We start from the raw sequence: 144,179 nt of genomic DNA, 5'->3' as shown, positions 1-144,179 counted from the left end.
TTTTCAAGGAAAATATAGATCAGTCATGGTTGGGGATAGTAGGGGGAGAGTTCGAATTGGTGAAAAACATATAGTAAAAAAAAAACAGGGAGCAGTTGATGCACATCTACAATCTACGCTGGGGGAAACGGTTTTTTTTTGGGGGGGGCGTTAGCAGGAGCTTGGAAGAAAGGATTCCAAGTGTGGAGAGTTTCCTCTCGAATCCCCATGACCCAAAAGGTGGAGATGGTATTTCTAAAAAATTCTCGAGGACTAGGGTGGGGGAAATAGCCTTGGAAATTCCTGGGTGAATTTTGAAGGTTCCCTGTTGTGTAATTTTTTGGGGTGGAACTTCAATGTCCTGCACACTGGTTGAGTTGCAGCTCAGTTGAAGGGAGGAGGTGGTAGAATATCTAGTTCCGATTACAACAATTGGTTGTGTCTAAATCCATGAGAAATGGACCCCTCGGACTCTGGAATCTGGCTCAAGGGTGGTAGTTGTAAGTGGGGATTAGCTATAGCTACATACGGTTGAATGGAGAGTCATTGTCCCTTACTCAATTTCCTAGGATTACCAAGATAAGAGTGTTCACCATGTAATTCAACTACAGAGGATATATATTACTTTTCTATTTGAAATTGTGGTGTTACGCTTGGGAATTTTTTGTAATTTGTTACTTATATATATACATGTATATGTAAACCTATATAATCAGTATCATGTGACGGTGAACGCAAGCGTGTTGGATCAGAGCTCATGATTAGTTCTAACTATGATTCTCACATGGGAGAATTTTATTATTTTGTGAGGGAAAATTATTCATGTAAAGAAATATTCCACTACTATTTGTATTTATTAGCAGTGCCAATAGAATTTATTCTCTTTGGCCTTGACTAGATCCTTAAATTTCATAAACGAATACCCCAATCTTTAACGGTGTTGTCCAAAAGTCATGAGTTCTCATGTGACCAGTAGAATGAGTTGACAATCCCATTGAACTATGATTTGGTGTAGCACCCTAGAACATCAAGTGTTATCGCATGATTCTGTGCATCTGAATACATATTTCTCGTCATTACGATGCTTATAGGTGAAAGTATGAAGTTACCTTAGCACGCATTAGTGTGGCTTCTCCAAGCAGTATCCTAGCGATGCCATGGTATTGGAGTGGTGGTGTAGACACACCCTCTTGGAATTGGCAATTCCTTGAAGTCAGTCCTTGTTCCTAATAATGTAGGTTCGATGAAAGTTAGTCAACTGCCTTCATCGACATTATTTCTGGCGGCACATTGATGATGTTGATGGTATGAGTTGTTGAGCTCAATCCATTTTGGATGCATAGACAAATGCATCGATGGCATAAGTGTGTGGTTCATAGACTCATAGGCAACTTCGTCTGCCCAAATAGAGACTATCCATATGTTGTCTCAATGTTTATCATGCTAGTAATTAGGTCGTCTGCAATTTAATAGGTAGTATTGGCTATGGTGTCATGTATACCCTTGAGGTGCCTAAGTCAGGGGTTACTATAATCTACAGGTATGAAAATAGTTGTTGAGGTGGCATGAGGACAGTCGGCATAAATATTTGAAATTAAGATGGATTCACGTACATATGCATAATGCAACAGGTGTGTGAGCATGGAGTAATATGGCGCAGTGTGTAGTATAAATAATATGCCTCCATGGAAATGTGATGGGTTGGGTATAATACCACCAATCTCGACCCAAAGTTATATGGCACACCGTGTAGTATGAATAATATGCCTCCAAGGAATTGTGATGGGTGGGGTATAATACCACCAATCTCGACCCAGAGTTACTACATACCTTATTGACCTATATGTGATGCGAGTTGGTCACAAACCGGGTCGGGGTTTAATCCCATGTTAACCGAATATAACCACAAGAAGTTATGCTATTAATTCCATAAGGACGGCTGGTGGTTTTTGAATAAGTATTGACATTATCATTCACACTCCAAGGTATGAGAATATTGTGGCATCTAGGAGAGTATTGATCCCTATCGCGCATATTTAAATGTGTTTCCCATACCCTTGAATACAAGCATAGTAATCCTAACATGTGAAGTGCGCATGCGCACACACACATATATAGATATATATACACAGAAACATGGTATGGTGCATGTATGCACATCCTTTCACACGCAGGTCCAAGAATTTGTCGCATATCATAATTCTATCGACCAAGACTATATGGTTGTAGGAGCGCATTTAATATTCATACAAATATAAACATAACCAAGATGAGGGTAACCATAATTTTAAGACAGCTCATGTTAAAAAGGGTATCGACTAGTGGAGCCAGATTAGCAGAGTTTTGTCATTAGTTGACCTAGGATATATATAGTCAAGCATAATCATATCGGTGGTGGTGGATATTTATAATTGTACATTTATAGATATGTATATTGGTAGAATGGGTATAGTGGTGTGATATATATATAAATATGTGCACACAAGCCCTAGGAGTAGTGTTGACAATGGAAAATTGCCAAATAATATGGGTAGCATTGCAACCTACCGTTATGAATGGAGGACTACACATAATAATAAAAAATATCCCCTTTTTTTTAATGTGCAAGGGAAATTGATTAATTTAGTGGGCACTTCACTAGCACTAATGGGGTGGTTAAAGTGCCATAAATGGGGTCATTTTTGTCATGGTATGGAAGGAAGTATTATACCACCATTCTACCAGAGGTAACCACTTGACCCATTTTGTTTGTTTATCATATACAAAGCAACGAAGATATCATTGCAAACATTTTTTCACTATCTCAATTTTCCCATCAGATTGAGGATGACAAGATGAGCTATGAGCTAATTGAGTACCAAGACAATAAAAAAATTTTATCTAAAAAATTCCTTTGAAAATGGGGTCTCTCTCACTTATAATAATCTTTGGGTTTCCATGTATCTTTTGAACTATTTCCCCAAATGCAGTAGCAATTGTACGGGCTTTGAAAGGATGAGATAGTGCACAAAACTATGCATACTTGGTAAGTATATCAACTACCACCATGATGACACTCTTTCCTTTGGACATGGGTAAACCTGTGATAAAATCCGTTGAGACATCCCCCCAACACTGATTTGGAATGGCTAATGTATGGAGAAGAACCAAGGTCTTAATTGTCTCAACTTTATTTTGTTGGCAAACCAAAAATTCTACCACAAACTTCTAAATATCAAATTTAATGTCATCCAAAAAAATTCCCTCTTGACACTGTGGTAAGTTTTTAAACATCATGACTGTCCTCCTATAGGAGAGGTGTGCAATTCCAAAAGAACATTTTGTTTGAGTTGGGAGTTCTTACATAGATATAAGTGATATTTATACCAATCATTTTTCCAGATAAATGTATCATATGCATTGGGATGTTGCTGCAACTTTTGGATGAGTGTCCACACCTCTTTGTCATTCTTCCATTCATCCCTTTATTCAGTTATCCAAACAGGTTGGATAATAGAAATGGCACAAAGTAATTCTTCCACATTTGTATCCCTTCTTGAGAGTGCATTTTCAAAAACATTTTTCTTTGCTTTTTTGTAGATGATTTCAAAGTCATAACCCAACATCTTTGTGACCCATTTTTATTGCTCTTCTGAAGATAATATTTGCTCCAAGAAGTATTTAAGACTATCATGATCTTTTTTTACCTTGAATTGTCTTCCCATTAGGTATGGGCGTCATTTCTTCAGAGCATGTAGTATCGCCAAAATTTTATTCTCATAAATAGGTTTGTGTAAATACCTTCCCTTAATTGGACGACTTTCAAAGCAATGGGTCTTCCTTCTTGCATTGAAAAATCACCAATGTCATTTATCGAGGCATCACATTCCAAAAAAAAAGGTTTTTGTGAAGTCTGATGCAGCTAATACCAGAGCTCAGCACATTGCCTATTTAACGTGTTCAAATGCCTTAATTCCTTCTATAGTCCAAGAAAATGCACCTTTCTTAAGTAATGTTGTTAGTGGTGCTGCTATGTTCCCATAATTCTTAACAAACTTGCGATAATACTCTTTCAACACAAGAAATCCTCAAAGATGACCTAAGGCTATGGGAATTTTCCATTGCTTTATGGATTTAATTTTTCTAATGTCAACCTTAACACCTTCATGAGATACAATATGATCCAAATATTCCACTTCTTGTACCCCAAAGAAACATTTGTAGGGTTTTTCATACAATTGTTTCTCCTTCAAAAGTTTGAGCACCCTGTAAACTTTTTGAAAATGACATTTCCAAGACTTTTTGTAGATTATTATATCATCAAAAAATACTAACACAAATTTTATAAGGAAGGGTTTGAAAATGGAATTCATCAAACCTTGAAATGTGAAAGGTGCATTAGTAAAACCGAAAGGCATGACCAAAATTCATAGTGGCCTTCATGAGTTTTGAATGTTTTTTTGGAATTTCTTATGTCTTCATAATAATTTGATGGTATATTGAATGAAGATCCATCTTGATGAAGTAAATTTCTCCATGTAGTTCATCCAACAATTCATCAATGAAAAAAATGGGAAATTTATCTTTAATAGTGATCTTATTAAGCTCCCTATAAACGAGACACATACACGTGATCCTTCCTTCCTATGCACCAATGTGACTGTAGAAAAGAAATAACTTTGGCTAGGTTGAATTATACATGTCTCTAGCATTTTTACAACCATACGCTCAATTTCACTCTTTTGGGATATGGATATTTGTAAGGTATGATGTTTGGAGGAACACTTCCTGGAATCAAGTGAATACCATGATCATTATCGTGAATAGGTGGGGGACCTTTGGGAGTCTAAAATACCTTGGAATGATTATCAAGGACTCGTTGGAGACTATATAAATATTTGACTTAGATGCTTGAACATCTAGTGAGCATACTTATGCAATTACCCTTGTTATTCCTTCTTCAAAAGCTTTGTCGTGCCATTAGAGCTTATTATCTTCCTAGGTTTCCCTATGATACCTCTTAATTCAATTTCCTTTCCTTCCCACAAAATTTTCAAGAAACGTTCTTGAAAATTAAAATATATCATCCCCAAAGATTATAACTATTGGACTGCTAATACAACATCAGCACCACCATTTGAATGGAAATCATTGGACTATTAAATACATATTCCCCCACGGTAAGATTGATATTATAGCACTTCCTTGAGAAATTTATAGTTCCTCCATTTGCAAACATCACTTGACACTTTGGTGTTGGATATATAAATCAATTCAAATCCATTGCTATCTTACGATGAATAAAATTATGGGCACTACCTCAATCAATCATCACTATTACCTTTTTCTTGTTGATATATCATTCTATCTTGAGAGTTTGAGGAGTGGTAATTTTTGTCAATGCATTACACGATATGGTCGGATTCACTTCTTCCTTTTCAACCCCTGCATTTTTTCTCTGTGTATATCTTCTTCTTTTGATGTTTCATGTTCCTTTTCTTCCTCCTCTTCTCAATCTATGTAAAATATTTTTTTCTCAACACAATTATGACCTTAGTGCATTTTCTATCACAACTGTAACAAAGCCCTTATGCGCTTTTTTCCTCCAGTTGTTGTGGTGTCAACCTTGTAGGTTGTGGGAGGATGGGAGCAGCAACACTTCCATCTTTAAAGTTGTGAGTGGTAGACCTCCTTGTTGCCATAATTTTTCTTTCAACTTTTCTTGCCACCCTGAATGAATTCTCCAATGACTTTGATTCCCAAAGGTGAACCTTATTTTGAATGTTATCCTTAAAGTCCCTAGGAAGACATCAATTAGATGCTCCTCTAAAATATAAGTTACCTAGATATTCACTCTTTGAAAGTCCTCAATGGCTCCACAACTGAATCCTTTTGTTTGATATTTATCAATTGGCTAAAGAAGGTATTTCTCTTTGTATCCTCATAATGTGCTATCAATTCCTCTATAAAAATTGTCCAAGTGACAAGTGCTTTACGAGAACAAAGCCATAGATACCACACAAATTGATTGGGCTCTAAATATAAAGTTGAAATGTGTACCTTTTGTGTGTCACGTTGCACATCGTGTAGATCAAAGAATTATTCCATCTGTAGTATCCATGTTACCAGATCCTTCCCATCAAACTTCCTCATATCGATCTTAGGAATATGGTTGGTCTTCAACCGAAAGTTAGAGTCTCTAAGAACATGATTCACAGTCCTTTTGTTCTCATCATGAGTTTCATGGACTACCTTATCACCCGTAGAAAGTCTTTCTTGTAACAACTTTGGCAATCCTTCCTTCAAACATTCCATGTATGATTTTAAGTCTACTTTTATGTATGCTTTTAAACCTTCCATTTTTGCTTCTAAACCATCTATCTTATCTTCCAATTCATTTTTGGTTGCTCTTTGTGATAAGAAAATTGTTGCACTTGTTCCCGTAATTTTGATATATCATGTTGCATTTCTTCTTCCTTTTCATGCATCTCAGTAGAGTTTTCTGAGGGCTTAATGGGTGTAGAATTTTTTTATTTTGGGAGGAATTTTGGAACCAATTAATTATATATATGCTTCATTATTCCCTTTGAATCACTTCAAACTGATTTTTCAAACAAATTTTACGCAAATTTAAAAATACACACCTTTTAAGAGCTTGATTTTGAGCTTGTTGATAATGTTGAACTTGAAACTAATGCATCCCTATGATTTCAACCTCCCAAGGTCTAAAGTTGTGTTCTGAGGTATCCCTCTGTGTCTTCTTTCTCATGCCACAAGTCAGACAAAAATTGGATTCTTCAAGATAAACTTATGCCAAATCTCTCACGATGACTTGATTATGGACTAGTTCACTAGACCGAACTTATGTGGGATGCCACATGTCACTGTTTCAACCTTCGACCCTGAAAAACATACCCAACAAATTGAATTCCTTGCACTTTTAGTCTCTTTTTATGGAATTCAAATATGATGCTTCAAGAGAAAGTTATTACGATTTTCCCCAAGACATGTGTTTGAGACTAAATTATGGAGTATACAGAAACCCTAACTTTCTTGGACCATATCTCCAAAAATATAGCGAACCAAGGACTAAAATTGTGACAAAATTTTAATCAATATTTCTTCTCCATGGGGTAAAAATTTCATAGTATGAAGCTTCATACAAAGAAAAAATTATAACGAAAATTCCACGATGACCCGTTTGAAGCAGTGAAACCTTAGAACCAAGAGCTTTAATACCAAATGTTATGTATCAAGATATAAATAGCACAGAAACATAAGAAAAAATAGATCAACGCCCATATAATAATGCACTTCGAGGGGGGGACAAGAGAGAGAGATGGAGGTCTAGTGCAAAAATGGTGCAAACCTAGAATGCGACGACAGTTACAATGATCGACGATTTTTGGGCACCTAATTGTTGTGGATGGGGTGAGGTGAGACAGAAAGTGATGGAAGGGAACATATCGGTGAGAGGTCTTCTTAGAATATTCACTAGGTGATGGGTTTGTCAGAGGTAGACAATAATTTCCCAGTGCACAGTTTCATCGGAACAGCAATAACTGAAAATGTCATTTACATGGAAGAGGTGTTGGTTGATTACTGTTAGGTCCCCATAATACTAGTGTATTCTCTTATTATTATTGTCATTTTAACCCCTTATTGTTATTTTTGTGCCCATGTTGTCCCTATATTGTTATTATTGTGCCCCATAGAAGCCCACTATTTTTATTGTTGTGCCCTTACATTATTATTGTTATGTCGACTCTAATTATATTGTGACCCCTTAGACTCGTATATATAGAAAGGAGGTCTTGTCATTTCTATCATCCAATAATTTTTCATTTGTGTAATGTAAAGGAGGTCTCCCCCTCGAAGGGACTACTTTTGAAGTCATTGATCTATCTCTCTCTTTAATTTGTGAGCTGGTTGCATAACAATTGGTATCAGAGCTTTGGATTGTAAGGTTTCGCTGCTTCAAACAGGTAATCGTGGCATTTTGGCTATAAAAAAAAATTCTAAGAATCTTAAAAAGCTAAAACCAAAACCCATTTGAGTCAAAATTGTGATTAACCTTGTGACCTAATTTCAGATCTTGTCTCGCTATATTTTTGGATATATGAACTGAGGAAGTTAGGGTTTTTGCAGGCTCCCGAATTCGATCTCAAACAGGTCACCTTGGGAAAATCATCATAACTTTCTCTCTGGGCATCGGATTAAAATTTCGTAAAATGTTAAATAAAGAGGACGGGCTTTAGTTTTCTGTGTATCATTTTCAGATATGAAGTTCGAAACAGTGAGACGTGGCATGTCGTACAATTTTGCTCTACGAAACCAATCTATAATTAGGTCATCGCAACATATTGGGAATAACTCTTTCTTGGAGAATCCAATCGCGATAAGACATGTGGGGTTGGAAAGAGGACTCATAGAGCTATCACAAACTGAAATTTGAGAACTTTTATATCCTAAATTACAGAGTTACAGTCGTTCCAAGAGCGAGTGCATACAAAAAAACAAAACAAAACAAACAAACAAAATTGTGTAGTTTTTTTTAAATTTGCATAAGTTTTGTTTGAGAAAGTAGTTTGAATTGATTCAAAGGGACTTGTGAAGCATAATTATCATTCATTTATGACCCGGAGAAAGAAAATGGAAACACCTAGTAAGAAACCTGAAATCTCTACTATGACACATGAAGAAGAGGAAGAAATGCAACATGATATATCAAAATTACGAGACCAAGTACAACAAATTTCGCTCTCACAAAAAGTAACTGAAGATAAGATGGATGGTTTAAATAATGGAATGGAAGCTAAGATGGATGGCATGGAAGCTAATATAGATGTTATAGAAGAAAAAATTAAAGGCAACATGGAAGATTTGAAGATAAATTTGACAAAGTTGCTACAAGAAATGCTTACTAAAGGCGAAAGGGTAGTAAAGGAAACTCACGATGAGAACAAAAGAAATGTTAGTCATGATTTCATAGACTCTAACATTGGATTGAAGACCCACCATGTTCCAAATATCAATATGAGGAAGTTTGATGGCAAAGATCTCGTAACATGGATACTACCAATGGAGCAATATTTCGATCTCCATAATGTGCAAAACACACAAAAGGTACGCATTGCAACTTTATATTTGGGACCCAATTAGTTTGTATGGTATTGATGACTTTTCTCTCGTAAAAAAATTGTCACTTGGGAAATTTTTACGGAAGAAATGATATCACTTTATGAGGATACAAAAAGAAACACTTTTTTTATCCAATTGATAAATCTCAAACAAAAGGGTTCAATGGTGGAGCACATTGAGGACTTCCAAAAATTGAATATAAGGATAAAATATATTCCAGAGGAGCATAGGATTGATGTGTTCATAGGGACTTTAAAGGATAACATTGAACATGAGGTTCACCTTTGGGAACCTGATTCATTGGAGAAGGCATTCAGGTTGGCAAGAAAAATTGAAAGTAAAATTATGGCAACAAGGAAGCCTACCAATCACAACTATAAAGATGGAAGTGATGTTGCCCCTAGCCTTCCACAACCTACAAAGTTGACACCACAACAATTGGAAGAGAAAAAAACAAAAGAGCTTTGTTACAGTTGTGATAGAAAATACACTAAAGGTCATAAGTGTGCCAAGAAGAAATTATTTTACATAGATTGTGAAGAGGAAGAAGAAAAGGAACAAGAAACGTCAAAAGAAGAGGATACACACCAGGAACAAACCCTAGATAAATAAGAAATGAATATGACCATATCTTGTAATGCATTGGCTGGTATTACCACTCCTCAAACTATTAAGATAGAATGACATATCAAGAAGAAAAAGGTAATAATGTCGATTGATTCGGGCAGTACCCATAATTTTATTCATTGTAAGATAGCCAAAGAATTGAATTGCTTCCTACATCCAGCACCAAAGTGTCAAGTGATGGTTGCAAATGGAGGAACCATAAATTTCTCTAGAAAGTGCCATAATATCAAGCTATCCATGGGAGAACATGTGTTGAATATTCCAATGCTTTCCTTTCCAATGGGTGGTATTGATGTTGTACTAGGAGTCCAATGGCTACAATCTTTAGGTATAATAGCTCTTAATTTTCAAGAACTTTTCTTGAAATTTTTTTCGAAAGGAAAGGAAGTTGAATTAAGGGGTATCACAAGGAAACCAGGAAATACAATCAGCGCCAACAGCATAACAAAGCTTCCAAAGAAATAACAACAAGGCATATTTGCACAATTATGTTCGCTAGAGGTTCTCACATCAAATCATCTATTTCTCCAGATCTCCAAAAAGCCTTGGACAATCATTCCAAGGTATTTGAGACTCCCAAAGGCCTCCCACCTATTCATGATCATGATCATGCTATTCATTTGATTCCAGGAAGTGTTCCAGCAAACATCAGACCTTACAGATATCCTTATGCCCAAAAGAGTGAACGTATGGTTGCAGAAATTCTAGAGGTTGGTATAATTCAGCCTATTCAAAATTATTTCTCTACTCCAGTAGTATTGGTGCACAAGAAGGATAGATCATGGCGCGTGTGTCTAGATTATAGGGAGATAAACAAGCTCACTATTAAAGATAAATTTCCCATTCCTGTCATTGATGAATTATTGGATAAATTGCATGGAGCAATTTACTTCACCAAGTTGGACCTTCATTCAAGATATCATCAAATCATAATGAAGGCTGAAGACATTCTGAAAACAGCATTTAAAACTCATGAGGGTCATTATGAATTTTTTTGGCCTTACAAATGCACATTCTACATTTCAAGGTTTGATGAATTCCATTTTCAAACCCTTCCTTAGAAAAATTGTGTTAATATTTTTTGATGATATACTAATCTACAGCAAGTCTTGGAAGGATCACGTTCAACATGTTGACAGAGTGGTCAAACTATTGGAGGAGAAACAATTATATGTAAAAACCTCCAAATGTTTCTTTGGAGTACAAGAGGTGGAATATTTGGGTCATATTGTATCTCAATAAGGTGTTAAGGTAGACCCTAAACAAATTAAATCCATTAAGGAATGGAAAATCCCCACATCCATAAAGAATTTGCGAGGATTTCTCGGGTTGACAGGGTATTATCGCAAGTTTGTTAAGAATTATGGGAGAATAGCAACACCTTTAACAACACTACTGAAGAAAGGCGCATTTTCTTGGACTCCAGAAGCAACAAAGTCCTTTGAACATCTTAAAGAGGCAATGTGCCAAGCACCGGTCTTAGCTACACCACACTTCACAAAAACCTTTATTGTGGAATGTGATGCCTCAAGAAATGGAATTGGTGTTGTTTTGATGCAAGAAGAAATACCCATTGCTTTCAAAAGTTGTCCAATCAAAGGAAAGTATTTACACAAAGCTATTTATGAGAAGGAAATGTTGCCAATATTATATGCACTTAAGAAATTGCGACCTTACCTAATGGGAAGACAGTTCAAGGTAAAAACAGATCATGATAGTCTTAAATACTTTTTAGAACCAAGATTATTTTTAGAAGAGTAGCAAAAATGGGTCACAAATATGTTGGGTTATGACTTTGAAATCATCTACAAAAGAAGGGAAGAAAAATGTTGTTGCAAATGCACTCTCAAGAAAGGATGAGGATGTGGAAGCATTGCTTTGTGCAATTTCTATTATCCAACCATATTGGATAAACAAAGCAAGGGATGAATGGAAGAGTGACGAATAAGTGTGGGCGCTCATTCAAAAGTTGTAGCAAGGTCCCAATACATCTGATACATTTAGCTGGAAAAATGATTCTTTATGGTACAAAGATCGCTTATACCTCTATAAGAATTCCCAACTAAAACAAAAGATTCTTATGGAATTGTACACTTCTCCCTTAGGAGGGCATTCAGGATTTTTAAAAACTTACCACAGGGTTACGAAGGAATTTTTTTGGGATGGCCTTAAATCTGATATTCAAAAGTTTTTGGTGGAATGTTCAGTTTTCCAACAAAATAAAGTTGACACAATTAAGACCCCAGGTCTATTACAACCTTTATCCATTCCAAGTCAACGTTGGGAGGAGGTTTCAATGGATTTTATCACAGATTTACCCAAGTCCGAAGAAAAGAGTGTCATCATGGTGGTGGTTGATAGACTTACCAAGTATGCACACTTTTGTTCATTATCTCATCCATTTAAAGCCAGTACAATTGCTACTGCATTTATGGAAACAATTCAAAAGCTACATGGAAACCCAAAGATTATTGTAAGTGATAGAGATCCTATTTTCACTGGAAATTTTTGGATAGAATTATTTTCTTGTCTGGGTACTCAGTTAGCTCATAGCTCATATTATCATCCTCAATCTGATGGGCAAACTGAGATAGTGAACAAATGTTTGGAAGGATATCTTCGTTGCTTTGTATCTGATAAATAGACACAATGGGCCAAATGGTTTCCTATGGCTAAATGGTGGTATAACACTTCCTTCCATACTGCAGCAAAAATGACCCCATTTATGGCACTTTATGGATATCATCCACTGTCCATCACATCATATTTAAGAGAAAATTCTAAGGTTCAAGAAGTGGAAGATCACATTGAGCATCAACAAAAAGTTCTCCAACTCTTAAAGGATAACCTCACTTTGGTGCAAAATAGAATGAAACAACAGGCAGATCAACATCGCAGCGAAAGAATTTTTTATGTAGGTGACCGGGTATTTCTACGACTACAACCATACAAACAAATGTCCCTCAACCAAGCTAAGAAGGATAATAAATTATCACCAAAGTATTATGGTTCGTACAAGGTGTTGCAAAAGATTGGTACTATGGCATATAAATTGGAACTTCCTACATCTTCCTGAGTGCACTCAATTTTCCATGTTTCATGCTTAAATAAGGTTATAGGCGACAAGCTCCCAGTTCAGACAATATTTCCAGAACTTGACGAGGAAGGAAAAATCATATTGGAACATGAAGTAGTCACAGAAACAAGAACTCGTCAGCTACGAAATCGATCAATTTTAGAGTATCTCATCAAGTGGAAGAACTTACCCGCTGAAAATTCCACATGGGATGATGAGAATTTTATATAGAAGCATCCAAAACTACTCAAGCGTTGAGGACAACACTTTTTTGAAGGAAAGGGGCATGTTAGGTCGCTATAATACTAGTGTATTCCCTAATTATTATTTTCATTGTAGCCCCTTATTGTTATTGGTGTCCCCATGTTGTCCCCATGTTGTCCCCATATTGTTATTATTGTGCCCCATAGAAGCCCACTATTGTTATTGTTGTGCCCTTACATTATTATTGCTATGTCGGCTCTGATTATATTGTGACCCCTTAGACTCCTATATATAGAAATGAGGTCTTGTCATTTGTATCATCCAAGAATTGTTCATTTGTGTAATGTAAAGGAGGTCTCCCCCTCGAAGAAGCTACTTTTGAAGTTGTTGATCTATCTCTTTCTTCTATTTTGTGAGTTGGTTGTATAACAATTACTCATTAGACTCGATGGATACAACCCAAATTTGGACAGTTGATCCACCTTAGCAACCCGGTAGGCATACACCGGAAAACTCCCTGTACCTGACGTCCAGGTCGATGCATCTATATCGGACTCTGAATATGAATTGGCCACCATCAATGACCTAGGGTTTATTCAACCGAACCCAACAGCGACTTCAGAATTTCTACACAGTTTTCAGGAGGAGAAGCCAAAACCAGTACTAAAGATATCGTCTCCATCTGAGATCCAGTACTGGGAATATGAACAGCAGGTGCTACATACAACTGGTCCAAGAGAGACATCTGTGGCAACAGGGGGTTCAATTGGTCATGGATCAGCCACACTTGGCATAGAAAATTTAGGGCACAACATGCAGGACACCATAGGAGTCGACCCATGGGTCTCACGCCCACATCACAGGGTCCACACATCAAGATGCTTAGAAGGCATATCAAAACAAGTACTAGCACAAGAAGAAATCACAGTCTCGGATTCTGATGATAACCTGCCTAAGGAAACTGAACATATCCCGGTAAATCACCCACAGAGGTCGGGCGGGAAAAAATCCAAATGCAGTAAGGTGTGGGAATTTTTTAGAGAGGGCATAAGTATGGCACAGGCAGTGGAAACTGAAAGCACAGTGATAGTTGGCCGCGTTAGAGGCCGGAACTACTCCTCGGCTAGGTTAAAATGCTAGATTGTGGAGATTTGGGGCCACATACTGGATCAATTGATGGTTGTCCTTACTATAACACGAAGATGGTTCACCCTCATCTTCGCTAGACCAGACTAGGCTAACTCAGTGCTATCCAAATACTGGAACATAGAAATGACTATGGTTCTTCTTAAGCAATGGACAGCGATATTCGACCCTGAAAAAGAAAAATTGGGGTCGGGACCTATATGGGTACGACTACTGGGTCTACCTCTGCAATTTTGGTTGGAGGATGTATTCAGGTGCATTGGGGATGATCTGGGGATATATATAGACCACAATAGATCATACATTAAATACAATAGAATTGTCATTGCCAGAATTCTCGTACATCTAGATACCAGAGAAGGGTTAGTTGAAAGCCTCCGCTTACAATTTAGGGATCTCATTAGATGGAAAATCCTAAACTATGAAGGGGTACCATTTCAGTGCAGGCGGTGCCGTGAAGTTGGGCATCTATATAAGGATTGTCCGTTGATCACCAATGTGCTCATCGAGTCCCCTCGAAGACAAGAGACAACGGGCACATAGACTCAATTGGACATCGAATCCACACCTGCACAGAACATAACAGCGGAACCCTGAGGAGGTGCAGAAAGACTGGGAAGAATCATTTTCAAGCAGATGCTTGGACAACTGATGCACAGATCACTCGATCACATTCATCGGGCACTAGTCTAATTCCAGGTACTCTCACATCCTCTCCTCCCTCATCTTGTAATTTTTTGTATTCTGAATATGCCAAGTTATCATTAGCTTCATTGGGCTTAGGTTTATCTACATGCAATCTGAGTACCATTACATGTCTTGTTGCATCGCCCTTCCCCTCCCCCCCCCAACACCGCTCTGGCTACTGAGCCTTCCACCATTGAGGGATTGTCCTCATTACATCATGAATGGGAGGAATCATTGAGCAATAACTCACAACATAGATGCAACCTTCGATCCCTAGCCCACCCCAAGCCACATCACACTTTCAACCTGGGAGATGATCCTCCTCCTAAAACTCGAAATACCCAGGGGTAGGCAATACAATATATCTAAGGCCATCCAGAGGGTTGGTATTGAGGTGGAAACAGACATACAAACTTCCATTGACCAGGTTCTTAGAGCACAAGGCAACCCTGATTTGGTTACCCCATGAAGTGTTTATCATTCTACTGTAGGGGTTTGGCTAGCCATGACAAAAAGTTGGCACTCATAATACTTTTTGGCTCTGAAAGGTTCGATGTTTTGTTCCTACAAGACACATTGGGAGAGGGCGTTCCCATCAACACCTTACTGACGAACATACTCCTTGGCTGGACATTCCATACACTTGATGTGAGAGGTTGATCTAGGGGATGCGCTATGGGATTCAATAATAGAACTATCAATATTGATAATATATCGGGTAGTGAACGTGTATTGGGTGCTGACATTACATCTATTGAACTAGATGCCCCACTCCGATTGATAAATATATATGGACCCTAAAATAATCGTGTGGGATTCTGGGATAAACTGATGACTACATATTTTATGGATAATGACAATATCATTATTGGAGGAGATCTGAACTTCTCATTGGCACATGTTGAATCATGGGGTGCTTGAGCACAGACTGATCCCCTGACTGAGTATTTTGAGCACCTTTTGGATACACATAACCTCTTGAATATAGACACGGCCAAGATCCATCTTACCTAGCGAAATAAAATAGGGGAGGATGCACTCGCCCGAAGATTGGATCAATTTATCGTTAAAGCACCATTGGTGGAGCGTTTGGACAAAATTAGATGGTGGTATCGGGGGGCATATCTGATCATTTCCCTATATTTTTTGAAATCATGAATTCCAATTGCAAGCCAAACTCTCCCTTTAAATTTAACTCGTCTTGGCTGGAGGAAACAAAATTGCATAATATTGTAAAGGAATCCTAGTTTCATTGTGGACAAGATAACAACTCCTCACCGGCCGTAGTCATATCCAGTAATTTATCCTAGATCAAGCACAGGACTATATTATGGGAAAAAGGAAAAAGATAAGAGACGAAGCTACAATACTGAAAATTGAAGCAGATATTAAGGAGATGGAGGGCACTAGCAATACAGGTTATACATCATATGAAAGGAAGGAACAACTTATAAAGATGGAAGCAGAGAAGATTAGACTCTTGAGACAGCAACAGGAGACTTGGCGATTAAAGAGCAAAGCTATTTGGCTAAAGCTAGCGGATGAAAACACAAAATTATTTCAACAATATGCCAGGGGGAGGAAATTGATCAATACGATATGGAGTTCAAGAGATCATAATGGCAAGGAAGACAACACATTTATTCATCTTGCTGATATGGGCACTAGACATTTCTCCCAAATGTTTAGAGCGCCTCGTGAAACTACCATTGTAGAAGTAATCTGCATTGCCGATAAAATGCCTTGATTTGTGGAGGAAGAGGATGTGGAGACACTAAACAAACCGATCACACTGGGGGAGGTTGAATTTGTTCTGAAGTGGTTCAAAAAATATAAAAGTCTGGGACCTGATGGATGGCCAATTGAATTCTACCTTACCTTTTTTACCATATTAGAGCAGATCTCCTCATGGCCATCGAGGATTGCAGACTTTCGGGGAAGATGCACGAGGGGTTCAATTCTACATTCATTGCACTCATTCCCAAAGTTGATAACCCTCTGACATTTGATGACTATCGACCTATCTCCTTATGCAATTGCATATACAAAATCATATCTAAGATCATTGTTATCTGCATCAAGCCCATCTTATCCAAGCAGATATCCAAGGAGCAATTTGCATTCCTCAATCATAGACAGATCCATGAAGCCATTGGTACTGCACAAGAAGGGATACACTCCATTAAGATCAAGAACATAAAGAGTATCATACTCAATATTGACCTTTCAAAAGCATTTAACAGCGAAAGTTGGACATACTTACAACTTATATTGACCCATACTAGCTTTCCACATTCATTCATAAAATGGATTATGTGTTGTTTCACGTCTCCATCATATAGCATACTCATCAATGGGGCTACATCCAATTTTTTCCATGTTGAGCACGGCCTTAGATAGGGGTGTCCTTTATCACCCCTCTTATTCCTCCTGATCATGGAAGGGTTAAGTTGACTCATATCCAATGCCCGAGCAGCGGGTCTTTATGTGGGGTCAAGATGACAGATGTATCCTATCTAACGCATCTTTTATTTGTTGATGATGTACTTATATTTTTAGATGGATCTATTTGAGACACCACTTGTTTCAAGCATATATTGTCCCTATTTTGTAAAGCTACAGGAATGATGCCCAATTACAACAAATCAACCATAATGCATGTGTGTTGTTTACTAAACGAACAAAGACATGCACTACATCAATTTCAATTCACAAGTCTAGACATGGAGTCCGGACTCAAGTATCTTGGATTCAGACTCAAGCCAAATGATTACCACATAGCGAACTAGACTTGGCTCATTGCAAAAATAGAAGGGTGCATCAACATTTGGCAGCAGAGATGGCTATCTAGAGTAGGCAGATTGATCCTAATTAAATCAGTACTAGAGGCTATACCAGTATACTGGATGGCTCTGGCCTGGATACCAAAAGGCATCACCAACAAAATACAACAAATATGTTGTAGATTCTTATGGAGAGGGAAACATGTTGGAAGGACCTTTTCCTGGGTTAAATGGGAGAGAATTGGAAAGCCCAAAAAATGGGGAGGATGGGGCATAAAGGATTTGAATATATTTGCATCGGCTCTTGCAGCAAAAATGGGCTGGCAGATAATTACATCTGATAGTTTATGGAAAGAGGTGGTTTATCACAAATATATATACCCTCTTACAGTTATGGAATGGGTTCAAAGGCTGAACAGGGGAAATATTGGTTCCTCCATCATATGGAAAGCTATCACTCACTCCATATCAGTCATTAAGAGAGGATTGGCATGGTGGATTGGAATAGGTGAGCTTGTTCGCCTTGGCATTGACGCTTCGTCAGGCTGTGGAAATGCACATATCCACTAGCTCTCAAATATCATCTGAATTGGCTGGTATCACTCAGCGCTCCCAAATAGCAGATGGAAGAAACAATCATGGCTCTCACAGGCTTGGTTGTCTACACAGGACCTCATGTTACCGGATATTTGGAGTATCAATTGGAACAGATTCATAGGGGCACTAGAAGATTCACATGTCAAAATAACTAACTGAGAGGATGAAATCATCTGGGTTGCATCCCCTCACGGTCATTATACACCCCGGGATGGATATACTTTCCTTATATCGGAACAGGAACTAGTGGAGGTTGTTTGGTGGTGGTGACCCCTCTGGAAGCTTAAGGCACCACACAAATCTTGGATGTTCATGTGGTGCATATTATCAAACAAAGCGCCTATAGATGATAACCTAAATCGTCGAGCTATCTCCTTTGATATCAATATTAGATGGCATGGGGCATAACTCATAACTGCTTAGAAAACTTGGTGGACCGCAGCAGCATCACAAAAAAAATGAAATCTCCCCCTACTTGCCTGCTGGGGTATATGGTTGGCCAAGAATCAGATCTTCCAGGACTCCCCCATCCAATGGACATCAATTTGCAATAACATTGTTGCACTATATCACTTAGTACCTGAGGATCTGGCATCGAAACCCACCCATACTATTACTCCTGAAGTAATTGATAGAACCTTCCCATGGGCTTATTTTGATGGATCGGCCCAAGACACTGGTTGTGGGGGAGAAGTACTATACAAATTAGAAAGACATTTTTACAAGCTCAAAATGGGATTAGGGAGGGGCACCAACAATTATTCTGAACTTAACAGTCTCAGACACTTACTCATATTTGCACTTGAGAAAAACTACAACAGGATACAGATCTTTGGGGACTCAAACATTGTCATCAATTGGTTCAACTCTGCATCTCATTGTCACGTGCACACACTCAGGGGATTGTTGGATGATGTCATCACACTAAAATCACATTTTGATTTTATTGTCTGCTCACATATATACAGGGAAAGGAACAAGGTTTCTAACGGTCTTTCCAAGGAGGCCACGCAGCAACACAGGGGGTAGTGGATAATTCATGAACACAGAGATCATGATATATATCAGTTCTTCCATAAGCCTTTCATCGAGCTCGTTGGGGGAGATGTACCGAATGATCTACCATGAGCATTCAGCTGATTTTTTATTTTTTATTCAGCTATGATGACTATTTACAATGTTATTTAACATTATTTTATATGAATGTTTATGTAAATATTTTTGGTCCTTTTTTAATCATGACACTAGATAGATGGCTTAGTCCATCTCTGATATTAGCATATTCATTATGCAGATGACACAACATGTAATTTCATTTTTTGATAATGGAAATTATGATTTTTTTCTTGGGAAAAAAAAAACCACTTCGAAGGGGAACCTCCCTTTATATCACATAAATGAATAATTCTTGGATGGTTCAAATGACAAGACCTCCTTGGTATATATAGGACTCTAAAGGGTCAAAATATAATTCGGGCCTACATAACAATAATAATGTAAAGGCTCAACAATAACAATAGTGGGTTTCTATGGGGCACAATAATAACAATATGGGGGATACACTAGTATTATATGGACCTTGTTGAAATATGTAACTAGGTTTGGTCTTCATAATGGCATATGTAATCTTAATTTTATGTATTTGATGTAATGAAAAAAATAAAATTATTATTGTTGTTCTTAAGGCATGGGTTCCATGCTCAAGGAAATTTATTTTGTAGGTCAAGCTCCCATTGAGAGCTTCTAGGGCTTATGAGTTATTGCCATGTATGAAAGACCCATTTGGGCATGTTACATATTGTAAAACGAATTTATTTGAGTTAAAGAACCCTACAAGACTAAGTCAAAATGAAAAGATCAAGTCAGCCTACACACATGGACAAGTCAACCTAAAGGAGCAATTCGACCCAATGAGAAGCCTATATAAAGGAGACATCGACTTCACTTGAAGCACTCACTTCACTACACACAAGTTCGATCACAAGAAGGAAAAAGAGTGTGAAGGAGAAGAAGTCAAAGGAGGAAGAGAAAATCGATTTTTTGGGATTTTTTCTGGGCTATTTCTCTCCACATGTGCGAAGGAATTAGGGTTCATGTTGTTGCAGTAAAGTTGAGTCGTAGAAGTGAAGTTAGATCATCAAGAAGAGTTATTTTGGAAGTTGAATTCTCTAGGAGAGAGAATCTACCCAAGTGGAGGATAAGGGAATAATATCGCACCATTATTTCTCACACATGAAAGGGTTAGGGTTTATGCATAGTATTTTTCTGGGCAGGTCGAAGTTGCAGAGGATTTTTCTAGGTAGGTCAAAGTTTCAGAGGAATCTGTTGGGGAGGTGGAAATTACAAAAGGAGCAGTTGTAAGTCTGAATTTCAGAAAGAAGTTGGAAGCAAGTTTTGACTTGGTCTTGGAAGGTCTTGGTCAATGGTCAAAGGTCTTGGAATTTTTCAATTGAAGGTCTATAAGAAGAGAAATAATTCTAGTGGGTTTTCCTCTCAAGTTGGAGAGGTTTTGGTCGCGGTTGATCGCCTACATCTTGTGTCGTATTGTCTCATTGTTCTTTATGTTTTGGCAGTTGTTTGATGATAGAGAACACTAATTATAAAAAAGGAAATAAGAATCAATTTAATAAAAGTAAAAATACATCACAAGCAGTTATCAAAGAAGAGAAATTACCTTCACTTGTTTCCGCTAGATTTCTCAACATGGTACCAAAGCTAAGGTGACAAAATTCAAGGAAGGGCAGCTTAAAGAAGGAAACTCAAGGGTCGAAGCACTAGAATATAATCAAGTACATCAATGATTAAAAAGGACCTCACATATCAAAGGCTCTACAAGGTCAAGGTTTGCATCATCATCTTGAAGGAAGTTACTAAAGAGGACCTAAAAACCCCTAATTCGATTCTACACTTGAAGCATTCTTGAGAACCTCACACAATCATCAAATCAAGGAAAGGAATACCTCATAAACCCTACCTCCACTAAAAGTACTTTGAAGCACCTTGAAATGTGCACATCCAAGGGAAGCAAGAAAATGCATTGTGTTCATCATCAAGGAACCAAGATGATCTCCCCTCTTTAAAGGATCACTTGTGAAGGAAGACATCCTCATCAAAAGGATATCTTCTACCATCATCAAAATCAAGAAGGCAACAGGTTGAATATATTGTCATCAAGGTTTATCTTCACAAGTAAGTATCCTTATGTCCACATTTGAATCTATCAAAATGTCTTTTTGCAAGGAAAGCAACAACTTGGTTGGGTCACCAAACTTTCTTGCATGGAAGAAGAGGACTGATTTGATCCTCGTATAAAATGAAGTCGTTAATCATGTTAAGGGTTCAATTACTAAACCTCCAAAGGAAGAAGCTCAACCTCATACAAAGTATATGAAAGCGGAAGTAAGGGCTCAAAGGATTCTTATAGAATCCATCAAATAACCCCGTGTACCCTATGTATCGAAATTGGAGACATCAAAAGAAATATATGACAAACATGTAGAATTGTTCTTTGTAAGTACTATAGGAGAAGTGTTGGACACCTAATCCTCAATGGGTTAGTGTGGAAGCCAAATAGACAAAAGGAGTCCAAGAGACCTTGGGATGTGGAACCCAACGGTCACAATATGTACTATAAATATATATATCTTGTTAATAAAAATATACTCTCATTCATTGTCCATAACACTCCATTAATTCACTGACAGTCAGAAATTTGATGCTCTTACTCTGTCGATTCCTTGGATTATCTCTCTGTTGTGCCTAATCGAATATCATGTACATCTGCGATAACATATTCTGCTTCCACTACCTTTGACCATTTCTATATCAAGTCTGCGCCTTCTGTGGTAGTGTCATATATGCGTTTTTCTGTCAAGACTGTGCCTTATGTCTAGATTTTGCCCTCTGACATATGCGTTTTTAAGTAAACGTTGAACATTGTGGTATTGAACACTAAACGTTGTGGTATCGAACGCTGAACGCTATGGTATTGAACGCTGTGGTATTGAACACTGAACGTTGTGGTATTGAACGCTAGTATCACTGGCAATATAGTCTTGTGAATACTGAAGGCTCACGGCCTTGCACTGTAAATACCTGAGTCTGCACAATCGAAGAAAAAGGTATTTGCGTTAAACATGGTGGCCTCCGCACTGCATTAAACATGGCGGTGTCGCAGTAACGCTGTTTTGATATATATAAAAACGTTGGTGTGTTTCATATACATTGGTGTGAGAAAACGTTGTTGTGTTTCATATATAAACAATGTTTCATATATATATAACACCATTTTTTTCTTTGGTATATATATAACACTGGTATATAAAGGATTTCTCCAGAACGCAGTGTTTCATTGAGTGTGGTTCCAAAATCGGAGAGCAAGAACAAAGTTGAAACGAAAGGAAGTGGAGTGCGATAATCTCAAACGCTATTGCGAGAGCCTGAGGAAGGAGAACAGAAGACTGCTGGGATCGAACCTGATAGTCCCGCAATTGTTCTGCGAGGTTTGAACGAGCTTAATCAAGATTACGCTCTTACCGGCTCGAAACACCCCCTCGCGGAGTAAGATTTTTGATCTTCTAAAATTTCTAGGGTTCCATTGTTGAAAACCTCCTTGTATCTAGAAGGAAAATGCCGAGGTATCTTCTGGTTTTGGTTGCAGTGTGAAAAAATAAAAAAATAAAAAAAAAAAAAAAAAAAAAAACTGCTTTTTATTTACAGAAACAACATTCAAAATTAAGCCGCTAGAATTTTCTCTAATTTTGTGCACGTTGAAGGATTTCGATTTCAGTAGGAAGAAATTTGGGTAGTTTTCATGGAATATCTGTGGAATTAAGTGAATTTTATCTTCTGAAGGATTTCATCGGTTGAGCTTGTCTAACTCCTCCAAATGCGTTGTTTTATTTTCAATTTTGGAGTGTTTTTCATCTTATTTGGTGGATTCTATCTATCGAGCTTCTAAAGACGAGTTCTGAAGGTGAAATAGAGGCCGAGTTCCCTTTGTATAGCAGGGACGAGTTGCTTGTTGGCTGGCCCTACTTTCTCTCTTCTGAAGGGTCGATTTTATCACTGTTATCAAGAGCCTTGCTGTCTGGATTTCTTGGAGTGTCTATAGCTGGGTACAAAGGCACGAGTTTCATTGCAAAGGAAGAGTCAACAGTTGAGAAGGCAGCAGCTATGGGATAAGTCCCATGGAGACCCAGATATCGATCTCTCAAGTGTCGATGGAGATCAAACTGTTCAAGCCTCACTTCCATGGAAGGTGAATCCTCCTCCATCAGCACCAAAATCCGTCGAGAATCTGAGAAACTGCCACTCCATATAACTTGCCCGCTCCACACATTTCCATCTGGGCGGCTCCAGTCCACTATACTTCGAAGCAAAACAGTATCAATGTTTTGCGCCATTGCAGTCTTGATGTCCCTGTGACCTTTATAGTTCAAATGATACGATTTGTAATCGCTCAATCCTATTTCATCTAACTGGCTTATGTTCACTTGATCTGAAAAAAGACTCCAATGCCCAATTTTCTCCGTTCGATTGCGAAATACATCTGAAAACGACACTCGAGATGAAGTGCCCTTGAATGTTGTCACTGTCAACTTCAGTTCCACTTTGTTGTGTTACTGCTACCCTGGCAGCTTCTAATATCTCCCATTCCACATTGCTATTTAGCTTATCTCTTATATATCTGCACACCTTTTCAAATATTTCTATGGCAAGATCACTTGCCATGTGAATATTTCTTTCACTTCCATTGGGTGATCCTTCCATTTCCAGGGGTTTTTTAGTTTCAAAAGATCGTTCGAAAGGAAAAACAAAGATTTCCTAGAGCGACATGTGGGTGTTCAATTGAATAATGGTATGCTGGAAACTCATTTAGAACTATTGCACTCATATTCTTGTGATGAAGGACCAACGAAGAATAGTGCAAAGCCTGGTATGACAATTTGAATTCAACGCAGCTTGGGCCAGCGAAGATTTGATTGAAGAAGTTTGAAAGTTAAAATTATTATCTGAAGGCAGGCCTCGTCATCCACTTTCGGCCATATTCAGATGGACTAAGGGTTGTTTTTTTTTCCTTGCAGAAAATCTAATGTTACATTTCCTTGTCACTGTGTTCTTGTAGTAGTACACTATAACTCTGCAACTGGAACAATCACTTCACCTTTGATACAGCGTTTGAGCATTCAAAGTGCAGTGATATCAAATACTCATATATCATACTGATCATTATCAAATAACAATTTCAGTGATATCATGATAGCATCAAATTTAAGGTCTTCAACAGTAACGTAGCTTCATCATCTTATTTTTATATGGATTGTAATTGGTGCCTGTTGGTTGCACACTGATCATTTGCTGCACATTTATAAAGGATATTGCCAGTGGGTATTACTTTTCTACTTTGAGTAGTAGTGGTTCATTTTTTAAGGTGTAAATCTGACATTGAAGAAAAAAAAATGGCCAAAATCAATTAAGTATTAGAGTTCCTCAAAACTTTGATATTGTCTACTACTCATGATACATTAAAAATCAGCGAAGTTTCTCTCACAGAAATTCAGGTCTGTCTACAAAATGCACAAGAGAAAATTGATTTTTTGCAGCTCGAATCTCAGCTACAGCAAGAAGAATTAAAACAAAGGAGTCATTCTGAACATGTTTCTGTTCAGAACATTGAAACTGCAACCCATCAGAAGCAAGTCAATAATGTTACAATTGGTTCAGATTTAGTACCCAATAAAGCAGCAGTTGTACATGCAGATGCAGAAACTCAGTCTGCACTTCCCAAGCCCATCATTAGACCTTGGGAAGAGCTTGTCCACAACAAACACAGAACCGGTCTTGGATATGACAAGGACTTGTCCTTTCATATTCCAGACTACTCCAAGCCCATTCAGTTTCAGAGTGTTGGATTCATTCATGACAATTCACCTGCTCCTCATGACAGTTCACCTTCAGCTGTTCCAGATTCTACTCTTCCACAGAAACAACAACAGATTGTGAAATGCCAATACTGTGACCGAGTTGGCCATCTGAAAGATCATTGTTTTGATCTTCATCCATGTAAGCATTGTCATAAAACCAGTCATTCTTCACACAGATGTTTCAGAGACAAACGTCCTGCAAGAACAAAGATTCATCTTGGATGGATCGCTTCTTGGCAATGGGCATCAACAGCCAAGAAGATATTCCAATCACATGTCAGAACTTGTTCCAGAGTATTGAACAATCTTGCAATTGAGTTTTCTCCATCATCTCATCTTATATCTGACAGGGGGGAAATGATGTTTATCTACAAGCTTCAAAGTCACATCAAGCGAGCCTGAGCCACAACCTGCCACACCAGTTTCAGAGTTGTAGCCAGAGACAAAGATGCCACTAAGCATGCCTTCAGTTGGTAAACTGGGACACTTCCTCTAGCAGAAGACTTCAACTTCTTGCCAGTCTAGGAAGAATTCCGGGAACAAAATTGAGAACACTTCCTCTAGCAAAAGACTTCATCTTCTCGCCAGTTTTGGAAGAGTTGTAGGAATTTCATTAAGCATTCCAGAGTTGTTGGTAATGCTTAAACCATCACAGGTTAAGACTTCCCTTTTCAGGTTGAAGTTCTCCCTTTTATGCGGGGTGAAACCTCCCTTTATTGGTTGAAGGTTTCCCTCTTCAAAACAATAGGAGCACTTCCTCTCGCAGAAGACTTCAGCTTCTTGCCAGTTTTGGAAGAGTTCCGGGAACTGCACTAAGCATTCCAGTGTTGGTGGTCATCCTTGAACCACTGCCCTTTATACCAACATTTCAGAGAGCACATTCAGCCTAGTGCTTCCATGCATTTTTGCACATTTTGTATTACAACTCTCTTCTTGGACTCGTACATAACCCTTCGGATTAAGGGGGGGAATGTTGAACACCTAATCCTCAATGGGTTAGTGTAGAAGCCGAATAGACAAAAGGAGTCCAAGAAACTTTGGGATGTGGAACCCAACGGTCACAATATGTACTATAAATGTATATATTTTGTTAATAAAAATATGCTCTCATGATTTATCCTTCAGATTATTCTTGTTGCCTATGTGTGTTTAACAAGAAGTGATATTGTTAAGACAAGAAATCTACAAGATGAAGATATCAAAGGAAGATGGAATAGCCTCAGACTTTAGGAGGGTATCTAAAATAAGAGATCAATTGCAAGAATTGGGAGAAATAATGTTTGATAAGGAAATGACCACTATAGTACTCAATGCACTACCGGAGGAATGGGGCAACTTCACATCAAGCATCTATGGAAAGGAGGAGGCTACCCCATTCAATGAACTATGGTCATTATGAAAATTTGAAGAAAGTAGGCTAAAGGCAAAAAGTGACATAGGATCAAACGAGCAAACACAAGCATTTCTACCATGGCTAAAAGAAAGGGAAAGTTTGGGAAGTTTGGTCCTCATAAAAGGAAGAAGAATATGACCAACGTCCAATTTTATGGTTGTCAAGAATATGGGCACTACAAAAGAGATTGTCCCAAGCTCAAGAAGGACAACAACAAAAGAGTAAGGGAAGAAGCCCATATCACTGAAGAAGTGGAAGATAGTGAGAAGAAGAAGTCAAAGAAGGAAGAAGTGAAATATCTCTACTATGATTGAGATAATATTCTCCACCGAGTTCTTTTCAGTACTTGTAAAACATAGCTATCATGATAGGAATCACTAGAAGCATGATAGGATGCATCATCTTAGGAAATGTCATCATGGAATACGATGGAAGAAAGATCTCATGACATCAAAAGAAGATTGAAATATAGTTGAAGCAAAACTCTATGACAGTGATCATTAGAAGAAAGTAGCTCTTGGTAACCTCATTAGAAACATAAGTAGTATTTATGGGTAGAAGGAATTATCAAGCTCATCATACATAATTGGAAAGGAGCATTTGTAGGATGAGGATAATCAAGGTTCTCCATTGGAATCTTCACTAGAAGTTTCATCTCTTGAAAGAAGCAAGTGTCTCGCTGAAAATACCACCTTTATGGGATTCACTATTTGGAAGAATGGTGTTATGATGACAAAGGAATGCAGCATGTCAAGATGATTGAAATACTCGCAATCAAGGAAAGGAAGTTGTAGTAAGGAATCTACATGACCAAAGGAATAAAAAGGTATGTATGCATATGTTTCATAAACTAGGCCGTTTCATCATATGGTTGCAGATAGCATGGATACTCTACCTCATGAGTATAATCAAAGGAACGGGTACTCTTCTAAAGATGCATGAAGGCATAGTTCACATATTTACTAGATGAAATCAACATAATATGTCCTCATATGGAATATGAGGTGGTTGACAAAGATGGAGGAACTATGGCTAGAAGTCCTTGGGAAGCAATATGTGAAGAAAGAAAGAAGATATCATGAAATATGCAACTATGAGCACAAGGAAATCAACATCTGATGACTAGGAGAATTGACCATGACATCTCCATGGAAAAGTTATGAAAGACTCTGATGAAGTAAGGAAAGAAAGGATAACCTTGACATTGAATATTTTGGAGATGTGTCAATATGTATGCAGGTCGTTGATGTTGCAACAAGTAGATGTCATGATGAAGGGCCATCACAAAAGCTAACTTTGATTTGATGTTTATTTTTTATTTTTGAGCAATATTTTGATGGGTTGATACAGGGTTACCGAAAGAGCGTTGTGGATGTCACCTACAACTAGTTCTCATGTGATAGGATGGAATATGTTGAAGGAAACATGATGGGGAAAAGGTAGTTGTATGAAGAAAAGCCAGATATGGTCTAGTAGATCACTTTCCGATGAAAGGAAGGATGACATGACTAACATGGTTCGAGAAGGAAAGTGATGGATGGTCGATGCCCTACAAAGAAATCCCAAAAGATGAAAGGCTCCATAATATTAAAATGAAATTCATTACATCAAATGGAGGAGCTCTACAAGCAGCAGAAGGTCCCATGATCTCCACCAAAGGCAGAAAGCAGTTATCGAAGGCAAGTCCCTGGATAAGAGGGATCTTGGACAAGTCCCTAGATAAGACGGAGCTTGGACAAGTCCCTGATTAAGACGGAGCTTAGGTACATTCCTTTTATAGGAATGGGTACAGTCCTTCATTGGAATGGATATATCCTCCCTAGTTGAGAGGGAGAGATAGGCACATCATTCTTGTCTTCACTTGGGAAGAAAGAATGGAGGATTGGGTAAGCATCTAGCATCTGATACTCTTTGAGGATGTAGTAGGGTATCCAAGATAAGATTAGTCGTGGAGGACCGATATTCTATGAGGACTAGGAATCCAAGATAAGAATAGTCATGGAAGGACATACCCTGTGAACACTCGAGTGGGGTATGTTCCTTCATAGATAATGATGATGGTGTCTATAAATCATTGGTCTCGCCAGCATTGTGCTATGATCTTCTGGAGAGATAAAGAGTTGCTAGTCAAGGCCTTACTATGTGACAATGCAGGTTGATATGATACTATACAGATGGGTTACCAATCTGACTCTTCTTATGAGAATTCTTTAGATTGAAAATGTCCAAGTACCTTGTATGGATTATGAAGACCTCCCTAGTTAAGAGAGAGTGTTGAAATATGTAACTAGGTTCGGTCTTCATAATGGAATATGTAATCATAATTTTATTTATTTGACTTAATGAAAAAAATAAATTTATTATTGTTGTTCTTGAGGCATGGGTTTTATGCTCAAGGAAATTTATTTTTTAGGTCAAGCTCCCATTGAGAGATTGTAGGGCTTATGATTTATTGTCATGTATGAAAGACCCATTTGGGCATGTTACATATTGTAAAAGGAAATTATTTGAGTCAAATTCAAGTCAAAGAAACCTCCAAGACGAAGTCATAATTGAAAGATCAAATCGTCCTACACATATGGACAAGTCGGCCTAAAGGAGCAATTCGATCCAATGAGAAGCCTATATAAAGGAGACATTGACTTCACTTGAAGCACTCACTTCACTACAGACAAGTTCGATCACAAGAAGGAAAAAGAGTGTGAAGGAGAATAAGACAAAGGAGGAAGAAAAAATCAAGTTTATGGGATTTCTAGGCTAGTTCTCTCCACACGTGCGAAGGAATTAGGGTTCATGTTGTTGCAGTAAAGCCGAGTCGCGGAAGTGAAGTTAGGTCATCAAGAAGAGTTATTTTGGAAGTTGAATTCTCTAGGAGAGAGAATCTACCCAAGAAAAGGAGAAAGGAATAAGATCACACCATTATTTCTCATACGTGTAAGGGTCAGTGTTTCTACAGAAAATTTTTCTGGGCAAATTAACGTTGCAGAAGAATCTGTTGGGGATGTCGAAATTGCAAAAGGAACAGTTGTAAGTCTGAATTGCAAAAAGAAGTTGGAAGCAAGTTTTGACTTGGTCTTTAAGGGTCTTGGTCAAGGGTCAGAGGTCTTGGAATTTGTCAATTGAAGGCCTATAAGAAGAGAAAGAATTCTAGTCGGTTTTCCTCTCAAGTTGGAGAGGTTTTGGCCCTAGTTGATCACCTACATCTTGTGTCTTATTGTCTCATTGTTCTTTATGTTTTGGTAGTTGTTTGATGATAGAAAACACTAATTATAATAAATGAAAGAAGAAGTAATTTAAGAAAAGTAAAAATACATCACAAGCAGTTATCAAAGAAGAGAAATCACCTTCACTTACTGCCCCTAGATTTCTCAACAAACCTAACATTTTCTCCTTCCACTTTGTTTTCATCTTTAACCTATATGCCACAAAATCAGGACCCTTTCCCCTACCAAGGATTATGGAAAATCACGAGATGTGGGAGCTACATTCAATCATGCATCGACCCACGAAGAGGTCATTGAGGAACTATAGGTATCTATTCATCAATTAACAGTGAAAAATGTCACTCTAGTAGCACAATTGGAGGTGTTAATGGATATTCTTTTCCAATAAAGGAAAGTTGTTCAACAACTTCAAGATAATAGGGGAATGTCCTTGCTCAAAATTGAAGACCTTCAATCAAATTATCATTTTGTTAGGCAACTCTCCACAACATTTGCTAAATCTGGCAAGAAGAAATAAGTTCCAATAGTATTGTAACTATAGGTTTCAACGAATAGATGTTTGAGATGGACAAGAGCACAGAGGATTTGGCAATCTCTTCGCACAGCCTAGGGAAATTCTAATGTTTTGTATGTTTTTCCTATTTCTTGACACGCATTACCAAATCTACTATGTTAAGTTCTATTATGTAAACTTAAACATGTCATTTCCATTTTTGAACAATCAAAATTCAAAGCTCTTTAGACAAAATTGGGACATTATCAAAAGAATTTGTTCTTTTTGCTAGAATCTTACTTCTCAAACCATAAATATGCATAACTACTTTTGAAATATATCTCAACCTTTGATATGTTACTACTAAAAATATTCTAGAATATGTTATATCCCTACCATCCACCTAATAATTATTATAAATAAAGTAAAATTACAGAAGCTCAATTCCAAAATAGAGACACATATTCTAATAACTAAATTAAAATTCTCGAAGCCCCGTTCCAATCCACTTAAAAATTATTGATAATTAATTTCATTGTTTTATATTTATAATGAAATAGTTTTCTTATTACTTTGACTTTATTATTTTTCATTTTAGAAAACAATAATTAACTTTTTAATTTGAAATATTCATCATATATAAATATTTATAAACTTAAAATTAACATTATCAATTTTATGGTCCATGGGGTCTTGGATAGACCGTGATCGAGTGAGTTGCTAAGGCATTCTTAAATGTTAAGTCATCAGTTCAATCACTGGTCTTAAGTTCAATTACTGGTCTTATTCGGGTATTATTCTTAAACATAAACCAAACGTAACCTCGCCAATGTCGAACTTAAAAACCAAACTAACAACATTATAGATTTTACAGATTTAAAATTAACATAATATAAACTTAAAATTAATATTACAAACACAAATTTAAAAAAAAAAAATAGTAACTCATTTATATTATAAAGTTATCATCATAAAGTTATCTCGCCACGATTACCTCTCCCATAATATTTGGCATTAATAAACTCCCTCTTCACATAATATTCAACATCTCGCCACAATTTCCTCTACCATAATATTTGGCATTAATAAACTCCCTCTTCAACTAATATACAATTTTTAATTTAGCGAACATCCATAACTTGCATTCCTTAACATTAACATTCTGAAGTATTTATCAATCATAACTAACTCCTCAATGACTTCAGAATTTTAATGATGCTATTAATTATCGATTATCACAATCGATCACATGTAATTACCTTATTAAATTAATTCTGATATTCTCCATGAGATGGGAAGCTTCCTCCATTGGAAAATAATTAACAAATTCAAATTAATACATATCATTTCATTATTTCTTAATGTGTGAACGTAAATTAAAAGGTGGTAATAGAATGTTGTCATCACAAATTTTGTATTTCACTAACAATGATGAACATCAAATTTTAACATTAACATTGAGCACCAAGAAAAGAAATTATTGAAATCACATACTAAGAAATTTAAGAGAGAACAATCATTTTTGGTAGGTATTCCCTGACCAGTATTGTTCATTTATTGTCTAATTGATTTTATGTATTGCTCTATGTTGATAAAGATGGGGTTTCCTATTCATACAGCCTTCAATGAAGTGGAAAACTAAGAGGCAAATAGATGCGAAAGTTGGAATATGAAATACATTATAGCTAAATACGAAGGTAAATATCTCATATTTAGATATTGGAAGAAAATAGGGGTTTCAATATGACAATCCAAGAGTTGAAAATATCAATCACATTGATCACAAAGCTCCCATCATCTAAAATGTGAAACTGGCATATAGGTGGTCCCTAAAGAAGATTGGGAAGAATGAACTTACATTTTTTGCAACAAAAGGGTGGTAGAAACAGAATGGCATTTTATCAAAGAGTGTGCAGCATATGAAGTTATTCGTCATGAGTTTGATTGCAGCCTAAAGGTGAATAGTCTTAGTGAGCTTTTTGAAGAGACAAGGCTTTACAAACAGCGAATTTCTTACTCAAGATCCATAACAACAGAATCAACCTAGAAAAAAATCTGAACATGGACTAAGCAATAGTGGGTGGTCCCTTAGATCGCAAGGTCTCGTGGACGTCATTAAAATCCATTTCATTTCATTTCAAAGCATAAAGTAGAATGGGGGCAATAGTAATTGTGATTGATCTGAAAAATAGACGGATTCTCTATTTCAAATCGAATGAAGCGTCAGCATTTTCAAGGAAGAGTCTTGCTTCATAAAGCAATCTATAACAAGAAAAAAATGGTGTGATCACACTAGACACCAACCCAAGGTATGCCTTAACCCATGTCATTAGAATTATCACTTCAACAGGAAGGAATAACGTAATTTTGTAATTCTGCTTTTGTAACCCCTACCCCTGACGTTTTTGTAATTTGGGAAATTGTATCGTGAGTACTCCCATATTTTGAGCCGCCACATGAGTACCGCCTACATAGATCACAAATTGCATTATATGTCATTTGAGAAACATCCCCGAACCCCATAAAGTTCAAGACATCAATACAGAGTTCATTAATCCCCTTGAGGAAGATAATCGTAAGAGTTTCAGAGTCTAGTGCATTTTATTGAGTTCTCCTTAAGATTATATTGGAATCTTTCAACAAAATCTTCTAACTTTTGTTATCTTGTTGAGTCATATTAAATTTTTCTTCTCTAATGTCACACACTTTATTGTGGTCCTAATTTTTTTCCAAAAAATTCTTTCTCATTTGATCCCATCTTTGAATTGAATTGCTCACTCATTCCATAAACCATCATAAGGTTGCATCCTTTAGGGTAGTTAGGAAAAATTTCAATTTTTGGGCATCAAAGAAATAATCATAACCATAGCAAATTTGAAAAGAAAAGTGTTTGGATCTTCACTAGTTAATCCTTGAAAATTCGGAGGAGCAAATGGTGGAATGTTCTTCATTTGAACCACAGTCCATCAGGATCTTAAGTGGGAAATTCAATAGTGATCGGTTCCCTTTGCTTTGGTCCTTCAACTTCCTCTGTAGTGTCCCAAAAAGTCTTAACTTATTAGATTCCATTAAGAGTTCTAGTTCCCTCACAAGATTTTCACTTTCCGATCTATGACAACTTAAGGTTGGAGTGCTAATAGCTACGTTGGTTGTCGATTTGATCTTAGGAGGATCACTTATTATATTAGATGATGCTTGTTCTTTTGGGTTTTGGGTCTCGTCTTTGGACCACCTTGAGGATTACCTCATTCACCTATTGGTGTGTTAGTGTGGTGAATGTCTCATACTGCTTGACATGAAGATTCTTGGTCTAATTCTTTCACATGCATCCAATCATGACCTAATGTAGGATGGTTGTAGACAAGGGTAATCGAAGGGGGTAGTTGGCAATTCCGTAAGGTTGCCTTGGTCTTGTATCTTTTGACTATCCTAAAATAAAGTCTTAGTTCTTAGAGTGCCTCCCTAGGAACAACACTGAAAATGATGGTGTTTTATTTGGTTTTCCTACAACTAGGATAAGTCGATAGAAACACAATCACTTAGTTTGTCAACCTAGGATCTGTGGGAACTTGTGAGGCACCCAATGCAGTAAGCACATAAATGGAACACTAATTGCATGTTCTAAACTATTTCATACAACATAACTAAAAGATTACTACAAATTCTATTATAAAATAAAATGAAAACTTGCAACAAAAGGATCAGTATCGTTCCAAATTTGTAACTCAGTAGCACTCCAAATGTTATAGTCCATGAAAATCTATTCATAACCCTAACATGTTGCTCTGTATAGCAAGCATTAAGGAAGAAAAATTTGATTCATTACGCAAAAATCCTGTAACAATTAATTCTACAACCAATTTTGTAGCATGTCAATTTAACAAAGAAAACCACACCAGAACTTTAAAGCAAATGTACATGATAGTAAGGAAACAAAATTGAAAGATTCAACTAATCAAAACTATCTACTCGGTGCACAAAGGAAATATGGTGGAGCACCTTACCTTGAGCATGCCCTACCTAACATTCAGCATGTTCTGAAATTCATAAAGCCAGTAAGATAGTACTATGTTGAAATTCCACACATAAAAAACCAAAAACAATCAATTGTGATAATGGAATCAAATTAATAACACGAGTTTTACAATTTGATCTCTCCTACAGAGCATCAAAAATACAACATCAGTTTTAACACACTTAACTAAAAAGAAAACTAACATGCCTATGATTGGCTCGGGGCTCAATCGATCATGCTTGGATGTCTATTCAAGTGATCCCAAGTTAACCATGTGATTAAAACCTTCAAGGTCCTCCAATACAATTAGCTGCAATTTGCAATCGTAGCCTCATCCATATGTTATTGTGGTTGAACTATAACAGAGTTGGATCCCCTATTTGCACATAGTGCGTGGAGTGTCGCATGTCGACATGCAACTGCAAACGAACCATTGCGATAACCATCGAGATACCTGCAACCCTATCCCTGGGGAATCTTTGATCAAAGTGAAACCCTTTCCATACTTTGCAAGAATCATTTGATCGAAACCTAGTATTGGTTTGGAGTTTTAACCTCCCACGCGATGGTAGAAGCCATCCTAGTATTGGTTTGGAATTTTAACCTCCCACACGATGGTAGAAGGCATATTAACCTGGGAGCAATGAGCACATTTCATGAAAACCAAGGTTAGCCATGAAATTATTGAGTTATGACCAATCACAAAGATGCTCATAAATATATACAATGGTCCAATTGATCTCTAAAACACATTTTAACTTCAACCATAAAAAGAAAATGAGAAAAAGTAATGGCAATTATGTGCTTTGGCAAAAACTATGACAAGGAAAAACAAGGGCAAAAATGGTGAAAACTTGCATAAAAACGAAATGTTTATTGAGCAAAATAAAATGGGGTCCATCGCTTTCTGTCAAGGAACCATGATTTTCAAATCCATTGATGCATCTGATCAGACCAAATATGCAAACCTATTATTTGATATTTTGGATGAGATGGTTAGGACAGTAAGGGACAAAATTTTGTTCAAGTCATCACTGATAATGCCTCAAACTATGTTCTTGTTAAAAGAATGCTATAGTCAAAATATAGGACCATATTTTGAATCCCATGCACTACAAATTGCATAGACCTCATGCTTGAGGATATAAACAATGTGGATTGAGCAAAGAACATTGTAGAGTGTGTCAAGTGTATCTTGAAATACATATACAACTACTCATGGATATTGAGCCCGATGAGAAAATACACCGAAAACAAGGAGCTTGGTAGGCCTACAATCACGAGACTTGCAACTCACTTCCTCACATTTCAATCTTTCATTTCTCAAACACAAAACTTGCAAAAAATGTTTTGTAGTGATAATTGGCATGTATCCCGGCGGGCTCGGGAGCAAATAGACAAAACAAAAAAACAAAAACGAAAAACAAAACAAAGAGAGTTGTTGATAACACTTTTTTAAAAAATCATTAGAGATTGTAAAAATTAGCAAACACCTTGTTAAGGTGTTGTGGTTGATAGATGGCGAAATATTGACCATGGGCTACATCTATGAGGCTATGGATTAAGCAAAGGAGCAAATACAAACTCTACAAGGATAGAGTAGGGATGGAACTATTTGAGAGATCATTGATAATAGACAAAACAATAAACTCCATCACCCTCTATATACAACTGGGTATTACCTAAACCCAGGGTATTGTTACAAAGCTCGATTTGGAGAAGATCAGACTAAAGACATCAAAGATGAGTTGTACAAGTGCTTGGAGTGCATGGCCCCTAATGAGTCTAAGCAGTTGGAAATAGATCACCAGACCAATGCTTTCACTAAGGCCAAACGTGCCTTTCACATAAACCTAACAAAGAATTGCAAGAGATGTGAACAACTGGGTAAGCAATTCCAATATTTTTTTTGAAGTTCAATAGTTTAAAATTCAAACTTAATACTTGATTTTTTAGCTTTGAATAGTGAACTAACTTCAAATTGTCTTTGTAGCAAATTGGTGGGAGTCATTTGGAAACCATTACCCTCAATTCCAAAAGTTTGCAGTTAAAGTCATTTGCGAAACTTGCAGTGCTTTTGGGTACGAGTGCAATTGGTCTATTTTTAAGCGAATTCACACAAAGAAGAGAAATTGTTTGGAACAAAAACCGTTGAATGAACTTTGTCTTCATGCAATACAACCTCTGACTAAGATACCACAAATTACATAACAAAAAACTTGATATAGATTCCATTGTGTTCAATGATATTGATCAAACTTGACTCACTAGTGGAGTTTGATATTGATGCCATGGAAATGCGGCGGGGGGTTTATCCTAACATAGTCCTAGTAGTAAAACTAGGTGTTGAAGGAAGAGAAGCACCAAACATGGCAATTACAAGCACTAGTCATGCAAATCGACCAACTCGTGCTTTTGTTAGGCCTACTATTACTACAACTAATACTACTACTAAGATTGCAAATGCGTTACTACAACTAATACTACTACTAAGATGGCAAATGTCCATAAGTCTAAATCTAAATATTCTAAGCCATATGATGTTTGTGTAGCTCCTACTAATGAACACATTTTTAGTAGTGGTGATGAGTTAGACGAGTAATCATGTTGATCAATGCCTTGTAGTAGGACACTAGCCCAATAGCTTGTAGCATGGTTTTTGGACCCCAGGCTATTTAAAGCCTTATTGATTATGTATTTTGTTGCTGATATGTATTGCACATGGCGCCATTTTGAATAATCACCCTTACATGGTATATATAAGCAAACTCTACACATTTTCTCTCTTAAAGCTTTAAAATCAGGGTTTGAAATCATAAACTCAGTTTTTCATTAAAAAAAATTATTTTATAAATTTATTTATTTATTTATTTTAATAGGTTTATTGAGTTAGAGCCCGAGTTGAAACCTTGTTTGATAGGTAGTCGTGTCAAATACTAGTTCCAGGTTTCAAAACTATGATGTAGCTATATATTTAAGTCACTTGTCCACATAAGGAAAACCTAGAATAGGAACAACATTCGTCTTTGATGTTAGAGAAACTCGGCAATGGAAAATATCTTGGTCCTTACTAAGCTCGAGGGAGCACTTGCATATCCAAGAGCCTCTATCCGTAAGTAATCGGAATAAACTACAAAGTTAACGTGCACACACAAAATGCTGGCCCTAACGGTTATAGTGCATGTGAGAAGTTGTATCATTGTGTGACCATGTGGTATAAGTGGCCTACCGACACCCTGATTTCTATTTTTATCTTCTTTAATGCAAGTAATGCAAGTCAAAGTAGAACCGATGAAGTCAAGATACCATTAACTATGAAAGCAATGCAAGCAACTTAAGAAAAAAACCTCACATGGTATAGATTTTTTCTGCTTTAAATGAAACACTTCACTAACGATAGTCTCATGTCAATATATATTCTTCCTAGTGTTAAAACCTATCAACATATTTTCACTGAGGGGGGTGAGTAATCAATACTCTTATAGATCAATTGTTAATTTTAGGTATGTTCTATGCTAAGAGCAATTTATTTCAATTTTCACAGTTAGCTCAATATCTCTTCCAGATTAGCAATCACCTCAGCATTAAAGTAAATTGCAAATAGAACATAAACATAGATCGTATAAGACAAGCCAAGACAAGAGGACACAAGATGTGGCACTAGCCAGGGACAAACCCTATGTTGCAGGGAACGTGGGGCAGAAGGGCGTTTCTGTAGGGAAACGGGTACGAAACGCTGAAACGCGTTTGGTACGGCCCTGAAACGCGTTTCAGGCCGTACTACCACGTTTCACGAAACTGAAACGTGGTCAGTACGGCCTGAAACGCGTTTCAGGGCCGTACGACCCACGTTTCAGCACGCACTTGTGTTTTTATTTTTTATTTTTTATTTTTTATTTTATTTGTTTTCTAATCTATTCTTACGTTAGCCTAGTAACTTCTAGTTGCTTCCAGATGCCTGTCTAAAGTTATAAAAGTGAACTTTTGCCCTAGTGTTGATATGCAGTTCATGGTAATGTTAAATTCTTAAAGTAAAAGCATCCTTTTACTTAAATTTTTAACATTACCATGAAATGACTCAAGATGTTTGAGAGTGGTTTCGCCCTCATTGGATTTCATATGGAGAAAGTAGAATTTTAGATCTCACTCAAAATCCAGCAGACTTATTTGTTTTTCAGGATTTCAGGATTGGGGGGATTGCAATGTTTCCATTGGATTTTATCATGTACTGGGGTATGGAACTTGCATTTAATCAAGAGAACCAAGCCCTCTATGCAGGGGAGACTCCTAATAATCAAGAGAATGTAGGGTACTAGGGTATGAAACTTGTATTTAATCAGGAGCATTAAGGTCGTTCGACTATGTAGGAAGAGACTCCCAATCAAGCACGAGACAAGAAATTAGAAATTTCTCGTGGCTGATTTTGGATATTTCTATTTTCATTATGTGATTATTCATGAGTAAATGTGATGCAAATTTAGATACTTATAGTTTATGCATTGACAATTGACAGTTTTATCATAATGTAATAAATGAGAATGTATCATATATGCTTTATGATTTCACATATTTCCTAAATGTCCTAATATATATATATATATATATATATATATATATATATATATATATATTCATGTTTCCCCGTTTCCAAAATTTGGGGAGGTCGTGTTTCGTATCGCTTCCTGTTTCGGAAACTCGTACCCGTTTCCCTGTTTCGTGCAACCTTGGACAAACCCCAATGTGGGGAAACCCTTGATCAATTCTTCTTATATGTTCTTCAGTAGTTCAGCATAGAGAGAGAGAAAGTACATATACAACAGAATTCAACACTTTGACTTATCTAAATAAGAGCATAGATCATCTCTAAGTAGATGATACATGAGGTAGCTGAACTCAGTTGAAGACATGTTGCTTCAATTGATTCTCCCAAGTGACTTCATCACCATGTTTCACCTATCATTGTGTTGCTCCTCATCATCATGCTGCACCTCACTATGTTGCACCATGTTGCACCCATCATCACCATGTTGCATCTCATCATGCTTCACTAATCATGACTGTACCCATCATTGTACTGCATCATGTACCATTGTTGTCCTATGTGCCATTGTTGCACCATGTTGCCATACTGTTGTCCCAATGTGCTTGCAGCACCATGCTTGCCCCCATGTGCTTGTTGCACCTTGCTTGCCATGTTGTCCCAATGTGCTTGCAGCACCATGCTTGCCCCCATGTGCTTGTTGCACCTTGTTGTTGTTGTTGTCCCATTGTGACATTGTTGTACCATGCAACCATTGTAACATTGTTGTACCATGTCATCATTGTAGAATTGATGTACCATGCCATCATTGTAACATTGGTGTACCTTCCTGAACTACATCATCATGTTATTTAGATGATTTTTATTTGTTGCATTGGAATTCTGGGCAACCTTAGGTTAGGCCATCAACAATCCTACCTATCCTCACACATAGGCATGCTGCTCCAACTTCGTTTGTTAGCGCACACTGTTGTAGCCTCAATGTTATTCCACATTCAACCCCATAAGACTGCGGCCAAATTTCTCCATGACCAGTAGTTAGGGTGAGACTAGAATTAGGATTGTGGCTAGCTGTAGGTTGATCTCCACTTATTGACTGTGGCTAGGGATCTTTTAGACCTTCATTAGACAGCGTATACAGTCTTCCTTTAAGCCTCTCCTTGCTATGACAAATGTTGAAATTTGGTACCGGAGGACAGGTGGTTCCCTTAGGCTTTGATCTTTGGCCTAGGGAAAAGTGTCCAAAATAATTTAATTTTTCTCCTAAAGTGACTTTATAATTTTATAAAGTTAAATCTAATTTAAAAGTGACTTTAAGTGATAAAGTTATTAAGTCTAATTTTAAAGTGACTTTTATAAAGTCAATGAAAAATTAGAAAGGAAAAGTGACTTTGGAAATAAATGACTAAGTGGGTCTTTATTAAAGTGGGGTGAATTAAAAAATAGAAAGTGAGATTTAAATGAGCATTTAATCTCAACCATTGATCTAAATCTATTTCAGCCATTGGATTTAGAGATCACCCAAAAGTCACTTGGATCACCCAAAAGTCACTTGGAGTTATATTAAAGGAGGAAAAGGAGGAAAAGGTCATATATTCTTTCATGAGCAGATTGGGAGAAGGAGAGCAAGAGAGCAAGAGAGATTTCTGAGCAGGAAGGAGAAGGAGACAGCAGCTTGGCACACATTCCAAGGCAGCAGTTGAGCAGATTTGTACAGCTAATTCAGCACATAGTGAAAGGCAGATTTTTGCACAAAAATCGAGGAGCAGTTTGCTGATTTTTCTGCACACAAAACGGAGGTCGTACAGCATTTATTGCTGTCCTGTTTGCTGTAATTTCCAGATTGCTGTGAGGCACGGGAAAGGAGATAAGTTGTAAATTTGCTTGCTGATTTTTGCTGAATAATTCTCACTGTAAAAAGACAAATTTCAGAAATAAAGAAGAGCTCTCAAACTGGTTTTCCCCAAGAGTTGTAGGGGGTTTTTCCAGGGTCAAGTTGACCAAAAATATCAGTGTTTTAATGTGTTTTAATGGCTGTTTTTAATTGCTGATTTTTAATTCTGCAATTTCCAGCATTCTGAAAAATTTTCAGAATTTGTGTTTTCAGCAATATTTATTTTTTCAGTCTGTTAAATGTATGGTTATGGGAATGGGCATTTAACTACATGGGAGAAATAAGGAGAAACTGAAAACCGGGGTGGGAAAACAGAAATTTTTACAACAAATAGCCTCATTTGTGATAGCGCATGACCCTTCCATGACTGCGTCTAGGGCACTCTAGAACAATAGCATAGGACCTGTGTTTAGGCTTCTCCATATAGCGTCATACGTTGCCCTTTCTTGCACCCCAAACACCTCTACGCAGCCCTGAAACAGTCTGCCCTACCTTGGCCTTCCTTACAGCAGCTCGACCCTCCAAAACACCCATGACTTTGCTGCGGTTAAGACCTTCTGTTGACTGCAGTTAGGGAATCCTATAGACCCCTTGGGACAACGTATAAATCTCTTCCTTGACTGCGGATTTGGGCAGCGTATAGGTGTCTGCAATTAGGGCTCTTTCTTTCACTGTGTCTAGGGTTAGATCTCCCCTCTAGGATTGTGGCTAGGGCATCCTCCTTAGGATTGTGTTTTCCTTGCTAGGGCCTCATCTCTAGGGCAACGCCCTTAGTCTCCTTTCCTCCTGCGTTTTAGGGCTTCCTCTCCTAGATTTCTCTTCCACTAAAACCCAAAGCAAGTGGAGAGAAATCAAGAGTGAAGTGAGTGTGCAATTACTCTCAAGTGATCCCCTTTTATATTAAAACGTTGAGCACATGTGGCCGTTATTTGGTTGTTGGCCAACCTTGACGAATTGTCTTATCACACAAATAAATTCATAAATCCATGAATACTTATCGGAATCGGATGATCTTTAGATCAATCCTACACCTCTCGATGAGAGGGATCCAAGAAAAATATCAGCTGCCATAAATAAGATGACCCACATGGAGTTTGGCCCTAGTTGCCAATTTTAACACTCCCTCTCAACTAGGGAGGACTCCATCTGCTGATCCATCTACCTGACTGTACTATCTCTACCATCAGTACCCTACACTGTTCTTCTCTGCTCTGCTAAACCATGAAGAAGAAGAATTGATCGAGAATGTCTCATACCATTCTCTACTGACCGGAAGTCAATCTCATATGAAGAGAGTGTGTCATACCACTCTTACTGGTCCCAGATCAGTTCCAAGAGAATGAATCATATCACTCTTACTGACCCGAAGTCAGTTCCCATTGATCCCAAATTAATATCAAAAGAGAGTTTCTCAAACCACTCATATTGATCCCATATCATTTTCATTGATCCTTAATCGATGGAGGTCATCCTAGCATAGGGAGTGCGGTAGATACAAAGATGTGTCTATCGATAGTACTACTATGGTCCCCAACCCCATTTCCCTACTCATTGGCTAGTTGAGAGGTACTTCCCATGACTCCCAGACTGCATGGGTAGGATGCCTCAATAGGAGAACCACTCATCCTGTCCATAAGTCGCCACGGGGTATCACAGGAGAAGGTTAAACCATTCACCCTGTACACAGCGCACCATTAGGGAAGGGTGAGTCACCCTATGGTTGCTTGTTGCTCCAAGAAGTGCCCCAAGCCCCCCGAAGCTCCCAAAGCTCAATACATGCATCATACAGAACCCTCATAAGAGGGTCTCTCAACGACTCCAAGTCATTCTCGAAAAGTCACAAATTTGACCTTTCCTCGGGGCTTTGACAGAATATCTATGACTTGCACATCAGTCCCAATGCGATGGAGCCTTCTTGCTCATTGATGTACCATATCCCAAATAAGGTAGTATTTGATGTCTATATGCTGGAGCAATCATAGAATACGGGATTCCTCAAAAATCAAATCCCCCTCTGGTTGACACAAAAGATCACGGTGGTATCCATCATGTGTACAAACAACTCACTAAAGAGCTTCCACAACCAGGCAACTTCACGCAAGGGCATACTCGTAGCTATGTATTCGGTCTTAGCAGTGCTTAAAGCAACCGTCTTCTGCTTCCTTCTCATCCAGGATATCGAGCAGAACCCAAAGAGAACCAGCACCCAGAAGTGCTCTTGTGATCCTCCACACTGCTTGCCTAATTAGCATCAGAATAATCATGCAACTTCACATTTCCGACAGTGTATCTCAATCCATGAGAGATTGTGCCCTGAAGATATCTCAAATGATTCTTGGCACCAATCCAGTGAGGCTCAACCAAATATGAGCCCAACATGCTAACTGCAAAACATATATCCGAATAGAAGTTCACCAAGAACATCAATGCGAATGAGTTTATGAAACTCAGAGGCATTTCCCAAATCTGGTCTGGCATCACTACCACATAACTTCTTAAAGTTAAGCTCCATCGAGGTAGTCATGGGCTTGCAGTTCACCATTCCAAATCCAGAATCCAACTCCCTCTTACTTTTGCAAATGAGAGGGTTTGCACCTGTCAGAAAGAGGTCGTCCTCAGAAGCTATTGGTATGAGAGGTTTATCATCCACAACCTTCAAGCAATGGTTTGGATCAGCTTCACTCCTAATGAATCCCAGCTTCATCAAACAATTATCAATCCTCTCATATCAGGCCAGGGGTGTTTGCTTCAAGCCATACAGGGCTTTCTTCCCCCTGCATACATGAGATTCTCGATCATGAATCTCAGACCCCTCGGGTTGTTCCAAATCTGTGGCCCTGCTACATGAGGGAAATGGTCCCCTTTGTAAGATTTTCCTTCGATACATCTCAGACATGTACCTTCATGCTCTTCTTGAATTCAGGCATCCCTCTCACCCTCTGACTCACAACGAGTAGGTCCCCATAATAAGTTGACCTCCGTGAGATGTGTCAACTGACATGGTCCCCAATGGGCTTCCTGCAACTTGATACAAATTGCCAACCCTAAAAAAGCATCTTTGAAAATTCTATTTTCAAACACTTACCTTTCCATCGATGAATGCCACCTTGAAACCTTTGACTTCCATTGCCGAAATGGACACCAGGTTCTTCTTGCGATCAAGGACATAAAGAGATTCTTATAAATGAATCAAGTTACCCTCATTTAGTTGAGGGGTAACATTCCCTACACCCTTTCCGGGATAGGTGGCATTAACTCCAAGTATAATCCCGCGATTGTTTCCATCTCTACCAAATTAGAAAGTGCACCCTTCTATCCGATGAAGTGCCTTGAAGCACTACAATAAGCCAAATTCCCAAAGAGTCTGGAGGAGAGGGCCAATATAAGATAATGTTGCTTTATCTTACCAAAAACAACATTTGATTCTTCATACCTGGAGTTCCTTGCTTTCTTTGAAGAGTCGGTCGTTTCCTTGATGACCTGCATTACCTGTCATTCCTCTGATCATTGAAGATGTCCCTGGAATGATTGTTATCATCATCAAGTGATGTGTCCCTACCATTCGGACACTCCTCAACATAATGGCTGAACTTATTACAAACAAGGCATTTGTCTTTCCTTCCACCCTTAGATCCGGACTTCCCATTGAAGTGATCTTTAGGTAGGCCATCAGATGCTTCCGCTACACCACTCGGATAATATTCTCTGCTTCGACTTCACCCTTGGTATATTTGAAGAGGGATGAGGAACCCATTGAGCCTTTTGTCCTTTCCCAACTGTCTTCAGTGATCGCTCTTTCACTCTTGTTTGGGCTTTGTCTTCACCTCAGCTCTAATACCATGTTAAGTTTAGGTATGTTCTATGCTAACAGCAATTTATTTCAATTTTCACAGTTAGCTCAATATCTTTTCCAGATTAGCAATCACATTAGCATTAAAGTAAATTGCAGATAGAACATAAACGTAGATCGCAGAAGACAAGCCAAGACGAGGACACAAGATGTGGCGCTAGCCAGGGACAAACCCCAATGTGGAGAAACCCTTGATCAATTCTTCTTATATGTTCTTCAATAGTTCAGCAGAGAGAGAGAGAGAGATAGAGATAGTACATATACAACAGAAGTCAACACTTTGACTTATCTAAATAAGAGCATAGATCATCTCTAAGTAGATGATACATGAGGTAGCTGAACTCAGTTGAAGACATGTTGCTTCAACTGATTCTCCCAGGTGACTCCATCACCATGTTGCACCTATCATTGTGTTGCTCCTCATCATCATGTTGCACCTCACTGTGTTGCACCATGTTGCACCCATCATCACTATGTTGCATCTCATCATGCTTCACTAATCATGATTGTACCCATCACTATACTGCATCATGTACCATTGTTGTCCTATGTGCCATTGCTGCACCATGTTGCCATATTGTTGTCCCATGTGCTTGCAGCACCATGCTTGCCCCCATGTGCTTGCTGCACCTTGCTTTCCATGTTATCCCAATGTGCTTGCAGCACCATGCTTGCCCCCATGTGCTTGTTGCACCTTGCTTGCCATGTTGTCTCAATGTGCTTGCAATACCATGCTTGCCCCCACATGCTTGTTGCACCTTGTTGTTGTTGTTGTCCCATTGTGACATTATTGTACCATGCCATCATTGTAACATTGTTGTACCATGCCATCATTGTCGCATTGATGTACCATGCCATCATTGTCGCATTGATGTACCTTCCTAAACTACATCATCATGTTATTTAAATGATTTTCTATTTGTTGCATTGGAATTCTGGGCAGCCTTTAGGTTAGGCCATCAACAATCCTACCTATTCTCACACATAGGCATGTTGCTCCAACTCTGTTTGTTAGAGCACATTGTTGTAGCCTCAATGTTATTCCATAGTCAACCCCATAAGGATTGCGGCCAGATTTCTCCACGACCAGCAGTTAGGGTGAGACTAGAATTAGGACTGCGGCTAGCTGTAGGTTGATCTCCACTTATTGACTGCAACTAGGGATCTTTGAGACCTTCATTGGACAGCATATACAGTCTTCCTTTAAGCCTCTCCTTGTCGTGACGAATAGCCTCATTTGTGATAGCATATGACCCTTCCATGACTGCGTCTAGGGCACTCTAGAACAGCAACATAGGACCTGTGTTTAGGCCTCTCCATATAGCGTCATACGCTGCCCTTTCTTGCACCCAAGACACCTCTACGCAGCCCTGAAACAGTCTGCCCTACCTCAGCCTCCCTTACAGCAACTCGGCCCTCCAAAAGACCCAAGACTTTGTTGCGGTTAAGACCTTCTGTTGACTACGGTTAGGGCATCCTATAGACCCCTTGGGACAGCGTATAAATCTCTTCCCTAACTGCAGATTTGGGCAGCGTATAGGTGTCTGCAATTAGGGCTCTTTCTTTCAGTATGTCTAGGGTTAGATCTCCCCTCTATGACTGCGGCTAGGGCATCCTCCTTAGGACTACATTTTCCTTGCTAGGCCATCATCTCTAGGGCAACTCCCTTAGTCTCCTTTCCTCCTGCGTTTTAGGGCTTCCTCTCCTAGATTTCTCTTCCACTAAAAGCCAAAGCGAGTGGAGAGAAATCAAGAGTGAAGTGAGTGTGAAATGACTCTCAAGTCATCTCCTTTTATACTAAAACGTTGAGCACATGTGGGGGTTATTTGGTTGTTGGCCAACCTTGACGAATTGTCTTATAACCTTTGTTACACCGGACCCATTCCTAAGAGGTGGGAAACCTATTCCAATGGTTCCCGTGCTCCCGGGAGTTTTGGAACTATATGGGAACATTACCTTTTTAGCGGGAGCTACAATGGGAGCTAGGGAAAGTTCCGAGAGCTTTGAAGACTGTTTTTTTGGTGTTCCGACGTTCCCTGGGGTTGGGGAATACAAAGCCTGTAGAGAAATATGTTGAACTACCCACGAAACATGAGCCTATGTTGAAACCTTAGCAGGAAGAAAGGCCAAAGACATCCTTAACACCGATATCCTTAATTGAGAAACTTGAGCAATCTCTTGATGGGTTAAGGAAGCGTGTGGCACCTCGACATAAGGGCGATATCTAGGATGTCATGCTGATGAGTATTTCTCTTGCTACTTATGTATACATATCGTAGAAGATTGTGTGTGCATATTGTATGTGGCAGTCAATGCTTAAACATTAGAGTTGTTTTTTCTCTTGAGAATAACAAGAGAAAATTGTCAGTGAACTCATAATGAACTTGACATCTTATATATATAAAAGGAAGAGACTCAATAACTAGATAAACATGTTAGAGAACTCATAATGAACTTGACATTTTATATATATAAAAGGAAGAGACTTGGGGAGAAAGACATCCAGAGAATATATTTATAGATAAGAGAGGTTATATATTTATATATTTAAATTGATTTTAATTTTTGAATATTTTGATTCAAAATTAATTTTGATTATTATATAAATTATATATTTTATTTTTTATTTTTTATTTTTTTATTATATAATATTACCGCTCCTGACTAACCGTTCCCTGTAAATTTTGGGAAAACCTCTAACTGTTCTGGACACTCGTACCCAAGTTCCCAACGTTCCCATGTTCCAAAAACTCATGCAACATAGCTTATAACACAAATAAATTCATAACTCCATGAATATTTATCGTAATCAGATGATCTTTAGATCAATCCTACACCTCTCGATGAAAGGGATCCAAGAAAAATATCAGCTGCCATAAATAAGATGACCCACATGGGGTTTGGCCCTAGTTGCCAATTTTAACATCAATGGCAAATGTATAAATAAAGCTAATAAATTAAATTGTGAGATAAAGAATGTTATAAAAAAACATCTCAAAGTTAATAATAAAAAAGCAAATCCATCTTACACCCAAATCTTTTAAGCAGCGAGAGGTTGAGGGGTTTACGCCTGGTTTGCATATCACAAGCTGAGCAATTTAATCACCTGCTATATTGAATATCATTAGTTTTTGAACGAGAAAGTAGCTTCTGGGCCACACCACATAATTTAGACTCCTGAGCTACTTGGTAATACATGCATAGCATATCCAAAGAAAATTTCCCAAATGCATGCAATTACAACTGATCCAGGTGGCATTTGTGGAAGCACCTTTAAATTTTGCATCATCGAGATAACAAATGTGGGATTTTGCTATCATTATCGTCAATGTAATTTGATCCTCGAAGGAAAACAGCTGGCATTATATATATATATGACCTTAGTTGAGAGGAAAGGTTCTAGCAGCTGGGCAATATCAACTTTTGCCAGAACCAATAATTTTCAGACTTATTAAACAATCCACAAAAATGCTTGGGCAGAACGAAGCAAAAATCATTATTGCTCTCATTACAAAAGATGCAATGACTCCATATAAAAGTAATGTGGATTGTTGTTACAAGAATAAGAACGATGATCAAGATAATATCATCTTCAAAACCACATCCTAATGGGGCTTGGGAACATATCCATCTACAGCAAAATTCCTTGTGGCAGCTGGCAAAGCAACTTTCATCCCATCAAGCTCCGGCTTAGCAATGACTTGACAACCCAACCGAGACCTACACAAATACCAAACCAAAATCAATATTTGGTAGCCCACCATAATGATACAGCTGAGAGGAATACCAAACTCCCTACCCAGTATCACACCGAAAGCCACTTTATCAAGTTATCAAGAATTGAAAAGACCAAAACAAATAACGAATAGCTGAGCACTAACCCAAAATTATATTATTTGGCAGTTCACCACAAGACATTCCGTATTAATAAAATTGAAAAACCAAAATCAATCACTGCTAACACACCATAAGACACATTCTGTACTAACATATTTTGAAAAAAAATATCTCGATCTTGTCAATCCAAAAGCACTAACCCAATATTACACTATCTCGCTATGCACCATTACATATTAATAAAAAATGAATAACCAAAATCAATCTCTGGTAGCATACAATAAGACACATTCTGTACTAACAATTTTGTAAAAAGAAAAAAGAGACTCACGTCTCTGTAAGGCCAAAAGCAAGATCTAACATGTCATTCTCTTCATCTGTTGGCTCCGGTAGATTGTTATAGTAATCCTCATCCTGTAAAAAGAAGACAGCCCTTGAACATAGAAAGAGGGAAAACAAAACAAAATGCAACAAGCATCTCAATATTTTTGCAGTGCCCAATAAAGTACAGGAGAAAAACTTACCATGACAATAATATGACAAGTAGAACAGGCAAGTGATCCTTCGCATGCCCCTGAACGATGATATCAAGCAAAAACAATTAGAAAGGCAAAGAGGAGGGAAAAATGTATATGACTACACTATAATTTGGTTGCCCATAAAGATGATTTGGCACCTTCAAGGTCTATGTCATTCTCATGAGCAGCTTCAAGCATCGACATTCCAACTGGCACTTTCACAGTCTTTTCTTCACCATCCTTGTCAACAAATGTTACCGAGATTCTGCATCTCCCAAAACATAAGTTAACATTTAGATTCATCGAAATGAAAAATATCAGAATGCTTTCAACTTTGTATATGCCAAATGGTGCATATCAATAAAATCACCTGTCAAAAATTACCTGGTCCTTGTAGAGTGCAGAAAGAATTCTAAATATTTCTGTTTCTTAAGTTTTTAATGGTGGAATAAATCATAGGTTACACGTGATAAAATATGTCATGGGGTATTCCTTCACAGTACCTGGCTCGAAAATTCTATATAGGCACCACCTCTAACCCAGGTGCAAATGGCGCAATTCAATTGTTCAATCAGAGACCCTACCAATTTTACCTGGCCCCTCAACAAAACCCTCAAAAGTTTGGATACTATTACTGGAGATAATACTATAGCACTGCAGTTTTGCCTGCCTCCTGAAGATCAACTTCAAGACCATTGAACACTTTTGAATCCATTTTCATCAGCTTTTCCCTGTTTTTGCCTCACAATATTGCCCTCAGTGCACTTCATTGGGTTCATATTATTAGAGGTTGCAGAACCTCCACAAGAAAATTGTGCATGAAATATTGGAAGCCCTGTTAAATTGATTTCTAAAATTTACTAAATGGCAAGTCTGCTCCTCTGTGCAAAAAAATTATGTCCCTTGGATGATCATACCACCTGGCAGGGAAAACATGTCATTTTGAGTGATCATTCAAAATACAGAAAAGCAAAGCCACAACAATGAAGGTAGATGCCCCTGCAACTTGTGTCCCAGGAGCAGTCCTCCATGACATGTTGTTGCAAACCAAATTTCTTTTGGCACAGCATTAATTCCCCTCTAGTAGTAATCCTTGTTGGAGCATGTTTGTGGCCTCTTATGCATATTCTGGCCAGTTACAGAGCAGACTCACAATTTGTCAGTTTTCATAAGAACATCAGCCATTGCACTATGGTGGTGAGTTTGTCCCAGATGCATGGTGCCAAAGGTCTCCTGCTTTCTTGATCCGGATTATTGTGTGTCTTCCATTTTGATGCTTTCAGAGTGGGCAAAGTGGAGGAATCAGCTCAGAATACCATTTTTACCAGCGAGACCCAGTTTGGCAAATTGGGGCCTGAAACCTTCCATGAGCATTTTGAAGCATCAAATGATGTTTTTTGAAGGTAAAATTTTGATGTTTTAGTGCAACACCTTGATTTCCTATTCTACACAGAGACCTTTCCAACAGCGCAAAAATTGTTTCAATCAGGTGTAGGAATTTACAGGGTAAGTTCCTCAGACAGAACACCAAAGGACACCGCTCACAACCAGATCGCAGATCAATACACCAGTATTTTTGACGTGGTTAAAACCCTCAAAGAGGGAAACAGTCCACGGCCTGAGCCAACGCGGCCACTTCAGGCAATTTATTAATAAAAGAATGAAAATTTACATATGTTTCTCTCATGCACGAATTACCCTACAAATGACCCTCCATGCGCTTTAAATAGAAATCATGGACCAATCGGGTGTCAAGCCACGGATCAAGTGTCGGTAATACCGAGGAGAGAATGAACCGTCGGATCACTACATATCGTGACCGTCGGATTGTAAGTTACAAAATGTACAAGGTAAAGAAACACACTTTACCTAACTCTATACTAGACCAAGTTGTACTTAACTATGTCCTATGTGTCGGAATATCCTAACATCCCCCCTTAAGAACAACATGGGATAGGATTGAAGGATTTACAAATATGACACAATAGGAGAAGGAAGGAGGCACTAGAGCCTATCCCCCCTTAGTGACAACTTCCTGAACTCCAACCATAAATCGAAGTTTAGTGAACTTCGTCTCTGTGAGAGCCTTTGTGAAGATGTCTGCAACTTGATCATCTGTTGAACAATATTGCACTTCAAGAACATGGTCATGGATGAGCTTTCTAATGAAGTGCATGTGCAGTTCAATGTGTTTGCTGCGCTGATGTTGGACTGGATCTTTGCATAGCTGAATGGCACTTTGATTATCACACCAAAGTGTAGTCGGATGTTGCTGCTGAAAGCCAAACTCTGACAGGATCTGACGAAGCCACAAGGCTTCCTTACTAGCTTCTACGGCACCATGATACTCTGCTTCTGCTGATGAAAGAGAAATGGCACCTTGTTTCTTGCAAGCCCATGTAATAGGTCCTGAACCAAGAGTGAACACATAACCGGCAGTAGACTTCCGATCATCAGGGTCACCAGCCCAATCAGAATCAGTGAAACCAACCAATAGAGGAGTTGCTTCGGCACTATAATGAATCCCAAACTGAACTGTACCTCAAACATAACGAAGTATTCTTTTAGCTGCTTTCCAATGACTTTCACGTGGTTTTTGCATAAACCGAGCAACAAGGCCAACAGCAAAGGAAAGGTCAGGACGAGTATGGGTTAGATACAAAAGTTTTCCTACAAGTTGACGGTATAAGGTAGCATCAACCTCAGGAGAAGTACAAGTGACTGAAAGTTTGACTCCAGACCGGAAGGGAGAAGGGTCTGGCTTACAGTCTTCCATGTGAAAATGGCGTAGAATATCACAGGCATACTTGGACTGGGAAAGGAAAATACCCTCCTTGGATTGCAAGACTTGAAGACCGAGAAAATAATGTAAGTGTCCTAAGTCTGTCATTTCAAATTTCTTTTTAAGGCTGGACTTCACATGGTTTATAAGGTTGGGATCACTACCGTTAAGGATAAGATCATCAACATAAAGAACAAGAATGATAAGAGACTTGCCCACTTTCTTGGTGTAGACAGTATTGTCAGAATGACACCTAGAAAAGCCAGATTCTAAAAGAAAGCTATCCATTTTGGCATACCAAGCTCGAGGAGCTTGCTTGAGACCATAAAGGGATTTCTTAAGCCGACATACAAGGCTGGAGTCTGTTTTTATGAAGTCAATGGGTTGTTCCATGTAGATTTCTTCATGCAAGTCCCCATGCAAGAAGGCAGATTTAACATCCATCTGATGGACTTCCCATTTGAACGAGGCAGCAAGGGAAAGAACAAGGCGGATAGAGTTCATTTTGGCAACAGGGGAGAAGGTTTCGGTGTAGTCAATGCCTTCAACCTGTGAAAAACCCTAGCAACAAGACGAGCTTTATGTTTATCAACTTTCCCATCTGGTCCATACTTGGTTCTGTAAACCCATTTGCATCTAACAAGTTTTCGTCCCTTTGGTAGAGGAACAAGATCCCATGTATCATTTGCCAATAATGAATGATATTCTTCATTCATAGCTGCTTCCCAATCTGGATGGCCTGAAGCTTCTGCAAAGGTGTCAGGATCATAATTTACTAGAGCTTGAGCCAGTAAAGAAGAGGCTCTCTCAAACTGAGAACGTGTGCGTCGCTGATCTGTAGGATCACCGGCAAGATCACCTGCTGCATCTCGAGTAGCACGAACCCATTTTGGAAGCTGAGGAGCTAAAGGAGGATCCTGAGATGGTGGGGGAGGATTGTCATCCTCACTTTCATCATCTGAAGAAGAAATGTTTTCAAAAGTAGAAGAGATAGGGAGAGGTGGCACATCCGCCGGACTAGGCTCGCAGGCCGATATATTTTCATCAAATTTTACATCTCTTCTAATGATAACATTTTTGGACTTAAATGGAATAAGTCTATAGCCTTTGACATCTTCAGAATATCCAACAAAAGTACATTTTTCACTCTTAGGTTCTAAAGCTTTATGCTTTTCATCTGGAATATGGGCCCACGCTTCACTTCCAAAAACACGAAAGTGACTTACATCTGGTTTGATTGAGCTCCATGCTTCTTCTGGAGTGATATTCTTTAAAGCCTTAGTAGGAGTGCGATTTATTATGTAATTTGCACAGTTAATTGCTTCTGCCCAAAAACTAAGACCAAGTCCTTTAGATTGTAGCATACAATTAGCCATTTCCTTTAAGGTGCGATTCTTCCTTTCAGCTACACCATTTTGTTGTGGAGTATATGGAACAGTATGTTGCATTTGAATTCCATTCTCAGTGCAAAAGTTGATGAATGTGTTTTTAACATATTCTCCGCCATTATCAGATCTTAGCTTAAGAATTTGATGTCCAGATTGTTTTTCAACAAAGGCTTTGAAGGCCAAAAATGTGTTAAATACTTCACTCTTGAGTTTTAAGAAGTATACCCAAGTGCGTCTGGAGAAATCATCAATGAAAGTTAAGAAATACTTGCAGCCAGAGAATGAAACAACAGGAAGTGGACCACATAAATCACTATGCACAAGCTGTAAAGGGGCTGAGGCGTGCCAAGAGGCACGTTTTTCAAAACTGTCCCGATGATGTTTTCCGAGTACACATCCGGAACAAACACCATCTCTGCAAGATACCATAGGAAGACCTGTCACCATATTTTCTTTACATAGATGCTGAAGGGAGCGATAGTTTAAGTGACAAAATCGCTCATGCCAAAGTTTGCTCACTTCATCGTTATGAGCAACAAATACTGAGGGAAGATTTGATGACCCAAAGTTGTGAAACTTATACAACCTTGTAGAATCATCAGCAATGCCAGTAGCCAAAATCTTTTTAGGATCTCTTAAGTCCTTGATTACAACATCATGAGGTGAAAATTCAACGATTTTACCTTCACCTGAATGAGTTATCTGATATACAGATAGAAGGTTGCAGGATAAGGTTGGAACACATAATACATCATTAAACTGACCATTGTCTAGATGAACAGTTCCAGTCCCTACAACACTAAGAGATCTATCATCACCAACATATATATTTTTGGTGTTACAATCATTTAAAGAAGAAAACATGGCTTTGTTTTTGGCCATGTGATAAGAAGCTCCAGAATCAATGAGCCACTCATGAGAATGAGAAGAAGAAGATACATTTAATGCATAGCCAAACCGAGATGCTTGACAACCACATGCAGAAAGTGCCATTCCTGAAGATGAAGTTGAAGTTGAAGATTGCCCCAAATGGATGTTATGCTTCTTCATTGTTGCTTCCAAGGCTTCCATCTTCTTAAAGCATTTTGATTCTAAGTGGCCATCTCGATTACAAAAGTTGCAATGTCTATCAGTCTTCTTCCATTTGTTTTTATTTGTCTTATCATTTTGTTGAAATGATTTTTCATTTTGAGGCTGAGATTGCTTAGGACCCTTGTTTGGTTTAGGACCATTCTTTTTAGGATATGACTTCTTAGGATTCTTTGAATTTGGTTGTTGTTGGGCGGCTAACGCTTTCTTGGAAGAGTTTCCAAGATTAAGAAGACCAAGGTGTAAGAGTTTTTCTTGTTCTCTTATTAAAGAATCACAAAAAGAGTCAAAGGGAGGGGACTTGTAGTCTGTTCCTTGAGAAATGAAGGCTTCTCTTGTAGAATGGAAGGTGGAAACAAACACAGAGTAGGCTGGTCCCAACTTAGTAAGAATGGAATAGATAAGGTTACTATCTTCTTTCTTAACTTTAACACCTTCCAAGAGATATCTAAGGGTCTTGAACTTGGACAAGAAATCTTCAATGCAAGAAAAATTATTAGAGTCCAATGTAAGCAACTCATTTTCAAGTTGATGGGCTCTAAGTTCATTTTTAATCCCAAAAACTTTATTGATTTGTTTCATTGCTTCATCAGGAGTATCAAGTTCTGCAATATGGAATCTAAGATCTGGAGAAATAGACATCCCTATCAATCCACGTGCTTGATCTTGCCTATTTTCCCATTTAGCAGCCTTATCTTCATCCTTCAGTTTCTTTTCTTGGCCCGAGGCTATTCTGTAGAGACCTTTACTTCTAAGTAAATCCTTAATGTAGGCCAACCATTGGAAGTAGTTGGTGTTGTCAAGGGTAACTTGGTATTGACTTCCATTTCAACGAAAACTGAAGCTAAAGATGTTGAAACTAAGTGTTCCAATGGATAGATCTCGAAAAATTAGGCTGGTTTAAAAAAAAAGGCTCTGAAAACGGCTTCTCGATGAAGAAGTTATGGCTTTTTGAAAAAAAGTTGATGAAGTTGCCGACAAAGTGCGGGAATGTGCGGAAATGAAAAAGTCTGCCCCCACAAAATAGAGACTTGAACCCAAGACCTCTACTCTCTTAAAATAGCTTTGAACCAATTGAGCTATACAAAAAATTTGAGAGAGAGAGAGGGGGGGTGCTTTGGGTTGCGTGCTTGCTTTGAGAAAGCTCTTTTTCCCTACAAAACAAAAACACAAAACCCAACACAGACATGCAAAGAAAACGAACCTTACGGCTCAAAGTTAGCTTTAGCCGAAAAACTAAATATTTTCAAAAATGAACCTTGCGGCTCAAAGTTAGCTTTAGCCGGAAACTAAATATTTTCCTCAATGTTTTTGATTTTCCGAGATCACCCTAAGGCACAGGGAAAAGAGCATACGCATGAGAAAAATCCTTCCTTTCTGTTTCTGATTTGCCCAGATCGCACAGAGTCGCAGGGCAAAGAGCATACGCAGAAATGAAAGGTATAGATCCGGTAATAAAAAAAAGCTAAATAAACCGAAACCGAAATAAACAGAGAGAAAATAACTATAAACTGCAAATAAACACTGTATACCTCCAGATCTTAAAAATGACACAGATAGGGCTACCAGAAACCTTTTTCCCGTGAAACGAAAGGGGTTCCTCACTGGAACAGATGCTCCCAACACAACAGAGCAATCCTCTCGGCCCGAAAGCAGTCAGAAACAGCAGATCTAGGAAACGGCAGTCGGATGCGGTTCTACCGGCTTCAGATTGGATCACCAACGGACGCGGCCCTCAAATAACTCTGATACCATGTAGGAATTTACAGGGTAAGTTCCTCAGACAGAACACCAAAGGACACCGCTCACAACCAGATCGCAGATCAATACACCAGTATTTTTGACGTGGTTAAAACCCTCAAAGAAGGAAACAGTCCACGGCCTGAGCCAACGCGGCCACTTCAGGCAATTTATTAATAAAAGAATGAAAATTTACATATGTTTCTCTCATGCACGGATTACCCTACAAATGACCCTCCATGCGCTTTAAATAGAAATCATGGACCAATCGGGTGTCAAGCCACGGATCAAGTGTCGGTAATACCGAGGAGAGAATGAACCGTCGGATCACTACATATCGTGACCGTCGGATTGTAAATTACAAAATGTACAAGGTAAAGAAACACACTTTACCTAACTCTATACTAGACCAAGTTGTACTTAACTATTTCCTATGTGTCGGAATATCCTAACATCAGGGTCCGTATGCAAAAGTTATGTCACTCAAAAGTTGACCTTCCTGTTTTGTCTACCATAATTCGAGAGGATGCCTTGTCAGCCCCATTACTCATGGATCATGCTGAAGCGGACTCCAAATGACTCAATGTTATAACTCCAGTTCAGAGTTGAAAGAGTCAAACCTAACCACTAGTGGGCTATCGAATAGTGTTATAACTAAGCCACTAGGAGGAAAGGGTTTTCATTCATTTCAAGCACATTTAGTTCCACAGACGAATAGAGTAGCTGAGAACAATAGGAGGGAGCACACAGAGAGGATTTGTGCACTATAATAGCCGACGGGCCACAAACCTTCCTTTTTCGTACTTGCAGCAATTTTTTGTTCAAAGAAAAAGAGCAGAGTGACCTCACCTTCTAGTTGGGTTTTCTCCCAAAAGGGTTTCCAAGGTTATATCTTGTGTCAATCATGGTTTGTGAATTTTATTTCGTTGTTCTCTATTTTCTGCATAATTATAATTTCCATGCATACACAATGAAAAGTAACTAACTTATAGGTCCAGAAAATCTAAAGAGAAATAAACCCTCATAGTGTAGATTTCATATTTTTAAGTATAATTTATCAAATCTGTTGTGATGAACTGTCCAATGGAATATCCATAGCAATTTATGGATCATAATAGTATCAAAACAATTTTTTTTGGGTATATTGTGGAGATTTGCAGAAGATCTAGAATGGTGAAGCTAAAAGTCATAAAACCCTAGTCATAGCCAATGAATCTGTGAATAACCCTAGTGATCCTTGCAAAGGAGAAGTTTTCACAGCTGAAAGCACAAGTTGCAGATATAAATCGTAACATGAATCTCCTCACGGCAACCCTAACCAATAAGCTCGGGTTATTTAGAGAAGATGGGGGTTCTAACACAAAGGTCTGATCCGAGGCGAGATCAGGGAATCGAGAAGAAATAGAGAACAAACCAAAGAAAGGACCCGAAAAATATCAAGCCAGTTCAAGTGTCATGAACCATTCACAATTCTTGTTTAAAAAAGAAGTAAAATCGATATCAAGCCGTATCAAGGTGAAATCGACACTTTGAAGTTAAATCATTGGTTGCAACAATTTGAAGTTTATTGTAGTGTTCATCATATAGAGGAAGAACAGAAGATTTTGTTTGCGCGACCTAAATTAGAGGGCCATGCCCTAACTTGGTGGGAAAGCCATACAGAAACCTTGAGACTGGAGGGAGATCCTCCAGTGACTAAGTGGGAGGACTTTAAAACCCTCATAAAGTCACAATTTTACCCTATTGGGTATGTAGAGGACTAGTGGATCCGATGGCACTACTTCAGGCAGAAGCAAGGGCAGAGTATACACAAGTATACTCCAGAGTTCAAAAAGATGGCCATAATGTTGGGTATCTCCCCAAAGAATCCAGATGTATTCCTAAAGTATCTGGGGGGTCTACACAACCATCTATGGAAGCAAGTGATATTGTTTAAGCCCAGATTGATGGACGAGGCTTGTGTACAAGACCTAAGCATAGTACCTAGATAACAGAGGCCTAAGAAAAGGTCAATCTAGTAGATTAAAGCAGAAGGAGCACCAAGATGCCTCCAAGCAGGGGAAGAAGATGTGGAAAAGATAAAAAGACAACAACCACACAAAACCAGTGCAAGGATCTCTGCAACCATTGTAACATTGACGATCATACAAAGGAGAAGTGTTGGAAGTTGAATCTGAAGCTTAACCCAAAGAACAAAAACAAAGATAATAAGAAGAAGAATCTCATGGCCATTGATTGGAGGAACCAGGTTGAAAGCAGCTCCTACATGGATGAGAATATCGTTTGCACGTCAATGAAGAAGGAGGTGACTCTGAGTAGCCTTCAGTAACAAGAAGAGAAAAAAATGACTACACTCTTCCACATAAAGATATAGGTCTAGAAGACAAAGATTGATACTCTGATTGACTTGGGATAGCAGGAAAATCTCATTGTAGCAAAGTTGGTCCACAAATTGGGATTGGAAGTTCGTAATCATCCAATCCTATATCCATTGGGATGGGTAAATAAGGATGTAGAGTTAAAGGTAACAAAACAGTACAAAGTTAGATTTGCTATCAATGTTGATTTTAATGATGAAATAGAACTAGAGGTAGTTCCCCTTGACGTATGTGGAGTGGTGTTTGGAAGTCCCTACATGTACATGTGAGATGCAACCTTCATGCGGAGAGCCAACCAATATTGGCTCGTCGAGGATGGAAAATCATTCACCGTCAATACACACAAAAGCAAGTCAAAAATTTCATTGGCAAGTGCCAACCAAGCCAAGAAACTGATCAATTCTAGCAAGAAGTCAGTTTTACTATTTTTAAGAGAGAATCAGTTTATAGAAGAGTCAGTGAGAGCAAAGGCATCCTGATTCCCCGAAGGTGTGTACTAAGAAACGGAAACAGCAACTGCAAGAGTTTCTATAGGCATATAGGGATGTGTTCCAAGAGTCTAAAGCATTACTACCCAAGAGGGAATTGGAGCACAAGATCCATCGACTGTTGGACTCTCCATTGCCAAACATTTGCTTATACATGCAGTTTGTTATAGAAGCAAGTGAAGTGAAGAAACAATTGCAACAACTACTGGTACAGGGTGCCATTCAACTGAGTTCATCACCATGTGGGTCACCCATCATCATAGTGCCAAAAAAGGACGTGACTTGGCATATGTGTATTGATTACAGGGCATTGAACAAAATCATGCTCAAGAACAGGTGCCCCCTGCCCAAGGTTGACGATTTGTTGGATCAGTGGCAGCAAACAAAACACTTCACCAAGTTAGATTTAAAGTCTAGATATCACCAGGTTCGAGTTTCAGAAGAAGACCCCTGAAAGACCACCTTCAAAACCAAGCAAGGTTTGTATGACTGGTTAGTCATGCCATTTGGCCTATGCAATAAACGAGCTACTGTAATGAGCTAGGGTAATTTTTCCCTAGGGTTTGCTATCACAAAGCTTCCCACTTTCTTTGTAAGTTAACACAATTGCTAAACAGTATGTTCCAAATACTACAATAGTTTAGCAATCCAGCACCATTACAAACAATACAAATAATCTTTAATAGAACAAAGTATCTTTCAATCTTGTATTGATCCCATTAATACAATAACAATTTGTCCACAGTAACCATGCACACGTAATCCAACACCTCTTATGAAAACACTTATAAATCATTGACCATATGTTTGTATTAGTTAAGTGTAAATATTCTAGCCGTGTCTACAACTACAAAGATCTATTAGGCTTCTAACTAGTTTAGAACCTTCAAACTTGTACCATAAGATGGCTTGACTTCTGTGCTAATTTTGGTCGCCCTTCTGTACAGGAGGTCACAACCCTTGTTTTTACGAGGTCCGCTAGCCTATTACGTCCTCCATAAGCCCTCAATTTGGAGAGGAAATTACAGTCCCCCCCTTCCCGAAATTGCTTGCCCTCAAGAAATTGTAGACCTGGTTTTTGTAAAATTTGTTTTCCTTCCCAAGTGGCGTCCTCGAGTAAATTCTTCCATTTAATAGGGTATTCTGGAATTACTCGTTGTCTTAACTTCTTTTCTCGTACGGCCATGATTGTTTCCGAAATCAACTCTAGTTGTCCTTCCTCATCTAATGGAGGCAATTCAATAGAGTGGTGACCTGCTGTCCCACAGCCTTGATACATGACACATGGAAGATGTTATGGATTCTGCTGTCACTCGGCAATTCTAACTCATACGCTACTTCACCAATCCTTCAGAGAGCTTTGTAAGGCCCATAAAACTTTGGTTTTAGCTTCTTTGCACCACTTTTCTTGAGTGTAGATTGTCTATAGGGTTGCAATCTCAAGAAAACGAGGTCTCCTACCTCAAAGATGTATTCTATTCCATGTTGGTTTACGTACATCTTTTGCCAATTTTGAGCAACATGCATATTTTCCTTGAGCACCCTAAGAATGTCCTGACTCTCATGTATCCATTCTCTAGCAAGGGGTGACCTGTTGTCTCCAAAAATCTTGTCGATAAAGAATGGTGCATCATACCCATATAGCGCTCTAAAAGGCATAATCCCAATGGATAAATGGCAAGTGGTATTGTAGCAATGCTCCCCAAGGTACAACCATTTGATCCATGTTTTTTGTTGACTCGCCACATATTTACGTAAGTATCCTTCAATCCATTTATTCACGTTTTCCGTCACGATAACTAGTGCTAGGGGTTAATTCTATCCCCATTAGCCAAAAGAGATTCTGCCAAAATGCACCCATAAACATGTTGTTCCGATCATTGACTATATTATTTAGTCATCCATGGAGTATGAAGCCCTCTTTGAAGATGATTTATGCTACTTGCTTGGCCGAATAGTCAGTTGAGATTGCAATGAAGTGTGTGAATTTAGTCAATTTGTCCACCACGGTGTAGATACAATCTTTGCCTTATGTTTTGGGCAGCCCTGTGATGTACTCCATTGAGATGCTCTCCCATTTTTGTTGTAGAATTGGTACAGGTTGGAGAAGACCTACCGGATGTGTATGCTCAACCTTATTCTATTGGCATGTCATGCATTCCCTAACATATTTCATCACATCGTCCTTGAGACCCTTCTATGAAAACTATTCCCTAACCTTGTCAATAGGTTTTGAAGAACCCCTGATGTCCAGCTGATGGAGTGTCATGCATGACCTTGAAATTTTTCTCTTTGAGGGCAAATTCAGGAACCAAGTATACCTTGTCTTTGTAGTAAATAATATCATCGACTATCTTGTACCTGTCATCTTGAATGAGTTTGTCAGTCAGTGCACATGCAAACTAGTTCTTGGCGTATTTTGCTAAGAGATAATGTTATGAATATAATTCATAACTAATAAATAAATAAAATAAATGTAAATATTAAATAATCAAATATTGATTATGTTAAATAGTCATTAGTTAAGTGGAAAGGCATGTTTAAAAGACACCTAATAACGAAAGGTCACCTGCCTAGGTATAAAAGCAGGCCCTCATTGTAACATTCAACACTTGTACATTATATATATATATATATAATAAATTATTATTACAAATACCTTTTGTGTATTTTTACATTCAAGCTTCCAAGCTATCAGTTTTCATACTTCAATAACAGTTTTTATGCTTCAGTGGTATTGGAGCCATGGCACACAATATAATCATGTGGGTCTTCGAACATTGTTCGTCGCACAATGTGCCATTACGTTCCCGTCCTAATTGCATCGAGCAGTTTAGTAAAATTCAAGAAGCATTTCAGCGTTTAGAAAAATCATATGCAAAAGTTAAAGCATGTCGAAAGGAAATCGATAATAAGGAAGATGATAGCGACAGTGAAGAAACGAAACAAGATCAAGATGAGGATCCAAATGAAGTTGATCTTGATATGGACGAGAATGATGAATATGAAAATGATCCAGATGAAGTTGATCTTGATGTGGATGAGAATGATATCAATCAAGATGGTGATAAAGATGAGCCTGCTAGCCCGAAGACTGTTGAAAAAAATGAAAAGAGTATTAAAAGAAATCATGTAATTTCACCTGAGTCTAATGTGGCAAAAGCCATTGGAAAAGGGGTTAGAGAGTCCCCTGAACCTAAGAAGGAAAAAAACCTTCCAAAACCATCTGTGAAGGAAGTAACAAAGGACAAAGAAATACCTTCTTCAGTGAAGAAGGAAGATAAATTTTATACTTTGGAGCTAAGGAAAAGTTTAAGCCAGAAGGAAAGCAAAACCAAAGATTTGGATCTTGCTAGGAGTAAAACAGTCAAGGTTTTATCTTCTTCTAAGCCAGAAGTTAAAAAAGGGCCCACCATGCCTCTGTCTTTCACTAACAATGATGTCAAAATTTCGGTTATGGCTGTAATTGAAAGAGCAACAACTATAGCCTTTAAGTGCAACACCCAGGAGCAGAGGTCAAATTTAGGATGGAAATCAGCTTCAAAAACTGCCAAGCACACTTCCAGACTGCAGACCAGTGATTGTCTTGGAGCTGAAACACTCATAAGGTTGCTAAAAAATTATTCTAGAAGTCACGAGCTGAAGACATCCATTACCGTTGGTGTTGTGGGGCTTCCTAATGTTGGTAAAAGCAACCTTATAAATAGCATAAAAAGATCACATGTTGTCAATGTTGGGGCCACCCCAGGCTTAACAAGAGCGATGCAGGAAATTCACTTAGACAAGCATGTCAAACTATTAGACTGTCCTGGAGTTGTGATGGCTAAACCTAGTGACAGTAATGCAACAATTGCTCTTCGCAACTGCAAAAGGATTGAAAAATTGAAGGATCATGTATCTTCTGTTAAGGAGATTTTGAAGTTGTGTCCATCTAACAAGTTGATGTGCTTATACAAGCTGCCTAGCTTCAGTTCAGTCGATGACTTCTTGCAAAAGATCGCATCAATTCGTGGGAAGCTAAAGAAAGGTGGTGTAGCAGACACCATATCAACTGCCAAGATTGTTCTACATGACTGGAATGAAGGAAAGATATCGTATTATACATTGCCACCTACAGAAAATGAGGGGGAACACCTGGAGTCTGCGATTGTGCCAGCCTGGGGGAAAGAGTTTGATGTGAATGAGATTTATGGGGAGGATTTTGTTATGATAGACAACTTACATTCTATGATTGATACTTCACACTTTGAAATGCCCGCTAATTGTCCTCTTAGTATGGATACCCAACTTGCAGAGTCTGATGAAGATGCTATGGAAGAAGCTGATGATGCCCCTAATGCAACGGGTGAAATTGTGGCAATTAAATCTCAAAAGGCTCACAGTCAAAATGATAAGCTGTATGATGCAGAAGGTATCTTCAATCCGCATGCAGCCAAGTCAGAGAAAAAACGGAGTAAAAAAGATGGGAAAATGCTTGTGAAAGTTTCAAATGAAGCTAGGAACGATGATTATGATTTTGCAGTTGACTATAAAATGCAATTTACTGCTCCACAGATAGAAGCTGAGTCACATAAAGATGATGATGATCGCAACTATAAACATACAAGGAGAGTCACTCAGTCTCAATCTTTTAACCGAGATGGTGAAGAGGATGATGAGACGAGACCTATCACGAAGCGGGGTAGGCTTTCAGATAATGGTCAGTCATTGTAGGAAGGTGAGGCACAATTTTTAGATCGCTGCAGGGAATGTACCCCATTACAAACAGAAAGTCTGCTGAGAAAACGTAGAGAAGGTCTTTCGTCTGTCCCCAATTCTCAACCCTCCATTGGAGATGATCAAATCATGTCCCTGGATAAACCGCTGCAGAAGTTGCTAGCCACTGTTTTTTCGTTTGCTTCTAATGATGTTAAGGGAAAGGAGGTTGTTGTTATTTATCTAAGATATCCGTTATCTATTGAAAGTAACACTTCAATTGATGCAGTCATCCATCCCGTTGCAGTTCCTCTGCTTGTCGATACTCTGCGGAGGGACGAGGTGCCTCAGCTCCAGTTCGAAGCAATAAGATATCGGCTTCCAACACCTCTTGCTCCATTCTGCCATCACCCGAAGCCAAATCAAAGGCTCTCGTTCTACTACCATCACAATGCGACAACTCCTCAGATGAATTGGCGTTTCCATGGTGGCCATTGTGTAACATGGATACTGTGAATGATCTCACAGGAGTTTTAGGGTTTGGTCAAATGGGATTTACGTTCATCCGCCGTCAAAATGTCATGCCCGCCAGTCGAACAGTCAAATGGTGTGACGTCGATACATTGCGTCAATACACCGTGGTCAAACTACGTGGGCCGTCATGCGGAAGTCTGTAGGGCGAATGGTTTGTGAACCCACGGCACATAGTTGTGACAGGAATTGGGTCATGGGTCGCTGCCGAGTGGGCAGACACAAACCATGACAAGGGCGATGTGCAGCACATACCTCCTTAAGGCGAGCCTTCTACATCTGCAGAAGCATTTTTTTATTTTTTTTGCGGGGGCAAGAGTCTTATAAAAGTGACAGTGTCTCAGTCCGTGTCTTTACAAACATTTGAAGATCACTCGTACCTTGGTCAATATATTGGCTCCATCCCCATATAGCTACAATAAATCAATGATAAAACTAAAATAATTTAATTTAATTAATTAAAATTATTTAATTTAATTAAAAAAAATAAATCAATATTAAAAAAACAGTATTTAAAAAAAAAATCAATAAAAAAGTGTTAAAAAAGACAGTGTTTAAAAAAAAATCAATAAAAAAAGTGTTAAAAAAGACAGTATTTAAAAAAAAATTGAGTAGAAAAAAATAAAAATAAAAAATAAGAGTTTAAAAATATATATATAGATATATATAGTTATAAAAAATAAAAATAAATAAAAAATCTAAAGGAATATTATTGATGAGTTACATGACTCGAGGATGGCCAGATTATATAAATCGAGATGACAGATACTAAGTGAAGAAAATCCACAACATTAAAGCTTTGAGGACAAAGCTTCCGAAGGAAGGGGCTATGTTATGAATATAATTCATAACAAATAAATAAATAAAATAAATGTAAATATTAAATAATCAAATACTGATTATGTTAAATAGTCATTAGTTAAGTGGAAAGGCATGTCTAAAAGACACGCCTAATCATGGAAGGTCACCTGCCTAGGTATAAAAGCAGGCCCTCATTGTAACATTAATCACTTGTACATTTTTTTTATATATAATAAATTATTATTACAAATACCTCGTGTATTTTTACATTCAAGCTTCCAAGCTATCAGTGTTCATGCTTCAATAACAATTTTTACGCTTCAGATAAGCCTACCAATCTTCAGTGAGTTCTATGAGGGAACATGTTGCATGTCTCCTGAATAGTGCATCGGCCACCACATTCCTCTTCCCCTTTACATACTCAATATCAAAATCATATGCTTGGGCTTTACTTACCCACTTTTGTTGTCGTTCGTTCAGGTCCTTTTGCTCCAAGAAATGACGTAAGTTGTTGTGGTTTGTCCTGACTACGAACCTGTTTCCCACCAAATATTGTCTAAACTTTGCCAAAGCGTGCATGATAGCGAGCATCTCTTTATCGTATATAGAGTAAAGTTTCTCTACATCCTGGAGTTTCCGACTTTCGAATGCAATGGGTTGGCCCTTTTGCATTAAGACAGCCCCTATTCTTTCTCTCGATGCATCGCACTCTAATACAAAAGGTTGACTAAAGTTGGGGAGGGCTAAAACTGGACATGAGCTCATCACTTCCTTGAGCTTGTTAAACGTCTTATCGAATTCTTTTATCCACCTAAATGCTCCCTTTTTGGTTAGATTTATCTAGGGTGCACTTAATTAAGAGAAACCTTTGACAAATTGTTGATAATAGTTGCAAGTCCCGAAGAATCCTCATAACTTAGTTAGGTTCTTGGGTGTAGACCAGTCCAAAATCACCTAAATCTTCTCTTGATGAACCTGTACTACCTTTGCACTGATTATGTGTCCCAAGTAAAGAATCTTTGTCAAAAACTCAATTAAATTTTGAAGTCCCTTAATGTATTGTAGATATATACTGCTGCTAAGAGTAGTTTGTAGAACCACCAGTGTAACGAGTACAGGAAGCAATTTGAGCAACTCAACAACAGGTGTGTTCACTTGGAAAATTTTGTCACTCTGTTGCAAGAGATGGTTGCAAAAGACCAGAAGAAGGTTCAAACTCTTTGGACTGTGGCAGCAAAATACAAAAGACAGAGGAACAGACAGTCAACAAAGACTAACAGGAATACCAGCACATGGATCGCTATGGCTCTCTTCTCAAATCATCGACTTTATATCATATATCATTTTCTCATATGCTATGTAAATGTATTTTGCTTCTCAAGCAGTTTGTTACATCCTTCAAGCTAAACACAGTAGATAATTTTGGAACTTTTAGTGCAAATGTAACAACTGAAAAGGAAGGATCAGGGATGATTTTTGTCTCTCCATCTCCCTTTATCGCTTTAGCCTTTATGTAATGGGGAGCTCTGCTCTCTTCTTTTTTGGAATGAATACAACATAACCGATTCTCTTAAAAAAAAGGATTAATTTGTAGAGTTTATCGTAGGCTTCTGTTCAGAAATGTTGGAAAATCTAGTCATAAGCAAAGACACGCTATCTTTTTTGCTTCTGAATGTAGTGTAGTATTGGATAATGAAGCATTTTGTAAGGGTTCTGGCCCAAACTCCATACTTTTATTATAATGCCAAAACCCTAACCATTTCTTTGAAAAAAGAAATGGAAATATATATATATATATATATATATATATCCTTGTTGAATTTGTGTTCCTCATCTAAATAAACAACCCAGCTTGTCAATTCCTTCAAAACCCATTTGCAAACATCATAGATGGTCACCAATACAACAATATGGGTTGAAACATGTAAGTTGCTTGATGGATTTTCATACAATCTCTTAAAAACCTTTTGTGTTATTGCCATAGCTGCCTCATCTCTACTAATACATTGCAAAATAATCTTTGGAATCTGAGGCAAGTACCCAAATTTCATTATCACTAGCACCCTTTGAGATTGCAGCATCCAAATTTTGAGACACAACCTGATACTTGTCCAATGCTTTCCCTATGTTTAGAGAGGGCTCCAATCCACAAGTCTCCTTTGACGCTACTCCCCTTCTCTAGCTAGATGTTGCCTTTCTTCTTCTCCTTTTCAAGCAAGCTCCTAGGCTCTCTCCAACTCTTTAATCATCCTTTGCACATAGGAAGCTAGTTCATGTACACTCCATTGATCCAGTGCATCAGTTGCAAATTTCCATCTACAAAGACCTGTGTATTGAGCATACAAATCCATCTTGGACTCTTCTTGTTTTCTGTCCACATCTTGTTGTATTTTTCTTTATGCCCAGTAGAGATATCTTCTTCCTTGATTTGTTTAGGAGACAATCTCATAATGCTTCTACAGTCACCTACCATATACCCATAATTGTGGCATTTGTAGCATTTTGTATTGTACTTGAATAAGGGGGCAAATAAATTATGATTTCTGCCATTGTAGCCATTGGACGCTTTAATTTGATTGCCAACAATTTTGCTTCTGAAAGTTTGATAAGGTCCTCTATAATCATCCCTGTCATAGACTCTACAATTCCTTGCTTTATGTCAATAGCTTGTGCATGAAAAACAATGGCCAAGAAATATAATTTGATACCTGGTTGAGAAGGATTGTCTTAATGAAACAACTCTTTTGAAGTTGTTCTGCTTTGGAAGATTCAATTCTTTGTTGATCTTTGTCTCTTATTTCACTGCTACTTGTATAGCTTCTAGGTGTAGTAGCTCTTCCAAACTCATCCTAATTTCTTCCCTTGCTTCCACTGTGGTTGGGGCTTTGAAGAATATTAGCATGACTTTCAAGATTTTCCTCAATCTTATTTTTTGGTGACCTAAGGCTTGCATCTTCTTTGTATGAAATCTCACCCACATAACCAAGACTTGTTTTGTCGTATGGTGATCTTTGATTGTTGAGAATATCATCCAACATTTGAGAACTTTTCAAGTTCTTGTTGAACTTGTCTACTTTATTCCTTAATGACACAATTTCTGCTTCAAGCTTCTCACAATTTTCTTCCTTTTCCTTCAGCTGGCTTTTCATCACTTCTTCTATTCTCATAGCTTCTTCTAGCTAAATTTTCAAGGAGATGACTTCTTCAAATTTTTGCTCTTGCTCTTTTAGTTTTGATCAACTTCTGCTTCTAGCTTCTCATAATCCTAAACCTTTTCCTTCAGTTGACTTGACAACATTTCTTCACTCTTGTCTGCTTCCTTTGCTTGACATCTCAAGAGAACAAATTTTGTTTTATCAATGTTATGAATCTTCTCTTCAAGGATTTGCAAACGCCTTATATTTTATTTTTGAGCTTGATTATTTGTTTCTAAGCAGCCACAAATTCTGCTTCAAAATCAATGATGTAAAATTCTTCTAAATCTAGCTAACTCTTTTGATTGTCTTCATCTTCTATTAAAGATTTTATGGAGAAGACTTCTTTTGGGGGTTTGGAGTCGCACCTTCTTGACTTTGCCATCTGTGTTTCTGCGGTCTACCTTCCAACTGTTAGGTTGCATCTGAAGATACCTAGTTTGATACCAATTGTTGGAAATACTGAGAGGGTGGTGAAAAGGGCGCTAGCCCTAAAATGGAGGAACTAACCATGGGAAGAGGTTTATTTTGAGGTGATGACCTCACAACCAAGTATTGAAGCCCTCCACAAGGTAACGCAGTCAACGCTAATTGAATTTTGACCTTAACCCTGGCCTAGTGGCTTTCCTTAAGAGGCCGAAAATCAGAATTATGGGAGAAAAATATGATATAGAGATGATTTTAGGTGTGACCAACAATTTGACCTTGGGTGATGGAGTCTAAGGGAGATTTACTTAGGAGAAAAATGAATAAATCCTATAATGGAGTAAGGGAATAATAAACCCTAGTTTCAAACCCTAGCTATCATTTATGAGAGATCAAAGTCAATAATGAGGAGAGTTTATCATGAAGAATCACTCATGGGATTGTCACACAAATTATACAAGGGTAATGCATACAATACCATTGGTAAGATTTCATAGAAAAAATTCATTAATAAATAGCACATAGAAACCCTAGAATATATCCATTCCATGCAATAGCCATAGAAAACATTCCAATACAAAGAAGACATATAAGATAGATGCATGAACCAATCCTTTATTGCTCCAAAATGACATCTCCAAAACAACAGAATAGCTCCATAAGCAAAAACTCCATGATAGATCACATCTCCACAAGGTACAAGAGAAATTTCAGCTAGGCCAAAATCTCTAATAGGGTCAAACTGATCCACAAGTGATGATGAAAATGAAATGAAGGTGACCTCTACTTATGAGGTCCACCTTAAGTATTTTAGCCTAATGAAGCCCTAATAAAAAGTTTGAAATGAAATGAACTTGGGTTACAAGCCAACCCACTAGCTAATGACAAAACAGACCCTAATTGGCCACACGTGTGAGTTGTATCCTCACTAAATGCTAACGTCATGCCCTTTTATGGTTCCAAATTCCATGCCAAGGTATGTTGAGGTGTCCAAACGTGTCAAAATTCCTAGATCATCCAAAATTTGAGGGACGATCATAAAATCCTCCTCTGGGGTCCCAAGTGCAATTGGGGTGCCATCATGTGGTCTTCATGGGTCTCCAACTGTCAAATAAGGCATCCTTCTCTCTAGCGTTAGGGTTTCCTCAGGTGCAACAAGCCCTCCCTAGTCTCTCAATGAGAGACCATCCTCATTTGGGCTCTAAACTAACTCTTGCCCATCAAGTTGTGTCAAGGCTAGCTTGGGGGCATATCGGGTCTAGTGGTGTCATCATTAAGAATCCTCAAAGCTAGGTCAAATTTGACCAACGTATTAGGTCCTAAATGTACTCTGGGACATGTAACATTTGTTCATGTTGTCAAGAGGCTTCAGTCTCTCAATGTCGCATCTACCTAGACTATATATATCTCTGAAAAGCATGGGTACCTATGGAGTGGGTGCCTTCAAGGCCTGGGCTATTGTGGACTACCTGAGAAAAACAAAATGAACTCAAGAGAAAGTTGTTGGGGTCAAAGTTGCTGGAAGGTCGAAATTTGTTGCTGGAAGCAGTGTAAGGAAAGCTCCTCAAGAAGGAAGGATGACTTGGGTTTGGAGGGTCTTGGTCAAGGGTCATAGGTCTTAGAATTTGACAATTGAAGATCTATAAGAGGAGAAGGATTATGTTGGGTCTTCCTCTCAGTTGGAGATGTTTTGGCCCTGGTTGATTGCCTATATCTTGTGTCCTATTGTCTCATTGTTCTTTATGATTTTGGTAGTTGTTTGATGATAGAGAACACTAATAATAATAAAGGAAAGAAGAAGTTAATCGATTAAAGAAAAAATACATCACAAGCAGCTATTAAATTAAGAGAAATCACCTACACTTGTTGCCCCCTAGATTTCTCAACATGGTATCAAAGCTAAGGCAACTACATCAAGGAAGCACAACACGAAGAAGGATACTTTAGGGCCAAAGTATAAAGAGATCATCTTGGAAACATCAAGGGCATCAATCATCAAGAAGGACTAACCCTCTCATCATATTGAAAGGGAATAATTAAGAGCATCAAAGAAAGAAGGGTTCCACACTTGAAGTGTATTTGGGAAACTCACAAATTCTACAATCATTTTCACCAGGAAGGAAGAGTGAAGCACTTTTGGGTCTGTTTTTCTAGGCTATATTCTCCACACGTGCGAAGTATTAAGACATCCTTCTACAATAGCAAGTATCGAATTGCAGCAACCATCAAGGATAAAGTTATGTGCCAAGAAAGGTCTCCTTTGCAAGCCGAAATAACAAGAAAAAGAAGTCAAGTTAAGCGAAGTAGAAAGGAGGCAAATTTGTCCATCTTCTAGCCACACATGTGAACTAGGGTTATTGCAGAAAAGGCCAAAATTGCAGAACTTCTACATCAAGCCGAAATTTGAGGTTGTGAAACAAGTTTAACTTGCATTGTATTGAAGGAAGAAAAGCAGGAAAAAGCGTTGTCATCATCGTCAAGGAATCAATGTGATCTCCCTTTGAGCCAAAGATCACTTTTGAAGAAAGACACCTTCACCAAGAAGACATCTTCTATTATCTACATCATCATCAAAATCAAGAAGGCATCAAGTTGAAGATTTCATCATCTAGGAGCAACTTCACTTAACAAGTAAGTATTTTTATATCTATATTTGAATATGTCAAAATGACTTCATATTGCAAGGAGAGCAACAAATTGGTTGGGCCATAGAACTTTCTTGCATGGAAGAAGAGGATAGAGTTGATCCTCAAAGAAAATGAAGTCGTTGGTCATGTAAAAGGTTTAATTGTCGAACCTCTGAAAGAAGAAGCTTAAGCTCTACAAGATGAAGATATCAAAAGAAGAAGGAATAGCTCTACAAGATGAAGTTACTCCATTCAATGAACTATTGTCATTGTGCAAAATCGAAGAAATCGGGTTAAAGGCAAAAATCAGTGTAGGACCAAGCGAGCAAGTTTAAGCATTTACTGCCATGGCTAGAAGAAAAGGGAAGTTTGGGAAACTTGTTCCTTAGAAAAAGGAGAACATGTCGAAGGTTCAATGTTATGGTTGTCATGAATATGGGCACTACAAGAGAGATTGTCCAAAGATCAAGAAGGACAACAACAAAAGAGGAAGGGAAGAAGCCCATATCACTGAAGAAGTGGAAGAAGTTGAAAAGAAGAAATCCAAGGAGGAGGAAGTAAAATATCTCTACTATGATTGAGATAGTCTTCCTCACCTAGTTCTTTTCAAGTTTTTTGTTGTAAAGTATAACTATCATGGTAGGAATCATTAGAAGCATGATAGGATGCATCATGTTAGGAGATGGCATCATAGAAGCATATGATTGAAAGCAAGAGCTCGTGACATCATCATAAAGAAGCATGAAAGATAGCTTAAATAGAATTCTATGGTTGTCACCTATAGAAGGATGTAGCTCTTGGTAACCTCATTAGAAGCATAAGTAGTACTTATGCAAAAAATGAAAGTCATCTAGTATAGATCTCATCATATATCATTCAAAAAGGAGCATTTGCAGGATGAGGATGATCAAGATCCTCCGTTGGAATCTTCATCAGAAGGTTCACCTACTGCAAGAAGTAAGTGTATATGCCAGGAATTCCACCTTATATGGGATTCATGGAATGATGGTATGATATCAAAAGAAGTGAAGCAAGTCAAGGTAATTGAAGTTCTTTCAATCAAGGAAGTTGTTGAAGGAAATCTAGATGACCAAAAGGAAGAGATGAGGTATGTATGCTTGTATTTGATAAAATTGAGTCATGTCATATAGTTGTAGATAGCATGGATAAATGATCCACCTCATGAGCATGATCAAGAGAAAGGGATCTCCTCCTTTGGAAGGATGCATAAAGGCATGGTTCACATATTGACTAGATGAAATCAACATAATAAGTCCTCATATGGAATATGAGGTGGTTGATAAAAATGAAGGAACTATGAATGGAAGTTCCTGAGAAGCAATATGTGAAGAAAGTAAGGAGAGATCGTGAAAGATGCAACTACTGTCACATAGAAAAGGAAATCAACATCTAATAACTAGAAGAATTGATCGTGACATCTCCATGGAAAAGGTATGAAGACTCCAATGAAGTCTGGAAAGGAAGATGACCCTTGACATTTAATATCTTTTTGGAGATGGATCAATATGAATGCAGGATGTTGATACAAAAAGAAAATATCGCGATCTAAGACCATCACAAAGGTAATTTGATGTTCCATTTTTATTTTTGAACAATATCTGGATGGGCTAAGAAGAAATTCATGACATCGAAAGACAGAGTCCTACAAGCAGTCGGTTGTCCCATGATCTCCACCTAGAGAGTTGTTGGAAGCAAGTCCTTAGTTAAGGGGAGGCTTGGTCAACGCCCTGGTTAAGAAGGAGATTGGGTACATTCCTTTTATAGGAATGGATGCATTCCTTCATTAGAATGGGTATATCCTCCATAGTTGAGAGGGAGAGGTAGACACATCATTCTTGTCTTCACGTGGGAAGAAAGAATGGAGGATTGGGTAAGCATATGGCATCTAATACTCTTTGAGGATGTGGTAGGGCATCCAAGATAAGAGTAGTAGTAGAGGACCAATATTTTTTGAGGATTGGGAATCCAAGATAAGAATAGCCCTGGTGGAACATACTCTAAGAGACCCCGAGTGGGGTATGTTCCAAGAGAGACAATGATGAGGGTGTCTATAAATCATTGGTCTCGCCAGCATTGTGCTCTGATCTTGTGGAGAGATAGAGTTGTTAGTCAAGACCTTGTTAGCTGACAATGTTTGGTGATATGATGTTATATAGATGGGTTACCAATCTGACTCATCTTATAAGAATTCTTCAAATTAAGAATGTCCAAGTACCTTGTATGGATTATGAATACCTCCCTAGTTAAGAGGGAGTGTTGAAATATGTAACTAGGTTCGGTCTTCATAATGGCATATGTAATCATGATTTTATGTATTTAATGAAAAGAGAAAAATAAATTTATTATTTGTGTTCTTTAGGCATAGGTTTCATGCTCAAGGGGAATTTATTGTTAAGTCAAGCACCTATTGAGTGCTTCTAGGTTAGTCATAAAGTCAATTGAGTCATTCTCATTTATTGAAGACCCATTTGGGCATGTTACATATTGTAAAGAAAATTTTATTGAGTCAAAATAGAGTCAAAAGACCCTCCAAGACCTCATCATGGCACAAAGATCAAGTCGGCCTCAAGATAGCAATTCACACCCCTCACAAGCCTATAAATAAGAAGGAATTCGACCTCATTTGCACACACACTCAAAAAAGTTCAATCTCCTCAAGATAGAAGCTGGAAAAGGACAAAGAAGAAGAAGAAGATCAAGATCAAAGTTTTTGGGCCTCTCTCTCTCTCTTTCGTTAGGGTTTCTATAGTTTCTAGGCTAGACGAAATTCTGAAGCTGCATCGAAGTTGTGAAGCTGCAAGGTCGAAGTTATGAAGTTGCAAGATCGAAGTTGTGAAGTTGCAAGATCGAAGTTGTGAAGTTGCCTCTAGATCGAAGTTGTGAAGTTGTTAGGTCGAAGTTGTTGAAGCTGCATCAAGGTCGAAGCTGTGAAGTTGCTAGGTCGAAGTTGTTGAAGCTGCTAGGTCAAAGTTGCAGAAATTGTTGTTGGGGTTGAAGTTGTTGGAGAAGTTGTTGGAAGGTCAAAGTTTGTTGCTGGAAGTTGTGTAAGGAAAGCTCATCAAGAAGGAAGGATGACTTGGTCTTGGAGGGTCTTGGTCAAGGGTCATAGGTCTTGGAATTTGTCAATTGAAGTTCTATAAGAAGAGAAGGATTCTGGTGGGTTTTCCTCTCAGTTGGAGAGGTTTTGGCCCTAGCTGATCACCTATATCTTGTGTCCTATTGTCTCATTGTTCTTTATGATTTGGTAGTTGTTTGATGATAGAGAACACTAATAATAATAAAGAAAAGAAAAAGTTAATCAAGTAAAGTAAAAATACATCACAAGCAATTATCAAAGTAAGAGAAATCACCTACACTTGTTTCCCCTTGGATTTCTCAACAAAATCAACCATCAATCAAAGACTAAGATCAACGATGCATCTATGTGGACCAACCTTGAATGTTAGGGGCGTGTTAATACTTCAAACAAGGATCACCTTCTGATATCTAACTAGACCAAGTCTTGTAAAGGTGTTCCATAACTTGGTAGAGGTGGCTAATAATCAACCCTATTAGGTGTTTCCAACCCTCAAGGGGAAGTGACAGTTCCAAATTCAACCCCTCAATCAATAAGTGTTGAAGTAAATAATGTGGTAATGAAACGGAGAAGGCCTCCTCGCTAAGTGCCATGGTCAAAGGGATTAGCTAATGGGGGTCCACATCCCGAGTGTATGAATGTAAAGGACAAGGCAATCATGGAGGCATGAGTTACCTACTCGGCTTGATTTTTCCACCCCTCTTGTGCACCTTATACTTCTTGATTATTTGTTGTATTACTGCAAATAACTCAAATGTTAGAGGTTTCTCTTTATGATATAGCAGTTTTATTACCCTTAAGATGAGTCAGTTCATTGCTCATTAGGGATGGAACATGCAAGGGTTCCTTTTGACGTAATGGAGCATCATGTGCTCAGAAATCAAGTGATTGCCATACGAGGAGGGTAGAGTTCATGCTAGGCTTTTGCCCACGCACTACTCTTACATCCCGGCCATATTTTGCATTTTGATTTTCTTCTTTTTCTTTCATTGTACCCATAATATTCTTTTTTATTCTTTTAACTACATTGTGGCCATGATATGTTTTTTATTCTTTTAGTTGCATCAACCTCCAGGGTAATAATGTTGAGAATTCTATAGAGCAATGATTAGAGTGATTTCTCTTTAATTGATAACTGCTTGTGATGTCTTTTTACTTTTCTTACTTATTTAGCCTCTTCGCTTATTATTATCTTTGTGTATCATAAAACAGCTACCAAAACAATAAGAACAATAACACAAAATATAGGTTGCAAGTTAGGGCCAAAACCTCTCCACTTGAGAGGAAAAGCCGCAAATCTCTTCTCTTCATATAGATTCTTCAATTGACAAATTCCAAGACCTCTAGACCAAGACCAAGACCAAGACCCTTCAAGACCATGTCCAACCCTTCTGGGTGATGTGCTTCCTTTGTCCAAGTCAAACCCAGTCAAATCTCTTCCAATAACACAACTTCAACCTCCAGCTATAGAATTTCAGCCTCCACTGTATATCTAAAATTTTTGGCCTTCCAACAGTTGTCGCTGCCACACGTATAAGCTTCTTCTAGCCTCCTCAAGCTTCCTCATACCTTTGCTTGGTTTTTTCTTCCTTCTGGAGCTTGAGGATAGCTTATTGTGACCTTCGCTTGACTTTCTTTCCCTTCCTTCTTCAATATCGAACCTATAAAAGAAAACCCTAGACCAGCTGTAGAAACCCTAACCCTCCTTCGCACGTGTGAGAGAAGAATAGCCCAAAGACAAGTCTCATTCATCCTCTTCCTTCTTTGTTGCCTTCTCCTTCTTCCTTCTTTCGCTTGAATGAGAGAGTGATGAATCTATAGAGGTGGACACGGCTCCTCAAAATAGGTCGACTTTCTAGCTCCCAAGCCAACTTGGCCTTGAAGGGTATTTTGACACTTTTAGTAACAAAAATAATTTTTTTTACAAGTTACAATGTGCCCGATGGGGTCTTGAACTTATGACAATGACTATTTTGACTTCTTGACCTAGGACATACCCTAGAAGCACCCAATGGGTGCTTGACCTATAGAATAAAAGACCTTGAGCATGAAACCCATGCTAAAAAAATAATAATAATAAATTTTCTTTCATTTTACAATACACAAGAATCAAAAGTAAATTTCATATTTATGAAGATTGAACCTAGATACACATTTTTCAATACTCCCTCTTATCTAGGGAGGTATTCATAATAGGTACATGGACATTCTCAATTTGAAGAGATCTCATAAGAAGAGTCGGATTGGTAACCCATTTGTATAGCATCATATTAACCAGCATTGTCATATAGCAAGGCCTTGACTAACAGCTCTACCTCTCCACAAGATCAGAGCACAATGTTGGCGAGACCAATGTTTTATAGACACCCTCATCATTGTCTCTCAAGGTACATACCCCACCCGAGTGTTCACAAAGTATGCCATTCTTTGGACTATTCTTATCTTGGATAGCTAGGGAGGTATTCATAATAGGTACATGGACATTCTCAATTTGAAGAGATCTCATAAGAAGAGTCGGATTGGTAACCCATCTGTATAGCATCATATTAACCAGCATTGTCGTATAGCAAGGCCTTGACTAACAGCTCTACCTCTCCACAAGATCAGAGCACAATGTTGGCGAGACCAATGATTTATAGACACCCTCATCATTGTCTCTCAAGGTACATACCCCACCCAAGTGTTCACAGAGTATGCCATTCTTTGGACTATTCTTATCTTGGATAGCTAGTCCTCAAAGAATATCAGTCCTCAACTACTCTTATCTTGGATGCCCTACCACATCCTCAAAGAGCATCGGATGCCAGATGCTTACCCAATCCTCCATTCTGTCTTCCCAAGTGAAGACAAGAATGATGTGCCTATCTCTCCCTCTCAATCAGGGAGGATACATCAACCAAACCAAGCTTGTCTCTCAAATACATAAGCTTCTTAATAGGAAGAGATTTCGTCAATGTCAGCTACCTGCTCATTGGCGGAGATGTATTGTAGCTGCAGCACACAATCTTGTACTAGCTTCCAAATGTAGTGATACTTGCTGTTGATATGCTTGGTCTTTCCATGAAACACTAGGTCTTTAGAGAATCTTATACAACTGGTGTTATCACAATGTATCATTGTAGGGTCCATTGGTCCTTCGAATAAGTCGGACAGCAACTTCCTCAACCAGACAACTTCTCTGCTTACTTCACAGGCTGCAATATATTCAGCCTCAACACTACTTAAAGCAACCATATCTTGTTTTCTTCTCATCCATGAGATCATGGAGGATTCCAAACTAAAACATCCTCCTGTAGTGCTCCTTCCATCCTACTCACTGCCTCCCCAGTTGGAATATGTATATCCAATCAAGTGGACATCATTCCTCCTATCATATAATCATGCTTCGGATCCACTTGAAACTGGCTAAGAATATTCACTGCAAAACATGTCTGGTAGAGTATTCAGCAAGTACATCAGTGAACCAATCAATTGTCTATACCTGGTAGGATCCAATCGGCTAGGTTCGGAACTCCTTAGTCTCTTCAAGTTTGTGATCATCAGGGTTGTCATTGGTTTGCAATCCATCATGTCAAACTTCTTCAACATCTTGATCACATACTACCCTTGACCTAGATAAATTTCATCAGGTCCTTGCCAGACTTCCAGTCCCAAATATTAGTGCATCAGCCCCAGATCCTTCATGTCAAATTTTGCTGCTAGTTGCTTCATACATTCTCCAATTCAACCTTCCACACATGTTAAGAGAATATCATCGACATATAGAAGAATGATTACCGACTCTCCCTTCTCAACCTTAATATAAAGGTTTGGATCAACAGAACTTTTTGTGAAGCCTAATCTATGTAGGTATGCATCCATCCTAGCATACCATGCCCTTGGTGCTTGCTTAAGGCCATATAATGCCTTCTTCAATCTGCAAACATATGCCTTTCTATCTTTCACTTCAAATCCCAAGGGTTGTTCTATATAGACTTCCTCATCAATTGTGTCATTCAGGAAGGTAGTCCTGCCATCCAATTGGTGGATGTTCCATCCCATCGATGTTGCCAAAGAGACCAACGAACGAATAGTTGTATAGCTTGTTGTTGGAGCAAATGTCTCTTCATAGTCGATGCCTTCCTGTTGAGAGAAGCCCCTAGCCAATCTTGCCTTCTATTTATCAGTCCTTCCATCTGTTGTATGTTTGAACTTGTAGAGCCACCTGGAAGTTACCACACATTTGTCTCCAGGCCTAGGCACGATCACCCAAACTCCATTCTTCATTATAGATTGATAATCTTCATTCATGGTATCCTTCCATTCTTGGTGATTGACGGCTTCTTCAAAAGTGGATGGCTTTGCTTCTATTAATTTTGTCATGTACGCTGCATACCTAGAATATCGTTTGGGCTTCTTGCTTTCCTTGAATGTACCTTGAGTTGCTCAATGACCTTCTGCATCTAAAAGTGTAGACGTCAACCAATTAGGTCTTTTTCTAGATTTGGGGATAGCCACAGGTTGTATAGGTTCACAAGGACCTTCATCTTCATGGTTTGATTCTACTTCTTCCCTAGTAACTTCTTCTTCAAATACCGAAAGTTCTTCATCATCAAAGTCCATAGGGATATCCTATGATTTCTTGAATGCAATACTTTCGTCAAACATCACATCTCCATTGACTTCTATTTGGTGTCCCTCTTTTATGTAAATCTTGTATGCCTTAGAAGAGTTATTGTAGCCCACAAATGTTCCCTTCATGCCTGATGGATCCAGCTTCTTCCTTTTGTCCTAAGGTATGTGAATATAAATACGACAACCAAAAATTCAGAGATGATCTACAGTTGGTTTCTTCCCAGTGAACACTTCTTCGAGAGTCTTATTATCTAGTAACCTATGGGGACTTCGATTTTGTATGTACAACTGTCTTTGTAGCTTCACCCCACAGAAATTTCGATAAATCTTGATCATGTAGTATTGCTTTTACACTTTCTTCAATGGATCGATTCTTTCGTTCTGCAACTCCATTTTGTTCGAGATTATATAGGACTATCAGCTCCCTCTTAATCCCAGACTCCTTACAGAAAGCTATGATTTCTGCAGATGTGTATTCTCCTCCATTACGGATCTTAAGATCTTGATTCTTCTTTTTGTACGGCTCTCTACTTCAACTTTGAATTCTTGAAATTTGGTAAATACTTCATCGTTGGATTTCATTAAGTAAACCCAAGTTTTTCTTGAATGTTCATCTATAAATGTGACATAATATAGATGACCCTCCAAGAGATTTAGGAGTCATAGGAACACAAACATCGGAATGAATAAGATCCAAGATTTCTTTTGACCATGAAGCACTGCTTCCAAATGGTCTCTTGGTTTTCTTACCCAATGCACATCCCTTGCATACTCCTTCGTGATCTTCTTTTAGTTCGGGGATTCCATCTACTATTGAGTTTAAAGTTGGAAGGATTTTGAAATGGAGATGACTAAATCTTCTATGCCAAAGTTCACACGAGCTGATTTCAATGTGAACTAAAGCTTGAGCAAGGAGAGACAAATACCTGTAAAGTCTTCCTTCACGAATCCCAATCATTCTAGCATTTTTTATGCTTGATTTTTTACCCCATACTACAACTTCTCCATCAATGAAAGCTACTCTATCACCTTTATCTTCTAGACTTGACATAGAAAGTAATTTTTATGCAAACCTGGAACAAATAGGATGTTGATGAGATGAATATTACCTCCACGCTCTAGCTCTATCGAGGTTGATCCAATTCCTCTCACAAGATAGCTCTTATTATCACTAAGCTCTGTGGAGTAAGAATACTTTCCTATTGGCAATGTCTTTAGTTGCTTGTGATGACCAATCATGTGTCTTAATGCCCCGCTATCGATCACCCAAATGCTCTCGTCTTGAAATGTGCCAATGAGTGCTGAGAAGAGTCCTTCGTCTTTTGTCCTGATCATTTTCTTCTTTGGAGTAGCTAAGAGATTCCATACTTCTTTGATGCCTTTCTTGAGATGGATTGCCACCTTTGAACACTTATTTAGAACCTTCTTCAATGTAGTAGAGATCTTCATAATGCCCTATGTCAACCTTAGCTTTGATACCATGTTGAAAAATCTATAGGGCAATGCTTAGAGTGATTTCTCTTTAATTGATAACTGCTTGCCACCTTTGAACACTTATTTAGAACCTTCTTCAATGTAGTAGAGATCTTCATAATGCCCTATGTCAACCTTAGCCTTGATACCATGTTGAGAAATCTATAGGGCAATGATTAGAGTGATTTCTTTTTAATTGATAACTGCTTGCGATGTCTTTTTACTTTTCTTACTTATTTAGCTTCTTCGCTTATTATTATGTTTGCGTATCATCAAATAGCTACCAAAACAAGAAGAACAATAACACGGAATATAGGTTGCAAGCCAGGGCCAAAACCTCTCCACTTGAGAGGAAAACCCGCAAATCTCCTCTTGTTATAGATTCTTCAATTGACGGATTCCAAAACCTCTAGACCAAGACCAAGACCAGTACCCTTCAAGACCAAGTCCAACCCTTCCAGATAATGTGCTTCCTTTGTCCAAGTCAAACCCAGTCAAATCTCTTACAATAGCACAACTTCAACCCCCAGCTACAGAATTTCGACCTCCACTGCAGATCTGAAATTTTCGACCCTCCTGTAGTTGTTATTGCCACACGTATGAGCTTCTTCTAGCCTCCTCAGACTTCCTCAGACCTTCGCTTAGCTTTTTCTTCTTTCTAGAGCTTGAGGATAGCTTATTGTGACCTTCGCTTGACCTTCTTTCCCTTCCTTCTTCATGATCAAACCTGCAGAAGAAAACCCTAGACCAGTGGCAGAAACCCTAGTCCTCCTTCGCATGTCTAAGAGAAGAATAGCCCAAAGACAAGTCTCCTTTGTCCTCTTCCTTCTTCGCTACCTTCTTCTTCTTCCTTCTTCGCTTGAATGAGAGAGTGATGAATGTATCTCAAGGAGGTCGAGTTCCCTCCTTTATATAGGCTTCTCAAGGTGGACGTGGCTCCTCAAAATAGGTCGACTTTCCAGCTGCCAGGCCGACTTGGTCTTGAAGGGTATTTTAACACTTTTAATGACAAAAATAATTTTCTTTACAAGTTACAATGTGCTTGATGGGGTCTTCAACTTATGATAATGACTCTTTTGACTTCTTGACCTAGGACAAACCCTAGAAGCACTCAATGGGTGCTTAACCTATAAAATAAATGACTTTGAGCATGAAACCCATGCTCAAAAATAATAATAGTAATTTTTCTTTCATTTTACAATATACAAGAATCAAAAGTACATTTCATATTTATGAAGACCGAACCTAGTTACACATTTTTCAACAAATAGTTTTATGGCCCTACTCAAGGAGTGTGAACATATGGGTGCAAAATCCCAAAGAACCAAAGACAAGTTAGACCCAAAGAATGGTGGTGAGATATGGGGCTTGAAATGTATGATGGAAAGCATCAAGTATGGTATAGGGAACAATGAACACGTTATCTCAATCTGAATTTTCCAAGTAGTGCCCCTCCTATAACCATAAGGCCTCAATGGAGGTCCCATTGTACTAGGGCTAAAAATTTACCCCCCCCCAGTAAGGTGCAAGAACAAAATTACAGTCAAGAACAATTAATCTTCCAAATCACCCCTTTATCCATACTAAATGCCCAAAACAAACAAGTATAAGCACCTGATTGCAAAATTATTAGAGTACCTTTTGAATAGCAGCCCACCTTCATCCAGGTGTAAATGCTAGATGGCGAGAGGCACATGGCATATCTTCATCAAATGGTGGTTGTCAGGGGTTGCTCGCTAGCTAGCTATCAAATGCGAGAGAAAAGTTTTCTCATGTGGGGTTACCCATTTTGGTGGGTAACAACACCCATTTGAGCTAGGTAATTGGAGTAAAAATGCATTCAAAGATAGGGTATCTAAATGGGGCATCAAAAATCCAAAAGCAATATTTCCAAAAGGTGCACTATATATTGTTAGAAAGGTCTCAAAATATGCTATTTGACAATGTAACTTTTTCTTTCATTTAGACAGCCTTTAACATCAATAACAACAATTTTCAACAACCACATCTATTAGGTGGATAGGGTTCGCAAGTTATGCCACATACAAGAGACTAAGACTTAGGAGCACCTCATTTTTCAATGACCTATCTACTATGGGATGAAAGGGAGATACTACCTCTTTAAGGAAGAACTCCCTCTCCACTTTCATTCATTATGCTAACCAAAGGTGCCTCACTCTCTTAATGAGACAAGAATTTGAACATAGATCACAGTCTTTGCATGACCCAACCCGACCAAATACCTTCAAGCAAATCACTTATTTCTTCTTAGTTGTCCTATCAAATTGAGGCAACAAGCAACAAGCTAAGATCAATGCCACTCCAAATTCTAAATCATAATCGACTTTTCTCTCAAACCCTACCTACACCCCCACCTCAAGTAAATAAACCAATTTCCTCAAGACCTTTGAGGAGATGTGGTTCAAGGACCCAAGATGAACACCATTAAACCAGCGAAATCAACTCTATGATATCCAAGCATCGAGTTCCTTCGTTCAATACTCCCAACTTTTAGTCTAGCAATCAATCTTCCATCTAAAATTTCCTCCCCACAACCTTGGATCTTATAAGAGTTATGCCTCCTCAATCCTAAATTCTCCTAGGATCATATTATTAGCCCCCCTCAACAATGGCCACCCAAACACCCTAAGGACATCATCCACCAATGCATAGCCCCTTTCACAGTAATCAATCACTACAATAAGGAACCCACCTCTTGGTCCCCTTAATTGACCACAGCAGAAAACAGTGGGATGCCTTGACATCCTCTTTATACTGCATAGTGTTTGTTACAACTTTCAACACTTCTCTTCTCATATGGTTTCTTTCAAATAGGTAATTAGATCCTTAGATTATCTACTTTCATAGTGTTGTTATAAGAGTTGGGAGTTACTTTTGCACTCCCTCTTTGTACTTACATTGGATGTACACCTTTAGTCCCATTGACCTACAACTTCTGGCAATTCATTTGACACTAATAAAATTATCATATCTTATCTATGTTGTATAATATATTGATGTTTATAGCTCAAAAAGGTGCTTCTACATAGGCTCAATGTCTAGCATGCAAAAAATGTCAAATTGCCTCTTTAGGTGCTTGCTTGAGAGGAGCAAGTAATTGCTATGATTTTCTTAAGTTTAACTTAGTAAAAGCTAAGTTGCACGAAACACCAAAATGCCTACAAGTTTCTGAAACGAGTACAGCTAGAAACGCAACCCCCAAAATATGGAACGTCGACTAAAACATCATATATATGTATGTATGTACATGATTTTTTTTACAAATAAGTTAATGATGCATTAAAAAAAAATTAATGCAACACATAAATGATATTTTAGAAGGAAAAACCAATCTCTATTAACTCTTATAGATGGTTACATGATTTAAAATCCAAAATTATCCTTTATAGATGAGGTTGTACATCCAAGATTCGAAAATCAACCTTTATATATGAGGCTTTACATCCAAAATCAATCATTATACATGGCTATATGTGTTGAAAATGAAATAAAACATGAGCTAGTGACAAGTAGAATTACATATCTTATAATCCTCATCCTCGTCTTCATTAACCAAAAAAGAACAAGGTGCTTTTTTAGCAGAACTATAGTATAGATTGATTAGAGATAAAATTTAATGGCAAATTAAATCTTTTTTGGCCATAAATGGACCCCACACCCATCTTGGGTGCTTGAGTGAGCCCATAGAAGCAAAAAATCCATGGACACGAGGCCTTGCACAGAAACAGAGTAAATTTGGGTCGAAAAGCCATCAAAAACTTTCGACAATATTTCGATGGCATTTCCTATTGAATTTCCTACAAGAATGAATAGTAGAATTTGATTTTATGATCTGATAGTTAGTTCCTAATGATCTCTATCAAATTAATTTTCAAGTCATTGAGGAATTATGCATAGAAAATCTCAACAGTAATATAATGAAAAACAGTAGGAACATAAAGAGATAGCCATGCACAATAGAGACAACAAATTTTCCCTAGGAAACCCAAACTTGGGAGAAAACCTAGCAACTTTTCTTCTAGGAGAAATTGTTCTTCAGCAAGGTTCACAATTACATAAATTTTCTAGAAATTTGTGCCAAAAACCAAGCCCAAAGTACTAGCTAGTCAAACCACCCAATAACATAAAAATCAACATTGTTCAATTGTCGAAAATTCAGCCTGTAGTCAATCTGCGGTCAAGGGCCTACGGTCAACTCGGCATGTGGTCAAAGTTAGTTGTCAGAAAACCAAGTGGTCAACCTTAGTCAACGGTCAAATTCAATCAAACTTGGACTCGGTCAAATTCAGTCAAACTTCAAATCCTTCACTTCTTTTCTATTGATGGTGGTCGAAATGATGTTGACTTCTTGTGTATTTATACATGTCAAGTGAGTTTGACCACAGGTCACACCCATTCATGGTGGGGTCGAGCTGTCAACTTGGAGCGTACATGAACCCCAAAATTTAAACTTTTAATAATTATTTTTCATAGGTTTCCTTGGTTGATTTGGGAAACCTATTAGCATGCGGGAATCATCACTCCCTCTTAGCGAGGGAGGTACTCTCTGCAACTTCTCCTTAGCTGAAATGTCTCCTCTATAAGAAAAGTTCATGAGCTTGCCATATTGATGCATATCTATAAGACAACTCCATCCTGGAGTGGGCAATGTAAGCATCCAAGGTTTTTGGCCAAAGTCCTTTATGGCTCCTTAGGCAAATGTATCAATCTCCTTTGGTCATGACCTAGCCAAGTCCTTCTGGCATTTAAGTTCTTCTAGCTTCTTAGGAGAAAATTTGCCTTTGGACCATTCACCTTTTTGGTCAAAGTCCTTTATGGCCTAGCCAAGTCCTTCTAGCTTCAAAGGTGAATTACATATATCTCTTTCAGTCGACATAGCCACGTCCTGCTGGCTTCTAAGGAGAAGATATGTCCAATCTTATACTTGTTATGCTCATAACCTGCAGAAAGATACCCAAATACAGAATATGCGAAGAAAGATACCCAGAACATAAAATAGTGAGAGACAACAACAAATATTTTATTATTCAAAAAGCAATGTTCACTGGCCTCTTCGAGGGGGCAACCTCCAATAGAGCAGAGCTCGATTCAAAAATAAGACACGATGCTCCTCGCAGGGAGTCTCTATCCTATATATATGACTCATACATGCAATACCATGGATCAATACCATGGGTTTTATTAATACCATCTATCTAATTCCATGGCCCATTTGCAACTAACTGTGGTCCCGTCATTAATTGCGGGTTAACCACTTACAATTATTAATATGGGCTTTATTGACTCTTTACTATGACTCGATCCCACTACATAAATAAGGGGGTTAGGGTGGGACCTTAACAATTTCCCTGGGCATTCACCTTTGGTCGACCTAGCCAAGTCCTTCTGGCTTCAAATGTGAACATATCCATCTCCCTTGGTCAAAGTCCTTTATGACATAGCCAAAGTACTTTATTGCTTCAGAAGATGGTCTGCCCTAATTCTGCAAAAGACATCAACTCTCCCTCTCAATGAGGGAGGCATTCAGCATCACACCAAGCTTGTCTCTGAAATATACAAACTTCACTCTAGACAACAGCTTGGTGAAAATGTCGGTAATATGCTCATATGTGGATATGTACTGAAGCTCCACTACTACTCCTGCACCATGTCTCGAATGAAGTGATATTTGATATCAATATGCTTCGACCTGTAAAAAATTGGATTCTCTAAAAGCTTGACACAACTATGATTATCACAAAATATCACGGTCAGCTCAAGCTCTTGATCAAATAGTCTTGCAAGTAGTTTCTGAAGCCACATTGCTTCCTAACTCGTGGTACTGTTTGCAATGCATTTTTCCCTTGTTGTATTGAGTGCATTCGAAGTTTGCTTCCTGCTAAACCAACTTATCATAGCAGATCCGAGGTTGAAGCAACGTCCTAATGTGCTCTTCCTATCTTCTGCATTCCCAACCCAACCTGAATATGTATATCCTTGCAGCTTCACCACCTGAGACATATCTCAAGCTATATCCAACTGTGCCACGCAAATACCTCAACCCATGTTTTGCTACAACCTAATGTATCAACCTTGGCTCAACCATATATTGGCTTAAGGTGTTCACTGCAAAACAAATATCTGGCCTAGCGTTAACTAGGAAGATCAAGGATCCGATCAACTGCTTGTACATAGTGAAATCTTGTTATGAACATAAATTATGTAAAAATAGATAATAAATAATAACCATAATAATATAAATATAATAATAAATAATAATTAAATTAACTAATGGTTAGTTAGTTAATAATGAAAAGGCATGTCTTAGAGACATGCCTGTTCGTGAAAGGGTACTTACCTGACTATATATACAAGACCCTCATTCTCATTTGTACTCATCCTACATCAATTCTTTATACGATATACAATTTACAATTACTTTCCTACAATGGATGTCTTTGTCTATGACGTATTTTAATATTTCTACTGCGTATACGACTTTTAGTCGTTACATTGGTATTAGAGTTGTTCGATCCACTGGACGCTCAACCACTAAAGAGAACAGTCTGATCCGACCTTTGGCCATTAATTCTTCATCAACCTTGTTTTCGTCACAATTGAAGTGTTTCGCTACACAAAGTTGGAGTTTCTCAGTTTCGCCAGTTTTGTCATTCAAGGCTTTGACCATTAAACAAAAAAAGGAGAAAAAAAAATAAGATAGTCAAAGCAAAAAAATAATAATAAAAGAAGTACATATAAAGATTTAAAAAATATAAATATAGTCTGATATAAATTTTGAAGGAGAACATTCATATATATAAAAAGGTTCTACATTATTGATAAAAAAAATGCATGATAAAGTTAAGAGGGAATCTTTCCAAATATCTTTAAAACTATATGTAAGAGAAGGAAGAGTAGATAATATTATCTTGATTCTTCATTAAGTGGTTCAGAAGCCCATGGTTTTAGCAACCCATGGTAATTGTCCATGGTATTTTCAAGGTAAAAGAAAAACAAAAGGAATACAAAAACTCTTTATGTGAATGATAAGTTTTACTTTTTACGTAGAGAAAATTAACAAAGTCAAAGGCACATAAGTGGACATATATTTTATATTATACCCCAAAGAGGTGAATAGCCACGTTTCACTAGGGTTGTAACTTTTCAAAAAGAAAAAAGAAAATATTATAAATAAAAGATATGTAAAGAGAAGTTTTATATTATAAAGGGGTATTTTAAAGAAAATTTCAAGTCATAAAATTATTGAAAATATATATAAGTACAAAGCGGGTATTATTATAGAAGGTTACTTAAAAGATCCATATATTAAAGTATATAAAAGGTTAAATCTAGAACTATAAAGAGACATAAGGATAACAAGTTATAACAAAGGAAGAGTACTTTTTAAAAGCATTATAATAAATATAAGGTGCAGTTTATTTAAATAGTAGAGCTATATTAACTTATTTTAAGTGGGAAAAAATATATAATTGAAGAAAATAAAAGTTAAAAGAATTTATAAAGGTGTTCAAGTTTATCAAATAAAAGGGCACTTATTTTAAAGAAGTCCATTTTTGAAGAAAAAACGAATGGAGCCTAATTCTAAAATGATGAAGGACGGACAATTTTCTTATAAAGGTGTTTTAATCACACATCACAAGTTAATTACATTAAGAGGGACTATCCAAGGGAAAAAAGTTAATATCGCTATTAGTACAAGTCGCGAGGAAAATTACATCAATGTTAATCTGACAAATCAACTATTAATTCCAGAGTCAAACATAGGAGAAAGAACAGATATTTTTGGCAAAAAAGAATATGAAATTAATGATTTACAAGTGACAATTGATCATTATGAGTACATATCTCAATTTAGTGTCGTAACTATGCTTGACGAAGAGGTTGACATAATTCTTGGTCGACCTTGGTTCAAAGAATTAGGTACGTTCATTTTAAACACAACCAAAAAAAAAAATATCTTGATGTTCCCTTACAAGAGGAAGATGGTGACGTTCCAAGACATGACAATGAAATCAGAACTGATAATGCCTTCATCAAAAGATCTTAAGGATATTTCGAAACTAATGTTTTAATAGATTCCAGAAACAGTATCAAGGAAGCAAAAAGAACTTGAAGAAGTTATATCTAACAAAAATAAAGAATATTTGTGTTTGACAGAGCATAATCAAAAACTACTTACGCAAATGAAAAAATGTAAAGCTAAGAAGCACAAGTTAGAACAAGAAAAAGAAAGTTTTGACAAAAAATTCAACGAAAGTCTATCAAAGAAAGAAGAGGAGAATTTATGCTTAAAAGACCACAAAAAATTATTAGAACAAATCAAGTGTTTGAAAGACGAGAAGCTTGAAGGCCAAAATAAAGTTGATTCAAAAAATGAAGAATGCTTATGTCTCAGAAATCATAACCAAAATATGCTCAAACAGATCAAAAAACTTAAGGACGATAAGAAATCATTGACGAATAGGTTCAAAGAAATTGTCGCAAAAGAAGCACTAAAATCACTAGATGTAGTAGTCCAAGTTGGGGAAGCAATAAACATCGATATCATTAATCTCACAGTTCAGGCAAATCCAAATCCTACTGAAGTAAAGACGTACTCAGAGGTTGTTGTTCAAACGACGAACACTCCAAATGAGGATTCAGTAATCAATTCAACAACAACAATGCCTGAAGGAAATCAGGAAACTGCCATAAAAACGTTAAAGGAAGTTCAAACAAGAAAAACTCCTTATCTACATCCGAATCACAAGAGTAGACACCTTAATCAATCTACAGAACATAAACAACAAACTTATGTTCCGAAGAATACTGAAGTGAGCTCAATTCAGTCTACTGATAACAATTCGTTACAAAGTTCCAGTGATCAGAAGATTCCACAGAAGGTTAATCTAGGATGGTCTGATCCATTCTCAGTACGACAATTTTATATATCACTCCAAGGATCATATCAACTTGTATCGACAAAGATGATTGTTCTGAGACGAGAAGGCATTTGTAGCAGAAAAAGAGATCAAGTAGAAGACATTTGTAGCAAAAAAAAGATCAAGCCCTTTCATCAACAAGCTTTGAGGACAAAACTTTTTGAAGGGGAAGACAATGTTATGAACATAAATTATGTAAAAATAAAAAATAAATAGATAATAAATAATAATCATAATAATATAAATATAATAATAAATAATAAGTAAATTAACTAATGGTTAGTTAGTTAATAATGAAAAGGAATGTGTTAGAGACATGCCTGTTCATGAAAGGGTACTTACCTGATCATGAATCATCGTCTTCACTGCTTCTACAATCGTTATGTTCTTCCTTTCTGCTACTCCATTTTGTTGAGGATTGTAAGGAACAATCCACTCCCTTTTTATTCCTGCCTCCTTGCAAAAATCACCAAAGTCCCTGGAAGTGTACTCTCCTCCATTATCTGATCGCAAGACTTTGATTCTCCTTCCCATTAAGTTCTCTACTTGTGCTTGGAATTCTTGGAAGTTGTTGAAGACTTCATCCTTCGTCTTCATAAAGTAGATCCAAGTCTTTCGGGATAAATCATCAATAAATGTTACATAGTACAAGTAGCCACCCAAGGACGCTGCAGTCATTGATCTGCATACATTTGAATGTATTAGATCCAAGATCCCCTTGGATCTATTATCACTGCTTGGAAAAGACCCTTTGGTATTTTTACCAAGTGCACAACCCATGCAGATGCCATCATGCTCAATCTAAAGTTTTGGAAGACCTGTAAACATTTTTCTTAATGCTGGTAAACCCTTGTAGTGTAAGTGAGCAAATCTTCGATGCCACAACTCACATAGAATGATACTATTGTGGACTAATGCTTGGTTTTGTCGTCCTAACAATCTATATAGTCCTTCAGAAACACCAATCACTTTTGCCCATTATATGCTTGAATTCTTAGGCCAGATAAGAACTTGTCCATCCAAGAATGCAACTTTGTAGCCTCTATCTTCCAATGCTGAGATATGTTGAAATATGTAACTAGGTTCAGTCTTCATAAATGTATTTGAGTCACAATGAAATGTACTTATCAAAAGAATGAAGAAAATGTTTTTATTATTATTATTATAACTTATTAAAGCATGGGTTTCATGCTTGGGTCATTTTGTTTTAGGTCAAAGTCCCCATTGAGAACTTCTCAAATTTATTCTGAGTCATTAGAATCATTGTACATTAAAAGAGACCCTTCTTGGGCTTTCGAATCATGTAAAAAGAAATATTTTTGAGTCAAAAATGAGTTTAGTCTTCTCCACAGCAAGTGGGCCTCAAGAAGGGTAATTCGACCTCATTAGAAGGCTATATGTACAAGGCAGTACGAATTCATTTGGATCATCTCACTCTCTCACACTTAGTTCGATATCTAAAGTTGGAAGCGGGGAAGTGCGAAGTCGGAAAAGCGCTGGAAGGAGAGCTAGAAAGGAGTGTGAGTTTTGGAACAAAATAGAAGACACCAAGGTCGAAATTTTGGGCCAACTCTCTCTCACTTTTGAGGTGTATCAAGACTCAAGAGAGATCAAAGTTTTCCTAGTCTAGTCGAAGTTGTTGTTGTTGTTGCCACTGGGTCAAAGCTACCAATGCATGTTGATGTTGTTAGGTCGAAGTTGCTTTTGAAGGGTTATCATCTGCAAGAAAGATTGAGGATTGACTTGGTGTGGAGGAAGTTATGTCTAGGTCAAAAAGTCTTGGATTATCTCGAGAAACTATTGAAGAATTATTGACTGGGTTTTCCCCTAGATAAGGGTTTTTCCCTGGCTGTCCGCCTACTTTTGTTGTCCTTGTGTTATTGTTTTGGTAATTGCTTGATCAACCAAAAGATAAAAGAAGAACATAAAGATAAAAGAATCACAAGTAATTATCTATATAAGAAAATATTTCTGCCTTTCTGATTTTCTAATAGATAGGGAGCAGATTTTTCTTTAGACCTAGAGTAAACTTATTTCATGTGTAGAGAGTTTCCAGATTCTGGTTGAAATGTGGCTGATCCAACTCCTTTTAATACATACTTGGCAATGTCTTTGGGTTCTACCTGTAATGTTGAGTCTCTCTCTGTCAAATCTATGAGAACTTCTCAAAAACTGTTGAGAAATCAATGCTAGTAAGATTTAGGGTTTGATTCCTTTTTCTTGATAGTTACTTGTGAATTATGTTACCTTCTTTTACTTCTTAATTAGTTTATCTTTCATCAAGCAATTATCAAATCATATGTGTATGAAGATCACAAGAACAAGAGACACAAGATGTAGGCACTTAGCCAAGGCAAAACCCCAATAAGGAACCCAGTCACAAACTCTTCCTTCAGTAGATTCAAATCAAGATGAGACACTTCCAGACTTCTTAGACCTAGACAAAGACCTCCTCCAACCACCAAGTCAGCCCTTCCTTGCAACAAATGATCTTGACAAAATACTTCAAGTGACAGCTTCCCAGCAGCAACTTCAGTGCAGAATTTTGGCCCCCCAGCAGCAGAACTTTGACACCCAGCTTTAAAATTTCGGACCTGCAGTAGATAGATTTTCGGCCCCAGAAAACTTCGCATGTGTGGGAGAAAGATAGCCCAAAACTTGATTTAGGTCTTCCCAGCAAACTTCGTCCTTCTCAAGCTTCTTCGCTCTCTTTTTTTGCTTCTCTTTCTTGTAGATCAAATTTGTTGAGTGAGTGAGTGAAATAGGTCGAATTGCCTCTCCTTATATACCCTTTCTGCTTGGTCGAATTGCCCCAATGTAAGCTGAATTCTTGGGGATATGGCAGACGTGGTGTGAAAGAGACAAAATACCTTTTTGACTCAAACTAATTCTTTTTTACATGATACAAAAGCCCAAGAAGGGTCTAATAAAAATGACAATGACTCTAATGACTCAAGACAAAACCTAGAAGCCTTCAATGGAGGCTTTGACCTAGAAAAACATTCACCCAAGCATGAAACCCATGCTTTAGTAAGTCAATTTCTTTAATAATAAAAAAAATTTGAAAAGTACAATTATGAAGACCGAAGCTAGTTGCATTCTTCAACAAAAACCCGTCATATGCCTAGAGGCACCAGTATCTACTAACCAGACATCACCACTATTTGTGATAGTACCTAAAAGAGAAAAAACAAAGATTTACTCTGTAGCTCCCTCTAGCCTTGGAATAGCTTCTTTCTGAACCTTGCCTTCCATTGTAAATCTTGGGCGGTAGATAAAAATAGTCAAGTTGTTGAACACTTGTCTCTTAGGCTGACTTATTGACTACTCTTTCAACAAGGCTCTAATAACATGTTGAACTTTCTATAAGAATGAATAGTAGAACCTAATTTTCTAATCTAATAATTACTTCATAATGATCTTTGTCAAATTATCTTTCAAGCCAATAATACCATTGAGCAATTATACACAGAAAATCTCAACAATAATATAATGAAAAACAGTAGACAAATTTCCCTTAGAAACCAAAACTTGGGAGAAAACCCAGCAACTTTTCTTCTAGGAGAAATTGTTTTCAGCAAGATTCACAATTACATAAATTTTCTAAAAATCTGTGCCAAAAACAAAGCCCAAAGTATCAATTAAACCTAGTCAAATACCAGCCAATCAAACCACCAAATAACAGAAAACTCAAGGCTTGTCAATTGTCAAAAATTTGGCCTGTAGTCAATCTACGGTCATAGTCTGTTGTCAGAAATCCGTGCAGTTGGCCTTAATCAATAGTCAAATTCAATCAAACTTGGACTCAGTCAAATTTGGTCAAACTTCAAATCCTTCGCTCCTTTTCTGTTCACACATGCAGATATCTCGTGTAGAAGATGTTGTGTTGATGGTGATCAAAATGATGTTGACTTCTTGTGTATTTATCAATGTTGACAATATCGCCGAGATATCGCCGTTACTCGCAAATATCGTGATATTTTCGGGGAGACGAGATATCGTCGAGGAAATATCGCGATATTTTGTCTCCCCGAAAATATCGCAATATTTCTAAAATATCGGCGATATCTCGGGAAAATATTGCGCTACGACGCAAAATATCGCCCAGGCACAGAAAAATTGCCGCCGCGGCTAGAAAAGGTTGATTTTGTTTTTTTTTCATTCATTTTCATTTCTGATTGCTGGAGAAGGAAGGGGAGAGCTATGTGCTTGCTGCCAAGGAGGATTTGAGTGTTGAATAGCCATTATCGCCACTAACAACGAAGATTTTATTGATCCAAGATTGAAGAATAGGGAGACAATTTCATTTCTTCCATTAACAGGTATGTTCAAATAAACCCCTATGATAATGAATTTTTTGATAGTTTTAGGATTATTCTTGCTTTCCTATTTGCCTACAAATATTTTGCTTGTTTTTTTTTCCATTTGCTATGATTTTCATGCCCATGAGCAAATGCAAGGGTTTCCTCCATATTTGGACAGCAAAGTCCATTTTTTTTAACTTTCAAATGCACCCTCTTATTGTCATTTATGGTTTTTCATTGAATTCACAATGCAAATAATGTAGCAAAAAAAATATTTTGTAAAATGAGGTGGTTATTACTTATTAATTCCAATTTTTTTTTGGTGCCCTAGGTTTGAGTTAGCTCACTACAAAATTCAAATATGCCAAAAGCCTTAGACCCATTTTGGGAGTATGGGGAGCCTAATGGTGGGACAAATCGGGCATATCTTACATGCAAATTGTGTGGGACCAGGATGACAAGAGGGGTTACACGATTGAAATACCATCTGGCTAGACTCACTGGACATGATGTTGGGATTTGTACAGTTTCTAGTCCGGAGCTTATACAAAAAGCTCTTGAGGCAATTGATGAAAAAGACAAAAAGAAACAAGGTTGAACGTGCAGGTAGATCTTTCGGGATATCTTCTCCTGATTTTGATGCTGAGGGTAGTGGGAGGGGCTCCACAGCATCACCTGCTACTGCTAGTGCGAAGTCATCATTTTTTGTTCCACGAACAGGACATGGATCACAACCTGGCATAAAATCACTTGTTAAAAAAAAAAGGAGACGCAAGAAGCAGATAGAGTCATGGGGAGGTGTCTTTTCTAGAGCGACTTACCTCTCAACATCACCAAAACCAATCAATTTGGTAGCCAATGTGTGATGTTATTGTTGTTGTGGGCCCAAGGTACAAAAGTGCTACATATGAAGAGTTGCGGGACCAATTCTTCAAGCAGAAAAGCAGGACATCAACTCTAGATTGGCAGAGTTGAAAAAACCATGGGAAGTTACTGGATGCACAGTGATGTCTAATGGTTGCACAGATAGGAAGGGTAGGACCCTTATAAATTTCTGGGTACATTGTCCTAAAGGTAAAATGTTTATTACATCAGTGGATGCATCAGAACATATCAAAGATGTAGCAACGATATGTGAGTTGTTAGATGGGTTCATTCGGGAGATTGGTGTGTAGAATATGGTGCAAGTCATAACAGACAATGCAGCTAATTATGTGTCTACCAGCAAGATGCTTATGGAGAGGCATCACAAATTGTTCTAGACTCTGTTTGCAGCACATTGTCTCGATTTGCTGCTTGAGGATATGGGGAAACTCTACTTCATCTAGGAGGTGGTTGATATGGCTAGGAGTGTCCCCAAGTTTATTTATAACCATGCTTTTGTTCTTAGCCTCATGAGGAAGTTCACTAGAAACAAGGAGTTGCGGCGTCCTACGATCGCACGTTTTGCCACAAACTTTATTACTCTTTAGTCTTTGCTTCAATGTCAGTTCGAGTTAAAGCAAATGTTTATGTCTGATGACTGGCATAATTGTAGATACAGCGGGAGACAGGACGGGAAAGCCATTGCAAAAATGGTGTACTCTGAGACGTTTTGGCGTGGAGTAGAAAAAGCATGCTCAATTAGTGAACCTATAGTAGAGGTTCTCAGATTGGTAGATGGGGAGAAGCATGCAATAGCTTATTTGTATGAGGCCATGGATAGGGCCAGGGAGGTCATTCGTTCTTATTATGCAGACAAGGGTTCTGTTGGCCTTGATAGGCATATGATGTTATGGGATGTGATTGATAGTCGGTGGACAAGGATGCTTCATCGACCCATTCATGCAGCAGCACTCTTCCTCAACCCCGCATTTTCATACAAATGCGGCTTTGAATTTGATGGCGAGGTAATGGAAGGGCTCCATTCCTGTATTCATAGGATGGTACCTAACCCTGAGCTTCGTAGCAAAATCAATCGCAAGATACAGTTTTATCAGGATTGTGTTGGCCTATTTGGCTTTGATGATGCTATTAGGGAAAGGACCCTCTTCATGCCACGTAAGTGACAAGTCATCACTCATTAGAAATTAGAATTTTCAATTTAGAATTTCCTTACTTATAATTCTATTTTTTTAAATTCAATTATGCAGCTTTTATTTGAAAGTTTAATTATGTTTTAAGTTTTTGAATTTTTCATTTTTTTATTTTGTTGTAGATATTTGGTGGCGAAGCTATGGAGCAAGGGCACCAAATTTGCAGAAATTGGCCATAAGAATTTGGAGTCAAACATGTAGCTCTTCAAGGTGTGAGTGCAATTGGAGTGTAATTTAGAAAATACACGCAAAAAAGCGCAACAGGTATAACTTTGAGCTCCAGCTTTCAGTTGAGGAATTACACTTATTGTAATTTTTAATTTATGACCTTCAAGTGTCAAGAGTCAAGACTCATTAGTTTTTTTTACACTCTTACAGGTTGGAGTTTGCACGCCTCAATGATTTAGTGTATGTGCATTATAACATCAGACTTCGAGTAAAGCAAATAGAAGCGCCAATGGATCCAGATGCCATTTCCTTAGACAATATTGATGTATTGTCCCAGTGGAGGGTGGAGTCTGAGGAGCCGATCTTGGAAGAGTCACCTTCATGGTTAGAGCCAGATGATCCATTAGAACAAGGGCAACAAGAGGAGGAGGACTCGGAGGAGGAGCAGGAGGAGGACATTGTGGGAGCATCAGCATCAACACGATCTGCTATAGATATAGAAGAGCACAGCTCCATACCTAGCACTCATTATTTGACATTAGGTGCAGAGGCAAGGCCAACGCCTTCTACTACTAGGGGCAGGCCTAGCAAACAACCCATCATGTTTTCCCGTAAAAGGGGGGGAGGGCAGTGATTTCAGATAAATAGCTGCTAGTTTTATTTGTTTTGCTACATATAACTCATGATGATGAGATACTTTTATATATGTGATGTTATTTTGTATTGGTTCTCCACATTTGAGTCCTTGATTGGACAATTATCAGGGATCAGCAGGATTTGGTATCGCCTTTGATGTATCATTTCTATTTGACATCATATATATCGGTGCTTTCTTCATATTTATGTGCCAATGTGATTATTTCATGTTGTTATTGCATTATATGTTTAAAAATCTGACAAAAAAAAAAATATATATATATATATTATACATTTTTTATGCTTGCCAATATTCGCCGATATTTTGCCAATACTGATATTTTCAACACCGGTATTTATACATGTCAAGTGGGTTTGACCAATGGTCACACCCATTCATGGTGGGGTCAACCTATCAACTTGGGGCCTACTTGAACCCCAAAATTTAAACTTTTGATAATTACTTTTCATAGTTTTCCTTGGCCGATTTGGGAGGCCTCTTAGCATGCAGGAATACCCCTTGGTGCTACACAAAAATCAACATTTCCAAATCGGGAAATGTTGCACAGGGATTTTGGCCGCATACCAGTGGCATTTCAAGGCGTTTCGAGAATGGGTCTGCCAACTTGGGGGCCATTTTCTGAAAGAGTAAAAATACATTATCAATTAATGTTTACTATTAATCCAAGTTTCTAAGGATAAATAATTAGATTATTTGAGTGCTCAGATCTAATCTCTACCATTGATCTCAAGTGAGGCTTAGGATCTAATCCTAGCCATTGATCACTTAGAAGATTAAGGTTAGGGATTTGGCATAACGAAATTATAAAGTAAGCCTAAGGGCCAGATGAAAAACACATTGTAATTGAGAAAGTGAATTTCTCAAGGAGTGAGATACTCATCAAGTAAAGAGAAGGGAAAGGTGTACAGCACGGGTCTTCCAGTATAAAAATAAATAAATAAATAAAAAATAAAAATTGTGGAGGCAGAGACTTTGAAGAGAGAGGCTGAGACTTGGGAGAGGTACGTTGAGTTGTCTGTGCAGGCCAAGATTGTTAAGAGAGGTTGAGTTTTCCAGTCAGGTCTGCATGGAGGAAGGGAGCTGAGTTTCTCCCAGTGCACAGGCCATACGGGTGGAGGCCCAGTTTTGCAAGTAGAGGCTGATATTTGCCAAGGTAGAGTATTTTCCAAGAGGGCCAAATTTCCAGAGGTCAAATTTCTTTAGAGACCAAAAATCCAAGTTCAAAAGTCTGTTGTAATTTCTGTGTATTCTCTGTGGGTCAAGGCCCAATTTTCGAAAATTAATAAAGTGAAGGAAGATTTGTCGAGCATAAATTTATGTTGTTCCTGTGGTTGATTTTCCTATTTTATTTCTGCCGCAATTTATTTCTGAAAGTTAAAAATACCAGTGTATTTATTTTCCAGCAGTTTTCAAAATTGTATTAAGCACGTCTTTTTCTGGGTATAAATTAATTGTTGAGGAAAAACAAATCAGACCTCATATTAAAAGTCAACAAAATACTAGTGTTACGTTCATGTGTGTGGTTTAAGATTCTACAAAAGTTTATTCCCATGCTTATACCTTGAGCAAAAAGACAGAATTGTCAAAAAATCATATCAGCCAAAGCAACACTAAGTACCAAATGCCTAGGCACAACATTTGCTTTGTACCTATATTATGTTGATGATTTAGGGCCTTGTAACTTTATTGTTCTAATGGTGTTACCTTCATTGAGTGCACTAGAATAAGGATTCTCTATATCACCAGAGAGTAGTTTTACATTACAATAAAAATAATCTTATAAAAAACCCAAACAAAGAAATTTAAAAAATAGATATTGTTTCTCATTCTTGTACTTGTAACTAAAGGTCGTATAACTCCATCACAACAAACTAATCTCTTCAAGCACAATCGTGTAGCAATCACATAGTTGAATATTAATTAATAATAACTCGGTAGGAATTAGCACTTCCCCACATCGTTGCAAAAATGATTATAACTAGATAATATCAGGCATTTAACCATCAATTTCTATGTTTAAAAAATGTGACCTCATGGAATTGAACAAAACCAGCCATGTAACCTATTGATTAAAGGATGCAAATCTGAATTGCATGAAACATGCATACTCATATAAGTTTCCAAAATAGGTACAGCAAGGAAACTGTTGAAAATGTAACTAGTATTGGTCTTCATAATTGTTGTATTCATTTCAATATGTATCCTATGTAACAAACAAGAAAAGAAGAAAGAAAATTATTATTATTAAAGTATGGGTTTGATGCTCATTATTGATGGTCTTCTAGATAAAAGCATATTCTTCGTGCTTCTAGGGTTTGTTAGCTCTTAGGATTTATTTTCATAATTCAATGGAGTCAACATCCTGTTTATAAGACTCTTCCGAGCAATTTGTAATTGTAAAAAGAATTATTTTTTAGTCTAAAAAGTCTGGGAATCTCCAAGAGCACAAGTTGGCCTTGGGATCATCAAGTCAGCCTAAAGGAGCAGTTTGACTTCATTTGGGACACACTCACACAAAGTTCGGTCTACAAGAAAAGAGTTTGATCTATAGCTGAGTAGGACAAAAAAAGGAGAGTGAAGGTCTAAAAGACTCTAGGAGGCTCTATCTCTCTCACACGTGCGAAATTCTAGGGTTTCTAGGTTGTAGAAACAGGCTGAAATTGCAGGTCTGAGTTGCAGTAGGACGAAGTGCAGAATCTGGTAGTTGGAAGAGGGAAAACCCTTATCTTGACCTCGTTGACCTTGGGAGAGTTGTCTTGCTCTAAGTAGGTCTCAGGAGGAGGCTATATTAGGGTTTCCAAGAAGTTGCAAGGACAAAGTTGTTGGGTCGAAGTTGCAAGTCAAGTAGCAATCGAAGTTGCAGGCCGAGTAGCAGAGTTGTCGCTAGCAAGTCGAAGTTGCAGGGTGTAGCAGTTTGGTGCAAACACAAGGAAGGACTTGAGAAAGGGTCGACTTGGTACTGGGAGAAGGACTAGGTCTAGGGATTGGGTCTTTGCATCTCATCTGGAGCAGATTATAAGAAGAGAAGAGCTTTTGGGTCTTCTGCTTGGAGGGGTTTTGCCCTGGCTAAGAGCCTATATCTGTGTCCTCTTTTTGTTACTGGTATTATTCTTGATATCGTTTGATGAAAGATCTAACTAAAGAAGATTGAGAAGATAACTAAAGATTCACAAGCTCTATCAAGGTTAAGGAAAATAAAATCTAATAGTTGTCGCTTTACACTTTCTAACAGACACATGGCCCCCCAAAACTTTAGAAGCAAGGAGAATGGTATTTAAAAAATACAGGAAATATAAATATTTCAAAAATAGAAGCCTTTATAACTAGTTCAATATCTATCTACATCAATGTAGATCCAAACCATTAGGCATCATATATGCAAATTATTTTCATGTATGTAGCTTGTAATGGTGAATATAGTAAAATGCCATTGAGATATAAGTTCTATGATACATAAAATTTATGCTTTGAATGAAAATAGATAAAGATTAAGGCTTTAAAAGGCCTCTACATTCTAGAGCCAAAAAACCATCACTCATTTGTAGTTTGGCTCATTAGTCTGGCTCAACTTAGTCTAGGAGTCTGAATTCTGCTTTCTATTGGTGAATGGCATCAATAGTGGTTGCCATTTGACATTTTTAAATCAATTGGCACCATTGAGAAGGATATTCCCCTTCTAGGTTAAAATCTTAGAATAGCCCAAATCCTAATTCAAGGGGGGGATAGTAAAGGGTACAAGGTCTTGTTTTGAATATACGTTGAAATGCCAAAATAACTGTTAAAGTGTGCTTAAAACTAAATTAAATTACCAACAACAACAAAAAACCAAGTTCTATCTTCTCCATGTGATATCTGATGACTCGAATTCTATCACCAAAAATCCTAAAATGGTGATCCCATTTTTAAATTTTAAAAATAAAATTTAAGTTAATGAAAGGAAACTATAAATAGAGGGAAATGTCAACATTTAAGATTTAGAAGTAGCGCCTGTTAGTTTGTGTAGCATCGAATGGTGTTCTAGTCTCTTTGTGGAGAGGCTAAAACACATGAGTACTCCAAAACCCAGAAATCATTTCTAAAAATTCCACCTAGAGATAGCTCAATTAAATTAATTGACCATCATTTAATTTTTCCTAAGTCTAACTTAGGAAAACTGGTTAATTAATAGTAATTAATTGAGAAATGTGAGAATTCTCTAGAAACTCACATAGATCGACTTGCAGATGATCTCAGCCATCGATTAAGTTTTAATCTTGGTCGTTGAAGACTCAACTAGAGATTATAGAGGATCACTGGGTAGATGGAGAAACACACAGAGTGAGAGCTAGTAATGTGAATTCCTTGGCAGGTCGAGCTATCTAGCTTCAAAGGTCGAGGAGAGGAAGAGAGTTCTAGCCAGAAGGGTTGCAGCGGAGTAGAGATAGTGATTTTGGAGGAGAATTCCAATTCCGGAGAGTCGAGAGAGGAGGTTGAGTAGTAGGCCACATAGGGGCAGCGCAGAAGCCTCAAAAAGGCAATTTGATTTAGCTGAACTAGAGGTGGATTTAGTTACCCGAGGTCAAGAAAATTTCCAGAAGATCGAGAGGATCTTTTCCAGAGCAACAGTAGGCAGAACGACTTGAGTGGCAGTAGTTTCACACTAAGCATGTGACAAGTTGTGCAGAGGTGACGCAGAAGCCTGCACATAGGGTTTGGACGACTGACTTAACGCAGAAGCCTACGCAGAGAGTTTGGACAAATTAATTGGAGTTGTCAACTTGTGTCGGGATTGCTTAGAGAGGAGGGTAATTTCCCTCAGTTGATTTTGCCATTATTTCTCTCAGATAGAAACGTCAATTTGGCATCATTTTATTGTACTTGGAATTTCACGGTTGCATAATAATAAAAAGCTTTAGCTGCTGCACCGATTTTCCCACATTGGGTTTTTCCAGGTACAATTGTCCAAAAATAATTGTCATTTTTATGTGTGCTAGCATTTCTCAATTTCCAGTATTTTATTTTCCACAGCATTTTTATGGTGAAAATTGCAGTTGTGATTTTATTCATTGTTTGTCGTAGCAAATAAACTGCATAATTAAATTTACAGTTAAAAGAATAATTTCCAGTTGCAATAGAGTTAAAATTTTCACAGCACCCCCAATGGGGGCGAAAGAACGTGGTCACATTGGGATTGAGGGTGGGGACTAGCCCCTCTCGTTCACTCAACTAAGGGAAATGTGGCATATTGAACACATGTAATACGAGTAACGTAGAAGGTTCGAGATTTGCAGCGGTAGCCTTATATGTGGGCTAGCAAGAGCGGCATTGTTGTTGGCAAGCTGGGTTATGGGCATACTAGAGGGTGGTGGAAGTTGTGGAGGGTTTGCGCACATCGTCAACCTGTGCATGCTTCTTTGTCTCTGATTCTCTGTAATAAAGTTTCTCGAATGCAAGTGGAGAATCCCTTGTGTTGTTGTTGGCAACCAGAAGCGCCAAGTTTGGGATCTTGGTGAAGCAGAACATTGGAGTTTGCTCTACAATTGATTGGATTTAGTGCGAAGGGGACGCTTCCTGAATTGGGCAACTAGTGGAGAGTTTTTGAATTGGGGCTCTGTCGTGGATACTCTATCAAAGTCGTATAGGCTGCTCCTTTGGCATTCATAATGTATCACTCTCATTTAGTCGAGGGGTAAATCTTTGTAGTTGTGTCTATTCACTCCTGCATTCATTTTTGGTTAAGGGACGCTTGGGTCACGAAGGCCTCGAGGTCCTTTGAGGCTGTAATTAGGGGTTGATAGCAAGTGCTTGGGTCATGGGATTGGTTTTGGGTATTCAGGAATTGGGTCTGGAAATTTCGCACCCCCTAGCAGAAGATGGAGATAGGAGGCTGGGGGGGAGGATACATGTCGAACTCAGAGTCCTGTTATGGGTGTTTCCTTGTTCTAGTATCTTTGCAGTGAGCAGGAATTCCCAGCGAATGCTAGGCAGTAGCAAATTCTCTCTTCGACATAGGAGTTTTGGGTCTTCGGGTTTGCTCTCAGAGCTTTTGGAACAACATTCCCACTTTGGGGAGTATCGAGTCTCTTAGGTTAGAGTTGTAATTATTGAGAGGAAGAAGTTGACATTATTATGTGGTGGCAATTTGAAAGGGAAAGGTGGAAGTTCTTGCAGAAGGTTGCCTTTCTTAAGTAAGGTCTGGGTTTGGTATTGTCGAAACCCATTTGTTGGTTACCAAGGTTTGGTGTGGTGGTCGGGTCTCCGCATATTGTTGGACGTACGGGAGTGGTCTTAGTGGGCTGGGGTTGGTTTGATAATGTACAGGCAACGTCGTCGAGCGCGAAGAGGGGTCAGTCCCAGATGGCAGAGCATTGAGGGGAAGTGGAGGATTTGGGGGGAAAAGGTGGAGTGGAAGCAAAGCTGGAGGAGTTGGAGGCCCATTCTCCTGGACGTGTTGACCTTCCTCCTCCTTTCAACACCTTGGACTCTCAGCTTCGACACGTCACCCATCTCCTAGAATAGTTAGGACAAAATCAACAACATGACCGCAATGAGGTCATAGGCTTCATGAATGATTTGCAGCACAATCAATGGAACATGCAGGATCGTTTGGCTTCACTTCAAAGGGGGCAGAGGAGAATGTTAGAGTGACTAGAGCACCTAGAAGGGAGAATGGCTCACAAAATTTCATGTCCATGGTGAAGTTCGGCCTCCATATTTGCTTGGTAACGAACTGGATAATCCAACTCCAGCTCATCCTCCTGCTCCTTAATTTCAGTTGGTTGTATCTTGATCTTAGGGGTATTTTGGGACTTTTGGCCTTTTTGGTTTTGGGTCTTCAGTAATTTTTGGCAATTTGTAATTAGTTTTTGTGCTTATCTTTTGTCCAACAAATCCGATAGGAGTGAGGCTGAAAGAACAATGAACTCTAGACAGCCATGTTGTAATCTTTGCATGATTTAATATACGCTTTTTGATCGACCAAAAAAAAATATTTAGAAGTAGTGAAAATTCCAAAACCAATGGAAATTTTTGTAGTATGCATGTGTGTTTTTTTAGGGTTTTCATTTGTGTAGGTGCTTTTCTGGGCCCAAAATGTGGACCCAAGGTTAGGGTCATGATTCCAAATCATGAAAGGCCAACGAAACATTTTGGGGCATTTTGGGTTGTTTAGAAATGTGTTCCATATTTGGAAACTTGTAGACATAGGAAACGTGGAAGGGCAAGCCATTCCCGCAACTTAAATGAGAATAGTATAAAAGGCATGCTAGAAGAGCAATTGTCATAGATGATTGACACTATAGTAGAAAGAGATAACGATCATGAAGACAATCAATGAAAAGGAGACAAATTTGACATGAATTTCATAGGGAAATATGTTGAAGCTTGTGGTAGCTTCAGAAGTTCTTATGCATAGGCTTGGTGTCTTACCATGTGGAAGATGATTTATTGCCTCTCTAGGTGTTTTCTTGGTGGAGTAAGTGATTTATGTCTTCTTTCCTAAGTCTAACTTAGGAAAAGTACAATAATTAAAGTCAAATAACTATTGTGGACTATTAAGTCATTTTCTAAGGATAAATAAATTAATTTAAGTGACTTAGAAATAATCTCAACCATTAATCTCCAAGATCTTCTAGAAGGGAGATTACAGTTAGGGATTTGGCTTAATGTAAATAACAAAGAGATGAAGACACAAGAACATATGAGAGGCAGCTACAGCATTTTTGGGGAAGTGATTTTCTCAATAAGGAGAGAGTGAATTCTCTGAAGCGTGAGGCTCAATTCCACTGAGGAGAAGGAAGAAGAATACATGGATAATTTCGCGGTGTTTCCAGGAAGCCGATTTGCTGGGAATTGGAGAGGCCGAATTGCTGAAGTGAGGAGGAGGCACGGTTGCTAGGGAGGTCGATTTGCCAGGGCTGAGTTGTGAGTGCGCAGAGGCCGAGTGAGAGCTGGGTGCAGAGGCCAATTTTCTGGTGAGAGGTGAGCCAATTTTCTTCAGGCCGAATTTCTTCAGAGGTCAATTTCCAGTTGGCCAATTTTCCTTGGGCTGAATTATTCCAGTGGGGCCGAGTTGCAGGTTCTAGTCACTGTATTTTTCTTTGTAAATTCTTTGTGGGTTGAAACCCTGATTTTCCAAATTAATAAATGACAGAGAATTGTTGTGGGTGAATTATTTCTATTGCAATGTGTGATTGATTTCTCTAATTTATTTCTGCTGCATATATTTCTAGATGTTAAAATACCAATGATTTTATTTTTCGGTAATTCAGGATTATTTTGTTAATTAAATGAATTGTTGGGAATAAATAATTGCTTTGAGAAAATAAATCTGGGCTGGTATTAGGAGATTTAACAAAATCTAGGACAATGTGTGAGGCTGGAATAATCTTTCGTAAAACTGCCTTTGAAATAAGTCAATCCCAATCCCTCTAAGTTTTACTTCAAGATAAGTCAGTCCAATAAGTTTTTATGTTGTAACATTTTGTAAGCCAAAACAAATTCTTCAATTCTCCAGAATAAAATATCACCATAGCAATCCCGAATGCATTACCTACCAAAGCACATTACCAACAGAATAAAGAAATGTTTACTCAACAGTTATACATTTCTGTTTTTACTTTGTTCTTAGCATTTTACTCATGGGAAAGTTGCGAAGATACCAACATTTCAGTGTTAGCTTCTTGCTGGTGTTCATTGGCTTTGTCCGACTCTGATGCGAAATTCTTCTTCTGTTTGAAATAAATTATATATGTCATGTTGAGAGTAGAGACAACTGAAGTTAAACAAATTAACGTAGCTGGACTCGTAGTCATCATGCACAACTATTCCTTATAAGCCATCCTACACTATAGTGTGCTATTAGTTAATTGGCCAAAGTCTTCTAAATTCTACCATATCCAGAACTGATATTTCAAAAAGTTTCTGAGTCAATTTTCTAATCTATTAGGAGTCTCCAAGATAGAACTAATTGTCATGTAAGGCACTCCTACCATTTTATGATCATTCTAATTTCTTACTAGGACTAATTTCTCTGTATGTTATGTAGTCAACATGCCGACAGATGTATATTATGATGTGGCTGGTACTACTTGTTTTACCAACCAAAAAAAAACATGTACATATACAGTCTTTACAGCAGCCAATTCATTTAATTGATTTATAAATATACAAATGCATGTGTTCAAATCAGGTAGCATTTAGAAATTAGAAGTAACTCTTGTCACTTGTAAAAACTTTATGCAACCTGAAATAAACATGTCACCTATATATAATGAATTTTTAAAACCAAAATAATGCAAGTAACTGAGAAATATAACCCGTGTGCCTATAATAAAAGCATCACCATTGTATGCCTGTGCTGGGCCCTGGATTTTCTCCTCATTACTTCCCATTTTTCTCTATTTCTAACTCTAGCAACACAAAATAGTCGTTGTTGTTCGGCAAGCTAACTTTGACATCATCTTTCCACTCAGAACAGTGGCAGAAAATGAAACAAGCGGCAGGTAACTGCTAAGACTAGAGAAAATACATTAAAGATAAATAAGTAGGGCAGAGGCTTCATGGAAGTGGCGCTTGGTGGGATAATAGAAGAGAATAGAGAAAAGCTGGATCCTCCTCTCAGTAATAGTATCTACTAAATAGGACATGAAAAATATACCTTCTTCAATGCCCTTCAACTCCCTGAAGTAGCTTGCTGAAGGAGCCCTCTGAAATTAACCGACTGCAAAACCCTTAATCTGCCCCAGAAAAAAATCAAGGTCCTCAAAATCACTTGAATCTTAATGAGAAGTCTGGAGTCTCAATAAATGGAGATTATTTAAATCAGTTAAAACTTCATTGCATCAAGACTTCAAGTCCTCAAAACAGTTGAAAGCCACAAATGCACTGCAGAACCCAGCAAATATTCTCTTCAAATTTCTAGATAGGTTGTAAATCCATTAAAGAATATTAAAAATAATCTTGAGAGCTTGTGATACTACAGTAAAGAACAAATAGAATAAATGTGAAGAAAAAATCAGAGGAAAACACACCTTTGACTGTTGAATGACACAGGTGAGTGCTGGAAGCAAATTTGATAGCAAGTATGGTGAAAATTGAGAGTCCTGTTACCCCTCTTTCAGTAGGGGTACCTATATAGTATATATTCATTAGTATTCTCAAACACCATTGTAAGCCCAACATCACAAGTCAAAATCCATGTAACAACCATGTAAGGACCTGTAGGCATTCAATGCCCTCTGTCATGTTGAGTCAGTCTTGTTATGGTCGAACCATGGCTTTGAGTTCATTTCAGGTTCTTTTCATCTCAGATAGGATTGTGTTAAAATTGGCAACTAGGGCCAAACTCCATGTGGGTCATCTTTTTAATGGAAGCTGATATTTTTCTTGGATCCCTCTCAAAAAGAGGTGTAGGATTGATCTAAAGATCATCCGATTCCGATAAATATTCATGGAGATATGAATTTATTTGTGTTATGGGACAATTCGTCAAGGTCGGCAAGCAACCAAATAAACCCCACTTGTGCTCAACGTTTTAGTATAAATAGAGGTGGCCTTCAAGTCATTTCAACACACTTGGGATCTCTTCCTCTCTACTTGTCTTTGGGTTTTAGTAGGAGGAGAGATCCTAAGAGATAACGTTGCCCTTAATCTAGAGGGCAGAAGCCGGAATTGCCGAGAACTGTCGGAACTGCCTGAACCGCTGGGAAAGCTAACGTAGAGGGCAGAAGTCGGAACTGCTGGGAAAGCTAACGCAGAGGGCAAAAGCCGGAACTGCTGGGAATTACCAGAATAGCCAAGAAAGCTGACGCAGAGGGCAGAAGCCGGAACTGTCGGGAACTGCCGGAATAGCGAGGAACGCTGACGCAGAGGGCAGAACCCAGAACAGCTGGAACTGTCGGGAACTGTCAGAACAGCCGGGAAAGCTGACGCAAAGGGCAGAATCCAGAACTGTCGGGAACTGCCAGGAAAGCTGACGCAGAGGGCAGAGGCCGGAACTGCCGAGAACTATCGGAACAGCAGGGAAAGCTGACGCAGAGAGCAGAAGTCGGAACTGCAGGGAACTCCGGAACAGCCGGAAAGCTGACGCAGAAGGCAGTAGTTGGAACTGTCAAGAACTGCCAAAACTGTCGGGAAAGCTAACGCATAGGGCAGAAGCCGAAACTGCAGGGAACAGTCGTAACTGCCGAGAACTGCCGAAACTGTCGAGAACAATCGAAACTGCTAGAACTACCAAACTGCCAGGAACTGCTAGAACTGTCGGAAACAGCCGAAACTGCCGGAACTGCCGGAACAGCCGAAGCATCTATCTCCGAAGGAGAGCAGCATGCAAGGGACAACTAACTAACATTGGGACAGTTGTATGGTACTTAGCAGCAAATACACCAAGCATGCAATGTTACAACTAGCATGCAAGGGATAGCTAGCAACAACAAGCATGCTAAGGACAACAAGCATGCTAGGGACAGTGTGTTAAGCAAGGTGCAGCAAGCACATGGTGGCAAGCATGGTGCAACAAGCACATGGTAGCAAGCATGGTGCAGCAAGCACATTGGGACAGCGAAGGTACATGATGCAATACAGTGATGGGTATAGTCATGATTGGTAAAGATGTAGCATGGTGAGGTGCAGCACATGGATGAGATGCAGCACAATGATAGGTAAAGGAGTCACCTTGGAGAATCAGTTGAAGTAGCATGTCTTCAACTAATCTCATGTAGAGATGATCTATTCTCTTATCTAGAAAGTCAAATTGTTGACTTCTTATGTAAATGTACTATCTCTCTCTCTCTCTCTGCTGAACTATTGAAGAACATAGAAGAAGAATTGATCAAGGGTTTTCCCACATTGGGGTTTGTCCCTGGGTAGCGCCACATCTTGTGTCCTCTGGACTTGGCTTGTCTTCTACGATTTATGTTTATGTTCTATCTGCAGCTTACTTTAATGCTGATGTCATTGCTAATGTGCAAAAGATATTGAGCTAACTAAGAAAATTGAAATAAATTGCTCTAAGCATAGAACATACCTAAAATTAACATGGTATCAAAGTTGAGGTGAAGACAATGCCTAAGCAAGAGTGAAAGAGCAATCACCGAAGACAGTTGGGAAAGGACAAAAGGATCAGTGGATTCCTCATCCCTCTTCAAACTCACCAAGGGTGAAGTCAAAGCAGAGAATATTATCAGAATGGCGCAGCGGAAGTTTCTGATGGCCTACCAAAAGATCACTTCATTGGGAAGTCCGAATCTAAGGTGGAAGGAAACGCAGATGCCTTGGTTGCAATAAGTTCGGCCATTATGTGAAGGAGTGTCTGAATGGCAGAGACACATCTCTTGATGAAGATAACAATCATTCCAGGGACATCTTCAATGATCAAAGGAATGACAGGTAATGCAGGTCATCAAGGAAATGGTCGACTCTTCAAAGAAAGCAAGGAACCCCAGGCACTTCATCGGATAGAAGGGTGCACTCTCTAATTTGGTAGAGACGGAAACAACGGTGGGATTATACTTGGAGCCAATGCCACCTATCCCGGAAAGGGTGTAGGGAATGTTATCCCTCAATTGAATGAGGGTAACTCAATTCATTTACATCATCTCTTGTATGTACCTGATCGCAAAAAGAACCTGGTGTCCATTTCAGCATTGGAAGTCAAAGGTTACGAGGTGGCACTCATCGATGGAAAGGTACGTGTTTGAAAATAGAATTTTCAAAGATGCTTTTGAGTTCAGGGTTGTATCAAGTTGCAGGAAGTCCACCAGGGACCATGTCCATTGACACATAGCACCGGAGGTCTGTGAGTCAAATGGTGACAGGGATGCCTAAATTCAAAAGGACCATGAAAGTACATGTCTGAGATGTACTGAAGGAAAATCTTACAAGGAGACCATTCCCCTCATGTAGCAGGTCCACATGTTTGGAACAACCTGAGGGGTTTGAGATTGATGATCAGGAATCTCACGTATGCAGGTGGAAGAAAGCCCTCTATGGCTTGAATCAAAACTCCTCGGGCGTAGTATGAGAGGTTTGATCGCTGTCAGATGAAGCTGAGATTCACTAAGAGTGAAGCTGATCCAAACCATTGTTTGAAGGTTGTGGATGATAGACCTCTCATACCAGCACCTTATGAGGACGACCTATTTCTGACAAGTGCAGACTCTCTCATTTGCAGAAGTAAGAGGTTGTTGGATTCCGAATGTGGAATGATAAACTGCAAGCCTGTAACTACCTCGAGGATCCTAACTTTCAGAAGTTATATGGTAGTGATGTCAGACCAGATTTGGGAAATGCCTCTGAGTTTCATAAACTCACTCGCGTTGATGTTCTTGGTGAACTTTCGTCCGGATATATGTTTTGCAGTTAGCATGGTGAGCTCATATTTGGTTGAGCCTCACTAGATTGTTGCCAAGAATCTTCTGAGATATCTTCGGGGCACAATCTCTCATGGATTGAGATACACTGCCGAAAATATGAAACTGCATGATTATTCGAATGCTGATTGGGCAGGCAGTGTGGAGGATCACTAGAGCACTTCTCAATGTTGGTTCTCTTTGGATTTTGCTTCGATATCATGGATGAGCAGGAAGCAAAAGTCGGTTGCTATAAGCACCGCTGAGACCGAATACATAGCTACGAGTATGATCTCGTGTGAAGCTGCATGGTTGTAGAAGCTCTTAAGTGAGCTGTTTGTACACATGATGAATACCACTGTGATTCTCTGTGACAACCAGAGGGGGGATTCGATTATTGAGAAATCTTGTATTCGATGATTGCTCCAGCAGATAGACATCAAATACTGCCTTATCTGGGATATGGTAAGTCGATGAGCAAGGAGGCTCCATCGCATTGAGATTGATGTATAGGTCGCAGAAATTTTGTCAAAGCCCCGGGGAAAGGTCAAATCTGTGACTTTCCCGAACGACTTGGAGTCGTTGAGGGACCTTCTTATAAGGGTCCTGCATGTTGTATGCATTGATCTCTAGGAGCTCTAGGGGCTTGGGGTACTTACTGGAGCAACATACGACCACAGGGTGACTCACCCTCCCCTGGTGGTGCGCTATGTACAGGATGACAGGGTCAACTTTCCCCTGTGATACCCCGTGGCGACTGTGGAATAGGATGATTAGTTCTCCTGTGGACTAGGATGATTATTTCTCCCGTGGCAACTCTGGAACAGGATGATTAGTTCTCTTATGGGCCGGGATGATTAGTTCTCCCGTGGCAATTGTGGAACAGGATGATTAGTTCTCTTGTGGGTCGGGATGATTAGTTCTCTCGTGGCAACTGTGAAATGGGATGATTAGTTCTCCTATGGGCCAGGATGACTAGTTCTCGCGTCGCAACTGTGAAATAGGATGATTAGTTCTCTTGTGGGCCGAGATGATTAGTTCTCCTGTGGCAACTGTGGGGCAGGATGATTCGTTCTGTCCTGTGGACAGGATTATTAGTTCTCCTGTTGAGGCATCCTACCCATGCAGTCTGGGACTCATGGGAAGTACCTCTCATCTGATCAATGAGCAGGGAAATAGGGTTAGGGACCATAGTAGTACTATCGATGTATCTACCGTAGTCCCTATGCTAGGATGACCTCCATTGATCTGGGATCAATGAAATTGATCTAGGATCAATATGAGTGGTTTGAGACACTCTCTTGTGATATTGATCTGGGATCAATAAAACTGACTTCGGGTCAGTAAGAGTGATGTGACACACTCTCTTCAGATGAAAATGACTTCGGGTCAATAGAGAATGGTATGAGACATTCTCGATCAATTCTTCTTCTTCATGGTTCAGCAGAGCAAGGCACTGATGGCAGAGATAGTACAGTCGGACATATGGATTAGCGGATGGAGTTCTCCCTAGTTGAGAGGGAGTGTTAAAATTGGCAACTAAGGCCAAGCTCCATGTGCATCATCTTACTAATGGAAGCTGATATTTTTATTGGATCCCTCTCATCGAGAGGTGTAGGATTGATCTAAAGATCATCGATTCCGATAAGTATTCATGGAGATATGAATTTATTTGTGTTATGGGACAATTCGTCAAGGTCGGCTAGCGACCAAATAAACCCCACTTGTGCTCAACATTTTAGTATAAATAGAGGTGGCCGTCAAGTCATTCAACACACTTGGGATCTCTTCCTCTCTACTTGTCTTTGGGTTTTAGTAGGAGGAGAGATCCTAAGGGATAACACTGCCCCTAATCTAGAGGGCAGAAGCTGGAATTGTCGGGAACTGTCGAAACTGTCGGAACTACCGGGAAAGCTGACACAGAGGGCAGAAGCCAGAACTGCCAGGAACTCTCGAAACTGTCGGGAATTGCCGAAACAGCCGAGAAAGCTGACGCAAAGGGCAGAAGCCGAAACTGCCGAGAACTGCGGGAATAGCCGAGAAAGCTGACGCAGAGGGTAGAAGCCGGAACTGCCGAGAACTGTCGGGAATTACCGGAATAGCCAGGAAAGCCGACATAGAGGGCAGAAGCCAGAACAGCCGAAACTGCCGGGAACTGCCAGAACAGCCGGGAAAGTTGACGCAGTGGGCAGAAGCTGGAACTGTCGGGAAAGCTGACGCAGAGGGCAAAAGCCGGAACAGCCAGAATTGCCAGGAACTGCCGGAACAGCTGGGAAAGTTGACGCAAAGGGTAGAAGTCGGACCTGCCGAGAACTACCGGAACTATTGAGAAAGCTGACGCAGAGGGCAGAAGCTGGAACTATCGGGAACAGTGGGAACTACCGGAACTGTCGGGAACTATCGGAACTGTCGAGAACAGCCGAAACTATCGGATCTGCCGGGAACTGCCGGAACTGCCGAGAACTGTCGGGAACTACCGGAACAGCCGAAGCATCTGTCTCCAAAGGAGAGCAGCATGCAAGGGACAGCTAACTAACATTGAGACAGTTGTATGGTACTTAGCAGCAAATACACCAAGCATGCAATGTTACAACTAGCATGCAAGGGATAGCTAGCATGCTAAGGACAACAAGCATGCTAGGGACAGTATGTTAAGCAAGGTGCAACAAGCACATGGTGGCAAGCATGGTGCAGCAAGCACATTGGGACAACAAAGGTACATGATGCAGTACAGTGACGGGTACAATCATGATTGGTAAAGCATGATTTGATGCAGCATAGTAATGATGGATGCAGCATGGTGAGGTGCAGCACAATGATAGTTGAAGGAGTCACCTTGGAGAATCAGTTGAAGCAGCATGTCTTCAACTGATCGCATGTAGAGGTGATCTATTCTCTTACCTAGAAAGTCAAACAGTTGACTTCTGATGTAAATGTACTATCTCTCTCTCTCTCTCTCTCTCTCTCTCTGTGCTGAACTATTGAAGAACATGGAAGAAGAATTGATCAAGGGTTTCCCCACATTGGGGTTTGTCCCTGGGTAGCGGCACATCTTGTGTCCTCTTGTCTTGGCTTGTCTTCTACGATTTATGTTTATGTTCTATTTGCAATTTACTTTAATGCTGATGTGATTGCTAATCTGGAAAAGATATTGAGCTAACTGTGAAAATTGAAATAAATTTCTCTAAGCATAGAACATACCTAAAATTAACAATTGGAGGGCCTTAGGTGAGCTTATATGTGGATTCATGGTTTTATAAGAGCCTTGTTTTGTAGGGATGATCACCAATGTAGGGCCCAGTCTAGTCATAGTTTTAAAAACCAACTAGTCTGAACCGGAAACCGGTCAAACCGGCCGGTTCACTGGCAAATCAGGCCGAACCAAGCAAAAAACCGGGTTCATGGCCCAATTTCGCTTTTTTCCCACAATAACCGGACCTAACCAACCGCTTTAGTGCCATGGCCACTGCAGACCCACCAAGCCAGTTTTTAGAGGCTTCTTAGGTGGTTTGGAGGGAAACTAAGGGTTGTTTCCCTCCAAAAACACCCTCTCCAAGCCAATAAAAGGAGGTCACCCCCCTCATTTGCCTCACACATCTCATTTGGAGTTTTTGTGAGTTTCATTGGGAGCTTGGAGAGTGGGTCGAGTTTTTGCTGGAATAGTCATCTTGGAGTTGGACTTGGAGCTATTTTGGAGATAGTTTGGAGCTGTTAATAGAGTTGGAATCTTCAAGAGGAGGCTAAGGAAGCTAGTTTGCATTTCCAGGTAAGGATTTTCACTTGAAAATTTCCATATTTCACTGTTGTCCATGTATTTAATTTTTTTATGTGTTCTATGCTATCAAATCTCTAGTTCTATGCTATCAAATTTTGTAGGCTAAATATGCATTTTTTTCTTAAATTTATCTTAGGTTTTCCAGTTTTCTTAGCTGCAATTTTTTATTGGCAAATTTCTTTGCAAATTTCAATTATTTCTAGTCACCATGGCTCCAAAATCCAAGGACACTGCATGGGCTCATTGTGATGTGATTGATGGAAAAATGATATGCAAATTTTGCAATAAATCTATTAGAGGTGGGGGTATTCTCAGGTTGAAACAACACTTGGTTAGGATAAGAGGCCAAGCAAAGCCATGTGAAGCACCAAAAGAAGTGTTAGGTTCTGTTAGGGAAAAATACCTTGCCAAGTTTGAGAAGTTTGAGGAGAATAAGGCTAGGGAGAAGGCTATCCAAGAAGAAATTGCAAGGAAGAGGGAAATATTACAAGCCATGAAAGAGAGTGGGTATGATGATTTTGAGATTCAAGACTCCTCTTTTATCCCTTCCACCAATGACCCCTTTCACTATGTTCCTCCTGCTCTTGGGTCTTATCATCAAGGCCAACAATCTAAAGGAACAAAGAGGCTAAACATCCAAAGTTATTTCTCATCCTTTGCCACCACTGCCTCTGCTAATCCCACTTCCTCCCAGCCAAGTCGTCAACCCACTTTGGATGAACATTGGAAAAAACAATGCAAAGAATCTTCTTTTCAATACATTGCTAGATGGTGGTATGATGCAGATATCCCATTTAATGTTGCTCGCTCACCTTATTACCAAGCTATGTGGGACTTTGTTATAGCTACAGGAAAGAGCTTCAAAGGCCCTATTATGCCTGACTTGAGGGGAGCTCTTTTGCAAAAAGAGATTTCTTCTATTGATAACAGGTTGTTCCATCATGTCAAATGGATGGACCGATGCAAAGAACCGCACTATCATTAATTTCCTTGTTTCTTGCCCTCAAGGAACCATGTTTTTGAGATCAATTGATGCATCTGATAAGGTGAAGGATGCAACCCTTCTATTTGAGCTTTTGGATGAGATTATTTAGGAAGTGGGGGAGCAAAATGTTGTGCATGTCATCACAGATAATGCCCCAAACTATATTCTTGCTGGAAAGATGCTTGAGTCCAAATATAACACCATATTTTGGACTCCATGTGATGCACATTACATATACCTCATGCTTGAGGACAGAGGCAAAGTGGAGTGGGTAAAAAACATTGTTGAGCATGCCAAATGTGTTGAAGGAAATGTAACTAGGTTCGGTCTTCATAAATGTACTTTTGAAATTTGTACTTATTCAAGAAAAGAAATATTATTTTTATAATATATGTCAATGAGTTTCTTGCTCGTTGAAATAGGTCTAGCACATGTTAAGTGCTATAGGTGAGTCAAATGGTCAAGAGAAAATGTTAAAGACCTTAAGGGCATGTCACACCATGTATACATTTGTATACGAGTCAAAGAATATCTCTCCAAGCAACGTCAAAGTCCTCTCCATGCAACGACATCATCAACAAAGCAATTTCGATGCAAAAGAAGTGAAGTCGTCCAAAAGGAGGGACAGAACTCTATATATATTGGCTGTTGTTAAAATTGGCAACTAGGGCCAAACTCCATGTGGGTCATCTTATTTATGGTAGCTGATGTTTTTCCTTGATTCCTCTCGTCGAGAGGTGTAGGATTGATCTAACGATCATCCAATTCCGACAACTATTTATGGAGATATGAATTTATTTGTATTTACTTGACAAATTGTCAAGGTCAGCCAACAACTAAATGTGTGGCACACATGCCCAACACATCATATAAGTACAAGTGAGGTTGAGTCATTATTAACTCATCTCATCTCAACTCATCTTCTCTCTCCTCATCTCATTGGGCCAGCGAAGGAGCAGCTTCTCTCACACGTGCAAGAAGAAGGACACATTTTCTGTTTAGGGCAGCGTTGACTGATTTTAGGGTAACGTTGACTTTTTAGGCAGTGTTGACTTTTCTAGGGATGCATTGACCAAGTGCTGGATTGTTTTGTGAAGCGTTGACCAAGGGCTGACCTGTGCAGGCTGTTTGGGTGCTGCGTTGACCAAAGCGTTGACCGGCTTTGACTGGTTACAGCTCACCGCGGACCAATGTTGCACGAAGCGGGAGCGAAGCGGAAGCGCGGAGCGCGGAAGCGTCATTTTCCAAAAATCTAGGGAGCGAAGCGTCCGCGGAAGCGTCTGCTATATATATATATTTTTATATATTTTTTTGCATTTATACTCAAAACAAACATCCCAAATACCAAATTAATTGTAGAAGACATGAAAACATGCATATTTTTGCATAAATCAAGATAGATATGGCATCCATGATTCCATAATTGTAGAAGACATGAAAACATGCATATTTTTGCATAAATCAAGATAGATATGGCATCCATGATTCCATTGTAGTTACTAGTATGTACAACAATCATCTATATTCTAGCTATTACAAACATACATCAACGGATTAGCTTTAAAGTTATTTTAATTAAATAGATGTGCAACTTAAATTATATTAAGGAATTTAATACTTTATGACAAGGTATTTATTTATTCTTCCAAAATTATATTATTTAATTTTTAATATTCAAAATTATGAAACATTTTAATTTTTTTGGAAGATAAATCAATACCATATTTATAAGTATTTTTTTAATAATCTTAAATTAAAGGAAAGATCATTTTAAATACCAATAATTAGAATAGTGCTTCAATAGTGACTATATTGTCAAAATGGAAATCATTATCACTTATTCTCCACATAAACCACCAATTCCGAAATCATATACAATGTAAAACACCAAAATTATATATTTTTTAATGTTGAAATTGTAAAACATCACAACTTTCTAAAACATAAAACACAATCACAATCATATTTAGATATACATTCTTTTATAATCTTAAAGTAAAAAAGACATAATTTTAAATACTAATAAATAAAATAAAAGTTACAAAGCGACTACATTTTCACAATTACCATCATTATTCTTAGTTCCTATACGCTAAAATACCATTTTTACAATATATGCAAAATAAAATGTCAATTCTGGAATCATATACAATGTCCAACAAACTTTCATTTTGTAACCGTGTAAATTCTAGGTAAATAAACCCAACCGCTTTGGCTTTGAACTGCTTCACACCCTTAGAGTTCACACTGATGTAGCACGAGAATCTCCCCACGTCTCTTACATCTCACATCTCATTGTTCTGTGCGTGCAAACTGCGAATCTCTCCACTTTCACCCAGTGTCCACTGCTTCGGATTGAGTCGACCAACGTTATCTCTACATGGATGAGTAATTATATTCTAGTTACGCAACCGTAATTGCAGGAATCGTTTTTTTTGCCCGGAATCGCGCCACCTCCAAAACGGAATCGCGCTTCCAGTGGGGATTCCGGATCGATTCGCTCCGATCCGCGATTCTGCCTTTGGATCCGGGGGGGGGCGATTCCTGCAACACTGCCGCGGACTACTGATCTTTGACTATTGTTTTGACCGTTGACCAAGGGTTGTTTTGGGCTGCCGAAGTTTGTTGTTGAAGACCGAGTTCTTCAAGGTTGACTAGAGGTCAATCCGGGGCTGTTTGACTAAGTTTGACTTTGCTGATTTAGGGTTTGTTGCTGTTGTCATAAAATTACAGATTTTTGAATTTCGACTATTACTCTCTGCTGAACTATTGAAGATTAAAGAAGAATTTATCAAAGGGTTTCCCCGCATTGGGGTTTGTCCTTGGCTAGCCGCCACATCTTGTGTCTCTTGTCTTGGCTTGTTTTCTGTCGATCTATTAATGTTCTATCAGCATTTTACTTTATGTTTATGTGATTGCTAAATAGTGACTAATAAGAAGAAATCGAAGTAAACTGCACTAAGCATAGAACATACCATAAATTAACATGGTATCGGAGCTAAGGTGAAGACAAAGCCCAAGCAAGAGCAAGAGCAATCACTAAAGGCTGTTGAAGTAATCTCGAAGACTTCATGGGGTCCTCATCACACTTCCCCGCTGAAGACAAGCTCCTTGAGAAGTCTGACTATCACGAATGGAAGATGTCTCTCGATCTGACATTAGAAAAGCAGGAAGTGTTGGACAATGTGAGGGGGCAAAATCGTTGAGCCTCCATCAAATGCATCTGCTGCTGCTAGGAACAAGTGGACTAGGGGAGAAGTCAAAGCAAAGAAGATCATCCGGGACTCTATCGACAAGCACCTGGTGGCCTATGTTTCCAAGCTGACCACCTCCAAGGAAATCTACAATAGACTGGTAAGTTTATTTAAAGTTAATGATGCAAATTAAGTTTTGTTTCTTAAGAATAAGCTGAAGGAAATTAAGAAGGACAAAGATGAGAGTATGCAAGCATACTTCTTAAGGATCACTGAGATCAAGAATGATCTCCTATCAATTGGGGAAGTCATTCCTGACAGGGAACTGACCATCACAACTCTCGGAGGGCTCCCATCTAAATGTTATATATTCAAAACCACTCTTCTCAATAATAATGTAAATCCCGGAGTTGAGGAATTGATGGCAAGATGCATTCAAGAAGAAACAAGGATGGAAGAGCAGGAAATGCCTGCACTTAGAGGCAATCTCGTTGCATTCTCCTCTCATGCTAAAAGGAGAAACAATTCCAGGGCTAAATCTAAAGGAAAGGTCGGACCGAAGGGTGGAAGAAAAGGAAGATGTTACAATTGCAACAAAATGGGCCACTATGCAAGGGAGTGCCCTGATAAAAAGGACTCACATCATGACGATGATCAAAATCACTCCCAAGGCAATCAAAGGAATGGCAGGTTCAATGGCAAAGGAAAGAGAAATGTTGGAAATCAAGGAAGTGGTCAACCCTCCAAGAAGGCAAGAAACTCCAAGTATGAATCTAACGTTGTTAACAATAAGAAAGATGAATATTATCTACCAGCGGGCCTCTCTACTACTACTCCCCCGGACTTGCTGGGAAATTGGCTTATTGATAGTGGTGCCTCAAGGCACTTCACTGGTTACAAAGAAGCTCTCTCTAATCTGATAGAGAAGGAGACCAACATGGAAATTGTTCTTGGGGACAACTCAAAATATCCCGTGAAAGGCATAGGGAATGTCACTCTTCAATTGAATTAGGGTAATACAATTCATTTGCAAGAAGTCCTATATGTACCTGATCTCAAAAAGACCCTGGTGTCCATTTCGGCAATGGAAGACAAAGGCTATAAGGTGGCTTTCATCGATGGCAAGGTACGTGTATGGAAAAAGAATTTTAAAGATGCTTTCACTCTTGGGTTTCAAGTTGATTCATTATATCAGGTCAGAGGAAGTCCGTTGGGTGTCATGTCTTGTGACACATCTCTTCAGTCCAAACTATGGCATCGGAGGTTTGCTCACCTTCATTATAAAGCTCTACCCGATGTGAGACAAATGGTGACAAGGATGCCCGAGTTCAAAGTAGAGAAAGAAGGTGTATGCCTGAGATGTGCCGAAGGAAAGCTCAAAAGGCGACCATTCCCCTCAAGCCATAGCAAGACCTCCGATATATTGCAGTTGTTTCACTCAGACATATCTGATATGATCCCTGTGAACTCCTTGGGAGGATATTTATATTACCTCACTTTTTTAGATGATTATTCTCGCAAGACTTGGATATACTTCTTGAAAAAGAAGGACGAAGTGTTCTCCTGGTTTCGTCACTTCAAAGCCTTGATCGAGAATCAAACCAAAAAGAAGATCAAGATCTTAAGAACTAATAATGGGACTAAGTATGAATCCAATGAGTTCCATGACTTTTGCAAAGACACTGGCATTAAGAGGGAGACTACAACACCATATACTCCTGAGCAGAATGGTGTGGCAAAAAGGAAGAACCATACGATTGTGGAAGTTGTTTGTGGTATGCTCAATGATCAAAGGCTTCTGAAGTTTCTATGGGCCAAAACTGCGAATACCGATGTATATGTGCAAAACTGATGCCCTCATTAAGCATTGGGTTCCAAGACTTCCGAAGAAATGTTCACTGGTAAGAAACCTGACGTATCTCATTTTAGAATTTTTGGAAGTCATGTATATTTTCATGTGCCGAAAAAGAAGGAATAAATTGAGTGCATCTGGAAAGAAAGGTATCTTCGTGGGCTATAGCGAAAATACTAAGAGCTATAGAATCCATGGGGCTAGTCAAAGGGAAGTCGAGATTAGCCATGATGTCACCTTTGACGAAGATATGGCTCTTAGCAAAGTTGACAATCTTCCTACTCTAAGGGAATCTAAAGAAGATGACACTAGGAAACCGAAGGAAAAGGAAGATGAGACGATGCCCGATGTGGAAGAACCTATGGATCCTATTGATCCCCCTCCGCAAGAGCCTTCCTCTTCTAAGAAGAGGCCTTCATGGCTCAGGGGGACACTTGATGATGTCGAAGGACACATTGCACCCAGAGGGACTTTCCGTGAAAGTACCATCATGAGCATGATCATTCAAAATGAGCCTTCGTCGTTCGCAAAAGCTGTCAAGCATCAAGTATGGAAGGATGCCATGACTAAGGAATATGAGTCCATCATGAAGAACGATGTCTGCGATGTGGTCCCCAGACCCTAGGACAAAGCAGTTGTCACTTCGAAATGGCTTTACAAGATAAAGGATGGAGCTAATGGAAGGGCTGAAAATTATAAGGCTCGTTTTGTCGCTTGTGGCTTCTCTCAGAAAGAAGGTATAGACTATGACAAGATATTTGCCCCTGTTGCCTGATATACCACCATCCGCTCGATCATAGCCCTTGCTGCTTCGCAAGGATGGAACCTACATCAGATGGATGTTAAGACCGCATTCTTGCATGGTTCAATCAAAGAAGTCTATGTGGAACAACCCGAAGGATTTGAGATTCATGATCGGGAATCTCATGTGTGCAAGTTGAAGAAAGCCCTCTATGGGCTGAAGCAAGCACCCCGAGCGTGGTATGAGAGGATCGATAGCTACTTGATGAAGTTGGGATTCACTAGGAGTGAAGCCAACCCTAACCTTTACTTTAAGGTTGAAGATGACAAACCTCTCATATTGGTGTTGTACGTTGACGACCTCTTTCTGACAAGTGTAGACCCTCTCATTCACAAATGTAAGAGGGAGTTGGCTTCTGAGTTTGAGATGAAGGACCTAGGACTGATGCACTATTTCCTAGGACTAGAAGTCTGGCAGAAGCCAAGGGAGATTTTCCTATCTCAAGGAAAATATGTGGTGAAGATATTGGAGAGATTTGGTATGGTGGACTGCAAGCTCGTGACTACCCCGATGGAGCTTGACTTCAAGAAGTTAAGCGGTAGTGTTGTCAAACCTGTTTTACAAAATGCTATCGAGTATCGTCAACCATCAGAGCAATGATGTTCTTGGTGAACTCCCATCCGAATATATGTTTTGCAATCAACACGTTGAGTCAACATATGGTTGAGCCTCACCACACACATTGGATTGGTACCAAGAATCTATTGAGATACCTTCGTGGCACAATCACTCATGGGATGAGATACACTGTCGGAGATGTGAGATTACATGGATATACCGATGTTGATTGGGCAGGCAGTGACATGGACCGAAAGAGCACTTTCGGGTGTTGTTTCTCTTTGGGATCTGCCTCGATATCCTAGATGAGCAGGAAGCAGAAGTCGGTGGCTTTGAGCACCGCTAAGGCAGAGTACATTGCTGCGAGTATGGCATCTTGTGAGGCGATCTAGTTGCAGAAGCTCTTTAGTGAGTTGTTTAGATTTACATTGGATACTACCGTGATCCTGTGTGACAACCAGAGCGGTATTCGTTTATCAAAGAATCTCGTATTTCATGATCACTCCAAGCATATCGATATCAAGTACCACTATATCCGGGATATGGTGCAGCGGGAAGCAATAAGGCTCCAACATATCGGTATAGATGAGCAAGTCGCCGACATTTTGACGAAGCCCCTGGGAAAGGTCAAATTCTTGACTTTCCGAGAATGACTTGGTGTCGTTGAGAGACCCTCTTATGAGGGTCATGTATGATGCATACATTGAGCTCTGGGAGCTCCGGGGGGCTTGGGGTACTTCTTGGAGCGACATGCAACCACAGGGTGACTCACCCTCCCCTAGTGGTGCGCTATGTACAAGGTGAAAGGTTCAACCTTCCCCTGTGATACCCCGTGGCGACTTTGGGACAAGATGATTAGTTCTCCTGTCAAGGCATCCTACCCATGAAATATGGGACTCATGGGAAGTACCTCTCATCTGATCAATGAGTAGGGAAATGGGGTTATGGACCATTAGTAGTATTATCGATGGACGCATCGTTGTATTTACCGTACTCCCTGGCCTGGTCAGAGGAAATTGTCTTAGTTGTTAAAAAATTCTCCATCAATTTTTTCAACCTGGAGTACACCACAAGCAGGCTGGCCTGGTCAGATTTAAGTGATGCTTCTCTGCAACAAATCTTGTTTGCCAAAACTCGAAATGATTTTGCAATATGACTTTTCCAGGGAGCATTAGAAAAATATCATGACAAATTTCTCCCTTTGGAGAAGATTTAATTGGATTACAAACCTCCTAAACAAATGGTTTAGCTGCCTGAAAAGATTATGTTCCTCTAGTAGAACATACAATCCTGGTTCTCTATGAGGGCAGTACCTCATTTTATTTCTCTCACTTTCTGTCTCTTACTTTATTTAAGAGCTAGTTCTGTGCTCCCACTTTTATCAATACATGTGTACTCAGCAGTCCCACTGACCTGCTTTTGCGGTCATTTGTTGGAATTAATACACTTATCTTATCTTATCTACTATGTTCATCACCTCAGTTACATATTATTTCATGGTAGAGTGGCTAGCACTAATACAGCTCGCTCTAAGTTTTGTTATTTAATAGTTATATTATGTGCATGCAGATTAAGCCAGATTAAGTTACACGGGAATCTGAAAACAGTGCACAACAATATGATTCGTCATGTGGCAGACTACAGATTGCTATCAACATATAGCAAACATATCCATTGGTAAGCTTGGCTGCTTTTTTTTAGAAACGAAATGACTGATTGAACAAACTACACTTGCATAACTCACTATTCATTCTATTTTTAATCTAGATTCTAAGCTCCAATGGACATATCCTCCCTCAATTTATATATGTCCCCCATTCTCCGTATACATAAGCAACGTTTCATTGTTATTAGATTCCAAAAAAACGCAAAACTTATTACACTTTTGATGTTTTGTGCTCGTGATCATGCCTAGAAAACTCAAATATCCAGGTGGGGTTGAGATTTCGCCCTTTGGGTTTTAGCCAGTCTCTAAACCTCGAGTTAACATTGATTGGTCTAGAAAAGTTTAACTGGCACCCTGTGATAAAAGTTGTTAAGCTTTGTTGTTTTCTGTGCATTATAACCAGGACATCCCTAGGTGGCGTTAAAATTATGGTTTTCAACCGCCTGTGAAGCTCAGTTGCACATTGATTGGTCCAGATAGAAATAGTCGACGCACTACAATCTGCCAAAGTTGTTTTTTATTATGAACAGGAACATATAAAAGTCCTAGCACTTTGTTTTGCTCAACTTCGAACTTTTTTCCCTGAATCATGACAGTTGATGTATAGTATCGAGTTCCATTCAATTTCTCAACGATTATCCAGCAAACCAACAGGGCACTGGTTAACTAATGAGGCTGGTGAATGCTAATTCATCCGCCTGGGTTCCACTCTCGCTGTGGTATACCCAATAGCATGTGCTTCAAAGAATCAGGCCAGGAACATGTCCCTGGCGAACTCGGTGGAATAACCAACTCTCATACCTGAAACCTAGAGCCAACGAAGTCCACCCTCTGTACTGTAGCCCCTCGACATAATTCTAGTGATTCATGCATATAACTGGAAATAAAAATAAACAGACAAAATGACAGAAAAATAAATAAATAGCTGAGACAAAATAGAGTACGAAACCAACCTGGAGAGAATGGATGTTTCTCTTATACTTCATCTGGTCACTAATAATACGGTTTGGCTCCCATTTTGAGGCCTTCCGGCCTTCGTTTAACCAGCACCTCTCCGACGATGCAACCGCCCTGCCCCAGTGATCCGACGAGCATCTTGACCTGTATAAATCGAAGGACAGTGTCTCCGGCAAGCGTTCTTTCATCGTTTCCTCGTAAGAACGTCTTTCGGGTGCAAATGGCTGCATTTGAAATGCTTTGGAAATCCCCATTCTCCAAACCCTAAACTGATCAAATGAATAATTGGCCGGATTAAACTTTCCATTCGAATAGCAAGCTTCGGGAAGCCCTAATCCGTGAAGCTCCCGGTAGAATAGAGTTGTCAGGCGACACAGAAGTCCCATAGATTTCTCATTAAACTGAGGTTTGAACTATGTGTTCTTAGTTCTGATAAATAGTGGAGGATCTAGATGTAAAGAAAAAGTTTCTTTGCCATTTGGAACTGGATGAGATGACCCCGCCGCTGCGAGAATTTAGAATCAAAATCTGTCGGAATGGGATTCGCTTCAATGAATTGCTGCAATGTTTTTATGTTTTCGAATACAGTATCTAACGAACAAATTTTAAATTTTCTTTTCCAACCCAATTAACACTCCCATTTTGGATCGATAGATAACGATCGAGAGAGAAATTTTGAAGTATTCGAACCTAAAGGTCGGTAGCATGGTCTTGGTTTTTCAGCGAGCCGAAATTTTTCTTCCCTTTCCATTTGTTTTTCAAAATTTGATAAATTATGTTTTTTTGAAAATTTGATAAATTAAATTGTTTATTAGTAGGTTTGAAATGTCTACTCACAAATAATTTTATATGATTAATACGAAAATTAATTTTAAATCATTATTATGGATTATAAAATAAAAGTGTGAGATCAAAAATGGTTTAAAATTTCCGAGAGCAAAGTCCTTAATATTAATATTAATATGGTGAATTTATCTTTAAAATATATTTTATATTGAATTACTTTTATGATTAAACAAGTGTAATATGTAGCATTGTTTTTTAACATTTATGTTTTATGCAAAATGTAACTGATAGAAGAAGTTATTGTAACTAAGATAAAAAGAATACTACTACTATGTAAAAAATTGCATATGGATATAACTATTTTTTAACACATTTTTCTAGATAGATTTACTATATTGTGTAGCAAATTTTAAATGGAATGAGAAGCAAATCAATTTTTATATATTGATCTTATGCATAGAACTATTGTTCTAAAGGTAGATGAAGTTGTTTTGTAAATAAAATGTCAAAATCTATAGGTTATAAATAAATTACATTGAAGTAGTAGAACATTTTTTAATTAATTTTGAAACAATAAATATTATTATGAAACTTATTTAGAGTATATCATAATTAATATTTTTAGTTCCTGCCCTGTCAGGGACTATAGGATTCGCCTTGTGATCAAATTGCATTGATCGTTCATTATTTTGCTTTTTTTTGTCATTTTAGCCAAAGTTTCATGAAAATGTGGATTTTTTTTTCTATTTTGCATGAATTCAAAAATAATTTTATAATTTCTTGAAAATCTTATTTCTAATTTCTGATTGGCCCAGCAGCTTCCGATGGGACATAATTCCCGTAGTGGAGAGTGTTTTGTTTTTGCTATTTGTTAATACCTGACAATTGATTTAAAAATAAATAAAAATCTAATTTTATGAATAATCATTTGGATAGTAAACGCTCTGACATTAACACTAACACTGACATTGTTAAGGTACTGCTCTTCCCCATGATTACAGAACTGACGCGGTTGTAGGTCATTTGCATAGGCAGGGGAGGGGTGGGGGTGGCAGGGTACACAAGTCATTGTGTGGAGATACTTTTACAAATTTCTAGATCGTATATCGTATGAATGTTTACGGAGGACGGGGTATGTGCGGGAGAACGGGGAATATTATCATGTTTCGTTGTGCGGATTATGAAGTTTGTGCGGGAGAGTAGTTGCGTAGAGCTTTTGATTTTAGAGCTATGTATCTTTGTGGAATGATTAATATTGTTAATTGCAATATTCTGATTTTTCCAGGCTATGCAGTCTTGATTTGCATTATCAGATGAGCATCAAGCAGTGCTTGTTGATCTCTTTCTAGTTTGGTTTGGCTAAAAGTTAATAGGTCAAGCTTGTATAGTGGTGGTTGTGTGGAGGAAGCATGTGGTTGTTCGAACGGAAGCATGTGCAGAGGAAGTTGTGCGAAGATTGGCGTTAGTCTATGAATTCAGTATTGTTCTGAGCGTTGGTGTTAGAATTGAATCTTTGCGGAGGATGGGGTATGTGCGAGAGATTTCATTGTGCGAAGCTTGTACTGTGTTAAGCTTTTATGGCAAATTAGTACGGGGTATTTTCAGGAGAACTATGATTATGTATGGTATGAACGTATGTGCAGGAGAAGAAACGCGTGCGAATGCGATAGATTCCATTGTGTGGAGCTTTTGCTATGTTGAGCTTTTATGGCAAAGACTAAATTATGACGGGGTATTTTCAAGAGAACTATGATTATGTATCGTATGAAGGTATGTGCAGAAGAACTGGGAATATTATTATGTTATGGTGTGTGGAGCCTTTACTCTGCGGAGATGGCATATGCTTGTCGATTTTTCGAACAAATCTAATACTTTTACCAATTTTCAGTTCATATATTATATGAATGTTTACAAAAGATGGAGCAGGGATTTTACTGTGTGGAGTATGAAGAATGTGCAGCAGAGCAATTGCGTAGAGATTTGATTAGGATGGGGTACAAAGTTTGTGCGAAAGATTTCATTGTGCGGAGCTTTTATTAGGACTGGTATTTCTGGGATAATTGGGGGTGCATTAGTGCTAGAATTGAATGTTTATGGAGGACGGGGCATGTGCGGGAGATTTCGTTGTGCAAAGCTTTTACTGTGTTAGGACAGGGTATTTTTAGGAGAACTATGATTATGTATTAAATTAAGGTGTGTGCAAGAGAAAAAGTGTGTGAATGCGGTAGATTTCATTGTGCAGAGCTTTTACTATGTTGAGCTTTTATGGCAAAGACAAAATTAAGACGGGGTATTTTCGAGACAGTTATGATTATGTATTATATGAAGGTATGTGCAGGAGAATAGGGAATATTATTATGTTTCAGTGTGTTGAGCTTTCACTATGTGGAGATGACGTATGCTTGTCGATTTCTCGAACAAATCTAATACTTTGACAAATTTTCAAATCGTATATCGTATGAATGTTTATGAAAGACGAAGCAGATTTTTTTTGTGCAGAGTACGAAGTATGTACAGCGAAGCAATTGCATAGAGCTTTGATTAGGACCGGGTATGAATTTTGTGCAAGAAGCTTCATTGTGCAAAGCTTTTATTAGGACTGGGTATTTCCAGGATAACTAGGGGTACATGTGGAAATTAAATAAGGTGGGGTATGTTTATTGATTTGTTGAACAAATCTAATACTTTTACACATTCCCTGATGGTATATCATATAAATGTTTATGGAGGACGGGGTATGTGCAAGAGAGCGGGGAATATTATTATGTTTTGTTGTACAAAGATTTTGTTGTTCGGATATGCAGTATCTGTGGGGGAGCAATTGTGTAGAGCTTTTCTTTTAGGACTATGAATCTTTGTAGAGGATGGGGTGTTTGTGGGAGAATATAATGATTAAATTTGTTAATTTTCATTGTTGTTGATATCGTCTGGGCTCATAATTACAGATAACAGTTTATATAAGGCAACAGAAGCTCGAACAATACTCCAAGCTCTTAAACGCAATTTGCAAAGAGAAAACACTACACGCCCCATTGTTTTGTCTATCACTGCAAATAGTGTTTTCCCCCTTACTATACTAGCTATTTCAAATATTTGCAGTCTCGTTTCCCTAGAAATCACCACTTGCCACTATTTTGCATTTGAAACATGCTACAAAGATAAAACTGTCATCCAAATTTTTCATCGTCTCGATTTTTGTCCTCTGATTAATAGAAAACAGAGTTGCAAATAATTACAAGTCATCTCAACATTCAATTCACCGAGTACACATCTGCTCACGCATTCAGAAAACCACATAAGCACGAAAACATCAAATCTAGAAACATGATTTTTGTACACTTTGAACATAACACAAATGCATATATGTGAAAATAGAGCATTTCTTATGCGAATAAATAATGTGTGGAACATGTGACAGGGATGGATGTATGGAAGTAGAAACGTAGAAATACGTACCTTTCCACTAAGAAATCGATAAAGCAAGTGTGTAGTTAGAACCATGTTCAAAAATACGTCCCCAAATAAGAATTAGAAAAGAGATTTGTATATTTATTATCTTAATAAACTTTGCACAAAACTTTCACATAACATCCGCACATGCATAACAACCTCAGCACAACTTTGTTCGCACAACTACTTCTGCACTCAATAATGCCCTTAATTGACATTCAAAAACTAATATTAATTAATGATTATACATTGTGAAATATGTCCCTAAATAACAATTAAAAAACGAGATTTGTATATTTATTATCTTAGTAAACTTTGAACAAAACTTTAGCATAACATCTGCACACACACACAACCTCTGCACATGATGTCTTTCACATATCATCTATTCTCTTTTCTTTAATTCTATTAAATTTATTATACAATTTAATTGAAAAAGCAAATGTGTGCAAAAATAATAATTTGATGTTCATAACACAATAAGGCTTATGGATATTTCGTCAAGAAAATAAAGTTTGTGTATAAATAAATTCAATGTACCTATTACTCAATTAAAACTATAAGCTTTGTTCCCAAAATATGATGTATTCATTTTCTTCTTAACCCTAAATGCCTAATGTGTCAAGTGACGCAAATAGAGGAGAGGAGATTTGAACCTGGTAGCGATGATCATTTATCACTTATGGTACCTGCATAGTGAACTCCCTGAAATATCTTGTTTACGATGTTATAGAATTTGGATGGGGAAAGTCGCTAAGCGTGCAGACATAAAAGTTGATTACGTCACCTTAGTGACATTCGTAGGGCTCAAGTTTTGGATATCAATGAATTTGGATCATAACACATCGGCAAATAATATAAGCTCTTGTTCGTTGTAAATAATCATTTAACTCTTCTTTGAATTAATAGCATGGCATTATCTATTGCTTGCGTGACTTTTTGCACTACTCAGTTATTTTGTTGCGTTCATTCTATTTGTTTTGGTTTTATAGTTACAGTTGATTCACAGGACTTGCTATTTTCGGTAGATGATTATTGCATTGTGTTGAGGATAATGTAACATGTTAATATGTGTTAAGCATATTTTGTCAATTATAATGTCATGTGTTGAGGATACGGGGATATGATATAACAATTAATGGCAAGTGCATCATTCTTGTTTCCTTACGATTGCATCATATGCCCATATTCTCAGCACATGATATTGTGATCGAGTAGGGGCTCCTGGTAATCGTAGGGCTTCTCTTCGGAGCATTTTTGTGCATTTGGACCATAGAAGACCGACAAACAATATAAGCTTTCACTTGTTCTAGATATTGCTTTAGCTCTCATTTGAATTATTAACATGGCATTATCTATTGTTGGCGCGATTGCAAGAATTGCCATTTTCAGTAGACGATTATTGTACTCACTTTATCATTAGTACTTGTAGATCGAGATCAATACACTTATGTGTAAAAACTATGTGAAATATTTTTAGTTCAGTTCGTAAAGGATAACTTACACGTGGTATTTCTCAAATTCATAGCAATCGATTCAGAAATAGCGACAGTTGTTTTATTTCAATACATTTGTGATTATTATAGCAATTATGGTACCTGTTTTGTATTTTGAAAGATTGCTTACTCGCAGCTTCGCTAACTTTCTGTCGTCAATATTGCATTGAAGGCTTGCAACAGTTAAAAATCTAGATTAGATAATAGTGTATCAAGATAAAGATAAGGATGATTAAACTGTGATTAGGAAATAACGTCGACTGATTTACTTCAATTCAATTTCATTGTTATTATTATAGGAATTATGATAATTTATTCGCATTCAGATATGAATTGCATTGAATTATTTACAGTGACTTCCCCAGGTTGTATTGCATTTGTAACAGTGTATCTAGATAACGATGACGTGATTAAACTGTGATTAGGAAATAACGTCATCTGCTTTCTTTTAATTCAATTGCCATCTCTCTACGAGGAGCAGAAAGATAAGTTTATCTTCTCGAGGAGCAAAAGTCGTGATCAGTTAAATGTTGGCGGTGGCAGGCTACAGAACTCGTTGTGCGCATATACTTTTACAAATTTCCATATTGTATATCGTATGAATGTTTACGGAGGATGAGGTATGTGCGGGAGAACGAGGAATATTATCATGTTTAGTTGTGCGAAGCTTTTACTGTGTGGATTACGAAGTTTATGCAAGAGAGCATTTGCATAGAGCTTTTGATTTTAGAGCTATGTATCTTTGCGGAATAATTAATTAGGCCGATAGGCCTTTCCTATGCATCAACTTTTCGTCAACACTTTTACTCTGAGCCGTTGGATCAGATGAGACATTTTCAACCGTGGATGTGAACCAGAAAAGGAAAAAACGGAAAATCAAGAAAACATGGAAAGTCAAGAAAACCGAACTGCTCGTTTTGACAAAACTCAAAATTTTCCTTGCTGTTTCTATTATAAAGCTTTCCTCCCTTTGCCTCTTCAATGCAATTGCCATGCTTTTCATTCAATTGCTAGTAATATTAATATATATAAAATACCGGTGTAACCATCCAATTTATACATCATAATTCCGCTCGAAGCAGTATCGGAGACGTGGCACATTTACACGGTAACTACCCGCCAAGTGGCCCTCATATCAAATGACAAATAGGGGCAAAAGTGTGGTAAATTTTGAGAAAAGGAGTCTCCATTACGGTAATTAACTGACAGACTGGCAATACGTGAGTGAGTACAGGCAAACAAACATTATTTAAATGGAGTCGTGGGACCACTGGGGGCCGATTTTTATGATCGCAGTTAAGTTTAGTAGAGTGCCAGTCAAGTTACCATTCCCTATAAATTTTCTCGGTCACGCAGCTATTTCTTCATTGAACTCTGATTCATTTCCACTGGCTTGATACACAGTCCAGTCGAATCGGGTCTTGAGGATGGCATTTGTAGGTTGTCAAGAAGGGGGTCGTGTAGCCTGCTCGTGGGCTCTCAATGTGCGTCCTTCGACGATTTCTTCTACCCCAGTTGGGCTGTCGATCATGTCATGTCCCAAGGGGAGTTGCTCCAGCTCAAACTTGATAACATTTCTGGTATTTATATATATTCTATTTTTTATCCCATTTCTATGCTTTTACTACTGATTGTGCGTCTGCTGCTTACATCAAGTCAAGTCTCATTAAGGTTGCTCTGTTTTCAGGTGCAGGATTTGCTTCGAAGAGCACATACATCTTCGGAAAAGTGAATGTGCAGATCAAACTCGTTCCCGGGGACTCTGCTGGCACTGTTACTGCATTCTATGTAACTGTCATTTGCCATACAATAGATCGAATTATATTGCATTTCTTGGGTTCTTGATTAAGTTTGATCAATGATTGAATTCATACTTTATACTTGGTTACTGCAGATGTCTTCCCAAGGCGATCAGCATGATGAATTCGACTTTGAATTTTTGGGGAATACTTCTGGGGAGCCGTACGCTGTGCAGACTAACGTTTATTCAAAAGGAGTTGGCAACAGAGAACAGCGTATTTTCTTATGGTTCGACCCAACTGCAGACTTCCATTCCTATTCCTTTCTCTGGAATCGCCAGCAAGTTGTGTGAGTATATATACGATAATTGCCATGCCTAGTTAGTCTATGTATTACAGTGTCTGATGAGCTGGATGTTTGATGCATGCAAGCAGTTTCTTTGTAGATGATGTGCCCGTACGGATATTTTCCAACAATGAGAAAAGAGGAGTCCCGTATCCTCAAACTCAACCGATGGGCGTTTACTCCTCTATATGGAACGCAGACGATTGGGCTACTCAAGGTGGCCTCGTCAAGACGAATTGGAGCCACGAATTGGAGGCTCAGGGAGGAGCTCATTGCAATTGTTGAGTCGCATATCTTATTTTCTTTCCCTTCATTTTGGTTTAAATTCTGTTTTTTTGTTTTGACTGATGCCGAACAAACCATCTTTAATAATTCAATTTAATAATTCTATCGACCTCTCTTTGTACCTTTTGGGACAATTGCTAGTATTCTTAATTTCAATGTTCTGATTTTTCTAGGCTATGTAGTCTTGATCTGCATTATCAGATGAGCATCAGGCAATGCTTGTTGATCTCTTTCTAGTTCGATCCAACTAAAAGTTAATAGAGCATGTGGTTGTTTGAACGTAGTTGTGTGTAGGAAGCGTGTACGAAAGAAGCATGTGTGGAGGAAGTTGTGCGGAGACTAATGTTAATCAATTAATTCAATATTGTTCTGAGCATTAGTGCTAGAACTGAATCTTTGTGGAGCTTCAATGTTAATATGTTATTGTTATTATTATTATTATTCTTTCTACGAATCTTTGGCTATGCAAAAAATGGGATATGTATATCGATTTATAGCAATACAGATAAATGTGATGCATGGAATTTAATTGTTATTTTCAAATTCAGTCACAACAAAAAATTTCGAAGAAAGATTAGCAGTGTTTACTATTGGACTGTAGAAGCTATTTTAAACTAATTTGCCTTGTTAATGAGAGGAAAAAATAACAGTTGAGTAAATTAGTGCATATTTTCAACATCAAAAGTGACTCCGACTTCATTAACTTCTGGCTCGAGCTGAGAAGGGAGAGAACGTTGGTCTACTCAAGATTTCTATTTGCTTTATGCAGAATAATGTTGTGCGAAAATTGTTGTATGGGGGAACTTCTGCATAAGAACCTCGACACAAAGAACTTCCGCACATCATTTTTAATTTAAAATTGTGCATAAATCAAAACTCTTCATTTTTTGAACCTAAAACTGCCATTAATTAATAATTTTCCATTAATTTATGCCTCTATGTGATGGTGAATTCTACAAGTGCTATGTAAGTCACTCTATTTGGCCAAATCTACACATATCTTTAACTTAACCATGTGTTGGCACCTAATCTGAAAGGATTATTGTAAATATTGTTAGTTATGCATTTGAGCAAACCAAGAGACCTTGGAATTTGGATCCCAAGAGTCTCTCCACTCATGTATAGATTCATGATATGGGTAATGTAATAAACAAATTCATTCAAAGTTACCCTCCAAGCATGACATGGTACCAGAGCCAACCTCTTTTTTTAGCATTCTTATGCTATGTAACTCCTCAAATCCCTACCAGTTTTCTGCCATTGTCCTCATTTTTTCCTGCCATTATTCTTTGTCCCTCTACCAGAATTTGGAGCATTGGCTGCATTGTAATGATTGTGAGACTATGTGTTGTGTGCTCGGAGTTCTGCGTGCAAATGTTATGTTGTGTCATACCTTGCGTTGAATTAAATGTTGGACTATTGCTCTGCATTTGACCATGTGTTCTTGGTGCGCATTCGCTTTAACTCCATGCTACATTGTATGTAAGATAAAATAAATAAATTAATTAATTCAAAAAAAGAAGAAGAAGAAGAAGAAGAGAGGGATCGTATGGTATGAAGACATATTATTGGTGTGATGCATTTCTTTATGTTCATGTGTGAAAGTCGATAGTCTGTGTGATGCATTTGAAAATGGTCTGTGCATTCAAGTCTGAGTTGGTTGTTCGTTGAAAATGGTATGTATGCTGATTATTTTTATGTCTATGCAAATCCATAAGGGCCAAAAACAGTGATTTGTTGATTGTGCAGTAAATGGAGTGTTGGATGTGTTATGCAACCAGCTCACAAAATAGAGAAAAGATAGATCAACGACTTCAAAATCATCCTCTTCGAGGGGGAAACCTTCTTTACATTACACAAATGAACAATTCTTAGATGATACAAATGAAAAGGCCTCCTTTCTATATATAAGAGTCTAAGGAGTCACAATATAATCAAAGCCGACATAACAATAATATTCTAAGGGCACAACAATAACAATAGTGGGCTTCTATGGGGCACAATAATAACAATATGGGGACCACATGGGCACATCAATACAATAAGGGGGTTGCACTAATAATAATAAGGGGCTACACTAGTAGTCTAGGGACCTAACATGCCCCTCTCCTTAAAAAAAGTGTTGTCCTCAATGCTTGAGTAGTTTTGGATGCTTATGTATAAAATTCTCATCCTCCCATGTGGAATCTTCAACAGGTAAGTTCTTCCACTTGATGAGATACTTTGAAAGTGATCGATTTCGTAGTTGTCAATTTCTTGTTTATGTGACTGCTTCAGGTTCCAATATGATTTTTCCTTCCTCGTCAACTTCTGGCAATATTGTTTGAATTGGGAGCTTGTCACCTATAACCTTCTTTAAGCATGACACATGGAAAATTGGGTGCACTTGTGAAGATGCAGGAAGCTCCAATTTGTATGTCATAGTATCAATCTTTTGTAACACCTTGTACGAACCATAATACTTTGGTGATAATTTATTATCCTTCTTAGTTTGTTTGAGGGTCATTTGTTTGTATGGTTGTAATCGTAGAAATACACAGTCACCTACATCAAAACATCTTTTGCTGGGATGTTGATCTGCCTGTTGTTTCATTCTATTTTACGCTAAAGTGAGGTTATCCTTTAAGATTTGGAGAACTTGTTGTTGATGCTCGATGTGATCCTCCACTGCTTGAACCTTAGAAATTTTTCTTAAATATGATGTGACGGACAGTGGATGATATCCATAAAGTGCCATAAATGGGGTCGTTTTTGTTGCAGTATGGAACGAAGTGTTATACCACCATTTAGCCAGAGGCAACCACTTGACCCATTGTGTTTGTTTATCAGATACAAAGCAACGAAGATATCCTTCCAAAAATTTGTTCAAGATGATTGTCATTTCATGTGTTATGCGTGTTGGTTCTTTTAAAAGGCCATGATTACTTGCTACCATGAGTATTCTCTGAACACCGTGCGATGCTTGGGTAGTCGAATTGTTTATTGAATGCTTTAAATACCTTCGTTGAAGTTTTTGGATCATATAAAGTGCATATGGTATAAAGTGATGGTGTAAAGTGCATATAATATAATATGAAGTGTGTGTTATGATGGGATATATGGAAAGTATGTTGATTTAATTATGATGACTTTATATTATCCATAATTCTTTATATGTTAGAGCATAAAGTTCATTCAGAGTTACCCTCCTCAGATGTGTTATTCACATCCCATAAAGTACGGGATGTGTTAATCACATCCCATAAAGTATGGGATGTGTTATTCACATCCCATATAGTATGGGATGTGTTATTCACTCCCCTTTTTATATGGTAATGAAATTGTATGGAGGTATATTTGAGAGCCTATATTTTTAGTTGAAGATTTTTGAAGATAGCCAATTAGTTCTATTATAAAGATATCAATTTTTATTGCAAGTATTTTGGGTCCAGTTCATATTTTATAATGCATTCACTTATCTCTATAGTTGGAGTGGTTCTCTATAGCAAAGAGAACTACCATGAGTGGTCTAGGAAGATAAAACACACCCTTATTTTCAATGAGTTGTGGAAAGTCATTTGTGAAGGAGAAGGAGACAATGCACCTAAAAATCCCACTTTAGATTAGGAGCTTCCCATTTGGGAAAATAAGAACAACAAGGCCTATGCCTTGATTGCATCGTCAGTAAATGAAGAGTTGGGTTGCCATATTTCTCCATTTTCTAATGCTTTTGAAGCTTTAAGGAAGTTGAAGGAATTGTACAACTCACACTCTGGACTTGAAGTTGTTCAATTGATGATCAAGTTGTTCAGTCTTGAGTTGAAAAATGATGACCCTATTGCCTTAGCATCAGAAGTAAGATCGATTATGCATGACATAAAAGCCACTAGTGTTGAAATAGACATTCCTCTCATAGCTCATCTCAAGGCACTATATCCCACCTATTCACATTATCTTGAGTCATTAAAAGCAAGTGGTAACCTTAAGGAGATTACCTTTGACTCCCTTAAGAAGAAGTTTTTCGAAAGAGAGAAGGCTTTTGGGAAGAAGACAGTGCCTCAGTCTTATGAAGAAGTTGTGTGCCTTGCACAAAAAGAGAAGAATAAGGGACAAGATTCTTCTAGAGGAAAAGGTGGCCAAAGAGGAAGGAGAAATTTTAGAGGCAGGGGGGGCAGACAGTGCCAAGGAGAAAAGTATGATCTCTATTACATACGATGCAATACAGATGGACATGATGCTTCCACTTGTAAGTTGCCTTGGGACATAATTGAGCAGGAAATAAATGAAGGAAATGGTAAAACACATGACAAAGGGAAGGCAAAGCACCTGAATCTGCTCATTATGTTGTCGCACATTGCAACATTTGAGTAATTGAAGACTTATTCAATGCTTCACTTGCTTCATGGAAAGATGATTGGTTGATTGATTCAGGAGAAACTTGCCACATGAATTTCAGGAGAGATTTCTTTGAAAAGTTCACTAACAATGTTGATGGAGAAGTATACTTTGCAGACGAGTCAAAAATCAAGCCATCAGGGCTTAGCACCATCAGGCTCAAACTGTATGGTCTTCCAAACTTTCTTCTACATGATGTTCTATACCTCTCGAAGATGAGGATACACTTGTTGTCTTTGGTTCACACCCGCCAGCAAGGACACTCCATTCATATATTTGATGGTAAGGATGAGGTCAGAAAAAACATTAGATCAATCACTTGTCATGATAAGGATAGAAGAAGAAAGACTTCTAAAGTTGCAAGGAACCTATGCTAGTGCAAAAAACTTCTCATACAATTCTCACTATGATGAAGGTATATTTCCATAAATTCTTTTATGGAATTCTAGATTTGGACACTTGAACTATGATAACCTTCATTTGATGAAGAAAAATGGTGTTACTAGTGATCCAGGTGGATCTTCAAAAAGTACCAGTGGCATGGTAAAAGGCTCAAAAATTCAAAGTGGCAAAATTTGGATAAACCTAACATCGGATCGAAGTGCTCGTCATCCTGATTCCAATGGTTTGAATGACACTCAAATGTTCAAGTTAGAGCAAGTCAAAGTTTATGTTTGACTTGGACATGTGACAGGAGGAGATGACGTGGCAGACACTCTCAGCGAATGGGGAAGCGACAAGCGGCAAGATGCCATTGGTCCCGCATATCACAGATTGTAGAAGGAAGAGGTCGTGACTTAAAGAAAATCAGCCCCAAGCAAGTCTTGGTTGTGATGCGATCAAATCACAATCGCCCATCGCAAAAAAAGGAGAAGGTGAAAGAATTGGCCCCGAAGCAAGTCTTGGTTGTGATGCGATATATCGCAATTGCATACTTATGTTGCGATTTGCGTTATTGAAATCACGTTTCGCAAAGGGGAAGCAATTGCATGTTGTACTAATTTTGGTTTCTACCGATTGCGATTTGCAATATGGACTCTTGGACCCAATATACTATATATCATGGTTAATAGTTCATCGGATCCGTGGTTATCACAGGGTGCCTGATGTATGGGATTTTAGCCTGTCCTCTGATTGGAAACACCGATAGTAAACGGCCACTAGGTTAAATGCACGATTAAGATTTTTTCCATATTTATGAGGCTTGTTGCCACATATTATGTGGAATCGGAGATCCTTTGTATCAAGGAAAACAAACCGGCCTGCTAAACTTGTCATTGGTTTAGAACTACCTTGAGAATTGAGAGATTTACCACCAACATATATAAAGGATTATCCATGTCGGAGAAAGGGAAGAGCAGTTGTGGGATTTCTTAGAATACTATTGCAGAGCAGTGACACCTGCTCCTGGTAGGTGGCTAGAGCCTTGCCTCAAGTATCTAAAGGTTCCAAGAGGTGCAGGAAACCCGATTATCAAAATTGGGCATTCGAACAGGCATTTTTGCATGAATTTTCGCCATTATTTCAGTGATGTTGTCTGTTTCTATAGCTGGGCTCTCTCCGTTTGTTAGTTATTTTCCAGATTGGAGGTATAAGGGTGTTTATGTAAAATCTACTTGTACTTATTGTCTTTTCATGCCACTTAATAAATGAAGGCCTCCCCACTGTTGAGTTGGGCATGAAGATGTAGTCCAAATTGGATGAAATCCGTAATCAAATCTCTGTGTCTTGATCTCATGCATGATTATGTTTTTACTCTTCATTTATAAGCTTATGTTTCATGATTTTTAATAAGCTCAGTTACATGTAATTTTGATGCATCTATAAGAAAAAAATATTGGATCAAGTGGTATCAGAGCAGGTCTTAGTTGATGCAAGTTGCATGAGTATGCTAACCAGAAACAAGCTTCAAAGGATGTGCGCTACGAAGAGGAGACATGGCAGATGTTGAAGTGCGTTGGGAAGAGAAGCAGTCTTTTGTTGATAGGAAATTACATGCGTGAATGACCGAATGTGCAGCCATGGAGGATGATAAAGAAATGCACGAAGCCTTCCTGAGGATGTCCCGAATGGTGGACATCATGTATGACGTGTATGAGAAAAGAAGAGAGGAGGAGAAAGAAATATCCGAAAGTGATGCTTCATCCACATCTTCCAATGCTTATGCATCTTTTTCATCGCCTTCCTCGTATTCTCATCCCTCGAATGAGGAGATTAACCAGAGGCTTCAAGAAGAGAATGCCGAATTAAAGAGGCTACTAGGGTAAGAGAGAGAGGGGAAACAGAGGTTGCTACACCAACTGCAAGCTAAGGATGAGGCTTTGGAAAAGCTGTAGTGTAACTCCCATGAGGTAAAGAGCAATTCTTTGACTCCGTGTATTTGTCCTGATAATGATTTTGCCGCTTTTGAAGAACATACCATAGGTATCGGCTCCAAACTATTAAAGAGAATGGGGTATGAGGGGAAAGGCCTTAGCATTAATGGCCAAGGCATCATAAACCCCATCAAAGTAGCAGAATTACCTCAACATACAGGACTTGGGTATGTCAGGAAGGAGATTGGGGGATGCGCTAAAACAACCAACGAACCATCAATGATAGATGATGAGAAGCCCTCACCAATTCTTTCCAAATCGATCGTGGAGGTAAAAGATGTTGATTTATCTTCAGTTTCATCTTCACATAATATAATTTATGTTGGAAATGTGGAGATACCCATTACAGGGAAAAGCATGAGACTCCTTACCAAGATGAGGTACAAAGGAGAAGGACTTGGTGTTAATGGCCAAGGCATAACTCAGCCATTGGAGGTTGAGAAAAAACCTCGATTTGCAAGTTTGGGGTACACTGAAGGACAGTTCTCAAAGGTGTCAGAAGCTTCCATGACATTGTTGAACCCGTCGAGGAAAGAGGATGATGGGAATACATCACCATCAACCTATGGTAGTATGCATTGCAGAAAAAGAGCTGAGGCAAGCTCTCATTCCCATGATCGTACCAGAGACCAACAAGAAAGGTATAACAAGTCTTGGTATTCTAATGTTCATTTTGATTACAACCATCTTGTTAATAATGAACGAAAATCAAGCCATAGAAGAACTTGCAGTTTTTGCGGATTGCATAACCATGTGTTTGTTGAGTGCTGGAGGAGAATAGTTGCACGAAATAGGATGAGGTGTGAAAGACCCTCTCAACAACAGGCAAAGAAGAAGGTAAAGCATACCTGGAGGAAGAAGACTTATTATAGTCATTTCGGCATAGGTGGTCATCAAAGAGCCTCGTGTCAGAGGCTCCATCCAAAGCAGCTCCACAAGGACAAAGCGTCCGTGCACGAACAAGGTGAAATAATTGTTCAACTAGCAAATGCGCCACAGGGAGATGACCCATTCACTTTGAAGGTGAAAGATGGTTTTTTCTAGGCGTGGTAGAATGCCATGGCCTTGTTTTTAAAATCATGTGTTGCGTGTTAAACTATAAAAACGATGATGTGTTTTCCATCACTTGTTGTAGCAGCAATGACGTTTGGCCTTAATTTTGTAAATCATATGTTGTAGTCATGATGTGTTTTCCATCACTTTTTAAAGCAACAATGGTGTTTGGCCTTATTTTTTAAATCATGTGTTGCAGTGATGATGTGTTTTCCATCACTTGCTAAAGCAACCATGATGTTTGGCCTTGTATTGATATTTGGGTGTTGTTTCCATTTTTGTGTAAACTTGACCATAGAGTATGTGTTATAAACTCATGGCAAGTATTGGATGCTTGGCTTGTTATTGGTCATTAAATTAAGCATGTAATTTGCAAGAGTATTGTACTACAGGTTTGCAGGTGTCGGCTCATCGCTTATGGCTCCGAAGGACAAAGGTGAAGGAGAAGGAAGGATGGACCCGTTAGGACACTTGTGGTGTAGACAATGTACACAAAAGCTGCAAATTATTTTAATGCTTTTGGAGGACCAAAAACTTCTCAATGGGGAGGATTGATCTAGGTGGATCTTCAAAAAGTAGCAGTGGCATGGTAGAAGGCTCAAAAATTCAAAATGGCATAATTTGGATAAACCTAGAATCAAATTGAAGTGCTCATCATCCTAATTCAAATGGTGCAAACGACACTCAAATCTGAGTTCATATGAAGAAGTTATAGCAATTCAAAGTTTATGTTTGAATTGGACAAGTGGCAGGCAGAGATGATGTGGCAGACACTCTCAACGAATGGGGAAGCGCCAAGTAGTAGGATGGCGTTGGTCCCACATATCGTAGATCACAGAAGGAAGAGGTTGCAGCTTAAAGAAAATCGGCCCCAAGCAAGTCCTGGTTGCGATGCGATCAAATCGCAATCGCCCCTCGCAAAAGGACAAGGTGAAAGAAAATCGGCCCCAAGCAAGTCCTGGTTGTGTTGTGATCAAATCGCAATCACCCATCGCAAAAGGAGTAGGCAAAATAATTTGCCCCGAAGCAAGTCCTAGTTGCGATGCGATATATCGCAATCGCATAATTATGTTGTGATTTGCGATATCACAATCATGTTTTGCAAAGGGGAAGCAATTGCATGTTGTACTAATTTTGGTTTCTGCCAATTGCGATTTGCGATATGGACTCCCAGACCCGATATATTATATATCGTGGTTAATAGTTCGTCAGGTCCGCGGTTATTGTAGGGTGCTTAATGTATGGGCTTTTAGTTTGTCCACCGATTGGAAACACCGATGGGAAAAACGTCGATAGTAAAAGGTCGCCGAGTTAAATGTGCGGTTAAGGGTTTTTCCATATTTATGAGGTTTGTTTCCGCATATTATGTGGAACCTGAGATCTTCTATATTAAAGAAAACATACCCGCCTACCGCCAACATATATATAAAGGAATATCCGCGTCGGAGAAAGGGGAGAGCAGCTGCTAAATTTCTCAAAATACCATTGCAGAGCAGCGACACCTCCTCCTAACAGGTGGCTGGAACTTTTCCTTAAGTATCTAAAGGTTCTAAGAGGTGCAGGAAGCCCGATTATCAGAATTGGGCGTTCAGACGTGTTTTTGTCGATTTTTCACCAGGATTTCAGTGATGTTATCTGTTTATAGAGCTAGGATCTCCATTTGTCAGCTATCTTCCATATTGGAGGTATCAGGGTGTTTATGTAAAATATACTTGTACTTCTTCTCTTTTCATGCCACTTAATAAATTAAGGCCTCCCCACTGTTGAGTCGTGCCTGGACATAGTCCAAATTGGACGAACTCCGTAATCAAATCTTTGTGTCTTGATCTCATGCATGATTATGTTTTTACTCTTCGTTTATAAGCACATGTTTCATGATTTTTAATAAGCTCAATTACATGTAATTCTGATGCATCTATAAGAAAAAAATCATGGATCAAGTGGTATCAAAGCAGGTCTTAGTTGATGTAAGTTACATGAGTACGCTAACTAGAAACAAGCTTCAAAGGATGTGCGCTACGAAGAGGAGACATGGCAGATGTTGAAGCGTGTTGGGAAGAGAAGCAGTCTTTTACTGATAGGAAATTACGTGCATGAATGACCGAATGTGCAGTCATGGAGGACGATAAAGAAATGCACAAAGCCTTCCTGAGGATGTCCCGAATGGTGGACATCATATATGGTGTGTATGAGAAAAGAAGAGAGGAGGAGAAAGGAAGATCCAAAAGTGATGCTTCATCCACATCTTTCGATGCTTATGAATCTTATTCATCGTCTTCCTCATCTTCTCATCCCTCGAATGAGGAGATTAACCAGAGGCTTCAAGAAGAGAATTTTGAATTAAAGAGGCTACTACAGGAAGAGAAAGAGGGGAAATAGAGGTTGCTAAGCCAGCTGCAAGCTAAGGACGAGGCTTTGGAAAAATTGCAGTGTAATTCCCATGAGGTAAAGAGCAATTCTTTGACTTCGTGTATTTTTCCTGATAATGATTTCGCCGCTTTTGAAGAACATACCAAAGGTATCAGTTCTAAACTGTTAAAGAGAAAGGGTATGAGGGGAAAGCCCTTGGAATTAATGGCCAAGGCATCATAAAGCCCATTAAAGTAGCAAAATTACCTTGACATACAAGACTTGGGTATGTTAGGAAGGAGATTGGGGAATGCGCTAAAACAACCAGAAAACCATCAACGATAGATGATGAGAAGCCCTCACCAATTATTTCCAAATCGTCCGTCGAGGTAAAAGATGTTGATTTATCTTCAGTTTCATCTTCACATAATATAATTTCTGTTGGAAATGTGGGGATACCCATTACAGGGATAAGCATGAGACTCCTTACCAAGACGAGGTACAAAGGAGAAGGACTTGGTGTTAATGGCCGAGGCATAACTTAGCCATTGGAGGTTGAGAAAAACCTTGATTTGCAAGTTTGGGGTACATTGAAGGATAGTGCTCAAAGGTGTGAGAAGCTTCCATGACAGTGTCGAACCCGTCGAGGAAAGAGGATGATGGGAATACATCACCATCAACCTATGGTAGTATGCATTGTAGAAAAAGAGTTGATGCAAGCTCTCGTTCCCATGATCGTACCAGAGACTAACATGAAAGGTATAACAAGTCTTGGTATTCTAATGTTCATTTTGATTACAACCATCTTGTTAATAATGTACGAAAATCATGGCATAGAAGAACTTGCATTTTTTCAGATTACAGAACCATGTGTTTGTTGAGTGGAAGAGGAGAATAGAAACACGAAAGAGGATGAGGCGTGAAAAACCCTCTCAACAGCAGGCAAAGAAGAAGGTAAAGCAGATCTGGAGGAAGAAGACTTATTGTAGTCATTGCGGCATAGGTGGTCATCAAAGAGCCACATGTTGGGGGCTCCATCCAGAGTAGCGTCGCAAGGACAAATCATTCGTGCACAAACCAGGTGAAACAATTGTTCGACTAGAAAATGCGGCACAGGGAGACAACCCATTCACTTTGAAGCTGAAAGATGGATTTTCTAGGTGTGGTAGAATGTCATGGCCTTGTTTTTAAAATCATGTGTTGCATGTTAAACTGTAAAAGTCATTATGTATTTTCCAGCACTTGTTGTAGCAACAATGATGTTTGGCCTTATTTTTGTAAATCATATGTTGCAGTGATGATGTGTTTTCCATCACTTTTTAAAGCAACAATGGTGTTTGGCATTATTTTGTAAATCATGTGTTGCAGTGATGATGTGTTTTCCATCAGTTGATGAAGCAACCATGATGTTTGGCCTTGTATTGATAGCTGGGTAGTGTTTCCATTTTTATGTAAACTTGACCACAGTGTATGTGTTATAAACTCATGGCAAGTATGGGATGCTTGGCTCGTTATTGGTCATAGAATTAAGCATGTAATTTGCAAGAGTATTGTACTACAAATTTGCAGGTGTCGACTCTGTTAGAGTCGGTCTAGTAGCCCTCCATCAGCGATCAAAGCTCTTTGCATTTGCATAGGTAGGTGTCTCATCAGTGTCATTCTTTGCATTCCGTTAGGCATGCCATAACCCTGATGGAGGAGCTGGTGTCTTTGTCCCCCTCTTGGCACTGCTGGATCAGCTTGTTTCAGTCATTAAACTTTGTCAAGCTTACTTGTCTTGTCTTGAAGTCAAATTCTAGGTCTAGGGTTTTGGTCAAGATTGTCTTCAAGGTCATGTCTCTGAAGGTCAATAAGTGCCCAGCAAGCCAGAGGGATGATTTTCAAAGTATTTCTTCGAAAGATTATATCTTGTACAGTTAAATTTCACCTTGGATTTAAAAACCCTGTTTTTAAAGCCAAGGTCATTTTTCAAAATTTTGTAAAAAATGGTAAAATTTCAAAAGGCTTCAAAGGACAGCATGTAACCCTGGCTCCCTTGCCAAGACCCCTCAGATGTTATCCCCGCAAAAAGTATCGAGCAAAAACATCAAATTAGTCAATTTCAGGATAAAAGGAAACCAAAAACATCAAGTTTATAAAGTGTCAAAGAAAAACATTATAAAGTGGGTTTGGGCATGAAATTAATTCAAACCAAGGTTATAAAAGCCCAATCTCCCTCCATCGAGCCTCATTGTGCATCTAAGTCACTTGCAAGAGAGATTGGGCGAGAGATTGGACGAAGTTTTTGAGCTGGACAGGCGCGCGACCCGTCAGCGCCCTCCTTATAAAACCGCCTGCAAATTTCACCAAGGAGCCACAAAATCGCCGGATTGTGTGAGGTAGGCCCTCAAGCTTAAAAATTTGTTGCTTGTTATGGTTAAAAGAAATCAT

General features: G+C 38.5%; 2 protein-coding genes and 1 pseudogene across 2 annotated transcripts; 2 read left to right on the top strand and 1 right to left on the bottom strand.

Annotated features, from left to right (window-relative positions):
* Positions 1-48,026: 48,026 nt before the first annotated feature.
* On the bottom strand, positions 48,027-124,184 carry LOC149171440 (uncharacterized). The gene is made up of 6 exons (XM_089424085.1): positions 123,493-124,184; positions 105,023-105,087; positions 49,068-49,174; positions 48,916-48,965; positions 48,723-48,805; positions 48,027-48,274 (listed from the first exon to the last, which is right to left on the bottom strand). Exons 1-6 carry the CDS (start codon positions 123,880-123,882, stop codon positions 48,160-48,162), a joined length of 810 nt encoding a protein of 269 aa, XP_089280211.1. The 5' UTR covers positions 123,883-124,184; the 3' UTR covers positions 48,027-48,159.
* LOC149171441 (guanine nucleotide-binding protein-like NSN1 pseudogene) lies at positions 62,231-63,487 on the top strand (annotated as a pseudogene).
* Positions 124,185-130,627: 6,443 nt separating the features above from the next.
* Positions 130,628-131,598, top strand: LOC149171439 (xyloglucan endotransglucosylase protein 6-like). The gene is made up of 4 exons (XM_089424086.1): positions 130,628-130,808; positions 130,916-131,016; positions 131,123-131,316; positions 131,403-131,598. The coding sequence occupies exons 1-4, from the start codon at positions 130,763-130,765 to the stop codon at positions 131,596-131,598; spliced, it is 537 nt and encodes a 178-aa protein (XP_089280212.1). The 5' UTR covers positions 130,628-130,762.
* The last annotated feature ends 12,581 nt before the right edge of the window (positions 131,599-144,179 follow it).

The sequence above is a fragment of the Pinus tabuliformis genome, chromosome 4_2, assembly GCF_031772625.1.
Source record: "Pinus tabuliformis cultivar Carrire ecotype Pingquan chromosome 4_2, CPIR1, whole genome shotgun sequence".
NCBI classification, from domain to species: domain Eukaryota; kingdom Viridiplantae; phylum Streptophyta; class Pinopsida; order Pinales; family Pinaceae; genus Pinus; species Pinus tabuliformis.
This window is presented reverse-complemented; position numbering and strand designations above follow the sequence as displayed.

Bases quoted from the DNA above. Each gene is read 5' to 3' on its own strand.
- LOC149171440 (XM_089424085.1), bottom strand. From the start codon at position 123,882: ATGGGACTTCTGTGTCGCCTGACAACTCTATTCTACCGGGAGCTTCAC. The intron at 105,088-123,492 runs GTTGGTTTCGTA...TATTTCAAACAG, and splicing joins GAAACATCCATTCTCTCCAG to AAGAAGAATTTCGCATCAGA. The intron at 48,966-49,067 runs GTGCCAAATCAT...ATCATCGTTCAG, and splicing joins GAATGACATAGACCTTGAAG to GGGCATGCGAAGGATCACTT.
- LOC149171439 (XM_089424086.1), top strand. From the start codon at position 130,763: ATGTCCCAAGGGGAGTTGCTCCAGCTCAAACTTGATAACATTTCTG. The intron at 130,809-130,915 runs GTATTTATATAT...CTCTGTTTTCAG, and splicing joins CAAACTTGATAACATTTCTG to GTGCAGGATTTGCTTCGAAG. The intron at 131,017-131,122 runs GTAACTGTCATT...TGGTTACTGCAG, and splicing joins GCACTGTTACTGCATTCTAT to ATGTCTTCCCAAGGCGATCA.